The sequence below is a fragment of the Natrix helvetica genome (assembly GCF_964273705.1).
Source record: "Natrix helvetica genome assembly, chromosome: 1".
Taxonomy (NCBI): domain Eukaryota; kingdom Metazoa; phylum Chordata; class Lepidosauria; order Squamata; family Natricidae; genus Natrix; species Natrix helvetica.
The window spans coordinates 113,344,794-113,487,893 of NC_138548.1; the positions used below are offsets into that span (position 1 = coordinate 113,344,794).

At 42.5% G+C, this 143,100-nt stretch overlaps 2 protein-coding genes across 4 annotated transcripts in view; both read right to left on the minus strand.

Annotated features, from left to right (window-relative positions):
• TSPAN4 (tetraspanin 4) overlaps window positions 1-20,191 on the minus strand; it is a 752,078-nt gene extending 731,887 nt beyond the window's left edge. Inside the window, exon 1 of the mRNA XM_081970276.1 lies at window positions 20,074-20,191. The gene's annotated coding sequence lies outside the window, so the exon portion shown is untranslated. The remainder of the gene's footprint in view (window positions 1-20,073) is intronic.
• A 39,153-nt stretch (window positions 20,192-59,344) lies between these two features.
• Window positions 59,345-113,193, minus strand: CD151 (CD151 molecule (Raph blood group)). Of its 3 annotated transcripts, none has more exons than XM_081937051.1 (8): window positions 112,734-113,193; window positions 88,047-88,148; window positions 86,442-86,633; window positions 75,238-75,312; window positions 71,267-71,371; window positions 67,422-67,574; window positions 64,696-64,782; window positions 59,345-61,599 (listed from the first exon to the last, which is right to left on the minus strand). In XM_081937051.1, exons 2-8 carry the CDS (start codon window positions 88,128-88,130, stop codon window positions 61,540-61,542), a joined length of 756 nt encoding a protein of 251 aa, XP_081793177.1. In that variant the 5' UTR covers window positions 88,131-88,148; window positions 112,734-113,193; the 3' UTR covers window positions 59,345-61,539. The 3 variants fall into 3 exon arrangements, with proteins under 3 accessions (XP_081793177.1, XP_081793178.1, XP_081793179.1); XM_081937052.1 differs by lacking the exon at window positions 112,734-113,193 and adding an exon at window positions 112,218-112,349; XM_081937053.1 differs by lacking the exon at window positions 112,734-113,193 and adding an exon at window positions 111,847-112,005.
• Between the last annotated feature and the right edge of the window lie 29,907 nt (window positions 113,194-143,100).

The following is a 143,100-nucleotide window of genomic DNA, read 5'->3' on the forward strand; positions in this document are numbered from 1 at the left end:
GTCATAGCCACCTTAGAGGCAGCTAGGAGGCCGTCCACAGTTAGAATCTATAACGCCACCTGGTCGGCCTTCGCGAAGTGGTGTAGCCCCAGGGGGGTCGATCCAGCTAGGGCCACGGTTCCTGACGTTCTGGAGTTTCTCCAAAAAGGTCTAGAGGACGAGTTGTCCCATAATACACTCAGGCGGCAGGTAGCGGCCCTATCCACTATTTTGGGAGGAGAGGGCTCCTCTACCCTCTCTCGCTCTCCATTGGTGAAGAGGTTCCTTAAAGGGGCGGCCAACATCCGCCCGCCTCCTGTCCATAGGTTCCCTACATGGGACCTTACCATCGTCCTGAAGGCGCTGACAGGATCTCCCTTTGAGCCTCTCAGGTCGGTCCACATGCGTCTCCTCTCACTGAAAGTAGTATTTTTGGTGGCCATTACATCGGCCAGGCGTATCTCTGAGCTGGGGGCCCTTTCTGTTAGAAGCGACCTTTGCATGATTCACCAGGACAGGGTGGTCTTGCGTTTGGATCCTTCGTTCATCCCGAAGGTTAACACTCCTTTTCATAGGGCACAGGAAATTGTACTACCTAATTTTTGCCCCAATCCTACAAGGGAGAGAGAACAGGCGTGGCATCGGTTGGATGTACGCAGGGCCCTCCGTATTTATCTGAAACGGACGGAGGGCATTCGTAGGACCGAGGCGCTGTTTGTCTCGTTTCATCCGAGTTCCCTAGGTAAAAAGGTCTCGTCTTCAACTATTGGGAGGTGGATTAGGTTGGCCATCGTGGAGGCCTACGGAGCCTCTGGAAAATCCCCCCCCTCGGGGATTACGGCTCACTCCACTCGTAGTGCGGCCTCCTCAGCGGCCTGGGCCACTAGGGCGCCCTTTGAGGACATCTGTCGCGCGGCCACCTGGGCCTCCCCTACTCCTTTTATAAGACACTACCGCCTGGACACTTATGCCTCGGCCGAGGCATCCTTTGGGCGGAGGGTTCTCCAGCGGGTGGTGGCCGATCCTCCCCCTGGGACCCAGTCTCCCCTCCCTGGGACGTAGCGTGGGTATGTCCCTTCAGTGACCCCTCCCTCCACTCTACTGGAAAAAGAACGTTGGTCTTACCTGAACGTTTTTTTCGGGAGAGTGGAGGGAGGGGTCACTCTCCCTCCCTAGTTAGATAAGACAGGGTCTGGGAGGGGTAGGATCGGGTGGCCCGGGGCGGCTTTCCCTTGTCTTCTTACATCATGCAGACGCTGACCTTGACATCGCGGAAACTGGGAGCCAACGGGAGAAGCCGAAGGCTAAGAAGTTTTCTCTCAGTCAAATGGACCAATCAGGCTGTAATAACCCTTCAGTGACCCCTCCCTCCACTCTCCCGAAAAAAACGTTCAGGTAAGACCAACGTTCTTTTCATGGTAAACAATTACGTTTCATGGAAATCATTACATCCAAGAAGGAATAGATTAACCAGGTGCAAGTCATAAGAAAGCTATACAGATATGTGCTTAATATGCAAGTCAAAAGGAAGTCATAAATAGATATATGCAAGTTTTCACATTTTTCTGTTCACTGATCCAATCTGGGTCAGTCACTAGGACAAGAGGTTTAGTCTTCCTAGCCTTCATCAGGGAACTTTTCTCTCACCAGAATGTCTCCTGTTCATCCTTAATTTAGAATTCAGAAACTTTCTGTCTATCAACCAAAAGATACTGCTTCGATGTTGAATATGTTTCTACCAGTTCTGGAGTTGGTTTTTAATAATTAGAATTGAGTTGGAAATCAACTTGTATTTTCTGTTTTGGGATCCTTTGAGGGAACTTAGGAAATAAATATGTGCTTGTTGCCGAATAAATCTGGAAGAAATTGTAAATTATTCATCTTACAAATTCTTAGAAAACAAATATGTGATTAATTCAATAAGAAGTAAAAGATGTTTTCCTATTAGCCAGCAAAACACTTTTAGATGTTTTCAATCACTTTGAGTACTGCTGCAGTGCAAGTACAATCTAAAACCGTATTTAGAGAAAGACATTTTGGACTGTCGCTATCCAGGTCTGCTATAACGGCCTTTGAGTTTCAACATACCACAGTGTCATTTTAGAGATGGCAAACAACTTAGAGCAATTGATCAGGGATTAGTAAAGCTGCTCTGGAATAATAGTAATAAGGATTCGATAAAAATGCCAAATCCAGTCTAAACATCTGGCTGACCAAAACCAACCACACCATAATTCAATTCGTCTCAAGGTAGTGTACAGAGGATGACAAACATTAAAAAATCAAGTACAGTAATAACTACATAGCAGAGAAATACAGAAGAAAAAATATCAAGCCACACGAGATCACCAAATGCCCATAGCCTGTTAAAATGTCAATTGTTAACTACCCCTTCAGCTTCACACACCCTCAAAGTATCCAAATCCCTTTCATCTAATAATAAATGTAAAATATGCCAAAGGAAAACTGCTTCCATAAACCAATGGTACATTACTTTAAGGAGTGTATGGTCCATGTACCTTGCTCAACTACGAAAATCAGTCTGGGCAGTACTTGATTTGGAAATAATCTAGCAAATCCATATATCATGCTTTGGTGGCATGAACATAATAAATGAGGTAACATCATTCCCAGGCTTGTTATGATATGAAAAGATTTGGAGAACATCAGTTTCCCACGCTCAACTTCATAATTCAAGAAATTATGCTTATGTAGCTTGTCCCAAAAGGACCAGCAAAGACAGGTGCATATTTCATTACTTTAGCTATTTTCAGTTCCTGAAAAATGGAACCCCATTTTTTCCAACACAGACTAGTTTTATCAATTTGCTTTTTTAAAAAAACCTTCTAGAAACATTAAAAAACTTCCAAGCATCATTCTCATTCCCTCCTGCAAATCTTTACATGTTAACCTTCCTTTTTTTTCATTTATTACTGAGATGCAAAATATTGTTTTTTTATCCTTCAGTCTTTAGCCATTTAAAATGTTCTGTTATATTTTAAACCGCATGCTGAATCCTAAAGCAAAGGGCATTAAGTGATTAATTTTGGCATTTGTGTTTCATGGTTGGCTGGAGAGCTTATGTTTTTGTAAGATTGTAAATTATCTAGGAAAATAGCTTTTTTTAAAAAATAGCATTCTGTTTCAGGCCTCATGCTTCTGGAATCCATCAAGTTACTGTTCCTTTGCTTTTACCCCTCCAAAGTTACATTTTTAGGGAATAAAGTTGCACTAGTTCCAGATGCTACACTTGAGGGTTTTTTTCAGAATCTATGCCTTCCGGAAGAAAATCTTGGGTTATTCTGCACTTCAACCTTTCACTGAGATGGTTTCCTCCATTGTATTGCTAATACCATACAAAACTACTATGACAACACCAGAAGTAGTTTAAGATGCTTGTGCCTACCACGCTGAAAGTGTTACACTTTGATCAAGGGATTACTGTATTTTTCGGACTATAAGACGCTCCGGAGTATAAGACGCACCTTTTTTGGGGGAGGAAAATAAGAAAAAAGAGTCTGCCTCCCAACATCCCTGCGACCAATTTGCTCTCACAGAGAGGGACTCCTCCGGGTGCCGTCCACTAAGCAGTGCCAGAGGGCGGCGCCCAGGAGTAGGGCCTTCTCTGTGATGGGCCCAGCCCTCTGGAATGACTTCCCCCCCGACATTAGGACAACTACCGATCTCCGCTCCTTCCGTAAGAAACTCAAGACCCACCTGTTCCAACTAGCCGGCCTGGCTTAAATAAGAACTATATTCTCGAATCCCCCCTGGCAATTTTAAATGGTAAATTTTTGGGTATTTTAAATTGTTAATCTTATTGTACTGTTTTAACTTTATAGCTATTTATTTATGAAATTGTAAAAATGTTTTATGTATATACCTCCTCCATACCATATGTTTATATATTTAATTGTACGCTGCCCCGAGTCCCTGCGTGGAGAGGGAGCGACTTATAAATTGAATAAAATAAATAAATAATAAATAACATCCATATAAATATTTGGCTAGCGTCCTGTCAGTGTGTGAGAGAGTTGAGGACTGTTTGGAAACAAACAGTATTTGCTGTGTGAGCAACAAGGAAGGAGACAGCAAGGAGCCAGGGCGTGGTTTGTTCTGTACTAAAGCTGCATGCTTTGCTGGTATCTGAAACTAAAACTGAAAGTGAAACTTCTCTGCTGAACTACCACTTGGAAAACCTACTTTTGGTATTGTATATTTACTTAATGTGTTATATTATATATAAAGAGAAGTTATTGAATCCTGCTGAATCAGCTATGTGTGTGTGCTTTCTGAATGTGATTGCTGCTGCAAACTCTGACACGTCCTTGCAGCAAATAGCGAACAGCCAGGTCAGCTTCAGCACATTATTGCAGCCTGAGTCAGCATGAGCAGCTGATTGGGGGTGGATCAGCCTCCCGGAATACCCCCAATCAGCTGTTCCAGGCTGCACGGATTGCCACAGATCATTGTCTCCTCCATGCCTCGCGTTTTTGGCTACATTCAGTGCATAAGACGCACCCAAATTTTCACCCTCTTTTAGGGGGGAAAGTGTGTCTTATACTCCGAAAAATATGATATGTTCATCGTTAAACCTTTTATTTGTTTATATCTTATTTTCCTCAGCCCCACTTACAGTTTCAGTGTAAGTGGGGCTGAAGAAAATAAGATATAAGCAAATAAAAAGCGTAAAAATGAACATAATCCCTTGATCAAAGTGTAACATCTGATCCAGCAGAGTGGGGTAGATTAGCAGTTCTCAAACATTAAATCTCAGGACCTCCTCTTTACATTGTTTAAAAATGAGTGAGGAAAGAACATTGGTTTATGTGGGCTATATCTATAAATATTTACTGTATTGGAAATTAAAATTGAGAATTTTTAAAATATTTATTTGACTTCATGGACCCTTGAAACACTGTTGGAGACACCCAGGGTCCCCAGAGCACACACACAGAGCCACTGGGATGGACATGTCTGTACATTAGAATACCTAACCGCATCAAATAAAAAGTTTGATTAATCGCTATGTGTTTTGTTAACCATTCCTTGTTACGAAGATGAAAATTTGACCTGTAAAACTTAAATATGCAAGTGTGAATTTAAAAGTATTTCCATTGCAAACGTTAAGCAATAAAAGTAATTAGTAGTGAAAACATGCAGAGCTACAAGAATTTGTCAGTGAGCATGTTCCACAGCTATTTATTTATCATTTCAACACAATCATCAATATTTTAATTTTAAACTGGGAAAATATTATTTTCCCTATGTGTTAAATTTGCAGAGGGTATTTTTACTATTGGATTAAAAATGAAGATCCTTTCCTTTTAGAGAGCAAATGCAGTACTACCGTAATAAAGGGAAATTTTACCCTCTTGAAATGAAAAACCTATAATTAATTCTGTCACATACAACCCCTGTTGCCAAAAGGGGTGTCCTTATTTTCCTTGCTTTGTTCAAAACTAAAGTGGAACCCCATTATTTCAAGGAGAGTTCTATTGTTTTTTCTGCCACAAGATCATTTCTATTTCTTTCATTTTTCTCTTATATTTATTTATAAACATTTAAGGTAAAGTGACTAGGAAGAATGTGGGAAAGGTATAAAGCCAGCACTGTGTGTGTGTGTGTGTGTGTGTGTGTAAGCTGGCCTCCTTGCCATCCCCAACACTAAATATATACTCATAAATCTATCCCTTTGACAGATGGAGGTTTTTCTAGGGACTCTGACCTCCCGTCCAATCTGCCTTTCCACCCACACTTCCGAAATCCCTCTCTTCATAATTCCTTCAGAATATAAACTGGGAGGAGGCGCTCTGTATACCCACACTTTGATGACAATTGTAATACCCAATCATCATATATTTACACCTTCTGCTTAGCAATTATGCAACTTGTTTCTTCCCCCCCCCCCCAGTGTGATGTGTAAATGATAAACCATAGATTTTCATTGGTATAAAATGAATTGATACCCACACCAAACCAAAAACAAACACATAGTTATATGTAGCTTAGTCCTGTGTCTGTCAGTCTGTCAGTGGGATCTCTAAACAAATTCAGGAATGGAAGCTTCACTGTACAGGAATTGTTCACAGTTTGGCCTCCTGACGACTGAACTCCAGCTAGAGCACAATTAACCACTTAAAACAATTAACAATTAACAGTGAGAACACTTAACCAGTGGAACTGCTTGCCTCCAGATGTTGTGGGTAAAGGTAAAGGTTCCCCACGCACATGTGTGCTAGTCATTCCTGACTCTAGGGGCCGGTGCTCATCTCCATTTCAAAGGTGAAGAGCCAGCACTGTCCGAAGATGTCTCCATGGTCATGTGGCCGGCATGACTAAACGCCAAAGGCACACAAAACACTGTTACCTTCCCACCAAAGGCGGTTCCTATTTTTCCACTTGCATTTTTACATGCTTTCGAACTGCTAGGTTGGCAGAAGCTGGGACAAGTAACGGGAGCTCACTCCATTACGTGGTGCTAATGGATTCGAACTACCGAACTGCCGACCTTTCTGATTGACAAGCTCAGCGTCTTAGCCACTGAGCCACTGCGTCCCCTTTTTTGTTGGGGGTACTCCATCACTAAAGCCCACCCCTGCTTCCAACTCTGTTACTCTGTCAGAAATGAAAATTGAAATGATGTTCCTGCAGGTGGTAAAACTGGGACAGTGACTGAATAGGTGAACAATGCTCTCATCAAGTTGTGCATCACACCAGGCACCATAGGTGTACATAAGTGAGAAAAAATGCAACTATTTGCAAGTCGTAAGACTATATTGTTAAGAAACATGCACATGACAAATTTCTCCAGTTTATACAACCACAAAATACAATCTAAAATAGAAAAGCAATCTCAGGAACTATTTTGCATTCTGACAGTGGTCTTCAGCAGGTCTCCATCAGGGGTGGGTTGCTGCTGGCATTACTGCCGGTTTGGTGCGCACATGCACATTTGCCCATAAATGCAATTACAATTGTTCTGTGCATGCGCAAAACTAAAAAACAAGATGGTGGCGCCGCCCATGCCAACTGGGGAACCGGTTCGGGGGCTTAGCAGGTCTGGGTCGCTGCTTCCAGTGACCCAGGCCGCCAAACCACTACCGGTTCAGCCGAGCCAGGCCGAACCGGTAGGAACTCACCACTGGTCTCCATCAATTTATTGTACTTTACCTTATCATCAATAGGAGAATAATACAGAATGTGTTGTTCTAGCTCCTTCCCCAAACTATCTGCAAGGAAGGCTGGAGTTAGAACTGGGGCGCCCTACTATTACTGTCCGTTCAATGTTGAACCATTCAGTAAGGGTTCCATTTATTTTCACATATGGTCTTCTTTCATCATATACTATTCTTATAATTCAGTAACCCAATTTCCAATCTAACTGAGAGCAAAACATTCACATTTCAAGCTTGTTCATTTTAATCATACCCTTTCTTTCACTCAAGAAATGTACAATAAATTCACTCAAAAAATATACAAGGTTTCACATTCATGCATTTGTTTCCCAATCATCTGCTGAAGAGCAAACATCTGGCCTATACACCCCATATTCAGAGTAAAGCCCCTCTACATCTCCCAAGTTTTACTCTTTGTTACTCTCTCTTGTACAGAATTCACTTCCCACGATACTATGACAAACTAGCAGTTTTTGTCTTCACTAATGCAATCTTCCCCTTTCTTCCATTTATCAGGCACAGATGCGGTCTTCACACCTGCACCTTTCACATTTTTTCAGTCACACCATCAGCCCCTGTAGCTTCCACATTTTGCATCATGCGCACGTCAATGTTTGCTTCCTTTTCATCATTTTAGTCCCATTCTTTTATATGCCACTATTAGTTCCATAGAAATCTTCCTATAGCATTCTCTTACTTCAAATTTCACTATTATTTCCATAGAAATCTTATAGCACTCTCTTATTTCAAATTTCATTCCAATTTGCTTCACTTCCTTGTTTAATCCTCCTTTACAACTTTACAACTATTCCCATAAAAGTAACTGCATTTTCTCGGTTTGTTCTTCCTTTGTCTACATTCTTGCAACCATATTTCTCCATACCCTTTTGTAATATCTTTCCCCCAGCCTCAGTTTTGCAGCAATCATTGTTACCTATGCAATTTTTTCTTCTCTACAGCTTTTTCACTTCATCATCCCCCCTAAACATTATTTTTCATACTTCCTATTAGCATACCTCCAAACACTTCTTGGCAGCTTGTTACATAATTATTTTCACTCTGCTCTGAACAGCTTACAAATCTTCTTTCTTTATATATCCACTGTCCAATCATTGTTGAGATAATAACCTGGCTTTTAATACTTTTAAAAAACAGTTTTACACTTTCCTTTCTGCTTCCAATCTATTTTACTTCTTTTAATCTGATTTATTTTACTTATTTTATTTTCTATGTTCTTTCCCTCACCATCCATTCTTCACATGATCAATCCCCCCCTAAAAAAAGAAGTCTCCCTCATGTTCAAAGCCCCTCAATATTCTTGCATTATTCAATAATTCTCTTTTTCATCATAAACAATCAAATGTATTTTTATTCATTCTTTGTCCATGTGTACAAATGAGTAGATTTATGTTTAGACCACATATTCAAAGCCAATGCAGATTTTCGAAGCAGATGCTCACCAAATGACCACATTTCTCATTCATTTTAATGTCTCCAAATAACCTAATCACTCTACTGTACTCTCTTACCTTGTTCCAACCGGCCATTCAAATATTTCATTCATACAGACTGTTGCATAGCTTTCCCTAAAATGTGTCCCTGTTTTTAGTCATTGTCACCAATTATTGCAACATGCAACAATTACCAACCTATGGATTTTTACTTTCATGTGCACCCATAGCACTGAATGGCAAATTCATATTTGCTTCATTTTCTACACCTTAATTTTCTTGTAAGTGTTTATTGACTCTTCTCCACAAGATCAAACCAGCCTTCATTCAAATTTTATCAAAGACCAAGGTAATTGTAATTTAGTAGGAAAAATGAAGTGAGAACTGTATTATACATAAAAGGTAGGGAACTAGAGAAAGTCAATGAAATTGTGTCCTTTTGTAGAACATTCACTAAAACCAGGGATACGTGGAAAAATTGAAAGATATGCAAATGTTTGTAGAAAAGTGACAAGATAGTAGTTATAAGAATGAATAGCTATCCAAAGCAGTGAAAGTGGTTGTGCCTAAGAGCATGCTTCTTCCCACTTTGTTATATAAAAATGAAAATTGGGTATATTAGGAAGAAACATAAAGGAAGTTGAATGCAGAATAAGATACTTAAAGTGTGTGTGAATATAAATAATGATCAAGGTGAAAACAATATTCTGAGATAGGTTGGTCATGTAGAAAGAATGGGTGAAAATTAATTACAAAACAAGAAGATAAATGGATTTAAGAGTAAGAGAAAGGCTGAGAAAGTCATATGATTGAATGGACTTGATGAGTTCCTCAAAAGGAGGAATTTAAAGAACCAAAAGCAAAGCATGAAAGTTGGACAAGATGGACGCAAGGGCAGTTTCAAAAACAGAGAGAGTTGCAGATATTGATATAAACTAGTTTTAGCAGAAATTTGACCATTTTGTTGCTAACTCTGATTACATAGTTTTGGACCAGGAGGTGGTGATGGTAGAATTTTTAAACATAGAAAGAGGAAAGATCATTCATTCTCATTCTACCCTTAAGTCTTTCCCAAAAGGAGAAAAACAAATGAGAACTTTGTCTGAGTCCTTCACAGTGATATCACCACCCTTTTGGGGATACAACCTATGGCCCATTCTCTATACCCAAAAGATAGTGTTTATCTCCTTTTCTTATTTCAAGCTTTTCATTTCCTTCATTTACTATTCCTTACCTCAGGTATCCCTGGTCTAACCAAGCCGAGAGGAGGTGATGAGCCAATGAGGGAGGTTGTATTCTGTTGTGTCTGAAGGCAGGCAAGCCTTTCCTGCTGGTGCTGGACTGAACCATGCCTAGGATCCATGCACCATGGCTCCTCCACAAACTTTACCCTCTTAGTTAACCGCTTCTAGAGGAAGCTTAATATCCTTCTGATCACTGCCCATGGTGGCCTGGCTAGCATAAAGGTGATTTTACCTACTCTCCTTCCAAGGACAGCTCTTCGTTGGCTTTTTCCTACTGTGTGAAGCAACACTCTAGGTCCTATGCTTAGTCTTCATTCTCACTCTAGATCAGGGGTGTCACACTTGCCTCATCACGGCAGTGTCACATGACGTATCAGGACTTTTCCCCCCCTTTGCTGAAGCGGGGGGGGGGGCAGAGCCAGCATGGGACACACCCATGAGTTTGACACCCCTTCTCTAGACAATTGAAGTGTCTAGGCTGCTGCAAAAACAAAATGACAAAGCAATTCCTCACAACAGTTGGCCTATACACTTGGGCTGCCTGAGGCAGACATGCAAGTTTGGTGCTGGACCAAAGGGAGCTCACCCAAATTCATCCGTTATTGTAGGATATAGCAGTTTGAAAACCCTTGTCTTACTCTTCTTTTGGCACTTTACATGATACTGCTTATTCTGGAAAGGGATAATGGTGTGTGTGTGTGTGTGTGTGTGTGTGTGTTCAAGAATGTTAACATGTTATTTAGAGTTTTACTATACTGTTTTTATTTTATTTACTTATAACTGCTTTTAAGCAATATAGATGCCTTGTGGGAAGTTGTTTTCATAAAGGGGAGCTAGGAATTGTATAAATAAAACTGAAAGTGTGAGAACTGGCTCCTACAGTATTCCTAGCCAGCAGAAGGGGGAAAAGAGGAAAGGAGGGTAGCAAGAATAAAGCCAAATCATCCTTGTCAACAGATGGTGATTTTGGGGTTTTGATTCAGGGGTGGGTTGCTGCCGATTTTACTTCCGGTTCGCCACCCGCACACAACCCACGCTGTGCAAGCGTGCACTGTTCAATGTAAATTGTTCTTCGCGCATGCGCAAAACAATTTACAATGAACTGTGCATGCGCAGTCACTAAAAACCAAAATGGTGGTGGCCCAGCGGCGGCGAGGGAATCGGTAAAGGGGCGTGGCAGGTCTGGGTCGCTGCCGGTTCTGCGACCCAGGCCTGAATTCCACTACCAGTTCAGCCAAACCGGGAGCAACCCACCTCTCTTTTGGTTGCCATCTCTATCCTGAAGAGATGCATTGCATACCCTGATTGTAAGCATCTAGATTTAATTGGACTACCGCGTATTATTTTATCTTCTATCATTACATGCCAATCACTCTAAATACCATACTTAAATAGTATCTGCCGCTACAAGGTTGAGGAGAGAGGCAAGAAAAAAACCATGGCAAGTGTTTTATAGGTTCTGCTTTTATTCCTGGAAAATAGCAGTATTGCCTTCTGCAGAAGTGAATTAGAATTTGCTGAGCATTCCCTCTATTCCTCTTGCAACAAGAGCAAATAATTTGCTGAGTCTAAACTCACGGTGTGCCACATATATTGATTGTTTTTTTTTTCTTTTTTCCAAAATGGAAATAATTTCTCAAAGCCAGATATGCCCTTGGATTTGCCATTTTGATCTTTCAAAATGCCTAAGTCTGGGATTGATTTACTCTGGAGTAAACACAACTAGAGCTGGACATCCATTGTACCTCGACTAGTTGTTATTCCTACAGCAATCTGCTACTTGGAAGAGATTACAGAAGGTCCCAACTTAATGGCCCGAATTGGATCAGCAACTCCATTGCTAAGCAAAGCAGTCACTAAGTAAGAAATTACCTAACTGCAACTGTGTTTTCTGGATGGAAAGAGGCAAGATTAATAAGTTTCACACCTTCTGCTTTTGTTCCCTTCCTAACCACACCCCCATCCTTTGAAATGCTCAAGTGCCTATTTTCCAGGGAAGAAATGGCAAACTGAAGACAGCTCTGTGAAAGGTGGAACTGCTTCATCATTGCAGAATGAAGAGTCAGCGAACAGACCAACGCTTCAATAACTCCTCTTTAGACAAGGAGAGGACTTGAGGTTGCCCACAAGTACTCCAGACACTACAGGACAGTGATCTCTATTTAGGTTTAGAGCTCTGTGAAATGAGAGAATAGCCACTTTGCTCAAACTGTAGTCAGCACTTTTATGGGCCCTTGGTTCACATACTTCCTTCTCTAATTGTTTTGGGAAATTGTTAACTGCTTTTCAGCTATTAGGAAGCCTTGAATTTATAGCACCTTTGTGTTTTCTTCAATGTTTAGCAAAAGAGATTTTAAATACAAGATTAAGGACACTTATTAATGGTTTTTAAAAAAATAAATAGCAAAAAGGTGATTAAACAATTATTTTAGAAAATTACACATGGAATAAAGGGTCTGGTAAATTTGAAATAAGATTTTGGAATTAATTATACAGAATTCTTCCCATGATGAAATGCTTTTGAAGACTTTAAAAATTGGACACTAGAGGGAACTAGAAGGAACTAAAGACTACAAATGAAGGAGAACAACACTGAAACTCTACTTACAAATACAGAAATAGTTTCATACTGGCTATATTTTTATTTCAGATGTATTGAAGGATATTTTTGATCAATGGGCCAGCACTGTCCAAAGACATCTCCTGGTCATGTGGCTGGCATGACTAAACACTGAAGGCGCACGGAATGCTGTTACCTTCCCACCAAAGGTGGTTGCTATTTTTCTACTTGCATTTTTACATGCTTTCAAACTGCTAGGTTGGCAGAAGCTGGGAGAAGTAACGGGAGCTCACTCCATTAAGTGGCGCTAGGGATTCATACCACCGAACTGCTGACCTTTCTGATTGACAAGCTCAGCGTCCTAGGTACTGAGCCACTGTGTTCCTTCAGACAAGATTGAAAAGTGGATTTTAAAAGGACAGCTGATACCTTAATTAAAAGGGATAACATAAATAACAAACCAAAAGAGTGAGCCAGATAATTTTGTTATATTAGATTTATAAAACAGGCTTGTTAAAGCTTTGAAGTTTGTGAAGTGGAACAAAAATATCCAATTCTAGCACATTGTTTGAAGAGACTAAAGAACAAGATTGTTAAAAGTAAAATGAAGGAATACAAGGATGGTTAACTTGATCAAGGTTAAAAGACATATTGTTTATCTTTTAATGGTATTGTTAATCCTACTAATATCAGGACTGAAAGGACAACGTTTTAGGATTTATTCTTAGATAAGAGATGGGATATGAGAAGAAGAGATCATTTGTTATATTTTAAGAGAAAAGTTATTAAAATTGCTTATATTTGTTGTAATTGAGGGGAAAGTCCTATTTTGTTGTTGTTTGTATTAATTTGCATTGTTCTATCCAGCTTACAGTACTCTTATTTTTCTTTCTCTCCAGTCTCCCCACTCAGAAAGGGAAGGGAGAAAAAAGCAAGCAATTTCTGTAGGCAATCTCTCTTTTGTCTGATCCTTTCCAGTTGTCAGCATGATCACTTTGCTTTTGATATGTGGAAGAGAAACTGCTTATTCTCTTGCAATCCCATCTTTCCCAATCTATCTCTTCTAGGCGCGGGGGAGCAAAAACCATAGTTCAGACACAAGACAATGCATATTGACTGTAATAGCAATAGCACTTATACTTATATACCACTTAGTGCTTCACAGCACTCTGTAAGGGCAATTACATGATTGAAGGAGGTTGTGGAGGTTATAAATGGCCGGAAAATTATTCTAACTTTAAAAAGTCATTGAACAAGTGGTCGATAAGCAAGGGCTATATGTATAGTAAAGAAGCACTCATGTTGGGAGAGAGAAACGATCTCAGCAGCCCTACTATTTGTCTGCCAAGTAAGTCCCTGGCACTAAAATGGGATACCCTTGTGATAAATGGAGGCAGCCTTAGTTCCAAAACTCTTTCCAGTTTGCAGCTGGCACAAACATTTTCTCTACCATTGAAATGAAAACAAAACTGCTAGATAGAAAGAAAAGTAAAATTGTCCCCAAGCCAGTATGACTTGGCAGACTGGGAAGCTGCAAACAAGCTGCTACTTTATTCTTCCCACTTTTTGTAGGATTGTCCTAATAGTCCCAACAAGTTAATAATGACTAATTTAATTCCACCAGTTTCCAAGGGAAAACTTGGAAAATGCAAGACTCATTTCATCTGGCTACAAGCCTATGTTGAATTAGGAGGGCATGATTACATTTGCTTCCATCTGTTAAATGTTATTAGTTATTTAGGGCAGAGGCAATTTGGGGGTCCCTTCAGATGCTACTTTTAAACAAAGATAAGTGAAGAAACCTAAGAATAATCATGGGCATATGAGGATGACTCCTTGCCAAGCAGGTACAGGCAGCAAATTAGATATGCCAAGAAGTTCAAACCTGAAACCAAATAGCCTTTCAATTGCTTTAACTTCTCCTCAGCTTGGTGTCTCCAGATATGGACTACAAATCTAGAATTGCCAGATAGTGAAAAGGAAGCTAGGATATCTTAGCTACTTAATAACTGGGCACGAGCTGTTTCTGACCCACATCTTTGCTGCTATTAGAAAGATAGAAAAGTTATCAGTGTGACAAGGTCAAGACAAAAGGTAGAGCCAACTGTGAGAATTTTTGTGGGCATCAGGGAGAGAATGTGACTAAAACATGCATTTGTTGCCAATAACCCATGGTCCCATATTCCTGGGACTCCATTGTGATATAAAACAGATGGGGAGAAAAAGTCTCTTTCATTGTTATACCACATCACATGTGGTAGTAGTGATAGAGAGTGGAGAGATTCGTGACTGATCATTCCATCATGCTAAAAAATTCTCTGCACATAGAAAAATATCAAGCTATGAATCCAGAGGTGGTTTTCACTTACTTTCCCTATGGGTTCATGAATGTGTGAGCATGCGCATGGACCAAGCCTTCCTTGCACATGTGTGTGCCTTCCGTGCATGCACCTGGCCTTCTGTGCATGCACTTTGCTCACACACACGCTTTCCACACATGCACCCAGCCACAAAAACATGCCTAAATAGGACATCATAGAGCCAGGGCGGGTAGGCCAGCCCACCCACGATTTCTGCTACCGGTTCAGGCAAACCGATCCGAACCAACTGAATACCACCTCTGCATGGACCATAGAAAGCTAATTTAGACCTTGTTCCCAATGAAGGGGGTGTTTTTTTTTCAATCAGCCTCCTTTTGCAGTCTGAAGAAATGAGCTTCGAAAATACATGGGCTGGACTTACATCTTGACTTGTTGGTTTATTTTTAAAAGGAATAAACAACCTACTTCGTGGAACTGTTGCTGGAAAAATAAGGATGGATGGACACAGGAAGTTGTTTTACAAGTTTTAATACTAATTAATAGTGCCATCCTACACCAGAATACTGTAGAGAACAAATGCCTTGGGAGTATTTGGGAGATAAAAACATTCCTTAAAATGGTTATGATTTACAAGCCTTCCACTCTAAAAGTGCTGTTGGGTATCTTGTTGGCAGCCCACCATAAAACATCTCAAGCCACATGGTTTCCTGAGTGCATTAGCAAAATATTTCAAGCAGCGTTCCGCCCCCGTCCCCCGTCCCCACTGATGTGCACCAGGAGAGAGTAGTGCAATAATAATCAGAACGGATTGAACATCTCCTACCTCCAAATCACCAATAAGTGTCAACAGAAGGTCAGAAGATGCTTAGCTTATATAGGAAAGATGCTTAAAGAAGAGCACTGTTAATAGGATAGGTAAGAAAAAGCAGCTGTAACTGAAAGATGAGCATTGCAAGCTCCTGTGGTTTCTCAGGCTGGGAGCTGTAGAGCCCAATACTAATCAAAGGGCTTTTTGTTTTTGTTTTTTTGCAATCAAGCCTTATGCCGAAGACCAAGAACTAGTGAATTGGTAGCTTTGCAAAGATATGGGGATCCTCCTTTTCAGTTCTGATGGCTTCTTGCAGCTGGTCTTCAGCTGAACACATCTCACAGCTGCAGTTCCCCAGAAGCAATTTGGCATGTCTCTAAAACAAGACACAATGAAGCATCTACTACCACAAGCCTTTCCCTTTGAAGGAGAGGAAATAATATAATCTAAAGCTTTGGGAAAAAGAAATCACAATCTGGGTCAAGAGATTAGGCATCTACTTGGAGCTGGAGCTGCTCCCAGCCATCAATTTGGCTCCTCTGCAAAATGCGAAAGGGAGGTGTGGGCTGATGCAATTGTTCTTAGCCAGAGTTTGACTATGGTGTCTACAGCTTTTACAAATAAAATAATTACAAATAAAAGCAGTTTTAAAATTGTGTGTGTGTATGTATGTGCTATATCAAACAGTACCCAGAGGTTTTACTCTGTATCTGTGATGGCTAGCCATTTTGTCCTCGCGTGCCCACACCCACAATGTAATGCGCCCCGCCCTCTCTGCATGCACGCATGAGCCCCCTGTGCTCCCCTTACGCATACATGTGACCCCCCTTGCATACCCACGACACCCCTCGCGAACCCTATTTACAATACAATACAATACAATAGCAGAGTTGGAAGGGACCTTGGAGGTCTTCTAGTCCAACCCCCTGCCTAGGCAGGAAACCCTATACCATTTCAGACAGATGGCTATCCAACATCTTCGATCCAACATCAACTTCCAGTGTTGGGGCATTCACAACTTCTGGAGGCAAGCTGTTCCACTGATTAATTGTTCTAACTGTCAGGAAGTTTCTCCTCAGTTCTAAGTTGCTTCTCTCCTTGATTAGTTTCCACCCATTGCTTCTTGTTCTACCCTCAGGTGCCTTGGAGAATAGTTTGACTCCCTCTTCTTTGTGGCAACCCCTGAGATATTGGAACACTGCTATCATGTCTCTCCTAGTCCTTCTTTCTCTTAAGCTAAACATACCCAGTTCCTGCAACCATTCTTCATATGTTTTAGTCTCCAGTCCTCTAATCATCTTTGTTGCTCTTCTCTGCACTCTTTCTAGAGTCTCCACATCTTTTTTACATCATGGCGACCAGAACTGAATGCAGTATTCTGGGTCTAGCAGGCCCCCCTGAAGCCCCATGGGACCAAAAATGAGGCACAAAGAGAGCATTGCACCCCCCTGTGCTTCCCTCACCACCCCCATGCATGCGCACACACCCCTGCCCCCAGTGCATGGATGTGCAGCCCCACTCACACACACACACATGTGCGCATGTCTCCCGCATGCACAGCAGAGACCAGAAAATCAGCTGGCTAGCGGGAGGCGCACGAGCATGTACAGTGGAGCTGAACTGGGCAACGGTTCATGTACCCGCAGAGAGGGCTCCATGTGCCACCTGTGGCACATGTGCCATAGTTTGCCATCACGGTTCTATACAGTGCAAATAATTCTGGAAGTCATTTGGTGAAAGTCCATGTGGTGTAGCAGTTAAGGTGTTAGACTAGACTAGAGTGGGGGCACCCAGATCTCTGCTCAGCTCCAGAAGATGATTGGGGCAGCTCTGGATTAGTCACTCCATCTAAGCCAGGCAAGGGGAACTTTGGCCCTTTTATGATTTGTGGACTTCAACTCCCACAAGTCCTGAACTAGCATGGCTGGCTCAGGAGTTCTGAGAGTTGAAGTCCGCAAATCATAAAGAGCCCATAGTTCCTCACCGCTGGTCTAAGCCTATCAACCTCCCAAATAATTGTTGTAGAGAAATTATGAGAGGAAGTACTTCCTTTTGCTCCTGTACATATAAATCAAATAGGTAAGTTTATTTCCGTGAAGAATATTGAGGAAAGGTAGCCTCTAACATCACTGCCTTCATGTAAAAAAAACCTGTAACCTGTCCCATTGTTGCTGTTAACATATTTTGTTCTTATTTGTAATATATACGGGACAACATATGACAGGCATCTCCAACCAGAAGTATTTTAAAATACACTAGGAATCCTTCCCATAGAACTTCAGCATCATTTTTTATTTGAATCTGAGGGGAGCTATGCTATAAGAGCGAGCCAAACTTTAGCCCTTGTTGTGGATGTGGCTTCCATGGCAAACTGGCTCAGACTGAATACACTTTCCCCTGAGGAAGAGTTGATTCTCTGTCATGTATAAAAAAGCACCTTCCCTTCTGGGACATAGAGAAAAACTGTAGATATTTGAAACTCAGAAGCAGAATGCCAGGGGCTATGAACTAGGATTCACTAACGGAGATTAAAGTTGCCCTCCCTAGCAACCTTAATTTTAACCCCAGGAAAATGGAAAGTCTAGAAAAAGTAAAGTTCAATAGAGGTTTTGGATAATATCCAAATGAAGAAACTGATAATGCATCAAACCACATGTTTGCATTAGACTTCTCTGTGTGTGCGCCTGTACGTGTGTGGTGCTGAGTTAAGTCTAATCGGTTTTATTTCTCTGAACAAGTGAGAAAAAATTGGGTCTATCAGTTTTCAATCAAAGCTCAAGCTTTATACAAGATCTATTTAAGCCGCCAAAAAATATATTGTGTATTTAAAAAAAAACAACCCAGCAACAACTCTCCAGTATTTTGTAGAAAGTTTCTAGCTTTCTTCAAAAAAAAAGCCTTTTATCACAGATCTGCAGAAATGGGATTGGGGAGCATGCCAGTTGAGAAGATAGGTAGTAGCAGCAGGAACGACCTCTAAAATAGGAGCCAGGTCCAGCATATGATGACCCAGAGAGCTTTAGGAAGAGGGGATCACAATAGTGACGTCCACCCAATAGGACAAGCTATTCTGATACAGGCTTCCAAGGTACTAATGTAATGTTGAGACAAGGGAAAGGTTCAAGCTCTTCAGATGACTTGAGTCAGAAATCTCATTCAATCTTGGGTTTACATATATTTGCTTCTTTTCCTTGGGAACTTATATAAACCTAGTATTGTGGTTTGTTAATGCCTTAATATTGCATCTGCACAGCCAATTCAGTCGTATTCATTAAGCCATGGTTAACACTGTGGACACAGTGGAATGTTTTCCTGACTCTGAAATGCACATATTTCAATTGTCTGACATATTTTCCTTGTGTACACCTGTTTCTCTTTGCTGAATGTAATCATAATGCATTCAAAAGCATGCAGTAGAGACATACCCCTGATAGGAGGAAATTTTGGATTTATCCCCACTCCAGATTGGAACAGGAAACAAGAGCCTTAGTAAACTAGCATGCTCCACTTTGTGGATACGAATGAATAATACAATTTAGAAATAGTAGCTTCCAGATTAGAAAGTTTTGATACTGTACGCCTGTGTCTGGGTTTTACAATAAGTTGTGGTCTAGTTAAATATTTATGGAATAAATCACAATTAACAAAGTGTATGCAATGCTTTAAGTCTTCAGCTTTATAAACTATAAGGGCTGAGTTTGTGCAATGTGTGAACCATATTGCACTAACATATGGTTTGTGCAATATGATAGAAACAGTTGCTTTGTCTATCACTTTACTGCCTTTGGCTAAACATTGGTGTTGTTTTAAAGAAAAGAAAAATAAGTAAGTTTCGTCCAGCCAGAGCTATAAAGCAAGCCTAATTGGTAGGGTTGGGCTTTCTCGGTATAAACACTTCAGTGAATAAAGTAGCTGAGCACATACAATATACTACACCAGTGTTTTTCAATCTCAGCAACTTCAAGACGAGTGGGCTTCTTCTTGCTGGCTGTGGAATTCTGGGAGATGAAGTCCAAACATCCTAAAGCCGCTGAGGATGAGAAACACAGCAACAATCCAAAAATCAATCAACCAACATTAGGGCTTAGTGTTGTATTTGAAGCTATGCGATCAGTCAAAACTGAAGGGGCTGTTTGTGCATTTACTTTCTTCTTTGTTCTTCTTCTCTAGAAGGGAGTTCATGAGCATTTTTATTAACTCTCCAGCTTCAATAACCCCACAGCACAATCCCCTTCTGCACTCCATCATTGTAACCATTCCAGACCCCACCCCACTCCTTCACTTCTATTCTTGAGGGCCATGGCAGAGAAGGGCCCTTACCTTGGATGCCCATTTCCTAACCTGACATTAGGAGAATGTAAGAGAGTCCTCTTACAGCTAGCAGCAATTCCATCCCTCACCAAGCCCTGCTTGTTTTCGCAGCCCTGTTACGCTCGATAAGTGATGGCTGCTATGTTCTCCCAGCCCCCAAGAGCTTCAAATGCTACTGTTCCAGCCATTCTTCTGGGGCTTTTTATTGCACTATCAGTCACCTTGACACCGCAACCAACACCTTCCTCACAGCAGGTTTTAGATGCTGTTTTCTTGCCTGCAATCTATCCTCCCAGATAGTTAATCGTTTTCTCAGAGAAGGCAATGGGAGATGGCAGCTGGAATCTTCACAACCTGGAACTTCTCTATTAAGGAGCCGGATCCATATATAGATAATGAAGCTTCTCAATCCAGACTCTGTTTTTTTACAGAACCCCATACTATGCAACATGACCTCACACAATATGACTTAACATTCCGTGTGAGTCAGACTACAATGCTTTATTCAGCAAACTATGATTAAAAGTATTCCTAGCTCAATGTCTTAATGAAGCTGATGGAATTATGCATTATTGTTGTGAATAAATTCATGTATTCATAATGACATTGTTAAAGACAGGGAAATGTAACAGAAGAAACCCTTGGAGGCCATGTGATATGTCAATCTGATCATTTTTTTTCTCTTAAAATGTTTTATGCTCTGTTGCGCAAATTAATGTTGCACTTTTCAGTTTTGGCTAATTGTGGCAATGGGCAGAGTCAGTGCTTTTGGAGGAGTAAATTAGTAACTAAAAATTTCACTATGCCCATGGCATCACCTGGCTGCACTCTGTGGAGGACAGCTGTGCTCCTTGCCCCACAAATCTTTGTAAAGTCTCAAATATCCCTCATTTGCAAACCCCAACCAATTTGCCTATTGTCTCAAATATCCCTAGGACTGCAGTCCCAAGATAATGACTATCCTGGTTAGCAACTGTTTGAAGTTATGACAGCATTGAAAAAATTATTCCCATTTGGGTGCTTTTCAACCAGTGCTCATTTGTGACCAACGCAGAGTCCTACAGTTACCTGGTCGCCATTTATGAGCTTCATAGCCAGCTCCTGACAAGCAAGGTCAATAGGAAAGCTGGCAGCAAAATAACAAATTGCTGTCACAGTCTCAACTACAATCATTAGGTGAAGACTACCTGTAATTAAATGTGCTGGCAAACCAAGAAAACCCATATAACCATAGACAACCATAGGTAATCATAGTGTGAACACAGCCATTGTGTCTTCCATTCATAGCATGAGTATGTTCTAAGCAAGCTTTAATAGCTTTGACAGTTGTTTTGTTTCTTCAGATCTGTTATTATCACATTATGCTGCACAAATATAATTGGGGGGCAGGTGAATTCTAACTTGGGCTGCTTGGAACTCCAGCTCTTTCTGATGCGTTTTCAGAAACTGCGGCTTATGTAAATGAAATGCCAAACTTTCACACGAGGGTTGTGAAATAAGCAAGAAGTGTTCCTTAAAATTCCAAGTGTAATTAACGCTGAAGACCAGTCCCTCTAACAAGTTCTGCAGTCCAGACTATTATTAACTTTACTTTTTCTAACTCCACTGTTTGCACAATAAATTCTACCTCCAGGAAAGATCTATTAAATTAAACCATTAAACTAATAACGGCTTGAGTGCTCCACATTATTAGCAGGGAAGGCCCACGGCTTAGGCCGGCACTAACTTTCTTTCTTTTTTTTCTTATTGTCCGCTGAGTCAGAAAAATATCCTTTGCTTTCTAGTCTTTGGTAACTGCAACCTTAACAAATGAATCTGCATCTCCATGGTGCATAATTTCCAGGACTATCATAATTAACATCTAGCGCTGAATTGTTGTTGTTTTTTGAGCAAAACCAAACCAATAACAAAATAATTATGGGGTTTTGTTTACTGCCCGCAGAAAATGGAGTTCAAGCATTCAAAAAGAATGGAAAGGGGAAGACAGGATTGGCAGAGAGACATTTCATTGTTTTGCTTCTATTTTGCTTTTAAGCCACAATATCCATTGGAAACAATAATTCGGGAACTTTGGAAAAAGACACCAAAAAGAAAAAACAAACAAGCCCAACAACAATGCAATCATAGCTAGATAAAACAATAAAGAAGGTAAAGAAATTGTTTCTCTAGCTTAGGATCATATACAAATTCAGAGAGAGGGACTATTTGAGAGTTAAAAGACCTGGGTGCAATTGACATTCCATTAAGAGTAGCAGATGAGATAGCTCAATGAAGCTCAGGTCAACTTGTCAGCTTCAGTACAAGCGTCTCTTTCATTGACCAGCTAGAATACAGGTAGTCCACAAATCAGAGGATTTGTGGGAGTGAATCTCGTACCTTGAATGCAATCACTCCCTTCTTTCACCCACGCATTCGCTAATCGAATGTGCGGTTGGGCCTGGTTGGGCCACGAGGGTGGTTTACCCCTCGTGGAAATGTGCCCACCGGGTTTCCGTGCATTCCATCAGCCTCGGGCCCTGGGTAAGGGTGGTGGGGTGGCGGTAGTTATACGGGAATGTCTAGAGCCGAGGGAGTTCACTGTACCTCAGATACCCGGATGTGAGTCCCTTGGTGTGAAATGGGGCCCAGGGAGGCAGTGGGGCTTGCTGATTGTACACTTGGCTCCTCGCTATGCGTCAGCAGCCCTGCCCGAGCTCCTCGAGCTGATCTCAGAGACGGCAGTTGAGACCCCCAAGCTTGTGGTTATGGGGGATTTCAACTTGCCGTCGACAGGGGAAGCATCCGAGGTAGCTCGGGAGTTCATGGCTTCCATGACAGCCATGGACCTCACCCAATTAATTCAGGACCACACACACGAAGGTGGCCACATTCTGGACCTTGTTTTTGTATCTGAACAGTGGACGAGTGATCTGGGAAGAGGGGATGTAACCATTACCCCCCTGTCATGGTCAGAACACTCATGTCTCCGGCTGGACTTCCCTGGCGCTACCCCCCACCGCAAGGAGGCGGAACCAAACTGTCCAAGTTGGTACCGCCCCAGGCGCCTGATGGAACCGGATAGGTTCCAGACGGAGCTTGGGCCATTCCCTGTAGCCCTGACCTGCTCTCGCTCCGAGAACCTAGTGGCCGCCTGGAATAGGGCGGCCACTGGGGCCCTGGACCGAGTTGCGCCTTTGCGGCCTCTCCTGCGGCGACGACCCACCCGGGCTCCTTGGTTTACTGAGGACCTGAGGGTGATGAAGCGCCATAGGAGACGCCTAGAGGGCAGGTGGAGGTCCTCATGCTCCGAATCTGACCGAACACAGGTAAGAGCCTATTCACGGACTTACCTTGTGGCATTAAGAGTGGCCAAACGCAGACATTGCGCCACTCTTATTGCGTCCGCCGATAACCGCCCTGCCGCCCTGTTTCGGGTGACCCGCTCTCTCTTATCACAGAGGACGCGGGAAGCCCCTTTACAGGGCAGAGCAGAGGAGTTTGGGGAATATCTGCAGGACAAAATCGCTCAGATCCGGAGCGGATGGGCCCCCTTCAGTGGACCAGAGGAGCCGCCAACAGTGAGTCTTGTGAGACCATTCTGGGAGGAGTTTGATTCTGTTGCCCCCGAGGATTTGGATAGGTTGCGTGGACGGCTGCGACCGACCACATGTTTAATGGACCCGTGTCCCTCCTGGTTGGTACTGGCATCCTGGGAAGTGACACGAGGCTGGCTACTGGGCTTGGTGAACGCCTCGTTGAGCGAGGGGTCCTTGCCTGCCGCCTTGAAAGAGGCGGTGGTGAGGCCCTTACTCAAGAGGCCTTCCCTTGACCCGATGGAGCTAGCTAATTATCGTCCAGTCTCCAACCTTCCCTTTTTGGCGAAGGTTGTAGAGAATGTGGTGGCACAGCAGTTTCCATGACACCTTGAGGAATCCGAATATCTAGACCCACACCAGTCCGGCTTCCGGCCCGGACACAGCACGGAGACGGCCTTGGTCGCATTGGTCGATGATCTCTGGAGGGCCAGAGATCGGGGTTGTTCCTCTATCCTGGTCCTATTAGATCTCTCGGCGGCTTTTGATACCATCGACCATGGTATCCTATTGCGCCGGCTGGGGGGGATGGGAGTTGGAGGCACCGTTCTGCGGTGGTTCGGCTCCTACCTCTCTGACCGGACGCAATGTGTGTTGGCAGGGGGGCAGAGGTCGACCCTGAGGTCACTCACTTGTGGGGTGCCTCAGGGGTCGGTCCTCTCGCCCCTCCTGTTCAATGCATATGTGAAGCCGCTGGGGGAGATCATCCGTGGTTTTGGGGTGGAGTATCATCTGTACGCTGATGATACGCAGCTGTACATTTCCACCCCAGACCACCCCAACGAGGCTGTCGAGGTGATGACCCGGTGTTTGGAAGCCGTTGGGGTCTGGATGGGGGACAACAGACTCAAGCTCAACCCCTCCAAGACCGAGTGGCTGTGGCTACCGGCACCCCGGTTCAGTCAGTTGATTCCATCACTGACCATAGGGGGCGAGCAATTGCCCCCTGTGGAGCGGGCGCGCAATTTGGGCGTCCTCCTAGATGCCCGGCTGTCAATGGATGACCATGTGGCAGCCATGGCAAGGGGGGCGTTCCACCAGGTTCGCCTGGTGCGCCAATTGCGCCCCCTACTGGACCGGGATGCCCTACGCACGGTCACTCATGCACTGGTGACGTTTCGGCTGGACTACTGCAATGCCCTCTACATGGGGCTTCCCTTGGGACGCGCTCGAAGACTGCAGCTAGTCCAGAACGCAGCCGCGCGGGCTATTATGGGGAGTACTAGGTACTCCCATGTAACACTGCTCCTGCTTCACATCATGAACAGATGCCCTGTTATTTTACTGTAGAATTTGCTGGGGCAATTCAGAATTCTTAGCCCTGTCATTGATGGCCGTCCTAGTATGGAGGCAACAAAGCAGGCACAAACTGTGATATTGCCATCACCATGTTGCATAGATGAGATAAAGTTCTTGTGCAGGAATACAGTTCATTTCAATTTCAGTTTATTGTGGTCATAGATCTATACAAGTACCAAACATAACACTTTTCACTCAAGCCATATTGGTCTTATTCAGTTAACAGAGCATTCTTCCAATGATCTTCTGGCATATCCACATGCTTGTTCACAAACTGTGCACAGGTAACAATGTCCCTTTTAGGGAACAGTGCCTTTTTCCTTGCAAGCCTACCACACACACCATTGTTATTCAGTGTTTTTCTGATGATAATCTCATGAACACTAACATTTGCCAATGCAAGAGACACATTTAGTTCCTTAGACTTAACCTAGTTATCTAAGGTGTTCTTTGACATCTCAGAATATTACATGTATTACTCTTGGTGCAATCTTGGTTGATTGACCACTTCTGGGGAGAATAACAATGGTGTTGAGTTGCCTCCATTTGTATACCGTCTGCCTGACACTGGACTGGTGAAGTTCAAATTCTTCAGGAAATGATCTTGTACATTTTTCCCAGTCTGATAAGCATCAATAATTACTTTTGGATGTCATCAGAAATCTTGTTTGAGCCATGACACATTTCTAGACATCTGTATTGTGAAGATCAAACTTCAATAGTGAATATTAGAATTCTGTTCTTTAAATAAGGCACAACCTCCCATACTCATTCTTGAGTATCATTCCATTGATCGAAATGCCTGACTAATTTTCTTTTAGAATTGATGATCCATGGTGGCTCAGTAGTTAGAGTGCAGTACTGCAGGCTACTTCTGCTTGGCAGATCGAATCTCACCAGGCTCAAAGTTGACTCAGCCTTCCATCCTTCCCATGTGGGTAAAGTGAGGTCCCAGATTGTTGGGGGCAATATGCTAACCCTGTAAACCGCTTAGAGGGGGCTGTAAAGTGGTATATAAGACTAAGTGTTAGTGCTAGTGCTAGTGCTATTCCTATCATAAGCACCAAATACAATTGTAATCCATGGACAGAAGCTGACAAGAACTGGATGTCAATTCTCATTTTAAAATTGGTTCCAAGATCAATCACTACCTCATCCAATGGCAGCTTCTATGATAGCAACATGGATCTGTTCTCAAAAGAAGAGAACAGTTAATAGCTTTATGGCTATTCCTCTCCACTGACTTTGCTGGGGTCTTCACAGGGATTGGTTTCACAATTCAGTTAAGAAAGGGTAACATATTTTTTCCCCTCCATACTCAAACACATCCTCAAGTACACAAGAAGATGTGAGTGATAAGAGAGTTTGACCACTTGATGTGAGACTTCCTCCAAAAGCTATGTGAGATCCTACCTGAGCTAACAATGTAAACATTTCAAGAAAATAATAGACCAAATAGCTAAGATCACCTTTTGGCAGACTGGAAAATAGCCTCTATGATCCCAGAGGATCAGAACAATATCAGCTGGTCAAAGCTAATATTCTTTCTCTTTCTGTTTTCTCTCATTCTCTTTCAGATGAAATGCTAGAATGGTATGATGGCCAAAGAACTCCAGGCTTTCTTTAATGACGTTAATGCATTTTAATTTAGTTACTAGCTTGGTTACTAGCTTGGTTGCAGCACAGAAACCACCCTAGTCACCATGATGGATGGATGGGAAAAGGGCTAAGGGAAAACAAATTCTCCTACAACTCCCAGCAACTTTCAACACCATCCATCATCGTATGCTCTGGGTACTATGCTCTCTGCATCGAGAATGGGAGATGCAATGTTTGTGGGTTCCATTCATGCTTTAGGGAGAAGATCCCAAAAGGCAATTCCATATAGTTTGAATGTTTTATGGTAATGTGTTGTTGTGTGAATCTAACTTCAATACCATTCAACAGATTTTGATGAAATAAACCATGGCTCAGGAAGATAAGTGATCGTAGCTAGGATGCTCCAATTTGTTCTGGGTCTGATGGCATCCAAATTGTGTTAGTTGCCATTTGTGGCTGCAGGCTCCCATCATCTCAGGCTTTTGTGTCAACTATGACCTGTCCTGGGCAGACTAACCAGACCAAGCTAATTCATATTCTGCACATTTCTAAAATAGACTCTTCTAGCAAGCTTTTACACAGGACAACTAAGTTGGACCAGCCAGTGGGAAGGTAGCGTGCAGGTATTTCCAATATTCCCCTCTTGGTGGACAATTGTCAAATGAGGATGAAAATGCTGATAAATTTTGGAGAGAAAAAAAGAGTCAGGAGAAAAAAATGAGCAGACAGTGGAAATGAAGCAAAATGAGAAGTTATGTTTCCTATCCGGACTACAGAGCTCTGTGTTCACGTGTTTTGTATAGTTGGCAACCATTTTATATTATTTGCTACATTTCTACATAATATGCTTCATTTGTTTTTATTTTGTCACACTGCATTTAATTTGGGCTGTGCTCATAGATTTTTTTATGTTTTTAGTTCTGCTCTTAATTTGATTTTACATTTTCTTTTTTGTTACATTCTTTTCCTGGTTAGTTCATTTATGAACATTATTTCATATTGCTTGATGTGTGTTTCCATTTGTAGTTATTATTTGATATATGCATTGTAAAGATATCATTTCTATTATTCACAGCCCCCCGAAGGAAAGTTTTTCCTCAAAATGCATTAGATTGAGACTTGGAATGAAATATGTGTGCACTATATTCCTTTTTTTCTCCCCTGTCTAAAATGAGCTAAAATAAAGTGACGTCCAAAGCAGTATGGAATCAAAGGAAGCATATTTTGAAATGACCAATATTTTACAATTCTACTCAGTTTTATCCCTAAAACAAGTAGGCAAGTCAAATATCTTGGAGTGAATACAAAGGAGTGTGATCCAGCCAATTCCATCTAGTTTGTGCTAACTGGCTGTTCAATGCCAAATGCTTTGCTTGCTTTTTTCCCCTTCTTTTCCCCCCCTCACTTTTCCCTCCTGCCTCCTTTTGTCCATGTTCCCCAGCCTTTCCTTATTCTAGGCAAGAATGCACAGCAATAAAGCAACCCCTGTGGGAGAAAAACTATGGGGGGGGGCTTCTCCCTCAGATTTGCACTTTCAATGTGAGGGGGGCACAGGGGGGGGATCAGGCTGCCCATCCCAAGTAAGGGTGAAGGGAGGGAAAGAAAAGTCAGGTCCATCAACAGGAGAACAAGGAGGGGATTTGGGGAAGAGGAGGAGGGGTTGCCATACAGGAACTCCTGATGACTGTTGATGGGAAGAAGATCGATCTATAGGTCCTGAGCGAAAGAGGAAGCTGTCAATAGTTTCAGCCCAAACTAGCAGATTGATAGACTGCCTGGGGAGAGCATATTTGTGTGCAACAGAGGATTCAGTGAAGTTGCCAGGGGCATCGGAGTCTACTACAGCCTGCTGTTTTATTTCTGGATCTGTCTGGGTCTGTAATGTAAGAGGAATAACTAAATGAAAGCAAGTTGTGCAATTGTCTGGCTCCACTTAATTTCTGGGTGTCCCGGCCTTTTAGGTTTGAGACCTGGACGGGCCTCTTTTCCTGAAAATCTAGACCTGGACTATTCACAGCATCTGCTTACAAAATGTCCCCCTTCTCCCCAGATCTGAACACGTATTTGATGCAAATCCAGGCTGTTGTATATCAGAAAGGCAGGTGTCCATCCTGCAGCTCTCTCTGACATTAAACTGATTAGAAATCCTACTCAAGACTGGTCAGTGGGAAAATGTTGAGCTCATAGGGGGGTGAACAATCTTCTCTGAGCAAGAAGGTAGCAAATACGCCAACAAAAACATTATATTGTCAAGCGTGAAAGCAAATACTTGATATGGGAAGGCTGCTGAAGCAACTGTAGCTGCTACATGGGCAGGATACAGGAGATGCTGTTGACATAGGATGTTATTTTTTTCTCACACTATACCAACATTGGCAACTGATGTACTATTTAAACCATGGCATAAATATATTTCCAGTTTTGTCTGGCAAGGTGTGAAGCCAAGAATTAAATATAAACTGGTGCAAGATTTGTCACTTTAAACTTCTCTTTTCCCTCGACCTCCTCCCACCTTCCCAATATTTTGTTGAAGTCGTTATTTTATATTTGAAATTCAATCAAATTGGTTTCTTCAAAAAGAAAAAAGATACAGGTGATATTGGTGCTGAGAAATTCTGCCCCACCTTCTTGGTTAGCTTGTTCATTACTAGGGGATGGATGATGATGGGACCATATGACTCACAATTTTGTGCTGATATTGGAACAAGGTGTTGATGATTTCAATGACAGTCAGTGGGATTGAAGAAAGGTCTAGATTCTAGAATCCTGTCTTAATCCTGAGGTGAGAACATGCCTCCCATGGCATTGGAGGTAGTGACACAGAAAATGTGGCATCATGCCAGGCATGGCTATATAGAAACATGCTTTGTATATTGTTTGGAGCCAAGGAATATTTTTTCCTATTTGAACTTAAATTCGATGGTTTTGATTTCTGAACAATATTCTTTAAAGCAGCCTTCCCAACTGGCACATTCCAATTGTGTTAGATTTCACTTTTCATAATCCTGCTTTGGGATTATGGGAGTCCAAGTCCAGCACAAATGGAGAAATCAGGATAAGGGAAACTGTTCTGACCAGTTTTTTTCCTCCCTTCTGTTTCCATAAGACAGTGGGAAGTTTTAGAAGGGTTTCCTGCCTCTTTTTCAAGGCACCTGAGTGTGAAGCAAGCTGCTTGCTGATTCTTCGTAAAACGTTCAGCTTCTGAACAGAATATCATACAGATCACTGCACGATTTGGATATAACCCCACAGGGTTGTTTTTGCAGCTCCTCAGAAATATACTAAGACAAGATTGCTGGAACCAACTTCACATTGATTGTGCTTTCAGCAGTTCAGCTTTGGCTCAGCATGTCGTTCAGTCCAAACTTGACTGTATGAGTTTTCCCTTTAAATCCTGGCCTTATCTAATACCAGGCTAAATCTATGTTTTGGGATTAAAGCGCTTTAGGAAAAGATCCAAAGCGCCAGGTTTTCAGTTCTTGAAACTTTCTGAATCTCCTGGCTCAGAATTTGTTTTCTCTCACAGAAGACAATCCTGAACTGTAGCTTGTAATTGAATTGTACTTTGACAAATAATGTAACCCCTTGTAAGCAGTCTGTCTTCCTGTTCCCATTATACATCATTCGCTATCATGCTTTGCTGCTTTTGTGCTTTATAGGAGGATGTCAACTGCTAATCCTCGGGCTTTGTCTCTTTTGCTTATCCTTTTCAGCCTTTTGATGCTGATTCTGGCATCAGTGCTCCAGTGTGGCTGTCTCATTTTTCTTGGGTCTGTTTGTCCTGCTTTTTGGAAGAGCATTTCCCTGAAAACCAAGAGGAGGTACTGTTAAATCCAAAGGAATAATACTTAGGTTGCCCCATAGCCCAAGAAATATATGAGAAATAAATTGCTGGGGTTAAACCATGTCATATGCAAAATATTGGCAGTAATGCTATTTAGCTACATAAATATGTTTGGGCTTCACCAAATGACAAGGCATTTTTGCAAACAGTACAGAAGAAATGCACTAGTACTTAGTTTTTCTTCTTAATTTATTTGTAAAGACTTCAAGGCAACATCAATATGTCAAAACAGCATATAGGAAATTGACAACTTCTACTGATAATAACAAAAAAACAGGGGTAGTTTTTAGTGTCATGATCATTGTGCAAAAATGCCCTGAGAGGTGTTGAGATAAAATCCCAGTTCCAAAAGACATAGGCACTGACTGGCTGTGGGACAAAGTTGATTTTGTTTTCTAGATAGAAAATATTGTTTTCCGATCTGAGCAATTGTAGTTCTCTGGCAACAGATGGACAAATTCTGGCAAAGATGCCTGGATCTTCTTCAACAAATAACAAGACAACAACATTGTGCAATAATGACATGGTTTGGAAAAGCTGTTGCTCTGTTTCATTCAGATGGTAAGGAATGCACTACTCTTTTGAGAGAGTTTAAGTAGTCAGATTTTAATGACATTCTGAAGGCAGACTCTTCACAAGTCTCACTATAGGTTTATTTCTACTGCAGATTCTAGAATGAAAGACAAGTTGAAAAAGCTCGGCTGCAATTGCGGAAGTCTTGCCCAAAATGTTTCAGCTACCATTAAACTATTCAAGCTCCTTCCTTCCTTCCTTCCTTCCTTCCTTCCTTCCTTCCTTCCTTCCTTCCTTCTCACACTTTTCCTTCCTTCTTTCCTTCTGAGAAATGAGATATACAATTCCAGATCTTGCAGTTACCTCATATTGGCCCCATAGCAAGCCTTAACATTTTCTCAGGGTCTTAGAAATATTAGCACTTTGACTATCTGCCTTGTTTCCCTGAAAATAAGACCTCCCCAAATAATAAGATCAATCAGGCTTTTGAGCGCATGTGCTAAAATAAGCTCTCCCCGAAAATATTGCAATACAGCAGCAGCCATGAGGTGACCATGCCCGCTGCCTCCTACACCTCAAAAATAATAAGATCTCCCCGAAAATAAGGCCAAGTGCTTATTTCAGGGCTCAAAAGAAAATAAGACCCTGTCTTATTTTCAGGGAAACACGGTATGCAGTATTGGAATTAGTCACTTCCTCAACCGCAAGACAACAGGTTTCTTGTAAACAGAGCATTTTTTAAACCCATCTGAATAAATCTGCAAGTTTCCAGGAACAGGAAAATCAGTGAACCTCTGTCCATTTCCAGTTAAATGATCCTATTGCTAGGAAGGACCCATTTAAATTGAAACAGCTGCTTCTTATATTATACACCAACTCAGGCCCATTACCATGTTGGGTTTGCTTGTTTATTTCTCTGAAACCTATTCCGATCTCCTATTGGCCCACTCAGGAAGCATCAGAGTCAGAAGAAGCTGCATTTTTCTGCATCAATTGTGACGGCACACTAGGCACGGCAGCTGTCGCCGATCAAAAACTCAATTAGCAGAGCCTTCATACCTGCCTCTAGAGGCACCCATTAACTTTCAACGTGCCTGCAATGATCCTGGGCAAAGCTTCTGGGTAGCCTGGCATTTGAGGGGGCTTCAGGTTTGGGGCCGCCATTCCTAACAAGTGGGTGTATTCTTCTAGTACTGGCACGTCCTCCCAAGACCATGTTTTATGTTTATTTACACCACAAGTAAATAAACATCCATTTTAATCCAATCCATGCTAAGGATTAAAAACAGAACTACGGAGAAAATTTGCCACAATGCCAGAGACAAGCCCCTGAAGCAATCCAGCCAATTTTGATCGTTTTGCTATATTTTCAGAAAGCATCAGTCTTCCAAGCAGCTTGTTGTAAAATAACAACTCTTTATATACCAGTGGTAAAATGTGTGAGCCCAGCCAATGTGTGCCAAGGAAGATCTTGCCAAGAAATATCAGATTTTGCTGAAGCCTAAATCTCTCATTATTCTAGAGCAGTGTTTCTCAAACTTGGTGACTTTAAGTCCTGTGGACTTCAACTCCCAGAATTCCCCAGCCAGCTATGCTGGCTGGGGGATTCTGGGAGTTGAAGTCCACAGGACTTAAAGTCGCCAAGTTTGAGAAACACTGTTCTAGAGCTACCTCAACTATCCTGTGAGAGCTCTGAGCAGAGCAGTGGCATGTGGAGAAGTGGCCCTCCAGCACAATTCAGGTCACAGGGCTGTGTGTATTTTAGGTGGGAAAAGATTTCCTTTGAGCAGCCAATATTTAACTGGGAACAGCTTGCCAAAACAGAATTTGAATTCAACATGCCTTGGGCAATCTGTCCCAGTCTACCATCAAGCTGATGGCCACTCTTTCAAACACTTGCCATTTCTGAAATCCATACAAAGGCAAATCCACATGTATGTTACTTTTTCAAGCCTAACTCAAGAAGTTACTACAACATGTACATCATTGGCTGTCCTACTTTTTCCATCTCTTTCTACAATCTTCCATGCAAACACTAGTCAACTGGAGCACACGAGGATGTAACTGTGGAAAAGAGCAGTATAAACTAAATTCAACTGTGTTGATACGTAAATATGTTATTCAGGTGCAATTTCAATGCTGGGAAGTAAACTCAGATAAGTGGCCAATCTTCAGCATTAGCTCCAATTTATTGTCCACCATGCTATCAATTATCGTTATGCAAAATTAGCACTCAGTTTTGCCAGTTAGTGTGATTTTTTTTTATTTACCATGTAGAATGGAATGGAATGGAATGGAATGAGAAGAGGAGCAAAGAGACAAGAAGAGAAGAGGACGAGACAAGAGAAGAGAAGAGAGGAGAGGAGAGGAGAGGAGGGAAGAGAAGAGAATGACAGAGTTGGAAGGGACCTTGGAGGTCTTCTAGTCCAACCCCATTATTAACCTTTGTATCTGTAACCTTTAACTCGGTGAAACAGTGCCTCATAGAATAACAATTTTTGAACTAAAGTACCACAAATGGACTAACTTACAGAATGCATCCAAAATTTGGAACCCAAGAATCCCATCAGATAGAAATTTGAGAATGTTATGGTCACTTCAGTGCTGCCATGCTGCCATATCATCTCTCGGAAGTTCAGTAGATGGGTCTCATTCTATCCCTCTAAAGATCGGGTAGACAGGTCCCATCATCATCTGCTGGAGAGCATCAACCATGGTCAAGCCAGCAGAAAGTTGGAAGTTGTTCCAATTCCCACTGCTTTTTTGCTCTTGGTCATCATGTTTCTCTGTTTAAGAAAGGAAATATCTTTGAAATGATGATCCAATGGATCATGTTTTGTCTAGTTATTTTTTAATCTTTTAAGAACAGAATAATCTTTTCCTACAGATCCCAAAGTCCCATTAAAAATTAATATGGACTTCTCCACTAGTATTGTGTCCATAGATTGTGCCTTAACAACACTTTTTGGGGTAACCTGCTCTCTGTTTAGGGTTGGGACACAGGAAGGTCATGTTGAGATTTTAGGGCAACATTTTGCAGATAATATTCCATGACTCTGTCCTGGCCTATTCTTGCAGGAGCAAGGTTATTATCAAAGATGACTGAGATAGGGGATTCCCTGGCTTGTGGATTTTGAGGAAGTGGATAATCTGTGGAATAAGCTTTGCATGCTGAACCCAAGAAACTTGGAGCTGGATCCAAGAGATGGTCAAACCTTTTTTAAGAGAGGTGATTATGTCACCTACTTTGAAAGAAATTGTTATGCATTCCTTTCTGAAAAGTTCTTTAGATCTTCCAAATCTGGCCAATTACTGGCCACATTCCAACTTTCACTTTTGGGGAAAAGATTGTTGAGACAGTGGAGAGGCTCCAACTATAAACTGCCCTAGAGAAAAAAAGATTAACTCCATAGTTTCAGTCAGGGTTCAATCCTGGGCTTAGGATGCGAACCACCTTAGTAACCTTAGTGAGTGACCTACATCATATGGATATTGCTCACTTTCTCTTGATGGTGTTTGATGATATCATCAACTGTGGTATACTTCTTCATTGCCTACAAAATTGGATGTACTGTGTGACAGTGGTTCTACTCTTACCTAATTGGGTAGTGCCAATCAAGACAAAGTTACTTTTGACTTCCGGTTCCGGCAGCTACGGCAACGGGCAAGCCATTGCCCGCTCCCGCTCTCCCGGTGGGCTTCCCCCGCTTCTGGGGGGGCACAGGACGCCCCAGAGAGGCGTCCTGCCGAGGGAGCGGCTCGCGGAGGGCCCTGGCATCGGCGGCGGCTGGTGGGGGCTTCTCCGCTTCGCTCTAGGCACTGGGGAGCAGTTTCGGAGGGCGCGCATGCGTCTCGCTCCATGCCGATCGGACAACATACTTTTGAAGGAAGCAGCGGCGGTATGGTGAGAGGCTTCCTTTCTTCACTCCCTTTCTTTTTGAATTGATGGACTTTCCAGCGTTTTTAAAAGTTAAACTTTCGGATTCTTGCTGGAGGTGCGGCTAGAGGGAGGGGGATTTCCCCCCCCCCCTTGGACAAGCGGCTTGAGAAGATTTTGCTTTCACCGCCAGGGGAAGGAGGAGGGGGGAGAGCCAACTAATGATGCCTCACCCCTGTAAAAGTGACTTTCATTGGATTTAGTTCCAGAACTTATGGGTGAACTGAGAATTTTCTGAACTTTTAACACTTTGTTATGCCTCTGAGCCCAAAGCTGGCAGGGCAAGATGGCACACTTCCGTTGTCTTCATGAACTGTGAAACCTGACTCCACCTTTAAAATTCAGGCTTCCGGTCTTTGTCTCCGTGTCACCCAGAAGAATCTCTTGTGGATTGCTATTTTCTGAACCCTCTGGAGAGAAAATTTTTCTCTATTGCTAGACTGACTAAAGAAACTCCCAGCTGCTTGGATCCTCTGCCTCCTGAACTCGTCTGCCTGCTCTACCTCTTCAGCTGTCCAGTTTCTACATTGACTGATCTCTCTGCTTTATAAACTATGTCTCCAAAAAGACCACCACCTGGAAAACCTGGCTTTGCTACCTCTGCACCGACATCTGCAACATCCAGTCCTGCCATACAGTCAAAGATTACAGAACTGATGCAACCTAAGAGTACAGAGATGGATTTGCAACAAATGCTTCAGCAACTCATACAGGGCCAGGAAGAAATTAAGAAACAATTAAAGGAAATGAAGGAAGAAATTAAAGAGAATCAAGTCCAAATTTATAAGAACTCACAGAGACTGGACCTTGTGGAGGGTGGGGTGGCGGAGGCGAGGGGGGGGTAGAAGCTTTGCAGAAGGGTAACAAAGAACTTGATATCCAACAAATGAAAACAGAATTTGAAAGAATGTCCTTTTATCTTAGATTTCAAAATGTTATAGAAGCAGATGGGGAAAACATAAGGGACATCATGACTAATATTTTAGCTGAATATATACACAAAGATAAACAACAGATGGAATGGGAGATAGACTTGGTTTATAGAGTGAACTCAGCATATGCCAGAACACATAATGTACCCAGGGAGGTCCATATCAAATTTCTTAGGAAAAGCACAAGAGACATGATTCTGGGTGTACAAAGGGGGCAAGCATTGACATATCACGACAGGGAGATAACCATCTTGAAGCAGATCCCAAAAAAAATTAGGGAGAAAAGAAAAAATTATTCGCAATTGGCGAATAAATTATACCAGAAAGGGGTGTGGTTTAGATGGTTGATGCCTGAAGGGATGTTGATATTCTGGGAGGAGACAAGAATCAGAATCAATACACCCATAGAGGCGCAGGCCTTTATGGAAAAAAACAAAGCGAACCTAGAAAAAACAGAAGACTCTTCAACGGTCACACAGGACACGGGAGGCGCCGGAGCTCTGCCAGCAGGGGGAGAAGGGGCAACAATAAGAAAGCTCAGATCACAAAAATGAATAAGAAAATCACATTGTTATAAACAGACCGAAAGTAATAATGAAATTATATCTAGACTATACATTATAATATATAAGCTGATTGAAAAAATTTTATAGAATTAATATGCTGATTTTATACGACTTTGTATTAATGTTTTATACATAGATGTATCTTATGAGTTTGGAGGGAGGGGGCGTCTGCCATACTTGCAACTGCCAAAATTTGTATACCATTCCACCTACCTTTTTCCTTATAAATGTTTTAAAAAACCAATAAAATTTTCAAAAAAAAAAAAAAAAGACAAAGTTACTTTTCACTTGCTCCATTGTGGGATACTGCAGAATACTTATTTCTTCCCTGACTAGTTAAAATTTAAATCTAACAAATAAGAAAGTTCTTCCATCACTTTGGAATATGGTATCATCAGATGCCTATTTTTACACCACAGTGTGTGATTGAGGAACAGTCAAGGCCTGGAATCTGGATGGTGTAAGGATGTGGTTGACAATAAATAAGCTAAATTTTATCCCTGCAGATGGAGGCGCTATTTATCAAAGGAATATAAGGACATTCATTCAGCCTGTTCCAATATTAAATATTGGAGGCGCTTCACCTGAAGAAGCAGATACATGACTTGAGGTTCCCCTAACTCATAGTTGCTATTAGACAGACCAGTGGAGGCCATGGCTAGTGGAGGTTTACTGATTTCTGCTAGTACAGCCTTTTCTGGAATATAATGCCTTGGAAAACAGTTACACATACCTTCATCTGATAAGAGATCTGCAATGCACTTTACATACAACTGTATTTGAAGGGTACTTGCAAGCTGCAAATGATATAGAATGAAGCCATCTGTTTGCTGGCATATAAGCATCATGTAACCACTGATATTGCAGACAATGCATCATTTGCCACTAAGCTTCTGTGTAAAGTTTGATGTTCTCTATGACTTGGCCTCTGGGCATATTTTTGGAACTATTTACTCCAGAGGCAAACAAACAGTTTGACATGGATGGCCCAAAGAGAATCCTGTCTCAACTAAAATCATGTATGCCCCCACTGTTATGGACATTTTGTCTCCAGTGATCTGAGCAGTGACGTGCAGTCAGGTGAGGCACTCTCATCATGAAAAAAAAAAAGTAAAAGGAAAAAGCTGAGCTAGTTGCTGCCTCACCGTGGATGACTCTGCTTAACCTCACTGGTGCTCTCCCTCCCCAAGTGTAGTGACTTCCTCCCCAGGCCCCCATTCATTTCTCTCTCTCACACACACAGCTGGATAAAACTATATAAAAATCTAGCCCAGCTTCACTGATTACAAGTTTGAAAAGGCAACGTGGCTCCATCTGCAATCAACTCTGCTTAACCTCACTGGTGCTCTCCCTCCCCAAGTGTAGTGACTTCCTCCCCAGGCCCCCATTCATTTCTCTCTCACACACACACAGCTGGATAAAACTATATAAAAATCTAGCCCAGATTCACTGATTACAAGTTTGAAAAGGCAACGTGGCTCCATCTGCAATCAAACTACACTTGGGGAGGGAGAGCACAAGCGAGCACTGAGGAGACCACAGGAGGAGGCAGGAAGCCAAGCAGAGCCATGCTGTAGTACACACACTTCCCCCCAGCCTCTTTCTTTTGGAAGGCTCGGCTCGGCTCCCCTCCGGCTTCTCTGCCTCTCCTCTCACCCCAGCCTGCCAGCAGGAGCTGGTGGGTGGGCTTTATTGTGTTCCAGGCATTTCCCACCCAGACAGCAGGCTGCATTTGCAATGGTGGAGGTGTTTGGGAAAGGCAGCAGAGGAATGGGGGGGGGGATGGCAGAGGAGCTGCTTTCAAGCCACTGGAAAAGATATCCAATCCAACTTTTGTGTGTGGGGGGGTTTGTTTGAGAGTGAGTGAGAGAGGGAAGGGGTAGGAGAGATAGTCCAATCCAACTTGTGTGTGTGTGTGTGTGTGTGTGTGTGTGTGTGTGTGTGTGTGTGTTGAGGGAGGGGGAGGAAGGGAGAGAGGGAGGAAGAAGGGAAGGAGAAGAAAAAGAAAAAGAAAGAAGGAGCAAAGGAGAAAAACAAATGCTGTCGCTTTAAATTGGAACTGAGCATGCCTGGCTGTGGAATTCTGGGAGTTGAAGTCAACAAGTCTAAAAACCTCACCGCACGTCACTGGATCTGAGCAGTTTCCTTCTTTACCATATTTTGAAATGTGCTATATTTTTCTGTAGCACTTCTGATGGGTGGTGTTTGGTTACAGTATGGTGCTTTGACATTGGGGAAGGCATGTGCTTAACTATTGCTTTTATGCATTTGCAAACCTCCATGAGTCCTTTGGTCAATGGTATAGAAAAGTGCCACATAAATTTTAAAAATTCAAATAATTATCACTCTCTTTTTTTGCTATATCAGTAAGCCACTTGGAGTCGATTTACAATATATAAATGAGTTGAACAACAGTACAATCAAGAGAGATCCAACAGTCACTACCAAAATATTGAACTCATTAGGAGAATGGGGGAGTGTTGACTAAGAGCAGACCTCAGAGACCATCAGATACCCAAGAGTTCATAAAAGCAAGAAATGTAGTCAGGTAGAAGTCAGTGAAGACATTGCTTCATCACAGACAGTCAACTTCATTTTTTTTCTATTGCTAATGGCTAATCAAGACCAAATGCTAAAACGAAATCTATTTAATATAGGGTTAACAGATATGGAATGCAAACATCCAGACCATCATCAGATATTAGTCCAGGTTTGGTAAGCCTAATAAATATGATATATTCTAACAGATTTTCGGGTGCGTTTCAAGGTGTTGATCCCCATCTTTAAAGCGCTCCATGGCACAGGACCTAGCTACCTGCGGGATCGCATCCTACCGCACACATCCCTGCGACCAATTCGCTCTCACAGGGAGGGACTCCTCCGGGTGCCGTCCACCAAGCAATGCCAACGGGTGGCGCCTAGGAGTAGAGCCTTCTCTGTGATGGGCCCAACCCTCTGGAATGACCTCCCCCCCGACATCAGAACTACCACCGACTTCTGCTCCTTCCGACAAAAACTAAAGACTCACCTGTTTCGATTAGCCGGCCTGGCCCACTCATAGTTTTATCTTACCTCCTGGCAGATATTTTAATTGGGGAATTTCATGGGTAATTATTTTAAATTCAATTTTTTGGGGGGGTATTTTTAGGGGTTGTTTTTAAATACTGCTTTTAATGCTTTACTTGAAGGTACAGTTTTATATAGCCTCCTCCATTTATGTATTTATGTATTTATTTATATGCATCCTATTTGTGTTTTAGCCTGACTGTACACCGCCCCGAGTCCCTTTTGGGAGAGGGGGCGGTCTAGAAATATGAAATAAAGTAAAGTAAAGTAAAGATAACACTAGCCCTGTGATGGCGAACCTATGGCACACGTGCCACAGGTGGCACATGCAGCCATTTGTTAGGGCATGCGAGGTATTGCCCTGTCAGTTCTGGCATGCATGAGTGCGCTGGCCAGCTAACTTCAGCCTTCTTTTTCAGCCATTTTTCACCCTCCAGAGGCTTCCCTGAAGCCTCCGGAGGGCGAAAAACCACCCAACACGCAAACCAGAAATTTGGGAATGGATTGTCCATAGGGTCATTTTTTGAAGGTTTTGGAGGACCTCCGCAGGAGCAGGGAGGCTGTATTCACCCTCCCCAGGTCCTAGAAAGCCTCTGGAGCCCAGGGAGGGCAAAAAATGGGTCCATCGTGGACCAAAAGCAGAGGGGAGGGTGGGGGTCACGTGCGCATGCATGCGGGGGGTCAGGCACATAGTATTGTGGGTGTGGGCACGCCCATGCATGATCCCCCTTTGTTCCCCCAACTTTTGGCACGCAATCCTAAAAGGTTAGCCATCACTGCACTAGCCAGCCAAAAACTAACAATTTTAGAAATCCAAGTCTCTTGTGTGTCAACTGATAGGTTTACAGACCTCTCTAAGCAGTTTACAGATGTCAGTATATTGCCCTCCAACAATCTCGGTTTTACCGACCTTGGAAGGATGGAAGGCAGAGTCAACCTTAAACCGGTCAAGATCGAACTGCGGGCAGTGGGCAGAGTTAGCCTGCAATTCTGCATTCTAAGCACTGCACCACTATGGCTCCCAGGAAAACCCCTGCTTTTCTTGGATGTCAGCTATTTTATCAATCTCTCTGCCTGAATGGGTCTAGTATTCCCCGATGCTGTGTATGAGGAAGCCATCCTGGAGCCAATAGGTTTGATCTTCTGGCCGAGGGACATGGCTAAGGGACTTGACCTTCCTCCTGTCATTTAATGAGGAATCAGCAAAGTTTGCTCCAACGCACACACTGGCAATACTTTAAGATATATTGCAGTGGGTAAAGAAAAATTTCCAGAGCAGCAGCTATAAAACATCAATAAAAGAATGGCAGTGTAACAAATATGTATTTATTTATTTATTTAAAATATAACTTTCTTCCTTTTGGAATGAAAGCTCTCCCCGGGCGGCTTTAAACAATCAACTGACAATATAAATAACAATAAACTTATATAGTGCTAAATTTAAAAATAAATAAGAAAGAGCAATAACACCAAAAGACAGCTCAATAAAAAGGAAAATGCTAACCCCCAATAAATCACTCTGACTAAATCCATTTTATAAATCCAGAGACTGAATATAAACTTATCTAAGAACATTCACCGGAAAAGAAATACAGTAAGTCTTGAGGCGCTTTGTAAAAGCTTGGTGTGATGGAGTCCCGTCCCGTCCCCCCCCCACCAGCAATCATGTCACGGGGTTACTGCAAAAACTGCTCTTTCCCTTTGGGTGGCCTTCAGCCAAAAAAAGCAAAGGAATACAACTTTGAAAGCCCTTCTGGCCCAATGTGGAAAACAAAAAAGTTTGCCATATTACACACCACTCCGTTCTGTACACACCTCTGTGGCCCCCTGGCTGTGTTCACACAACCCGTTAAACCAAGTTACTGGATTTCCTGGATGTATACAATAAAGTGAACCATCAACTAACCAGATAGGCAGACTTCACACAACTTGCAAAACCCCAGGAAAAACTGAAACAAGATGAATCTAGCCAAACCTTGGACGTGTTTTATGAATGCTTCCACGAAACATTCATCTGAACAGTGAAATTATGTCCAAATGGAGCTGTTTTGGAACTTCACCCATCCCAGTGCCAGGATTAACTCTTAAGATGTGGATAAGGGAGATACTGAAAATATCTTAGTCCTGAACCCTTTTAGTTATTTGAGCTACCTATCTTCACATGAAAAATCCAACTGAGTCCAGTTGGACTTCTCCTGCCTAAATAAGTCCAGAGTTGCATATGAGAGCTATGCAGAAATACAGGGGGTTCTCAACTTACAACCACAATTGATCCCAAAATTTCTGTTGCTAAGCAAGACGGTTGTTAAGTGAATTTTGCCCAACTTTATGACTTTTCTTAGCACAGTTGTTAAGTGAATCACTGCAGTCGTTAAATTAGTAACACTTCAATGAATCTGGCTTTCTCATTGACTTTGCTTGTCAGAAGGTCACTAAAGGTAATCAAATGACCCCAGGACACTGCAACAGTCATATATACAAGCCAGTTGCCAAGTGTGACCAATATTTGGTCATGTGACCCCAGGGATGCTGCAACGGTCACAAGTGTGGGGAAATGGTCATAAGCCACTTTTTTTTAGTTGTAACTTCAAACAGTCACTAAATGAAAACTGTTGTAAGTCAAGGACTACCTGTATCAGGAGAGACCTCAACTGAAGCAGATGCAACATTGAAATCTCAGAATCTCACTGATTTGTCTCATCAGAGCATTTGAAGGTTTCAAAGAGTCTTTCAAAGCCGCTTCCTATTAAGCTGGACTAGGGATGTCAAACTCAATTTCATTGAGGACCGCATCAGGATTGTGTTTGACCTCGGAGGGCCGGTGGGGCATGGGGGGCATGACAGGGGACTTGTGTCGAGGGCACCTGTGCTGGCCAAGTGCTAAGGCAGGACTTCTCTGAGACCGTCCTTCCCTCTCATTACTTACTTACTTCCTTACTTCTTTCCTTCTTCATTCTCCTTACTTCTTCCTTCACCTCTTTCCTTATTTTTCCTTCCTTCCTCTCTTCCCATCTTTTCTTCTTTTTCCTTGTATTTTCTCTTTCTCCTTTCCTGTTCCTTCTTGCATGCTCAAATGCAAAAGGGGAAACATTTCTCCTTTGGTTTTGTTTTTTAGTTTGTTTTGATAGCCCTCTGCCAGTGAAAATGGAGCCCGAGGGGCTACACATGACCCCCTCCCCCGTGCCCCATTTTCCAGTGGAATGACCTCCTACAGCCCTCTGCCAGCAAAAATGGAGCTCGGGGGGGATGTGCAGCCCCCCCCCCCGAGCTTGGTCCTTTGCTGTTTCCAGGCTGGCCCCGCGGGTCAGATCTAAACACCCCATGGGCTGGATCCGGCCTCCAGGCCCTGAGTTTCACACTCCAAAACCACATTTTGACTTAGTATGCTGTTTGTCCCTAAGCCACTGAAGTTTGCAAACCAAAGTGTATAGTCAAGAGATTGACTGAAGGTATCAAACTGTGCTTCTTGAATAAAGCTTGTCACAGTGTTATGGATAAACATCCTCTTGATCTCTTCTTCCCTGTTTTGTTTAGTGTGTGCTACAGCAGGGATGTTCCTTCTTGTTGGTTTTTCACACAAATACTCGCTCATACCTCAAGACATTCTAATAATATGCCGCGCATCACTACTTGCCAAGAAGCATCTTCTCCCTTCTAGACAGAGGGAGCAACCCAAGTCTTGTTGCCCCGTTTCCACTTGAAATACTGTGAGATGTACCCTGGGCCTGTTGTTTTCACTCACTTATGGAAATCAACATCTCTACACCAGGCAAGTGATATGGAGGAATCAATATGCCCGCCTTTATGAAAGAACAATGCAACGAGTGATAAGCAGCTCGAGTTCATAAAGAACAGATCGCAGCAGGCAGACCCAATAGCCTCCTTTGGCAAAATTGCTGATTTGGCTGACAACAAGAATTCAATCTAGCTAGATACAGAAAAGCTTTAGGCAGAGTTTCTCGCAAAACAACTTTTCTAATTAATGTGCAGTGGAGTTTTCCTTACAAAATGTTGTGGAGATAAATATGAATAGATTACAAAAGGTGACACAATGTTAGAAACTCCTGTAAGAAACACTGGTAAGAAAAATCCTGGCCTTGAGAATATTGCTATTATAAGTTTTCTATAATGTACAGCAGAAAAACAGAATTGGAAAGGACCTTTGGGGTCTTCTAGTCCAACAGCCTGCCAAAGCAGGAGACCCTTATACCCGTGATGGCAAACCTATGCCACAGGTGGCATGCGGAGCCATTTCTTAGGGCATGCAGGAATTGCCCTGTCAGCTTCAGTGAGCATGTGTGCACTGGCCAACCGATTTTGGCCTTCGTTTTCTACCATTGTAGACAACCCAACATGCAAACTGGAAGTTCGGGAACAGAGTTCCAGTTTGAGCGCTGGACCATTTTTCTCCCTTCCTGAAGCCTCCGGAGGGCGAAAAACAGCCCTACGGGCAACCCAGAAGTTGGAAAATGGCCGTTTCTGGCCTCCAGAGGGCCTGCAGGGGGCGGGAGAGGCTGTTTTTGCCCTCCCTAGGGTCCTAGTAAGCCTCTGGAGCCTGGGGAAGGCAAAAACACCATGCCATTGCGTGCCAAAAGCGGGGGGGAAGGGCAGGGGGTGGCATGTGCATGCATGCGAGTGGAGTTACACATGCATGCATGGGGAGAGGACATGCGCATGCACGACCCCTGCGTTTTCCCCGTTTTTGGCACGCAATGGCAAAAAGGTTAGCCATCACTGCCCTATACCACTTTAGACAAATTGTTGTGCAGTCCCTATGGAGCCATAAACCCAATTAACCACTGATTTCACTGATGGGAGAGGGTAGTCACACAAATTCATTTACCATTTTAGGAGGTCTCAGTTACACAGAGTTTGAGAATCTCTGCACTAGCCTAAATATGGTTATTAATTTTGACTCAGCGTGTTGTAGGAACTTAGCATGTCAGTTTAGGGGGAAAAATTGGTTAATTCAATAAACTATGATTTAGCCGTATATTTAACTGAGTTGGTATGTGTATATGCATCAAACTGAAATAGCTAGAGATCTACACAACTCAAAAATTGAGTTTTGCTGTAATCCAGTGTGCCCTTAGTGTGAACTATGAACCCGGCTGATGAATATTCAGTTGCTAAACCATGTCCGTTTGTTACCCTTGGCTCTTCCACCATTTTAGTTCATTTGCTGTATTTATATTCCACCCTTTCTCTAAGACTTCAAGGTAGCACATATCAAGGTCTTTCACTTTTGCCTCCACAATACCAACCCTGTTAGGTAGGTTGAATGAAACGCAATCACTGGCTCCAGTTACCTAAAATTCCCATTTAAATCGTCAGTTGGGGCTAAATGGGATTTTCTTGGCCTACGTCCAATGCCATCATCACTATATCCTCATATATGTCCTCTACTAGGGGCCAGCAACCCACGGCTCTTGAGCCGCATGTGGCTCTTTCATCCCTCTGCTGTGGCTCCGTTGCCAGTCGGATCCACAGTTGATAGGGCTTTTGGTTAGGACAGGTAGAGGAAAAAGGACTCCGTGCTAGGAGGAGACTCTATGGTGGGGGAACCAGACTTCCGGTCAGCTCTAGAATTGAACTTTTGGATAGGACCTTTGTGGCTCTTTGAGTGTTTAAGGTTGCCGACCCCTGCCCTATACTCAAATACCCTCACCCATAAAGGCAAAGTACTCAAGGAATAAGAGAAGCTTCCGACACTTTTTTTTTTTAATTGTGACAAATCATTGAAATGTTCTGTTTGAGAATATTGCCATGCAACCAGAGAGCTGCTGACAGCCCATCAACAAATCAATTGCACTGAATGCCTCCTCCACAACTGGCTGTGATATATGAGGCATAGGAAGCACCAGGTAAGTCTGAGGCTGGCTACCCTCTAAAATCTTCATTAGTGGTTTTCAGAGACAAAAATACATTGCAGTATCGATCACCTTTGCTAATCAAAAAAGGAGGGCTTGCAAAAACAGCAAGTAAATAGAATCACTTAGAGATGGAGGGACCTCAGCCAAATGGAGGCGTTTAAATGGGATGAGATTTAATTTAGAGGCCATAAATGTAAAGCACTCTATAATAGCACCCAGCATGGGGGACACATAATGGAAGAAAATTCCCTTCACTTTAGCTAGCACAGAAGCACGATTGGCTGAGAAAGTAAGAGCAGCCTGATATCTGCAAAGGATGGGCCCTGGCACTTGTATATCAGTCGTCAATGAGCGGGACAGAAAAGGATGTTTAAAAAAAGAATGGAGCACTTGTATTATGTACTCGTCGACTTTCTTGATGGGGCAGAGCAATTACGTATGCTTTTTGACTCTAAAATGTATGGATTTACTAAGAAATAGATCTCATCTATCTTTACACCCTTCCTTCACTTCAGGGTTTCGATTTAACCTTTCTTCAACTTCTTCTGCTCTGAGCATGTAGGGGGAGTTGCCACCGTTTATGTTGCAGCTGTTAATAGCCCCCTGCAAATGCACAGTATGGTTTAAAGAACAGGAGATCAGCAATTCTAGGTTTTGTTAATGGTCTTGTTTGTTTGTTTGTTTTCAAGGTATCACAGAGCTTTTCTTGAGGCAATAAACTCTGAACCAGTTCATTGCTTCTTCTTTCTAAGGTTGCATTCACACAGCACGCTTAACATATCCATATTTTTCTCAACGATCCCAGTTTTACGGGATTGTACCTACGGTGGAATGTCTGAGTCCATGGAGTTGAAGGATGGAAACATCAAACCTCCTCTACCATGAGTTCTCTGGGTCTTCACCCCTGAGTTCCACCTTCTGGCAGATAGTTCCTGTTGCTGTTACCCAAGCAGCATTTTATTTGACATTCTCTGCTGGCACTTTTGACTGACAGCCCACAAGATAACAAGCTGGATGCCTGCTACAGTCTAGTGATAGGCAAAATTGGATGGACCTTTAGAAGTGAAGAATTCTTTTCACCTCTAGTTAAAGATGGCAACTCCATCATAGTCCAAGGCTTGGCACAGACTGAGACCTGGAACCTAATAAACAAGCAACAAACCCAAGAGATAAGACAAGAGGTATGGCGAGGTGGAATCCAGAGTTTACAGCAAGGCGAACACCACAAAACTAAGGCTTGAAAGCTCATTCTCAGAGTTTTCTCTCAAGGAATAAGGCCAATAAATAAGCTAAGCTGAACCAATACCCAAATACACAGCCGAGACACCTTACTCCAGTGATGGCAAACCTATGGCACACGTGCCACAGGTGGCACGCGTGCCACAGGTGGCACGCAGAGCCATTTGTCAGGGCACGCGAGGCGCTGCCCTGTCAGCTGGCCAGAGTGTATGCGCGCGCTGGCCAGATGAGTTCATCTTTTTAAAAGCCATTTTTCGCCCTCCCCAGGCTCCAGAGGCTTTATAGGAGCCTGGGGAGGGCGAAAAGAGCCTCCCCCGCCCTCCCAGAGGGCCTCTGGAGGCTTCAGGGACCGTCCGGAGGCTTCCCTGAAGCCTTCGGAACGCTCAAAAGGATCCGAGCAAACTGGAAGTCACTTCCAGTTTGCTCAGAGGATCCTTTTCCTTCAGAGAAGCCTCTGGAGGGCCTCCAGGGGGGCGGGGAAGCCTCTTTTCGCCCTCCCCAGGCTCCTATAAAGCCTCTGGAGCCTGGGGAGGGCGAAAAAAGCATGCAAAAATGGGGGGTTGCGCGTTGTGCATGCATGCACACTGGGGGGGTCGCACATTGCATTATGGGTGTGGCACGCCCGCACATGACCCCCCTGCGCTCCCCCCACTTGTGGCACGCAAGCCAAAAAAGGTTCGCCATCGCTGCCTTACTCATTACAGTCTACTCTCCTCCTAGCCTGATTTTATACCAGTCTGTGTGGCCCATGGGCCACAGTCCTCTGCTGTTTAAAGCCTGCTTCTGCTTAGAACTAGATGGCCGGTCTCCAGAATCTGAAGTAGAGACAAGGTGCCCTGAGGTCTTGCTGGATCTACCTCAGCCCAAGTGGAGTCATAGGCTTCTATGGTGCTGGAATCATCCCTTGCATGACTATTATTGGGCCACAATATTTCCCCACGTGTTGGCAAGTGTGAGAGAGGAAATTCTCATGCACTGGGCTGTCTTCCTAGCGATTAAAGATAAACATGGGACAAAAAAAGCTTATTCCATTTTTTTAAGAATATGAAGTCATTTCAAGAAGTAATAAACACACACACACCTTTTTTTGAATTTTTTTTATTGTTTTAATTAAACAAAAACACAAAAAAAGAATCATCCTTCATTACATCTTGTAGAAAGCGTTGGCTCCTTATCAGTCTCCACAAGTAAGCTGCAAACCCTCCAGTTACAGAGTCAGAGTTACAAAATCAAAGGAAAGAGAACAAAGGATACATTGTTTAAAAAAGGGGGAGGAAACCAAGTTCTGGCTTCCGAGTGGCAGATTTGATTTTCTCCTATTTGTTTCAAGCTTATGGAAAACAAAAGTCTTTAAATTTCTTTAATGAAGTTTAATAAGCAGTAGTAGGGAGGATTGTTAGAATAAAAAAAGGTTTTAGTTCAGGCAAAAAATAAGGTAGTAAAGAATAGGAGAAAAAAATCAATTCATTCACTTAAGAGGAGAAACGGGAAGCATTACAATCACTTCAATCCACAAAACATTGTTACAGAGAAAAAGGAAAAAAAGACTTTCTAAGGCAGTCCAATAAAGATAAATTTTGCCGCTTTATTCTTTTGCTTAAAGGACTAATTTATCTTTTTAAAAAAAGTTTCTTTGGGCAATCATTCTCAAAGAAAAAAACTCACCAGATGGACTCACTTTCACTGCCTTCTTTCTGGAGCCGTCTTCGACTTCGTCAGCCTGGGGCTGTCTGTTTACCGCCAGCTTGGAGAGCTTCCCTTGGATCAATCAGGGACTTTGCGATGTCCCTGAGACCAGCAAGGATTTGTCTCCCTGTTCACCGTCTCTTCGGGACGGTTTAGGTCCATATGGACCATGCAGTGATAAAAGTATCAATGGCGGTCTGGGACTGTTGAGACCACACATTATGTCATCGCGACATTGGCTCGAATCTCCCCAACAGACACACATCTTGAATCATTAGTTCACAATAGACCACGTAATTTAGTACTGTGCAGTTACAGGATTTCAGTCTTTCCTTGGGAGCAAGATCAATCTCACAAGAGGTAAGCAAAATCAAATTTAATTATAAAAAAGAGATAAAATATAAATCTTGTATAATTATAAGCTTGAAAAAGTTCATATTCAACATCATAGAAAGAAAGTTACAGACTTTCTCTGATCATGATCAGCAGCTAAATGTAAAATGGCCAGTAGCATCTACTATACATATATCTAATCTCAGCTTTATACTCTAGAAGGGGGGGATCAAACTCACAATGACACGTTGTCGTTAAGTGATGTATCACAATTTTCCCCCCTTTGCTAAAATGGGGGTGGGCATGGCGAGTGTGTGACGCATCTGGGCTGCAGGCCATGAGTTTTACACCCCTGCTCCAGAACAAAACTCTAGTGACAAAGAACAACTTTTCATTGATAAAGCAATATTTGCAAATGCTGAAAGGCATAAAACATTTGCATGACAATCGCACACACAAAATGCCCTCTTAGCGGACCAGTAGTAAGCTAGTTAGGAACCCACCACTGTTTGGAATGTTTTGAATTCAATGAGAAAAAATACAATTTTCTAAATAATGCAATGAAAAATAACTTTGATGATAACAGAAAAGAGCTTAGTCAAAATCAGAAGACAATTTGTTTAGAGATTCTTTGTCTCTACTGAATAAAATGTTCTCAGAGTATGGATCGTCTAAGCAAGGAACAAATGTTTTACATTTATTCTTCCTATATGATTTGAAACTATATGCAAAATTGTCTGAAGAAATACATTTACTTTTAGACACAGTTAACATCTTTAGTGATGACATGAAAATGGCATTTGGATAGAAAACAAATGTGCAATAGTGGCAATAAAAAAAGGAAAAATTGAATACTTAGATGGAATTGAACTGCGGAATGCCAGCAAAATGAAAATGCTGAAAATGGAGGAAAGTTGTACATATTTGGGTGTTTTCATATTTGTATATTTAAATGAAAAAGAAGACCAGCCCTGAATATGGAAAATGACTTTTTAAAGTTTTTTCAATCAAAACTGAATGATGGTAAAGTCAGATAAAGTCAGATAATACAACGTTGTCCTTGCAATATGCTGTACAATAGATATTGCTAGCTGGATTCAGGTGGAATTAGATGCTTTAAAGACCACAAGACCCGAAATATATGATAATACATCATGCACTAAACCGCAAGCTAGGGGTGAAATTCAGCAGGTTGTGACAGGTTCTAGAGAACCGGTAGCGGAAATTTTGAGTAGTTCGGAAAACCAGCAAATACCACCTCTGGCTGGCCCCAGAGTGGGGTGGGAATGGGGATTTTACAGTATCCTTCCCCTGTCACACCCACCAAGCCATGCCCAGAACCGGTAATAAAAAAATTGAATTTCACCACTGCCGCAAACCCAACATTACGTTGCTGAACTCAACATCATGCACTGCGATCCTTAACAGTCCAATCACTCCAGCAAGCAACACTGATTTTTTTTTGTATTTACCAAGTAAAATTGGTGCTTATTTGCTTCAAGTAAAGCAGACAGTGGAGGATGAAATCTGAGGTCTCAGTGATTATATAAAAGCAAGCAAAAAGAGGCTATTAAGTCTGCAAGGAAAATATTTTGAAAGTGACGGAATCAAAGGTGACATGAAACACTGAACAGGTGCAACAGAAAATGAAAAAATAGAGAGATAAATCTTTACACGGTCAATATCTAAATGAGATTGAAGGCAATGTGAATAGTAACAAAACTTGCAAATTGTTTCAGACTGGCTTGGTCAAGAAGGAAAGAGAAGACTTAGTATTTGCTAGCAACGAACCCGATAAAAAGAAAAAAATAGAAAAAGTGGAAACTATAACAAATTAGATTAGGCAAATACGAGGATGAGGCTACTACTGACTATCTGATCGGTACTGGTAGCAAAATCGCCTACACCCAAATGGTTGTCATTGGACACCTCCTTTATATATCACAGAATTTCCTCTGAGAAAAATAAGTGTGAGGGGGTTTTGAGGGAGGAAATGCACTTAAACATTTACTTTAAAACAAAACAAGGAAAGGTTTCCCAAGTCCCTGAAAAAAAGAAAAGCAAAATTCCAGCCCCTAACTATCACCTGGCCACTAAGGACCTCAGGGCAGCTCTTGCCTTAGCCACCAAATGTTGCTCTCTCCGTAGCAAATCAAAGTTTACAACCCAGGCTGAGTGGGTTACACAACAGCGCGTGCTAAACCATAAACAAAACACCCATTTTGGCTTAGTGAACTGGTACAGGTAATCCTCTACTTAAAACTGGTTACTTAGCAACAGTGACGTGCGGTGAGGTTTATGATTGGTGAGGCACTGACACAGTGCTGAGTTTCAAATATTTTTAGACTTGTGGACTTCAACTCCCAGAATTCCACAGCCAGGCATGCTCAGTTCCGATTTAAAGCGACAGCATTTGTTTTTCTCCTTTGCTCCTTCTTTCTTTTTCTTTTTCTTCTCCCTTCCCCTCCTTCCTCCCTCTCTCCCTTCCTCCCCCTCTCTCAAACACGCGCACAGACACACCCAGAAGTTGGATTGGACTATCTCTCCTATCCCCTTCCCTCTCTCACTCACTCTCAAACAAACCCCCCACACACACAAAAGTTGGATTGGATATCTTTTCCAGTGGCTTGAAAGCAGCTCCTCTGCCATCCCCCCTCCCATTCCCCTGCTGCCTTTCCCAAACACCTCCACCATTGCAAATGCAGCCTGCTGTCTGGGTGGGAAATGCCTGGAACACAATAAAGCCCACCTACCACCTCCTGCTGGCAGGCTGGGGTGAGAGGAGAGGCAGAGGGGAGCTGAGCCTTCCAAAAGAAAGAGGCTGGGGGGGAGTGTGTGTACTACAGCATGGCTCTTTGCCTGGCTTCCTGCCTCCTCCTGTGGTCTCCTCAGTGCTCGCTTGTGCTCTCCCTCCCCAAGTGTAGTTTGATTGCAGGTGGAGCCACGTTGCCTTTTCAAACCTGTAATCAGTGAAGCTGGGCTAGATTTTTATATAGTTTTATCCAGCTGTGTGTGTGTGAGAGAGAAATGAATGGGGGCCTGGGGAGGAAGTCACTACACTTGGGGAGGGAGAGCACCAGTGAGATTAAGCAGAGTCATCCACGGTGAGGCAGCAACTAGCTCAGCTTTTTCCTTTTACTTTTTTTTCCTCATGATGAGAGTGGTGAGGCTGTGCCTCACTTGCCTCACCTGACTGCACGTCACTGCTTAGCAACCATTCAAAGTTACAGTGGACTTACCATGGAGCTACTGATGACCTGGATTCAAAGTTCTCATAATTGCACCCCCGGTGGTCAAATGACTGGATTTCAAGCATTTGGCACCCAGGCTGCATTTATTGTCATTTGCAGTGTCCCACAATTGCATTTTATGATGCAAAAATGCCAAAATGTGACATTTATGGTTTTTGGCAAAACTGCACCCATAGCAAGCCATTGGTTCACTTAATGACCCACACATAAAAGTTGTAAAATTGGGTTAGTCACATGATCAATCCTCTTTTACAACCATCACAACTTATGATCATGATAGACAGGCTTCATTACATTCAGATTTTAAGTACTGCATGACTCAAGGAAAGGGTTTTTTTCACATAAATACAGTAAAAAATGGGGCAGAACCTAGAAATGTAGTGTAATAGCAAGATTCAAGTTGCTTTTGACAAGAGTGTACATGCAACTCTCCAAATACTGACACAGAAAAGGGAAACTATGCTCATTCCACCTTCATAACCACCCTGTCAAAAAGACAACACTGATTGGCCCAAAGCAGCGTAGTAAACTTGATAATGCTGCCTGAGAATTAATTTCTAGGAACCACTTTATACAATCATAGTATATTAGCCTCAAGTAGTAAAATTTAATGGGACTGTGATATTTCCTGTTGAGGGGAAGACGATTGTACACTTGAATGCTTCATCATTTTTAAAAAAAGATTAATGTAAAGGGAAAAATGGCAGAGATTGCATTTGTAGGACATTTAAATATATCTAACCAGTGGTGGGATTCAATTTTTTTTACTACCAGTTCTGTAGGTGTGGCCTGGCTTGGTAGACATGGTAGGGGAAGGCATACTGCAAAATCCTCATTCCCTCCCCACCCCACTCACCTGCTTTCCAGCCCCATTCTTCTCTGCAAAGCAACAGAAGAAGTCCCAGCCGATCAGCTGGGATGCTGATCAGCTGGGACTCGGGAGGCAGAGAATAGATCAGGGCGGGGCCAGAGATGGTATTTGCTGGTTCTCTAAACTACTCAAAATTTCCGCTACCAGTTCGCTAGAACTGGTCACAACCTGCTGAATGCCACCTCTGCTTCTTACAGCATAAAGGTTCAGTGCTTCGGGGGGGGGGGATGTGTTCAAGAGGAACACCTTAATCACCCTTCATTCCCAAGACCAGGTGTTGGTATATATTTAACTGCTTCTTGAGTCAACCACTGGCCTAAGGAGGTTAACCTAAAGCTAGCGTTCTTTTGCAGCCTTTGGCAAGAGTCTAGAAGAGCTGGCATTTTTTTCTCCCCAGAAATATAATTTCATGTAAAAGTGGCAAGCCCTCGCTTAACACCTTACATTAGACTCATAGTCAGGAGTACGGGATTTCCCTCCCCCCCCCCTTGCAACTAGTTTTACAGAGGTGAGAACACTGATGGCTGCTAAAATTGCTTCTCTCAACAAGAATCTTTGTTACTTTTGATATCCGATTTTCTTCTAACTTTTGTATCTACTGATAATTCCCCTCTTATAAGACGAAACAAAATAAAGGGTAAGGATACTAGGATTATACCCAATCCACTACTTGAATAGCAATATCCTGACAGAGGTGGTATTCAGTAGGTTCTGACCAGTTCTGGAGAACTGGAAGCAGAAATTTTGAGTAGTTTGGAGAACCAGTAAATACCACCTCTGACTGGCCCTGCCCCCATCTATTCTCTGCCTCAGTCCCAGCTGATTGTGAGGAAATGGGATTTTACAGTATCCTTCCCCTGCCACACCCACCAAGCCATGCCACGCCCACCAAACCACGCCCACAGAACCAATAGTAAAAAAAAATTGAATCCCACCACTGATCCTGGACCATTCTGGCGTGCGCGAGAATTTTAACCATCTTAAACCCAGGGCTATGAATTCTCACAGGTCTTTTGCCTGTGGAAATGCAGTCTTGGTGGGAGCCAAAATCCAAAACATCTCAAAGGTGCTATGTAACAAATCCCGAGAGAAAACTCCCCCTTGAGAAAAGTGCTTTCCTCAATCTGAACACTCCTCTTTAGCCTATTGCCCCAGGAGGAGGAGATGGTGCATGTTTGCGTCCGGTCCCCTGAAAAAGAGAGACAGCTGGACTTGAGGCCTTTAAAGACAGCAAGACAAAGTCCTCTCCCACAGGAAGGTGGTTGAATCGCAAGAAGGAAAGGGGGAGGGGGGAGTGTCCTTTCCAAATTGGAGAGATCTTTATCTCCCAGGTCTAAATCAGTTCCTTGCTACTCCAAAGGTAAGGAGTTGGCTGGAATGCTAGCAAGGAGGCAGCAGGAGACAGAGAGCAGCTGCCTCTATTGACCTGTGTGTGTGTGTGTGTGTGTGTGTGTGTGTGTGTGTGTGTGTGTGATATGCGTTAGACTGCAACAACAGCCCAAGGAAAGATGCTTTCCCTGCAGCAAATCGGAAGGATCTTGATATTCCTGCCAAGCTGAAAAACTCAAAGGGTCTGGGTGCTTAGTTGCATATGTACCTTGGGAATTAATCATCACTGTGTGGTTTTAATTCACTCAAGACAAAACCTCTCCATGTCTTTACCTCTGAAGAAAAGATTGCTCCGTGGACTTCATAAATTCCTGCCTGCCTGCCTGCTTGCCTCTCCATCCTTGTCCTACTTCAGAGCATGGCGCTTTACAATTAGTTCCACTTCACTTCCCCTTCTCATTTGCCCCTTCCTCTCCCTTCTCCTTCCCCATGGCCCTGGGAATTCCTGATAAGATGGGATAGGCTGTCCCCCTCCCTTTTTCTATTGATAGAAAAGTTGTATCCTGGCTGTGGAAATTGAGGTGGCAAATTGTAACCTTTTGCTGCCATCTAGTGGTTGTTGGGATTTTTGTAATCTATACATGAAACTCCACTCTGCCGATCACGCCAACGGCAGGTGCCCTCAAGTTTAAGAAGTAATTTGGTCGGTCTTAACGCTGCCTCAGCAATTGGATTAAATGTGAATTCATTTATTTTTATAGATAAGTGAAAAATAAATGTGCATTTATTCTTATGGATACGACGTAGCCCTAAAAAATCAGAACTAAGATCATCTTAGTAGGGAAATGTCTATGGAGATTCTCAGTCGTCCAGATCATAGTTGTCACAAAAATGCTTTTTCCAAGAAGCAACTGAACTTTAGTTTTTTTTTTCTTGAAGATACACTGTCTGAGATTCTCAGTGGGTAATAGCTCTCATCTAAATGGCAAAAAAGGAAGGCCCTCTCCTTTGACCACAAATAGCCGAAGAAAATAGAAGAAAACAATGTTATCTTTAGTTTGAGCTACCAGGCAAAAATCTGACATAGATTTTTTTTAAAGTGTGTGACAAATCATTTTTAAAAGGACTATTTTCAGCCAATATGTTCAAATTATTTTGACGACAGATCATTTTTATTCTATTCTTGTTGAAATAAGAATCAGTATGACTGCCAGTATGGTGTAGGTAAATGTCATCTTAAGACCCCTACAGATTTTCCCCAAGATCCTTTTGGAGGTCCTCAAAATCAAAGTTATTTGCCTGCCTACATTGAAAAATAATGCAATTATTCAAATCCCATCAAAGAGTTGTGAGAATTGGCAATGACAGTAGATGCATCTCTTTTAATTTGAAACGTAGCACAGTAGATATTGACAAATACAACCCACAAAAACGAAACTTCATTTGGGAATTTTTTAAAGGTGGGAAGAGGTCCTGAGAAATAAAAAAATGTTTTATTTTTAGGTTGTAGGTCAGAGGTGTAGAACTATGATCCCTTTATGATTTGTGGACGTCAACTCCCAGAATTCCTGAGTCAGCATGACTGAATCAGGAATTCTGGGAATTGAAGTCCACAAATCATAAAGGAGCCATGGGTCCCCACCTCTGTTGTAGATGGTCAGTATTATGTAATGCAGCCTTCTGTTCCTGATGGTCTGTAATATGCAAATGTGCAAAGCTCAACTCCCAGAATTCTCAGCAATGGGCACAATGGAATTCTGGGAGTTGGCCTCCATGCATTTGAAAGGTGCTCAGGTAGGGGACAATTAGTGTAGTAGTTAAAGCCTGGCTTCCTAACATTCAGTAGTACTGCAAGAGACAATTTGCCTGCTAACACCTGTTGGCATATTCACCAACCCGCCTGCCCAATTTTGTTAAGATTTTTTAATTTTAAAAAATGAACAGGGAACAAAACAAAGCATCAGGCACACCCCAATATGTGTTTGCAGCAATTAGCTGGCCCGGCTGCATCCTGAACTCTCCTGAGAAACACCAACGGGGAACTGAGCTCAGAACTTCATTTGCTTTCTGGTATGTGGCTCAGCTTGGCAACTTTTCAGCCCATGAAAACCTCCAACGCTCCGAGTTGGCCCTCAGAGATTGGGGAAATCTTCATTGGATTAGAATGAAAAGCTTTAATTTGGACCCACTGTACATCCATGTCACTCATCTACTACCTCTGAGTCAGTCACTCGCTCTCCAACAAACCACTTCAACATACTGTGAGAATAACCCGTTTTTTAACGCACGCAATTTAAACCGCTCAAGGAAAATCAGTAAATAAATATAATAAAGGTCCATGGGGTTTTCTTTCTCCCCTCAGGAGCAACAAATGGTGTACATGGTAGTCTTTGGAGTTGTTCATTTTACTCTTTTAATTGAAACCTGATAACGAATGTCTTTTATATGGTATTGAACAAGTGCTCTGGTTGTCACTACAGTGCAATGTACAACATCAGGAGTTTGGACATGAATCTCCCTTGGAGGCTTTTAGTTCTTCTTTATGCTTCCAGATCTTTATATACTACATGTGAATGATGTGATCTTTAACATCAATGGCTTAATGAAATCCTGGCTCAGGAGGTTATGGAGTTACGTCCACATGAAAAACAGAAAGACATTCTTATTGATGTATCCACGGAGGACCCCTTTGCTACCACCGAGTTGCTGAAAAGCAGAACAAAAACATTTTGAAATGTTATTGATCTTAGGTTTTCATGAGGATTCCAATCGTTATTTCTATTTCCCATTGCCTGGGCTTTTAAATTTCACGGAGAACAGAAGGCCTATGATAGAAACAACCAACTTGAAATGCTGAATAAATTCACTCATTTTCCTCCATTATCCAACTACAGTATTTTGTCGCTGGAAAATTGATTCACCCTGTATAAAGCAGAGATTGATATCATAACTGCAGAGTGGAAACCTCAGGCATCCTATTGAATACCTTTGGGGGCCTTTAATAAGGGCATATCTTGGGTTAGCCTCGCATTCCATGGATCATTTTGCACTCATGCAATAGGACTTTCTAGGGTTTTTAGAAATGTTTATCTTCTCATCCAAGAAGCTTCTTCAGCTCTCACTGGATGGGGGAGAGCACCTTTAGGACAACCATGACCTGAATGACTAAGAATCTCCATAGACACTCGTGCAATAAGAAGTTTCAAAATCTAGAAAGAATGCAAGGGTCCTCCAATTACTTTTTTCATGCTTTGATACGAGCTTGTTCTTTCCTACTTCCTGTCAGGCCTACAGTTATATTCCTTTTAGGATCTTTGGCCTGCCACACACTCTATTATTTTACTATGCTGTTTCATTAGTGTAGTAATTGGGAGGGGGAATAGTAAAGAGTAGAATTGTAGAATGTGTTGTCGTCATTCCTTTCTAGAAGCCCAAGGTCATTTTTTGTCTCCGCACCTCTGCACCTGACCGGAACTAGATGGGTGGAAATGCCAGCGTGGCAGAGGAAGATTGGGCCATGTGATGGATTTGTGGGTGTGTGGGGACAAGATCATGAACTTTCAACTGGGTGGAAATCCCACGAAACTTTTAGATTCGGGTTGCCACAGATGTACCAACATGTCTCTCTTATTAAATTGGAAGTTTAAGGATAGTTCTGCCTTGGACTCTGATTTATTTCTGGATGATATTTGGAACACTTGACACTTCCATTAAGGATTTTTCATAAACAAAAACACTGCAACAATAAAACTATGTTTACTAAGAAGTAAGTCCCATGTTTCTATTTGATTCCAAAGCAGGGGTTCTCAATCAGATGTGCCATGGGCTTGTTGTCTCCAGTGTGCTACAGGATTTTCATCTTATTTTTTCAATATTTTTTGGCATTATGTACCATATTCTGTATAAACCGTATATTCAATTCAGTGCAGATATTTTTTAAAAATTGTATTACTCTCCCTCAAACCATGTCTTACATGTTTAAAACTACATATATAGAATTAATAATTTTCTGGTGTGTCACAGAACTACTGCTGCACTTGAGATTGTGTGGTCGATTCAAAGAAGTTGAGAACCACTGGTTTAAACAAGAACTTCTGTGCTTCTGTTTGAATTACCAAATTAGCTTTATTTGAAATCTCAAATTGCTCCAGAAAAACACAATTTGATGTAATAGAATTCTAGTCGGGGCAATAAAGAAAAAAAATGCAATCGGTCAGCTTTTGACTGGAGAAATTACAGGAAGACCTTGTTTACTGACTGCCTCATTCGACTGCTTTTAAGTTATGGTGATGAAATCAAGGTGTGCATTTATGACCTTCACAGCATCTCTCTATCATGTTTGCCATTAGAGTCAGTTCATTTGCATTGTCCTATGCCTGACTCATTTTTGCTTTCCCCCTCCCCCACAGAGTTTGTTTCAATAAGCAATCTCTCCCTGAGCTGTTTTCCTCTACATTGCAGTGCTTCCCCAAAAGATGATAGCCACAGATTAGCAAACCCAGCTCTGTAATCTTAATTCACTGGCTCCCAACTGCTGCCTGTAACTGACAAGATTTCACTCACATTTCTGCCTAGAGCTAACAGCCAATGCTAACACATTTCTTTTTATGTGCATTCTCCACTGTGTGCCTCCTTAAATTCTTTTGCAATCCCTTCCTTTCCAATGAAAGTAAATATGAACATAAATTCTCTTCTTGCTAATTATCCCAGTGCTTGGGTGAGGATTCCAATGGACAGGAAAGTGAAAGGGCAGGAAAAAGGAAAGTTAATGTATAGTCATGGTCGCTTAGCAACCGAGATGTTAGTCCCAATCGTAATCCCTGAATAATTCCCTGCAGAGTCTATAAAACAGAGGTGCGCATCCCAAGTTGCAGGACCATAGTGCATCCTTTTAAAAAATTGGACTGGGTAGTCATCAAATTGGAATGATATTAATCATTTTAAAATTACTAAAATATGCATTTTTAATCTTGATCCCACTTCTTTTTAATCACAGCTCCCCAAGCCTCCTGTTCAAAGGCAGGCACAACTTTCAGGCTGGAAAGAACATTACGTACCTCAGATAAAGTCAACTCATGTTGATTCAAGGACAAATTCATGCGACTTTCTTGGGAACAACAGAGAAGTAATTTGCCATTACCTTCTTCTAGCATTGATTACTTCCCAGTTCCGGCTACATTTTTTTTTTCTGGCGCTCTCCCATCCAAGGCCAACCTTTATGAGATTATCCAAGGTCACCGGGTATTTAGACACACCCACTGGCAACATTACAAATTCACTGCAACAACCGATGGTTAGACTCTGCTCCATCACATAAAAGTGGGACCTGACTTGCTCTAATGATTGCGAAAAACATTTTAATACAGATATTATTTCAGAAGAGGAAATTAGCTGAATTTCTGAAATACTTGAGCAGGGGGTAGCAGTAGAATCTGTTTTTATTAGCCCAGAAGACAATTCTATTTGAGCTAAGGAAGGTCCTGGACAGCAGGAAAGTTAAGAACTTCCCTTCTGCCCAGACTTCATCCTAGGAAGATGTGTTGCTCTGTATAAGAGGTCAGTTCAGCATTACACAAGACAAATAAAGACACATTTAACTTTATTGGCCAGCAACATAACTGCATTTAAGCATGGTTAATATATACATATATATATATATATTAAAAAAGAGCAGACACAGCTTACCAATCAGCATATCTGGTCTGTTTATACCACGGCACTATATGACTCCCAGAAAGAAGGGAAAAAGAAAGCTAGCCAATGTGCGTGTACATTTCAGTAGTCAAACGTCATTTCAAGCTATCATAGCAGTAGTTTAGTTAATAACCCATTTCTCAAGGAACACACCATGTCATATTCAAGAAATAATTCACCCCTAATTCTAGAAATGAATTTCTGTCAATAATTTAAGACCTGTCAACCTTTACAGTGAAAATAGTTTCCCCACCCCCCAACTCCTGTGTGAACATTTACACAGAAGACGATCTGTCTTCTCATCTTCCCATTTGCCTTCTGAGCATTCATCTCTTGGACTCAAAACAACATCATGGATGTTTCAGAACAGTGTGAGTTAATGTTAGGTGTTTGCAGTAAGGTTCTACAAAAGGGGAGAGAAAGAAGAGAGAGAGAGTTTAAAAAATACTTTCCTCCACCTTTCATTTCTCTGAGAGAATGAATGAATGTGGTGGGGTAGGGAATATGGTCACTCAAAGTGGATTGGTCCTGGCTGGGGGAAAATGATTCAGATCATGTGACTTCCCTTGCTGCCAATTCTGTCAAAAGAACCAATAAGGGAAGAGAGGGGGGGGGAAGGAAAATGGTACTAACAGCCTCCAAGTAAATCACGCACCAGTTTCCCTAGAAGGCTCCAAAGCATCAGAACTTACAGGCAAGTAGTCTGTTAACCAGGCATAGGTAATCTGGTGGCCCACTAGGACTACGGACTGCATTTCCCATAAAACCCAAATGGCAAGGGCTAATGGCCGGGGATGGGAGGAACAACAATCCATAGTGAACAATTTAAAAAAGCACTGTCGAATTCCCACTGCTGTGGCTGAGGGATAAACGAGCATTAACTAAAGATCTTTATACCTGAAACCCAAAATGGGATGTAGGAAGGGGCAAGAAATGTTCTAGCAATGGATATACCAAGTGGACCCTGGAGAACTATAAAGGATAGGCATCTTCTCTAGGAATTGGATGAATGTGGATGAATTCTTGGGAATTCTAATAAATCCAGTGATGGGAGCCAGTGCCTGGTCAGCCTCCTCAACAGCACCAGATGGAGTATTGCGATGACTGCAAAGAGGTAGTGATCACTTTTCTGTTTTGCTGATCAATTTTTAATGATCACTTTTTAGAAAGGTACCACAGCCTCAACATTTTTTTCTTAATGAATTTCACTCACAACGTAAGGTGATCAAAAGTTTGAATCTCTTCCTATCAGATCATACCTGGCTGGTAAATGAGACTTTCATATCAATCTTCAAACTTGATAGTATATATTTTTCCCCAATGAAAAGAGATATCATTCTGGAAATGGATCTAATTTTATGAAGAGTTACTAATGCATACCACAAAGTAGGATTATCTCAATAGTCTTCCTCAAGCAGGAAATCAGCTTTTGATTCTTATTTTTTAAGTCCAAAATTTCTAATTGCATGAACAAAATAAGTTCACTTGGTTTGAGAAACACATATTCTTCTCCAGGTCAAAAATATTCCTTGAAGGGAAAAATATGCAGGGTACCTTATTCATCCATCCTCTAAGGCGATTAGGAGGAAAAAATTTCCAGTAGGAGTATCTTTTGACAGATAGAGCTATCCTCTTGGGTAAGATGTCATGAAAACTTCCATATAGGCACTGTATTTAGGAAAAGGAAGAAGCATCTACTGCACGCACACAATGTTTAGTTATCATATCTCAGAGCTCAAAGACCTTGATTGATGGTTTGAGAAAAGACAAAGGCACCATGTCCTTGGGAGCTCTGAGGATCTCTTTCAGATTGTGTGCTCGTAAAGAATTCAACCAGAATGCATTCTATACCTCCATTACATTGGAGTGAGAGAGAGAGAAATGACTTAGTTAAGCACTGAATTCCCTCCTTACTGACTCAAGGAGGACTATTATTTCTGGCAGAGGCACTGGATGATCCCAGAATAAATTCCTTGAAGCAGCAAAGTCCTGGAAAGGCTGATAGTTCTGTGCTGTTGTAGAGATGGTCAGGGTGATGGGCTGGAAAGTGGAGGAATTGAATAGGTGGGTGATCCATGAGCTCTTAGTAAGGCTCTAACTTCAAGCTATTATACAGACAGCAAGTAAAGCACATCCCAAATATCTAGGAGACAAAGAGAATAGAGGTAAGTAAGAGGAGGGCTATAATATTAAGCCAGAACATATGTGGATCCATGTAGTTTATTTGTTTTGTTTATTACCTGCCTTTATTATTTTTGTAGATAACTAGAGGTGAACATAGCCAACAAACCACCTTCCTCCTATTTTCCCCAAAACAGCCACCCTGTAAGTTATGTTGGACTGAGAGAGAGTGATTGGTCCAAAATCACCCCAGCTGACTTTCATGGCTAAGGCAGGATTTGAAATGACAGCCTCCTGCTTTCGAGCCTGGTACCTTAACCACTAGGCCAAACTGGCTCCTGATTTAAATCACTGTTTCTCAAATTTAGCAATGTTAAGATCTGTAGATTTTGATTCCCAGAATGGCATGGATTGCTGCAATTTTATATTAATTTTGCTGAAATCTACTGTGTTTCCCCAAAAATAAGACAGGGTCTTATTTTTTTTACCCCCAAAATAAGCACTTGGCCTTGTTTTCGGGGAGGTCTTATTATTTTTGAGATGCAGGAGCGGCGAGCTGCTGCTATGTTTTCAGGGAAAGCTTATTTTCGGGGGAGGGCTTATTTTAGCGCATGCGCTCAAAAGGCCGATTGGGCTTATTATCCATGGAGGTTTTATTTTCGGGGAAACAGGGTATGATTGCAAATAAAGATTTCAATGTTAACTCCCAGAATTCCCAGGCCAACAGTTTAATGGGGGTGCTGATTGCTGGAGATGGTTAACAGGGTAAGAATATTTCACCTGTGTACCATTGGTCTCTTGGTCTTTTCTCTTATAAGTCTGGTCTTAGTTCTTATAAACTTTCAAATTTTTGTTTTTCTATTTATCTTTTTTATCATTCATAAGCCACCCAGAGTCGCTTTATCAGTGAAATGGAGGGCATAAAAATTTAATAAATAAAATAAATTTAAATCGAACAGTATCCTATAATCAGAAATGCTGAGGATGCATTTAGGTGGACCAAGAAAAAGGAACTGGAGATTTTCTCTTGGTAGGTCATGGGGTAACTGAATAGGATAGCAATGAGCTTTTAAGACGATCAATATATTATGCATAGGGACATTTCTTTCTATGGCACTGTAAGAAAGCAAAACCTGGATTACATCATAGCATGCAGGTCCAATTTAACAAACATTCTCAAGTGAACTGTACTGTTCTTAGAAGAATGGGGCTCTCTCCAGCATTTTCACAGCAGGCTTCCTTTTTTTTTACTACAAACAAAAAACGAACACTCTCCAAAGTTATTTGAAATGTGCAGGGAGGAGATACCCAATGATGGAAAACTACTAATTTCCCAGACACTGGATGTAATTATCACAGTGGGTTACACCTCTGATGAGGGGAATTTGTAAGAAGCTGTTCAAAACCTTTTCCTTCCTCGGGGGTTTGCAAATTGATTTGTTGTTGTGCTATATTAACACCAGAGGGCGGTGTTTGACTGCTCTATAAATTTTCACATTTGCAGAAAAATACACCCCCCCCCCAAAAAAAAAAACACCACACACAACCTGAAAAAGGAAAAAAAATACATTACTGGAACCTTCATTTGCACATTTAACAAAATGCAATTTAAAACAATTCAAAAATTCAAGTGTGTCTCTGTTTTTCATTGAGGTCTAGATTGAAAAACAGATTCCAATCCATAAATAGGGCTGCCTGTATCATTTTTAACCCAGCATCGAAACAACATGAAATCACATAGCTATTCATACACAGTAGAAATCCTCTTTAGGCAGGGAAATATCTAGATGGTAAGAGAGAGTGTAGGTCTTCAGAGCCAATTATCCTCCTTTAAATACTGGCTGGCTTTTTCTTTTTTTCTTTTTAAAGCGGGGATAAGATCTTTGCAGGGTTTTTTCATGAGTTCTTTGCCCTGGAGGAACACACAGCCTCCAAAAGTAAATGACAGCCACAAATCTTCAGGATCCAGAAATACTCGATTTCAAAAAAAGACACAAGGGTGAGAACATTCCAGCACATATATAGTGTAAAGTAAGATGAGGTTTCAGCTTAAACGATCTGCTGTTGTAAAAATATAAAGTTAAGTTCAGGTCAACACCTTTATGTATGACTGGCGGGGGAGGGAGGAGGTGGCCTGGGCGAAGATATAGAAAATAACAATTGTTTCAACATTTTAAAGTTATTTCTGACAGGAATTTGTTTGTTTGTATTTACCTACAAAATCATGATCTATCATTTATTTTGGTGCTGGGTTTTTAAAAATATTTTTAATGCAGTTTTTAATTTTACAGCTTTATTATGGTTTTTATGTTGTTTTCACTTTTGATTGGAACCACCCAACGTTGGACATAAGATGGGAGGGCTATATAAATATTTTAAATAAATAAATACCCATAATTCATTACATTTTGGCCCCACAAACTCTAAAAACAAAGGTGATAGCCATGATGGATGAAAACAACTTATTAACAACATATACTGCTTTAGTTGAGGTACACATAAAAGCCACAATGAATCCTGAGGTTCATTTATTTAAAATATTTAAAAATATTTATTTATTCAAAACATTTATATAGCCTCTCATCTTATGTCCAGTTCTGGGTAGCTCCAATAAAAAAAATGAAAAACAACACCAAAACCATAATAAAACTGTAAAATTAACACAACATAATAGGTCTATAAGCTTTCCATCACTTAAATCTTGGTTTTATGACACACATAATGACAGAACTCTACATTGACTGTCATTCTGAATTTTTTTTACTTAGGCTTAAAAAAAATAGCTTTGAGAGAAATATAAGATTCCATGTTAGCTTCTCCTTGGAATTTTATCAAATTAATTAGGAAAGATGGTACTTGAGAAGTAGTTTTTATTCAGGTTTATTTCTAAGGCAGGTGAATAAGTAAGATTTCTTTTTATTACCATGCAATCTTCAGCAAGGTTCTAGTTTAGTAAAAACCTCTTACTCCTAACTTCAATTAACTGGAACACTGAGCCTCTTATAGTATCAATTTTGGTTACAGCCTTCCAATTACCAACCACCACTGCAAAGTTGGCTTTCCAACTGGCCTGTCAAAACTCTGAGCAGGCATAATTCAGTCTTCGCTGGTTACATACCTGTACAAATGCAATGCTGAGTCCCACCGCTCCAATAATGATCAGGTGTTCCTGGATGAAGTTCCCCAGTTTAGTGATACAGCCACCCTGGGAACGAAACATTGAGATGATGTTACTTTTCATACCTATCTTCTTAAGCTGGTTTTATCTTCTCATGCTGTACGACGTCACATCCTTCAAGGCACAAACTATAGGAATGGATGAGGTAAAACACAGGTTGATACTTGTGGCAAAACTGTCATCAGCTTGAGAATCATCCCCATCTTCTGATAAGCTACGCAGCCTTGTATCGAGTAAGTTTTTAAGGAGGTTCAGCGAGGAGTATTGGGAGAAAGCCAAGGGAAATCATCAAAACCATGAAAGTTAGAATATTTTGGACATGTGATGTGACACCCAGAAAAATACGGCATACTTCACTTAATCCTCCAAGGAAAGATGGAAGGCAAATGAAATCCAGGCAGAAGGAAAACACCATGGCTTCAAAATCTAAGGGACTGGGTTTGGAAAAACTCAACAGCACTTTTTCATGTAACCCTAACAAAGCTTGATACATAATTTGGGATCAGCAAAGCCTAGCATTTCTGGAAAATATTACATTTGATGTCTTGCCTGCTTCTCCCTCAGATCTTCCAAGATCTTGCAGACATAGAAATATTATCAGGATAAGTGGTTGCGTATTGTACTCCCAGCATATATTATTTTTTTACAGACAACTGGGGAATGTTCGAACATTCTCTATTCATTTCACACCCATACACCCCACTAGTGATATAAGATACGTCCCATGATTTTAAAACTGAGCCAGCAGGAAATATGCTGAGACGATCTAAGGTCAGATCCTTCTTCGGCCATGTAGCTGCTAGATGCCCTCAAACCCACTGGCTATTTAACCTCATGTTTTTTTTACAATCTAATTCTTGCAGAGATAAAAACAAGTGATTATGTTTATGACAGGAGTCATGAATTGCCCCTTTCCACCTTAACCTCCCTATCAATTGCCTCCCGGGGCTATACAACTGCAGAGGAATAAATTAAGTAGTATAACCGCCAAAGTAGCGTTTCTCAAACTATTTATGGCAGGTCAGATTCAAATACTGGCTGGAAGGAAATCTCATCAAGAGGAAATGGTTCGTTATTGTTTCTAAGTCTTTGGGAACATCACGTATTTACTTATTTGTGTGGAGTTGCTCTGTTGAGCATTTGGAGCAAAAATAAGCCAGTGCCTTGTGACAACTTAAAAATAACCCATTTTATTATTACTACCATCTAAACTTTCGTGAATTGGGAGAAGTAACTTGCAATCCATGAAAGCTTATACAATAATAAACTGGCTAGTCTTTAAAAGTAGCCCAGCCCTCTTAGTAATTTTTTTTAATTATAGAGCAGCAATGATAGAAGGGAAATTTAAAAACAAAGATAAAAAGAGAGGGGAAATACGCAGGGAAAAATATAGGGAAACTTCAGATAAATGTGATGGAATTTTCTTTCAGAAGAGCCTCTCTTCCACAACATTTTAGATAAGGGGCTAAAAAAAAGGTCCCCCAGATACAGCAGTCAGCAGTTGTGCCCTGAGGCAGAGTTTGGTCTGCCTCTGCATGACCAAAACAAGCTTAGTTGCAGAAGTTATTCATGTGCCTTCATATCCCTTAATCCTCCCCTGAGCCCCACTGAAAGGGACTGCTTCATCATCATCCAGCAAAGTATCCTAGAGGCTGAAAGCATCAACCAGCTCGGTGAAAAAATGGAATTTTGCACTTAAATCAATTCTAAAGAATTGGAGTAGAAATGGGCACTTTAAAATATATATATACTTCTCTACTCTTCATGCTGAAAAGCTTATATGCACAATAAAACAGAAGAAAAATACTATTTAGGGCAAATTCAGTTTTGGATATTCCCATTTGTTTTCTTAATAACAAAAGTAGGTTACTGTTTTCTTCCAGAATGTTTCTCCATTTCTAGCATATAGTCCTGGCCTTCCCTGTTGGTGTTCCCTTCAAATACTAATAATACTGGCTTAGTGAAGATCAGAGAGGTGCAGCTGCCAGCTAGGTTAAACTTCTTGGCCTTGTGTGCCAAGTAGAGTAGGGCAGTCCTGCTAAGGAATGTAAGTATCTATTTGCTTACGTTTACTTCTCTAGAACAATATAATCAAGATAAATACAGATAGTCTTCACGTTACGACCACAATGGAGCCCAAAATTTGTGGTTAAGTGAGACATTTAACTGAGTTTTGTCCCATTTTACGACCTTTCTTGTCACAGTTGCTAAGTGAATCACTGCAGTTGATAAGTTAGTAACCCGGATGTTAAGTGAATCTGGCTTCCCCATTGACTTTGCTTGTCAGAAAGTCGCAAAAGGGGATTGTGTGATCTGGGGACAAAGCAATGGTCATGAATATGAACCAGTTGCCCAGCATCTGAATTTTGATCACATGATCATGGGGATGCGGCAAAGGTCGTAACTGTGAAAAACATTCATAAGTCACTTTTTTCAGTGCCGTTGTAACTTTGAACGGTCACTAAATAAGCCATCCTAAATCGAGGACTACCTGTACTGTGATATAATTCTACCTGGAGGTTGTTATGATGTTCAAATGCATAATCACCAAGGTATGATTGATCTAAGAGCATAATCAATCAACGTTCTCATCAGTGTTTTCGTAACACAATAATAACTGGAGAGGGCTCGGTTTTGTTTGATTTCTTTTTACTTTATTTTTTTACCTCTTTGTAGATATTTGAAGGATGATCTCTTTTACCACACGCATGGGTCATCGTCTTGCAGCAGCTATCCGGGACCTTCCTTCCTTCCGTTTCAACTCCGAACCAATAGCTTTCTCTCCAGTCTGTATAATTATGACTGCCGCAGCACTTAAACTGAAAAACACAGGCAACAAGACGTTATGAGAAAACCAAAATTGCATGACGTGTTGGCCAAAATTGCAAAATTACTTTTCCTGTCTTTGACGTCCTTCAAGTATGCACAACTTGTGGCCCCTTTTCATAAGAAGGTCAGTACACAACGCAACCCACCAGCCAGACAATAAAACAAAAATGGTTTGTTTTTGTTGCCATTATGTAGTTACAAGGCTATGCATCTCTTCCCACAAGTTCACTTTGTTTCTGGAAGCTTACAATGTCTCATTTCAGTTTGGGAACGAGAAAAATGTGTATCAGTAGTTTTTAGGAATCCAATGTTTTTCCAAAAAAAAAAGTACTTTGTAAAAAACAAAACTGCCCTGAAGTCAGCCCTCTTCACCTCCTTTTGCAAATGCTGTTCTATTAAAAATACAATTATTATTATAAAGCCCTAGATGCCTTGGGATCCATAAGGGATCCCCTTTTTCCAAGCGTCTCTATCAACGGCCATATTTTTCGGAGTATAAGATGCACCAGAGTATAAGACGCACCAAGGTTTTGAAGAGGCAAATTTTAAAAAAAGTTTTTGCACTCTGCAAACCTCCCAAAAATGGCCCATTTTTTTCAAAAAAGGGCTGAATAACCCTTAGGAACCTTATAGAGTGCTTGGGGGGGGGAGCAAAAAAGGGCCCATTTTTTGCCAAAAAAATGGCATGCATAACCTTTAGGAAGCTTATAGAGTGCTCCTGGGGGCTGAGGGGGCAAAAATGAGCAAAAAATGGGCCATTTTCATTTCTGCCCTCCCCAGTCCCCAGGAGCACTCTGAAAGCCTCCTCTACAAGCTATGCCCAGCCATTTTGGTGAAGGGGGCAGGGTTTCGGGAGGCAAAAAATGCTGTATTCAGTGTATAAGACGCACCCAGATTTTCAGCCTCTTTTTTGAGGGAAAAAGGTGTGTCTTATATTCCAAAAAATACGGTAAGTAAAGCAGAACGTGCATGCTGCAGTTAGCCAAAGAATGGGGAGTAGAAGATGGGCTTTTTCCTCAGTGGCCCCTACTCTATGGAGCATCCTCCCTTCGGAGATCAGAATGGCCCCAGCCCTGTTAGTCTTATGTAAGGCCTTAAAAACCTGCCTATGTTCCAAAGCCTGGGATGCTGAATATGTCAAGGGCTCCGTTTCCTGGCTATACTGCTCACCGGCCAAATAGCTTGCTCTTGTGTATCTTGAATTGGAGGTTGTAAATGTTTTAACTGATTTCACTGTTTGTATTGCTTTAAAAAGTTTTTAAATGTAATATATTTTCAGTCACTGCCCAGTGATGGAGAAGGGCGGCCATAGAAATTGAAGAAACAAACTAACACTCTCTGAGGGAGATGTAAGGAAAAGACTGAACCTCCCTCTGGCACTGAGTACTTCATCTCAGTAGAGCAGGGGTGTCAAACTCGCGGCCCCTGGGCCGGATGCGTCATGTGCTGGCCACGCCCACCCCATTTTAGCGAAGAGGGGGAAAGAATCGATACATCACGTGACAACAATGTGACGACGCGAGTTTGACACACCTGCTGTAGAGGAATATCTGGAACTAATGAAGTCTTGAGCTTGATACAAATACTGAATATTAGGAGTCTTTTTCAGTAATTAGCTCCTACTGTTAAATATGAAGCCATGCTGGGTTCTGTCGCTTTTACTTCGTATCCATGGACATATGCTGGCTTCCACTGTTCAATCAATGAATAAATCACTTTAGTTGTTCTCACTATATCAAGCTACACTCCCCTGCAAGTGGATGATATATCAGCTGGATGTGGAAGAATCATTGCTGAAAAATGTAATTCCCTGTAGAGACATGGCATGCTCAAGCATTTCTATTCAATTGCGGTCAAAAGGAGTCTCCTCACTTCCTTGTACTGTCTTTTTCCATCTGATATCATGATTACACAGAAGTATCCCAAGTTTCCTGTTTGTGGCATGAATCCAGAACACATATATGTATTATCTCTGAGCACGTTCAGAGCAGCTTATTCCCTTTTCTATTATACTTAGGCAGCAATCTCATACATAGAATAGGAATAGAATAACTGAGTTGGAAGAGACCTTGGAGGTCTTCCAGTCCAACCCCCTCCTTAGGCAGGAAACCCTACACCATTTCAGACAAATGGCTATCCAACATCTTCTTAAAAATTTCCAGTGTTGGGGCATTCACAACTTCTGGAGGCAAGCTGTTCCACTGATTAATTGTTCTAACTGTCAGGAAATTTCTCCTCAGTTCTAAGTTGCTTCTCTCCTTGGTTAGTTTCCACCCATTGCTTCTTGTCCTACCCTGCATGTTGGGAAGTTAATTTAAATGCAGCTGGGTTTATTTCTGAACACTTTGGAACATGTGCTGAATGATCACTCTGCTATCACACACTCTCTGCCCTACTGCCCAACGGCAGAACCTTTCAATCACTGCAAATCTTCTAAGGATAGATGTTAGGATGATGTTCCTGGTATACCGGTGGCTTATAGCAACACACTCTCACAAGTGTTTAAATAAAATAGAGTGATTTTATAAACTGAAGAGCAGAAACAGCCATTTTCCTATCAGCAGTTTCTAAAAATAAAAAAGACGAATAGACCTTCCCACCAGTTGGGCAAATGCCCTCAATCTTGTTATTTTGAGTGAATTACTCAGTATGTTCCCAAATCATACTCACCATACCTTAAAGTGTCTCGCCACATCCAATATGATCATCTAAATTCTAAAATAACCAGACATATTGATCTGAAGCCCTGCTGCACTGGTCAAAAGAAGATGAAGCACATCCCCTTCACTATCTGAGAGAACTGTGCTCCTCTGTTAATTACATTTTATGCCATGCTTCTCTGTAACTGGAGATTAATAGCTTCAAGAAAAATACTTGACAATCAGGAAGTGATTTACCACTTTTACTCAACAAAGACCCATCTGTTTTTCTAATTTTTTCATGCTGCGGAACTATTAAATGGTTGAGGGTGGAAATAAGAACTGGAGAGGTACTCCAGTGACCTGATCATTAAATAGGACCACCAAATTATTTTACCCAGCTACTTTTGTGCCTCTCCTTTGGGATCTGCTGTTTCATGCATGATGCAAGAGTGCTAAAAATATACAGGCCTTATTGGATCAGGGAAAGTCAACACAGAATGGTAGGCATGGGAAAGTTATTTATGTGTGGTACATTTACAAGTGCTTTGCCCTTACAAAAGATAATTTAAACAGAGTTATTTGGTGGAAATGCAGACCCCTTCAGATGTTACTTGCGGTTAAGTGGGCCTAAACCTACCATATGTGCATCTACATTCTGGGTAAGCAAAGGCCCCGTCAATTGGCAGTTGTCAAGTCCATCAGCACTTTTTTGAGTAATGCTGTTGGGCCTTCATTTGATTAATTCTTTCATCCACAGCTCTGTTGAAAGGAAGGCCCACATTATGACTTCTGTTCAAGGAAAAACTTCAGGGATCCAGGATGAGTGGGAACTATATTCTGGCCAAAAACCAACTGCAGCCTAATTTTGAAAGTATCTGCATGAATAAAAATGGACCCAGAAAACATGCCTCAAAGATACCAGTCTGAAGACAGGGGAAAAGCACTATTTTATTTTCTGCCATGATTGATAAGTCAAATAAATAAATGTAAATTCGGCTTTTTCCATTTCTTCCCCCAAGATCTTAATCTCTTAAACATACCTCCTGCTGAAGTTTGTCCACCGCATTAGTCACACTCTCTTCTCCTGCCTTCCTATACTTCTTGATTATCGTTTTTCTCAGATTTTCCTTCAGCTCGTTGTTCAGCTATACAGAACAGGAAATCAACAATGGGTCAGAAATAAACTATAGCAATATGGTTCTTCAACCCAGTTGCCTGTGTTAACAATTGTTAGCAACCATTCTGAAAGAATTTTCATGTAATATAAAATGGCTCCCGGAACGTGGAGTCCAATTTGGCAAGTATAAATTTGGCAAACTGAGCAAGGTGGATAGCTTGAAATGCTGCACAAACTGAATGTCCTAGAACAGGCTTCTTGAACAAGTGTCAGTCCAAAATTGGACAATAGTTCCCACCATTCCCTACCCAACATGATCATTGGAGAAGGCCATTCAAGGTCTCCTCCAGCTTCTGAAGAAATGCTCATTGAATGTTTCAATCTGTCCTGCTCCTGTTTCTTTTTTAATATATTGCAGGACTGCTCTGATCTTTCCTGCACATCCTGCCTCATGCTTTGCAAACCAAATAAGACAAAGCACTTAACTTGGTTAGAACTCTAGAATTGAAACAGTTTTAAGACCCAGTAGTCTTGGTTGCCTGGATTTACTTTTAGAAGTATATTGTTGGCACTGAGAGCTACAAGTGCTTATTCAAATGATCCCCCCACAGCTGGAAAAAAAACAGCACTACCTTATATGTTAGAAGCAAAGAATGACTTCATCTAACCGAACATCAAAGTTGAACAAGACCCATTATTTTTAATTAACCTTGTTAGCCAAGATGATTTAACTATAGACGTCCAATGCCCAATCTACAACTTTGCTGTCTAAACTAGTACGGTTATGCAAGCATGTGATGAGAGAAGTGTATCTGGGGAAAAAACCAAGGTCAAGTCAAGGTCAATATCTTGCATCATCAACTCAGCAATAAGCTTTAAACCCCACTTGTCCAATCAGGTAGCATATCATCTTGGTTATGTCCAAATCACCTTTTTATTTGGAAACCAAAGGTTGTGAGGTTTTAGAGCAGAACAAATCAGGAAAAAATGCAAAGCAGAATAGCTTAACAATACTAGAAGAAAACATTTTAAAGGCCCCTCTGTTAACCCATGCCATGCAGAAAAACAAAAGCAGATTACCTGTGGGTTGATAGGGGAAAACTGCAGCATCACAAAGAGGCAGCAAAAATAAACACACACACACAGTTTATAGGCATTTTGGAAGAAAGTGCCAGCGAGGGTAGAAATACAAAAGGCAACAGAAAAACCCCAATTCCTTGAGACTTTGAAGAGAGGACATAAAGTTTGCCAAAGAAAAACTAGCAGAGGGAGAAAATGAAGCTTGTGATTCCCACAATCACTAAAAGTCCACAAAGAGTAAAAATGTCAACATGCCATGCCTTCTCTCCCTTTTCTCCATCCCCATCATCAATGCTTGCCATGCATTCCTTTAGCTTCCAGTCCATTTTCACATACAGGTAATACCTCAGATTTTGCAACCTGCAAACTTGACAAGGCACGGGAATCAGGATTTTCTAGTGATTCCAGCACTACTGTATTTTATTTCATTAGCATCCAGCCTACTTATCATTATACTTTTCAACACCTGGCATTTTAATGCTACTAATCCCTGTACAAATCATAGATTTTTTTTTTATAATCCATAATTGAATATTAGAATTTAAAGTGACAGTTCACAGTCCCAAATCAAGCCATGACTACATTATCAAGCAACTACAGGTGGCAAACCTCCATGCTTTTCCACCTGATCTGATCCATTGCACTGCATTTGCTGGAAAAAGCTAATGTGGAATTGTATAGTTCAAGCCGCAGTAGCGCAGTGGTCAGAGTGCAGTACTGCAGGCTACTTCTGCTAAGTGCCAGCTGCCTGTAATTTGGCAGTTCGAATCTCACCAGGCTCAAGGTTGACTCAGCCTTCCATCCTTCCGAGGTAGGTAAAATGAGGACTCAGAATGTTGGGGGCAAGAGGCTGACACTATAAACCACTTAGAGGGGGCTGTAAAGAATTGTAAAGCGGTATATAAGTCTAAGTGCTAGTGCTAGTGTAGTTTGTGATTTAACATGCTGCGGAAACCTGAACATTTGTGTTAGCTTGCCCAAATTAGTTTATTAGTTTGGGCACAGCTTCTTATAGCAAAGACACCAAGCAAACAGGATTTAGCTTTGTTGTGTGAACCAAAATAATTGTATCAGGTCTTCTGTTCAGGTCACATTCAGGTTAAGGCTGGTTTATTTCTTAAGTAGTAAAACTGTTGCAAACTCACTCTCTGTGATCCAAAAAACCCAATATTGATTAGATCAGCAGTATCTACATTTATTATGAAAACATGCACCAATTAGAACAATATTAAAATAACAGACAACTACCAAGCATTTTTTTTCTTTTATTATTTGTAGATGGCCCTTTAAGGATGGCTGTCCTTCCATGATTGCATTATTTCATCATAAAACCAATAAAAGGCATTACAGTCCCTTAAGAGAGCAGCAATAATAAGCTTAGCGGTAATTAATATGTCAGGAATAAGCAGACCAAAATAAAGGTTTTTAAAAATGTTTTAGTTAATATTTCCAATGAAGTGAGTTTCATAAACAAGAATCCCATCTCTGGAATTCTATGCACTTGCAGTGTAATGTGGATATTGCAAAATATACAAAGAGACACTTAGGACTTTAAAAACAGATTTAGGTGTCACCCATTTGCAGTTTCATTCCTCCCCATTTCTTAGCTCTCTGGGCTTAGTATAGACTATGTGAACAGTCAAGAGATATTGCAGTGACAATCACCTTTTGTTAGTAATAAGATAAAGTTTTAAGAACTATAGTATCAAATGGATGGTTAGTCGTTCCACTTTATACTACAGCATCAAAAGGGAAGAGAACAAGGCAATGTACATTCCAATATTTGCATTCCAAGCATAGATCCAGTAAGCAGAATATTCTCTTAGATGGCATTTTCACAATTCATGAAAATGGCTTCAGACCGGCTCATTGCCATGTTATATTAAATTGGCCAATGGTGCATTGGTTGAATGAAGTATTTGCAGGCTGACTCTGCCCACTGCCAGGAGTTCAATCCTGACCAGCTCAAGGCTGACTCAGTTTGCCATCCTTCTGAGGACCCAGATTGTTGGGGACAATATGCTGACTCTGCAAACCACTTAAGAGTGCTATAAAGCACTATGAAGTGATATATACATCTAAGTGTTATTGCTATTGTGGAATAGGATGAGGTGACTGCATGTCAGAAGCTTAACTTGGTGCTGGGTTTTTGTTTTTAATGTTTATGGTTTTAATATGGTCTTAATGTTGTTTTATTAGTGATACTGTTTTAATTCTCGATTGGAAGCCTACCAGAATTCGATATAAGATGGGCAGCTATGTAAATGGTTTAAATAATAAATGGATCGGGTGGTAAAGATCTTCCTAGGTGTGTACATGGATGAACTAGTGAACTGCTCTAAATCATTTAGAGCAACATTCTATGCTCCTGGTTTACTAAAATTTACAACATCATAAACGTTGCCTTACTTGGCCCAATGGTTTAACATCAGTGCCCTGATATGAGTTTTATAATCAAATGCATTTTTTATTGTAGCACTGGAACAAAGTTAATGAAAGAAGTGTTTGCACTGCAGCTTCAAATCATAGCACGGCCCTTGAGACACACAGAGTGCCCAGATGCCAATCCCTTGTTCATTGTAGGTTTGCACAAATCTGTAGCCTAGGAAGTTCTATGCATAACAGATGTGCTTACAGGGTTTTGTGGAAAGAAGCCAAAAAACCCCATGACTACCACTGTCACAGTAGTGTTGGCTCACAGTATACAAGAATGAGTAGGTCTCTGTAGACAAATATTCATTGTGTTGAGAAGACCTGTGGGGAATGAAATGTAGCCTGCTTATCAATCACCCACTTTTTTCATGTTTTACCTACCTGCTGGTAATAGACACAGGCCAGGATTCCAGCAATTATCTCAAGCAGGAAGATGCAGAGCAGTAGTATGAAATACTAAAGGAACAAAATGAACAAAGAAGTTAAAGCAGGGCATTGTACACTATGGGGTTTACTTTGCCTATAAAAATATAGTATTGACAAAACAAGCCGACTTAGCTACCCAACAATGAAGATAATGGCATGACAAAGCAGAGAAACAGTAGCAGATATGATGCACTCCTGGCCAAGAGGAGCTAGATTTGGAGGTTGCCCCTGATTTGGGGAGCTATCAGCCAACTGCTCTATCTAGGAGTGAAAGAATGGCTTTCGACTTTCAGAGCTTGCTATTTTATGAAATGCTCAGAACAAGCTGCACAAAGTACACCTTATTCGGCAGTGGAACAAGCATCTACCTAGTCTAGAAGGTAGCTTCCTTGGTAAGTTATTTGATAGCTTTCTGGATACATTAAGGGGGGAAGACAAAAACAGATCTTCACCACCATATAAATTCACCAAAATGAGATTCGCTTGGTTTAGCACATTGCAAAATTACAGTCTTTGTCCATAAATCATTATTAACTAAAGCATGGCTTTTAACATTAAACCTTTGCCTACTGTGTGGCAATGGGTTTCCAAAATAATAGGCAAGGGATCATTTGCAGCTCTGCTAGCCAAGATCCTTTCAATGAGTCTGGGGACCGATCTGTAGACCTTCGGTGTGTAAAGCATGTGCTCTACCACTGAATTATATTCCCTTACCCACTGCTTTCGCAGCTGTGACTCCTACGCCTCTTGCCAATACTACTTGTTTTGAAATGCAACCCCTCCAGCTGACATCAGTAAAAACTCATCACAAGCTTGTTAGATGATGGTGGAATGCTTAATTGCTCAAGGCAGAAAGCATTTTGAAATAGCTGAGCTTCTTCTTGTGGCTCCTAACAGTACCGAAAGTCAACAAAATGTAGGCAAGCACTTTGGGCTGAATTATCAGATGTGAATTTCACAAAGGAATAAAGGAGATAAACTTTTTTTTTTAAAAAAAGATCCAACTACTCTCTAAAAACATTCAGATCAGATTAACACTAGCTCTGATGTGAGGCTTAAAATTGGTCATGTAGACATCTCCAATAGGCACACCAGAAAGCGGGACAAATGGAGACGTCAGAGAACAACCAACTACATGACCTTGACTCAAAAGGGCAAGAGGAACAGGCCCAGCATATAAGGAAAAGGGAAAGGTTCCCCTCGCACGTAAGTGCTAGTCGTTCCCAACTCTAGGGGGCACTGTCCGAAGACGTCTCTGTGGTCATGTGGCTGGCATGACTAAACACCGAAGGTGCATGGAATGTTGTTACCCTCCCACCAAAGGTGGTCCCTATTTTTCTACTTGTATTTTTATGTGCTTTCAAACTGCTAGGTTGGTAGAAGCTGGGACAAGTAACAGGAGCTCACTCTGTTACGTGGCACTAGGGATTCAAACCGCCAAACTGCCGACCTTTCTGACAAGCTCAGCGTCTTAGCCACTGAGCAACCGTGTCCCCAGCATATAAATCTAGAGACTAAAATACGAAGAAAGATCGAAGTTGAAAGTGCTGCTATACAGATAACTTCTTCATATTTATGATTTCCTAATTTTATGAAATTAATCTGCTTACCCAACTTCTCTCTGCTTAGGAATGTGGAGTTAGGAGGGAGTTTAACCCTAACCCCCCATCATTCATAGGATAAAGCTATGGCTACCAATCTTCTGGGGATCAGATCACTAATCACCTGCTCTAATATCTGTATCAAGGTGCAATCAGTTCATCAAGACAATGAACCAGTTCTAACCCAACAGGTGCCAAGGAATTTGCCACAATAGTAGCTCTAGTCACACTTCCTGCTGAAATACTCATAAGCTGTTGCTGCTGAAGTAACCCTCTGAAGTCCAACTTTTGCTTCTCTGCCTGAAAGGAAGAACAACTGAGCAGGTTCATTACCTTTCTGTAGCAATTACCCATTGGTTTGAGGATTTTCTCATCAACCTTTTGCAGGATTTAGAATTGACATGATGGCTAAGAGAGCAACAAAGCCAGCTATCTCATCCTACACCAGGCTTCAACATCTCCAATTTATGACATTCTTGGTAGCTATGCTTAACAATCCTGTCAAACATATGTACAGTATACTTACTCAATTCAGGCCTCTACAGATTTGTCATTTCAGACCACTTACACGTATCACTCATGACTGCTCCCTGTTGCTTTTTGGCCGTCTTCTACCAGAGCTCTCACATTTACTCCAGGATGTGTAAACTGCTCAGGGCCTCCTCAAGGATTCCCCAGGCCATTCAAGCCTTATTACAAGCACTCCGTCACCATCAGGGACTCTCCACACTGCTAAGAATATTTCTTCCCTGCACATGAACATCTAAAAAGCTGGATCCTGGTTGATGGACCATTTCCCATTCCTGTATATCCTTTTGCCTTTGGTCTATAACTTCCCCACATTCAGAAGATATATCTTGCTTTCCATCCTATGTTCTGGAATGCCTCCCTTGCTCTGTTCTATCACTACCATCTCAATGGCAGGGAGGAAGAATTTACAACAGAACAGGCTTCCAATTTAGGAATATCTATTCACTGAAATTGTCTGCACTGTTCCTGCGAACTATCAACGGAGGAAGAGTTGCATTTGCAGCATACCAAGAAACCCAAACTTTCTGATTGGCTGCACACTCTGACTGGCTCGGGTTGGCTCTGAAGTTGCCTGGGGAGGGGAGATTGATATTACAGTAAGAACCTCATATAGGTGGGAGTGGGAGAGTTTGGGAATTGAGGAATGTGGGAGAAAAATGGGAAACTTTGGGAATGGGGGAATGTCTGACAGAATGGTAGATCAGATCCATTCAAAGAATGAACATTTCCCTTATCCCTGAGATTTCTAACTAACCGGAGGGGGAGAGGTTAACTGAAAGTGAAGGGATGAAGGTTTTTTTTATGTCTAACTGTAAAAGAAATGCAAATCCCCTGGCCTGAAATGCCCAACTTAAAAGAAACAAAGGAGAAGGTAGAAGGGAGGAGACTTTGTCAGTTCCTACTGAAATCAGCAACAACAATAATAATAATAATAATAATAATAATAATAATAATAATAATAATAATAATAATAATAATAATAATAATAATAATAAATTTGGATTTATTAGCCGCTCCCTTTCCGAGTAGGACTCGGGGCGGCGTACAATGGAGCATAAAACATAAAAGATAAATAACAGCACAAAAACGTACATACATACACAACACACATACATACATACACGGAGGAGGAAACAAATTACATCATTAGACAGTTAAAAATCAGCTTTAAAATACCCCAATTGTAAAAACCCAATATGCAGTTAAGAATTAATATTTAAGAACAATTTAAAAAACAGTTAGGAGGAATGAGAAAATTACGATTGCGATTGAGCCAGGCCAGATAATTGAAAGAGGTGGGTCTTCAGCTGTACACGGAAGGAGCGGAGATCGGAAGTAATCCTGATGTCACGGGGGAGGTCATTCCACAGGGCTGGGCCCATCACAGAGAAGGCTCTGCTCCTGGGTGTCGCCCCCCGGCACTGTTTGGCGGACGGCACCCGGAGAAGTCCCTCTCTGTGTGAGCGAATTGGTCGTAGGGATGTGTGGGGCAGGATGCGATCCTGCATATAACTAGGCCCTGTGCCATGAAGCGCTTTAAAGATCATAATCAAAACCTTGAAACGCACTCGGTAGACCACAGGAAGCCAGTGCAGCTCGCGCAGGAGAGGTGTTACAGGGGAGAATCTAGTCCTCCCCATAATCACCCGCGCGGCCGCGTTCTGGACCAACTGTAGTCTCCGAGTGCATCTCAAGGGAAGCCCCATGTAGAGAGCATTGCAGTAATCCAGGCGAGACGTCACTAGCGCATGGGTGACTGTGCGTAGGGCATCCCGGTCCAATAAGGGGCGCAATTGGCGCATCAGGCGGACCTGATGGAACGCCCCCCTTGCCACGGCTGTTACATGGTTATCCATGGACAGCCGGGCATCCAGGAGGACGCCCAAATTGCGCACCTGTTCCATGGGGGCTAGTTGGACGCCCCCGATGGCCAGAGATGGAAGTACCTGGTTGAACCGGGAGGCCGGAAGCCACAGCCACTCCGTCTTGGAAGGGTTGAGTTTTAGTCGGTTGCCATCCATCCAGACCCGTATGGCCTCCAGACACCAGGACATCATTTCGACGGCCTCATTGGGGTGGTTCGGAGTGGAAATGTATAGCTGAGTATCATCAGCATACAGATGATATCCCACCCCAAAACCACGGATGATCTCGCCCAGCGGTTTCATATATGTGTTGAACAGGAGAGGCGAGAGCACCGATCCCTGTGGCACTCCACATGTGAGTGGCCTCCGGGTCGAACTCTGCTCCCCTGTCAACACACGTTGCGTCCGATCAGAGAGGTAGGAGCCAAACCACCGTAAAACGGTGCCCCTGACTCCCAGCCCCTCTAGCCGGTGCAACAGGATACCATGGTCGATGGTATCGAACGCCGCCGAGAGATCTAATAGGACCAGGATAGAGGAACAACCCCTATCTCTGGCCCTCCAGAGATCATCAACCAATGCGACCAAGGCCGTCTCCGTGCTGTGCCCGGGTCGGAAGCCGGACTGGCGCGGGTCTAGATAATCATTTTCCTCCAGGTGACGTGGGAACTGCTGTGCTACCACACTCTCTACAACCTTCGCTAAAAAAGGAAGGTTGGAGACTGGACGATAATTGACTAGGTCCGTTGGGTCCAGGGAAGGCTTCTTGAGCAGGGGCCTCACCACCGCCTCTTTCAAGGCGGCCGGTAGAGACCCCTCACCCAACGAGGCGTTCACCAGGCCCAGGAGCCAGTCGCGCGTAACCTCCCAGGATGCCAGTACAAGCCAGGAGGGACACGGGTCCAATAAACATGTGGTGGGTCGCAGACGTCCACGCAACCTGTCCAAATCCTCGATGGCAACCGAGTCAAACTCCTCCCAAAGCGGTCCCTCAAGACTCGCAACGGGCGTCTCTACTGAACCACTGAAAGGGGTCCATCCCATCCGAATTTGAGCGACTTTGTCCTGTAGATAATTCCCAAACTCCTCTGCTCTGCCCTGTAGTGGGGCTTCCCGTGATCTCTCAAACAAGAGGGAACGGGTCACCCGAAACAGGGCGGCAGGGCGGTTATCTGCAGACGCAATAAGAGCGGCGCAATGTTGACGTTTGGCCGCTCTTAATGCCACGAGGTACGTCTTCAAATAGGCTCGTGCCTGTGCTCGGTCAAGTTCGGAACGGGAGGATCTCCAACGACTCTCTAGGCGTCTCTTGTGGCGTTTCATCACCCTTAGCTCCTCGGTAAACCAAGGTGCCAGGGTGGTTCGTCGCCGCAGGAGAGGCCGCAAAGGCGCCACCCGGTCTAGGGCCCCGGTAGTCGCACTATTCCATGCGTCTACCAGGTCCTCCACTCGGGGGCGGGTCAGGTCCACAGGGGGTGGCCCAAGTTCCGTCTGGAACCTATCCGGTTCCATCAGGCGCTTGGGGCGGAACCATCTAATACTTTCCAGTTCCGCCTCCTCGCGGCGGGGGGTAGCACCAGGGAAGTCCAGCCGGAGAAGTGAGTGATCCGACCATGACAGGGGAATAGTGTCTAGATCCCCTATTCCCAGATCACTCGTCCACTGGCCAGAGACAAAAACAAGGTCCAGGGTGTGGCCTCCCTCGTGAGTAGGGCCCTGAATTAACTGGGTCAGGTCCATGGCTGTCATGGAAGCCATGAACTCCCAAACCCCCTCAGACGCTTCTCCCATCGACGGCAGATTAAAATCCCCCATCACTAAAAGTTTGGGGGTCTCAACCGCCACCGATGAGATCAGCTCAAGGAGTTCGGGCAGGGCCGCTGAAGTATAGCGAGGAGCCAGGTATACTATCAGTAGGCCCAACTGCCTCCCTGGGCCCCATCTCACGACGAGGGACTCACACCCGGATGTCTGCGGCACGGTGAACTCTCTCGGCTCTAAGTCTTCCCGGAGGTAGAAGGAAGAGTTAGAGTTAAGGAAGGACATCCTTCAGTTCCCCCAAATCTGAAGAAACATCCACAGGATCAGGTGAAAGTAAAGGTAGAAACAGAGGTAATATAAAGATGAAGCTAATAAGATGAAAATCTTTTATTCTTACAGTGTCAGCGCTTCCTCCAAGGCTCAACCATAAATCTCTCTCAAGGAACGCAGATCCACCTTCAAGAATTAGCAGGACAAGGCAACATACATTGATGTTATTGCAGAAACAAGTAGCCCTAATAACAAGGAAGTTCAGCTATTGACAATCAGCTCTCTATTTAATAATAGCATGTAAATGGAATTGTTAAACCTCCCCCATCTTACACAGCAATGGATCTGCTATTCCTTTATTAGCTGTGTAACTGGAGGGATTTGACCTCTGTGTCTTTGCTTCTGGTCCTCAGCCTGCATATTTGCTACAGTAAGTCCTTTAGCTAAACAGAGGTAACTAGTCAAAAATTCAAAGTCAGGAATTAAGCAAACACGGCCTTTGACTCAGAAACTCAAGAAGAAAAGCCCAGGACTTAAATTCAAGGACAAACAAATAAAGAAGGCAGGACTTAAGAGCACTGTTAGACCAAGAACTTCTTCGCATTTATGGCTTTTTTTTTGCTATTTATCCAACCTTCTTGCATTTGTTTGAAATGCACGGTAGGGAGTAAGATTTAATGACGGTGCCTACTATGATGCTTTGACAATTGGGATGGTGCATCTTCCAGATACCATTCCACATTGCATCACTGTATCTATCATAACTTGCTTTTAATTACCCTAAGCACATAGTTAGCTCTGATTAATTTAAATAAAACTTGGATTCACATGTTCAAAAGACTGCTACCAGCTTTATTCATTCTTCTATATATAAGCAGTGCTTTGGATTTAGGATACTGAATAGTCTTTCAAACAGAATTTAGAGAAGATAAAACTCAGTTCTTTTAATAAAACAGATTTAATGCCACAAAACATGAACAATGTCCCAGAGGGAAGCAATTCGGAGATGTAGTAGAGCAGATTACTTCTTATTCTGCAATGATTGTCCTTTTTTTTTGTAGCTCGGTTTCTAACATTGTTGATCTAAGCAATTTGCTGCCTAAAGAGAAGGACAAGGCAACAACAATGTACAGTCATTTCTTTACATGCAGAGAGCACTAGAAATGGGTGAGCCCCCTCTACTGCACTATAAGGCAAGTAGAGTAATTTAGAAATAAAGAGTAGACTTTATGGGATACACATCTTTGTCTTTTAACACACTCTAGTTCCTAGTTTCTCATTTTGCCAAGTAGTACAGCCAGCCCTCATCTCAACAATTCGGCCACTAAACAGACAACTCAGTTCTGGCGCATTGATGGCACTCTTACTGTATGTCTCACACTTCCTGGAGCCTCCTGCTTCATCAATGGGAACACACAGCGTGCCCAGTATGTTTAATTTGGTGCCGGACCACTTATATCAACCAAAGATGATCTATCTGCAGCACCTCCAGGATAAAAACAGCCTGGGAAGAATTGCCCATGTGCTGACATCTTCAAGTTAGATTACCGCAATAGATTATACGTGAAGTCATTCTTGTTAAATACTCAAGAATTGAAGTTAGTTGTGTGAGGTAGAACTGGGAAACCAGAATGTCTATCTTCTGGTAGTAGAGACCAAGCTTCGGCGGTTTTTAGTTTGACCCTGGAAAAAAATTCAAATTTCTGATACTTATCCTTTAACCCCCTCATTATAGCCTTTATTGTCATTGTACATCATGTATACAATGAAATCGGAATAGCTTCCAACTGCCCTCTGCTATTTTAACCTGCCTTGGCTCCTAAATTAGGTCCAGATCCCCTTGCCTTAAAAAGAAAATCAGATTCTGATGGAAGCAAGCAAGTAGCCATGCCCAGTTCCTGCAATCATTCATTGTATGTTTAAGCCTCCACTCCCCTAATACTATTTGAGCATTTCTTCATCCAGTACTAAACGACAAAATTAATTTAAGTTAAATATGTTTATTTCATATGTGTTTCTGACTAAGCACAACAGATTTATTTTTTCTCCATTACAGTCACTCTAGGTGAGTTATGAACAAAATAACCCCAAAGTCACCCAGTGAGCTATTGTGGCTAGAACCTGAGTCTCCCCACACCTAGTCCAATATCTTAGCCATCACACTATAATGGCTCTTAAGTGTTATATGCTATGTTGTTTTAAGATAATGGACTTTTATTAAAAATTATTATGAAACTGTTGTGTTGGTGATTGTAGTTGTTGCAGTGTTTCCTAATTTCCTCTTAGTTTCTAATTTTATTCTAATTTTATTGGGGGGGGTTTCCCCCCTTTAATTTATATGTTGGTCCATGCTAGTAGTAAACACAATTGAAGTCTAAAACCTAAGCACATTTATTCAGTTAAATAATAAACCTCAAACTTTTTTTTTGCTCTTGGCTGATCTCAGCCCACAAAGTTTGTTAAAGCCTCTGACCATCTGTGTGCTGGACAAGATGTCCTTTCATACCACAGGCACGAGTAAACAAAGAGAGAGCTAGCTAACTCAAGACTGGACTTCATACTACATAAAAGGAGTTGCAAATAGAACAGAAACCCGCCTTAACCCCGTCACTTTTGTTAGAAACAGAATTAAGTAATGTTACTGACGTCATCCCTCTACCAGCTGAGATCTTTTTTAAAAAAAAAAACTTGCCAATGAGCTAGAAAACTGATTCTTATGCTTATATTCCTCAAGTTCTCCTCCTCTGGTGTACAAATATGGCCCAATTAGATTATATTTTTCTTCCCGTTCCCAGATGATCAGAGCCCGTGGTTCCCAAATTAAACAGGACACAGCTGTTTCTTCTGTAGAACATCAAAGGTCAGTAATGCTCTTCTCAAATGTGAGGACTTCTAAACGTGTTGACCTAGAATTGTGATCATCCTCTGCCAGCAGGAGAAAGACTGATCTACAGAATCGCAACACATCCTTGTCAGTTGTCATCTAGCAATTGACATAGTAGGAATTGTGATTTGCATCTGGCACTTGCAGATACCTCTCTACTGTTTGCTAGCCTTCTTCCTGTACGCTAGGATTTACTTTTGATATTCTTAAAAATAATACTTAAATAGGATTTTAAAAAGGGAGCCCGCAAGTTGTAAAGTACAATTCTCTTTTTTTGCAAGAACAGATTTGGCTTCTACAAAGGTCCCAAGTATTTTTTTAAAACAAACAAACAAACATAGGAACTGATTCTAGAGTTAGTTTGGTATAGTAGTTAAGGCACCAGGCTAGAAAGCAGAAAACAGAGTTCTAGTCCTTTAGACACCAGACCAGTTGGTGACCTTGAACCAGTCATTCTCCCTCAGCCCTAGAAAGGAGGTAATGGCAAACCACTTCCGAAAAACTTTGCCAACAAAATTGCAGGGATTAGTCCAGGCAATCTCCCAGAGTCAATACTGACCAGAAGGCACACACACACACACCCCTGACTGAAGCCCAACTTTGTCAACTCCCTCCCAAAAGAGACCAACATCACACCCTATTATGAATGCTTAAATGTGGATGACAATTTATCAAAGTTACAACTGACAGAGGGAATAATATGCAAAAAAAAATTCCACCAGGTCATTATTAAGGTGAGCTAGAAAGGAGGAAGAATGCCTATCAATACAGTGGAACCTCTGATCACAATCCGTTCCAGGACTTCAGTCGCAACCCAATTTGATTGTGACTGGAAGCAAGAGTGACTGTGCATGTGCATACAAAAAACAATATGGTGCAGCAGGGGAAATCGCCACAGCTGTGGTTTGATCGCCACCCAAGTATTTGTTCGTAACCAGATGCAAAAAAAATTGTGAAATTTTTGGTGGGCACCCCATTTGGTTATGGTCAAAGTGTTTGTGACCCGAGGTTCTACTGTAGGTTTAAGTTTTGCAGCGGGAGAGTTTTGAGTTTATTTTGAATTTAAGGATATGAGGAACCTGCCTAATATCACTAAGATGCAAGTTGAAACTTTGTCATTGTGGCTGTTAAGAGTTGCCAACCCATTTTATAGGGATCATAAAAACAGCCTACTCTTGGAATGGCCACAAGTGACTTACACAGCAACTGGGATGGGGGGGTAGGAGAAGAAATGGAGGGAATTCATCATCAGAGGTAAAGGAAGAAACATATTTTGAAGTCTGTGCCTTCTTTCCAAAGCATTTTTACCAGATTTCAATCATTAAGCCCACAAGGGACCCACTTGTCCTTTGATGTTCACTCACCACGGTGGACCATCATATCCATTCATCTTAATGTTCAGTAAGAAAGAAATGGGGATATACAAGTGCACAGCTCTTTATTCTAATCACAGAGACGCTTGAAATGTGGGCTGAGCTCAGACTTGGCAGAAACAGCTGAAGCCAAAGCCAGCCAGGCCAAATGAACTGCTGGCCCCAAATCAGGAGACAATCGACCTGTCACAGCCAGCCACTTAGAGAAGAAAATGCAGAAACAAACAGCTCTTTTCTTCCCCAAAAGAGAAGTATTAGTTTTCTATGGCAAAACAACCTAAAGGACTGCACCAACTTTCAATCTGTAATTTTTGGCTTTGGGGAAGAGAAACAAACAGGGAGAATTTCCCAACACAGTGAGCTCTCTTGTGTGCAGCCAGAGTGGAAAGGCCTGGCTTGCAAACCACATCCAACACCAACATCTTCTGAAGCTGCTAGAAGAACTTCAAAAATATCCTCAAGGGCGACTTGATCTTTAAACCATAACAACCTTTCCCCCAACGTGGCACCCTCCAAATGCTTTGGGCCACAGCTCTCAGAATACTTCTCTTTTGCCCTGCTCTTTGTCACATCATATGTAAAGGAAAAGGACAGCAATGCAACCAACTTGGTACATTTGTTTTTTTCTGTATCAGAAAAAGATGCTAGTTTTTCCTACCAAATAATTTTGCTGGAGCAAATCTGATCTGTATTTCACCATTCCATATTTAGAATTTTTTATAATACGTGAACTAAAGTAAACTAAGACAGAAACAGTAGTGGGTGCCCCAAATCTAGGTTTCTTTTCTAATTTAGCTTGCCTTCGTCTGACTAACCACGTTCCCCTTCGCATTCTGGGTTCCAGTTGTAGTCCATTTAAAAAAGAGAAGCTCACCACTTTCAGCAGGCTCCGTTGTTCCCTGAAGGTTGCACAACAACCCAAGATGCCAGTAATCATGACAACAGCACCTGCCACCACCAGGATGTAAGCTGTTGCCAGGTATATATTGGACTGCAAGAGACTAATGTAGTCACTCTTCTCAGCCAGGGTCCAGATGCCCACTGCCATCACAGCTCCGCCTGCCAGCTAAAGAGGGAGAGAGAAATGCATACAGGATGAGCGAGAGGTATTCAAATGTCCCATAACCACCTTGTCCAATGTTCTTCAAACTGGTGTCTTCCACGTGCACCGGGCCGTGTCTAGAAATCATGGGTATTATAGCAGAGCTTTTTTCAACCTTGGCAACTTTAAGAGTTGTAGATTTCAGTTCCCGGAATATGTCTAAGCATTTCTTCACTTTCACTTTTCCCTGGGTTATATGATTAGGAAATTATACAATCAGGAAATCAAAACCTGAGCATTTTGTAAAGAGCTTAGAATGCCTGGCAAAGGCAATAAATGTTTCTTGGTGAATATGAAAGGACCAAAACCTCAATTTAGGAAAAAGCATCTGAACCATACAAGCACAGAAACAATTCATTATATAGCCTAAACACACAAACACCCCATATATTTGTGTTTCATGGACCTTCCAATATGTTATCTCCTAAATGTTATCTTGGACCCCATTATGAAGCTTTTGAAACTCTTTTGGTGGGCTTCCAGGCTATGCAGCATGGAGTTCAAACAAGGAAAAAAGAAGGTAACTCCTAATCCAGTGAAGGACTTAAACCAATGAAACTTAAGGTCAGGGGAAAAACTACCTTCTGTACAAATGAAAGTTTCAGATGCCACCTTCTTCAATCACCAATTACTTGTCATTTTAAAAAAAACTGCAAGCCTCTGGGGAGAAAAGGTACGTACGCGCTTGGGCAAATGATTGCCTGAATACCTTATCTCAGTCATTCTTAAAAACTGAGTAAAGGCAGAGAGATATGTATTTATTAGATTTATGTCTTGCCCTTCCTCTAACGCAGGCCCGGGGGCCAGATCCGGTCTGCGGGATACTTAGATCTGGCCCACGGGTACACCCTTTGGTGCTTCTACCAGTGAAAACAGGCTCCCGAGCTCCATTTTCCACTACCATGGCCTCCTGAAACCAGCGTGCAGCCCTCCCGAGGTCCATTTTCACTGGCAGGGCACTCAGGCCTCCCCGACACCCCCCGAGTGACGTTGAGCTGGCCACCCAACCCACCACCAGCCCCCCCCCCCAAGGTCAAACACACAACCCTGATGGGGCGCTCAAAATCAAGTTTGACACCCCAGCTCTAAAGGCTCACGGCAACATAAATAACTCCCTCCTTCCATTTCCCCCCCCCCCAATAGCAGCAGTCTTATGATGCAAGCGGAGTTAATACAATAGTAGAGTTGGAAGGGACCTTGGACCTCAGTTGGCTGAAAGCGGACTTGGATCTGGGTACTTGCAATCCAAATCTAACACTCCAGCCACAGTACTACATTAAATTAACTTTAATTATTCTTCCCTTTTCCCCCCTGCCAAAAAAACCCCTAGATTTACAGCATGATGCAGGAAAGTACCCCAAATAAGCAGTTCCTTACCCAGAAGAAGAAGTTGAAGATAAACAGCAGGTATTTGAGACATATGGTCATACATGTCTCCTTGCTTTCACTGTATTCACGCATGGTCACAAATCAAGAGAGCTATAAAGGAAGAAGAAAGTAAAATATCAAACCCACGAAGAAGGCTTTTTTTGGTTTTATTTTGTGCAAGCATGATCATTCTGCATTTCTCTATACGATGACGACCCAGCTGGCATGGCTGCAATACACCACATGGGAAATATGATAGGGAAAGCATGCAGAGCATGCTTGTGAGAATCCTTTTACCAATAGTGACCATAGGGAGGGTATTGCGTTTTCTTCTATAACAAAATAACACAGTGCATTGTGTCTGTACGTTTCTGCTCTCCTCTTCTGTTGCTTCTGCGTATGTTTGTGTTATGTGCATGCTGGAAATTGCAGAGACTCAAACACATTAACAAGAGAGAGTCAGACTCAGGATCATTTACATGGCAACCTTTCACTGATGGTCTCCTGTGGGTAGAGTTTTCTCTAAAGGAAGCCAAGTTAAAACTCCCTTTCCAGGTTTGATGCCTTTCTCCACTTTGGCCGTGATGAGGGCTGAGAGTTCTGTCACAGGTTTTAGTAAATTATGACCAGCATCTTGGATTCTTACCAGGCGGCTACAGGCACAGCGAGAGAAAGAGAGCAAACGTATAAGAATGTGCTCTCTGAGGTTTCAATAAAAGAGAATATTTGTAGCTCAGGGTTGAAATGAGGTTGAAACAAGCCCTCTGAGCTTGTTTTCCTGCAGATGTTTCATTACCCTAACCAGGTAATATCATCAGCGGTAGCACTGATGATATAGTTAGGGTAATGAAACATCTGCAAGAAAACAAGCAGGTTCAGAGAGCATCAAGGACCCCTCTCTTAGGTTTTTACAAGAATGGGTCAAGTTAAAGAGGCACCCTGGATTGAATACAAATGGAAGTTCAAATGCTTTTCCCCCCTGTTTTGGCCTCCCACATTTAGAAAGCTCTTCCGTCTCCCCAGGACATAGGATATATTTCTGGAGGAAAAAAAACGGGAATGCTTTCATCTCTGCTCCAATCAGATCCTTTTGCCCAACTGCACAAGCAGAGAGCAAATGATTTTTCTCTTAGGACAGGTGACGGCATAGTTGGCAGAGGATCTTACTCACAAACAAAAGGAAAGACTGAGAGAGATGACTACATGCACCCAAGATAGTATCAGGGACAGAATGCTCCAGTCTTGGCTTGCTGACAACACAATCATCATGAAACATGTCTGTGCTCCCCTTATGCATCCCTTCACATTCCAGTATCCCACTTCTATTAGGCTTCCCAGAAATTCATTGCTTGTAAATGGTGAGAGATTTACTGTTCCCAGGACATACAGGATAGAACTGTTGTCAAGCCCCATATATTTAACAAATGCAAGAAGCAAGAACCGCATGGCTTTCAGGAAGGCATCATTAAGGCTAATCTGAGATGAAAACAGCCAAATCTTTCAAACTGCAAATTCTCAGCCAGACTTACAGCAAGTTAATTAAGGTAGAACGTCTTCAAAACATCCCCATAAGCTGTCATATTTGGTTTGTTATTTTCTCTTCTCCCCTAAACCTCCTTCCTCTTCAATACAATACAATAGCAGAGTTGGAAGAGACCTTGGAGGCCTTCTAGTCCAACCCCCTGCCTAGGCAGGAAACCCTATACCGTTTCAGACAAATGGCTATCCAACATCTTAAAGACTTCCAGTGTTGGGGCATTCACAACTTCTGGAGGCAAGCTTTTCCATTGATTAATTGTTCTAACTGTCAGGAAATTTCTCCTAAGTTCTAAGTTGCTTCTCTCCTTGATTAGTTTCCACTCATTGCTTCTTGTTCTACCCTCAGGTGCCTTGGAAAATAGTTTGATTCCCTCTTCTTTGTGGCAAACCCTGAGATATTGGAACACTGCTATCATGTCTCCCCTAGTCCTTCTTTTCATTAAACTACACATACCCAGTTCCTGCAACCGTTCTTCATATGTTTTAGTCTCCAGTCCCCTAATCATCTTTGTTGCCCTTCTCTGCACTCTTTCTAGAGTCTCCACATCTTTTCTACATCATGGTGACCAAAACTGAATGCAGTATTCCAAGTGTGGCCTTACCAAGGCATTATAAAGTGGTATTAACACTTCACGTGATCTTGATTCTATCCCTCTGTTGAAGCAGCCCAGAACTGTGTTGGCTTTTTTGGCAGCTGCTGCACACTGCTGTCTCATATTTAAATGGTTGTCCACTAGGACTCCAAGATCCCTTTCACAGTTACTACTATTGAGTAAGGTACCACCTATACTGTACTATACTGCATTTCATTTTTGTTGCCTAAATGTAGAACCTTACTCTTCACTTCCTTCCTACAGTAACTAACTATGGAAACTATCACTAACTGTTTAGTGGTATCAATCACAGCAAGTATAAAACTTCAAAATGACATGGGTAGCACATAAATTTAATTAATAAATTACATTAAAAAATAAACTGGCTTTACCTTTATGGAAAGCCGCTTGTCAGAAATGGTATAGGGTCTCTGCTTAATCAGGGGGTTGGATTCTCTTTGTCCATTAATAAGAACTATCAACTAAAAACATTGGAACTACAACTCCATAATCTCCAAACAGGCCAGGAATTAAAGACAGTTCTTTCCAGAGGAAAATCTTTAAACCTAGCCAACCTTACATTTCAGTCTGTTTGTTATTTCCTGAGCATCATAAGAAATGAGATTTCAGATATGATCCAACGTTATTGCAATCTGCTCCATTTCTATTACCGCTTCCCCATTTTATCACAGAAAACAATTCAGCACTTCAAGAGATAGTTATGTTCCTTCTAAATTTCCAGAAGCTTGTAAAATCAGTGGGATTTCACAGACAGTTTTAAAAGGCACTTTACTAGTTTTAATGTTGTAGCCAAAAAGCAGCTGGAAATTCAAAAAGCAGCATGATTAATGCCCCGTTAATGGGCAGTGAATCATGGAACTATCACTGCTCTCTCCAGTTGCCCTGGCCAGAAATCAGTATTTTTAGAGTATAGCAAGACTGTTCTTGCAATGAAACTGGCAAGCCACTGGGAATACTACTAGAACCAATCATGCTCTGAAGGCAATTCTATCCCTGCAGGTTCATGCTTTTCTTTGACATCGGCTGGAACAAGCTAGGCTTTTTCATGGTGCAATGGAGATGAAAAGTCAATTAATCTCTAGGTAGAAAATGTGATATTTGTGGGCACCTTCCTTGGTGCCCGTTGGATTCCTTGCTCTCCTCGTGTAAATATTCTGCTATCCCCTTTTGTTAATCTGATACAGTTCACAGTGAAAAGGAAGTAAACCCAACATAGGATCAACTTGAAGATCATTTCAACATGACTATTTGATGAACTCATTTTCTCCATCAGCAGCATAAAGCCACTGTGAAGAGATACAGTACCTTCCTGTGCCCACTGGGATTAAATGTAATGAGTAGTTTCCTGCATCCATTTAGGAGTTCAGTACTCTGGGGAGGTAAACAGGAAGAAAATTACCTTTTTGCCATCCCCTCCAAGCTTATGGGAAAGGAAATTGGAAATGACAAATCTGGAGGGAAACTCCTCTGCAGAGGTGGAGTGGTTTATCCACATTATGCCCTGCAATTGTCTCACCCAGATTGTGGTTGATTTTTAGTTCAAGTCCCAGCAAAACATTGGAGTCAATCCAATCTTCTGCTGCAGATTTCATGTTGGGGACTGTCACGATGTTAAAAAGTTTGCTAGGCCTGAACTGACATTCAAGAGTTAAACTAAGAAAGAGTTATTGCGCAGGTCATAAAAGTTCTTATCTGAAAGTGATTTATTGCGCATGCGTTACACATTCCAGAATTCCTTTCTTCTTTGTTCGGCTGCCAACTTGGCAACCGGAGCTTTTTATTATCAAAATGTAACCATTAGTTATTTCTGTTTCATTTACTTTTATTTTATTATTAAAGTTTGTTTATTAATCAGAATACTTTTTAAAGACTTTTATTTTTTTTCTTAATATCTCAAAAGATATGCGGAAGGGAATCAGCCCGATCCATTGATCTCAAATTTCTCCAGGGCGTTTTTCCCGACAGGGACCAAGGAATTGAAAGAGGTCACAGACAACAACTGTTCCAACCTCAATTTCTGAGAAGGACAACTGAGCCATCAGCCATCAGATGAGCCACAAAAGGGGGCCCTGCAATATCTTGATGGCTCATTCAGCCCACAAAGATTGAGTTATCAGCTCAATGGCACAAGCTCATGCAAAGAGTAACGTGCAGAAGTATCTGGAGCCATTCATACATATTTCAAGGTATGCATCACCAATAAAGTCTGCAAACATCCTGCAGGCAACACTTTCTTGTTACTTAGACACACGTTCAAAGAGACTCCAATAAAATACCAGCTGGTTTCTTGCAATTATGCACAAGTGCATGGTAGAATCATTCAGACAAAGGAAGCCAGAAAGAGGAGTTAGGAAGAAAATACATCCATAGCTCATTGCATAGTTACTGCTATTCTTCTTTGAGGGGTTCTGCCCATACATAAAGATTTTTCATACAGCATTTCTGTTACATACTGACAATCAGTATAGGAGTTTCCACCAAGGTCCTCTGTTTCGGCGGGAACAGTATTCAAATCTGACTGGTTGAAGGGTCTGACAGCTCCCTATAAAAAGGCTGCTGCCAGACAGAGTCTTTGCTGGATTGTACATAATTGTCACTGAATAAAGAGCTGTTTGTTACTGAAGCCTGAGTCTGCCTTATCCGTTCACCGGATCTAACAATTTCTATCTAAAATTCCAACACCTATTAGACTGATACATTTCAAAACAGTTTGTTCAACTTCATAGGCACACCAAAGATTTTTTTTAAATCATTAGAAGGTTTTAAGAAGCAAACATCAAATACTACCATAATACTATAATAATCCTCTTCTGCACTGAAATCAAGATAAAAGGCCATTTTCAGTATTATGTCTGCTGAGACTTTATTTCTATGAATTGGGAACCTGAGTCTCTTTCTTCAAAAGGATTCCATTTTTCCAAGTTGAAATCCATTTATTTTAACTATTTCCAAGTCTAATAGCACCACTTGTCCAATAATAGCAAAATGCTGAGGCTATAGTACCGTGATGGTGAACCTATGGCACATGTGCCAGAGGTGGCACACAGAGCCCTCTCTGTGGGCACATATGCCATCGGCAGCTGCACTTCTGGCTTCGCAGTTGCCAGAGCACTGGAAAATGAAAATTGAAAACTGCCAAAACCAGCTGAAAAATGTTCTGAAAACAGCCCGAAAACAGCCAAAAAACAGGCCATTTGGGGGTCGTTTTCCAGACTGTTTTCAGGCATTTGTCGGGTTGTTTGGGGGCATTTTCGGGGCATTTTGGGGGCAATACCGGCACAAAAACCGGCCTGAAACCAGCCAAAAAAAGGCTGGAAAACAGCCAAAAAACAGACATGTGTGGCCAGTTAGCTGGTCTTTGGGTTTCCGGCACTCCAGCACACACATGCCACATTCACAAGCGTTTTCGGTTTGGGCACTGGGTGCCAAAAAGGTTTGCCATCACTGCTATAGTATATAGTGGGTTTTTGACTAGTCACACCTGGTTGGCACAAGAGACCAGCAATTGCATACAGGTGAGTGAAGTTGCTGGCAAAGAAACAAGGGCTTAGAATTAGATGATTCCTCTACGTCCTCCCCTCCCTCTCCCTTCCCTCATTTCACTCTTAGCTCCACAAAAAGGGTGCATTTATCCCACTCTTCGGCCTTCCCTTATTAAAAAGGTATTCTTTACCAACAGCTTTTAAACTAACCAATTCAGTAGAATACAAGTTTTGTAATAGCATTCTGAGAAAATAGCATTCTGAATCCCCCCCCCTTTTTTTTTTCTGTGCCGGGATAAAATGCTAATAATTAAAAACATACAAATATACACAGACAACAAACCCCTGCTGCCTATTAACTTGAGCTTATTGACATCAATCTACCAATGTTAAATATAGTTTAGGTGCACTCAAAGAAGGAAGAGGATGAGAGAAAATATACCTCAGGGGTAAGGAAACAAAAATAAAAGCTTAAAGGCTATTCAGTAGCAGATTTGTTGAGGCGCCTGCATTCATTTGGTAAAACAATTATCTCATCAATGACAAGTTCCAGCAGTTTCTTTTTGCCTTATACCACTTAACTATATGGGCTTTTGTTCTGGAGAATACTGTAAGCCATCTTGTGCTTTAGAAAGCTGGGAGGAAAAGGGAGTAGATGGGTTCATGCTTGCTAATCAAAACACGCTACCCTCTGGTGCCGTGTGAACCCAGAGACTGTCCCAAGGCATAGATGCTAAATTGCATAGAATACCTGTCAAACTAGAGTTTTCTCTTACCTGGCATATGTTAAGCACTGAATTATTAATTATAAACAAGAATCTCAATAAAGTCATCTGCTCACATCATCACTTTTATAATTATAACCATCTTTTTTACCTACACTCCTTGGCCCTTCACACTTGTCTCAACTTGTATAGTAATTAAGAAAGCAGCTCCTGAAGCTACTTCTTTGTAGCCTATCTTGAGGCTAGATCTAAACCCAAAGCGGGAGTTTAGGAAATAGAGGTAAAATGAATTACATGGATTTAGAAGCTACAGCTCAAGCAAAACAAGATCATAATAAACACCGCTCTTCAGAAATATTACAGCCTTGTTCCTCCAGTTTTAGGAATAATAAAAAGCTTAATTGTTGCCCAGAGCCTTAGAAATGGGCAATTACTATTCTTTTTGTGGCAATGGGAGGAGGCGCTTGATAATATAGAAGTTTCTTGCTAAACTTTCTTAGCAGAAAAGAGCTTACATCAGCCTTCCACAACCGGATGCTCTTCAAATTTATTGGATATCAGTTTGAAAATTGAGGGGATCCTTGGTGCTTTCTGAGCTTGTTTTCTTGCAGATATTTCATTACCTAAACTAGATAACATCATCAGTGCTAGTCAATGATGTTACCTAATTTGGGTAATGGAACCTCTGCTAGAAAACAACTTCAGAGAGCACCAAGGACCCCTCTTGACAACCCTAAGCTGCAAATATTCTCCTTTATTAGTTTGAAAATTCTTAAAACCAGTATGATTTGTGTACAAATCTGCTTTCTTGATGTACTAGACTACAGTTCTCATTATCCTATGGCTATTCCAGCCACGAACACAGCTGGGTGTCATTGGACTGAGGGAGTGTGATATGAGGTTTTATTCTTTAAGTCTCCTTCAGCTTTTCCAAGACAGGCAAATTAGACATTTACTAAGGAAATGTCAATTTTCCAACTACCGTATTTTTCAAAGTATAAAATGCACCTGAGTATAAAACGCACCAAGGTTTTGAAGAGGCAATTTTTTAAAAAAAAGTCTGTACTCTGCAGACCTCCCCAAAACGGCCCATTTTTCCCCAAAACAGGCCCTTTTTTCAAAAAAAAGGGCATGAATAGCCTTTAGGAGGCTTGTAGAGTGCTCCTGGGGGTGGGGGTGACCAAAAACAAGAAAAAAACAGCCAATTTTTCACAAAACGGCCACATTTTTTGTCAAAAAAAGAGAGCAAGCATAGCCTTTAAGAGGCTTATAAAGTGCTCTTAGGGGCTGGGGGGGCAAAATTGAGCAAAAAATGGCCCGTTTTTCACTCATTTCTGCCCTCCCCAGCCCCCTGGAGCACTCTGCAAGCCTCCTAAAGGCTATGCAAGGCAATTTTGGTGAAGGGGGCGGGGTTTCAGGTGGCAAAAAATGCTGTATTCAGTGTATAAGACACACCCAGATTTTCAGCCTCTTTTTTGAGGGACAAAGGTCCGTCTTATACTCCGAAAAATACAGTAGGTGGAAAATGTAAATAAACATAATTATTTTCAAGTTACTTCTGTTTTCAGAGGAGGTGCTTTAAAAAGGAATCAAATTACAGGACACTGCTTTAAAGAACAGGAAAATCCATCTTTATTATTCAAGGATAATATAAACCTGCACTGAAAATGTATCACTGTATTTCCCAGCCAGGGCAAAAGATAATGGCTACAAAGCATTTTATGGAAGATGATCCCAATGGATGGAACTAGTCGTCAGCCAACCAGCTAAGTGAATATATTACAGTGCATTAAAACACTTATCCAAACCTTGTTCAATGCAGGTATCAATCACTTTGTTTTAGAAATCTAATAATTCATACTATGCTCATGACAGAGTACATGATATCTGATGTGCCCTCTCTATTTCTTGGCCAAATAAATATTTTGCATGATGTCTCCACAACTTCCACAATAGCGATTTTCCATATAGGTAGTTGGAATGGGGGTGAAGAAAAGTTAGAAAGGGTTATTTGAATCAATCTTCCTTGATAGATAAATAATTAACAATAGCAGTTCAACTTACGTGCCACTTCACAGTGCTTTACAGCCCTCTCTAAGCAGTTTACAGTCAGCATATTACCCCTAACAATCTAGGTCCTCATTTTATTGACCTCGGAAGGATAGAAGGCTGAGTCAATCTTGAGCCGGTCAAGATCAAACTCCTGGCAATGGGCAGAGTCAGCCTGCAATACTGTATTCTAACTACTGTGCCACCATGGCTCAGTATATAGTTGAAATGAATAAACAAAAAACTGGGATACCATCATTCTTCATTTTATTCTTGGGGAGAAAAGTCTGATGCTTTGACTTATGGCATGGCAATTTTGCTTTTTTTGGGGGGGGGGGGAACTCAATGCTTTATATTGCAAATGGTCAAGCAGGGCAGGCAGTTTGGTGGTCCTGAAGAGATTTGCCTGGAGGCCCAAGGTTTTCAAATTGGGGGTCTCCAACCCTACTCCTTCCCTGTAACAGCTGTCCTTCCTACAAAAAACAAGCATCTTTTATTTTGCAAACTCTTGGGTTTGGCAGAGTTAGACCAGATTAAAAAGAGCTTTCTTCTAGGGCCCTGGCTCTTGTCACTTTACTGAAAGATGCAAGCCCTTCATTTCTTATTGTTCCCTCATTCATCTCCGTGGTTGCTGAAGTGGCTCCTGTGAATCAATCACACAAAAAGCTTTTAGAATGAAACCATTATATTCTGTACACTGGCACTCCCATCGGCTGGTTGGCTGCTTTCCTAATATAAGCCTAACAGAGCTGCCTGTCCCTTTGGAGGCTTCATGCTAACGTTTTTTTCCTGCTGTGTTTTCGTTTGAGTGTGTCTGACGTGCACAAGATTCTCCCCATCTGATATGCAGAAATAATGCAACTTGCCCTATCTTAATTTAAACATGTAAAAACTTTCACTGAATAACTGGTTCTCTATGAGTGCATAACTGAGATTTAAAAAAACTTTTAACGATTCTGAATAAAAATCCTTTCAACTATTTGTCTCATATTGTCAGTTATCTATTGGCTTTTTTTCTTGTCAATTTTTTCCTGGGGCTCAATAGAAAGCATATAATGAGTATTTTGAGGAAAATAACTATGATGGTAGTGTTATAAATGAAGAACTCTTGTGACTATCTTAATATTTCTTGGTGAAAGATGATCTATCAAGGCAGATGGAAGAACCTGAAAAAGGAAAACATTTTTCTGGATATGCTCATCTACCTTCTCAGTAGTTATTAGAAATATAGGCCACTGTTTTTTTACTATCAAATAAAAAGAAATGGGGGGGGGGAGAGAATCACAAAAGGCTGGAGTCCAAAATAGGAACCTTATAATGCTTTTAAAGCAAGTAACATAAAGAAACATCACAACTGTTTCAAGAAGGAAGTGGAATTCTGATCACTTTATTATTTGTTTAATCAAATCAAAACAAATTTTGCCCCATTAGGTTGGGGGGCAAGGCCATCTCCAGAGCTGATAATTGTGAAACCAAAGAAGTTGAGAATGGCATATTACAATGGAGACTAGATTATTAGAGTTTCTCTTCTGTCTGGACCGAGCCAAAAATCTGAGGGTATGTTAATGACCACCAGTGCAGAGAGTAAAGTCCATAAGTTAGATTGAGGAAATCTTACTTACTAAGTTACTATCTTTAAAAGAATAGAATAGAATAGAATAACAGAGTTGGAAGGGACCTTAGAGGTCTTCTAGTCCAACTCCCTGCTTAGGCAGGAAACCCTACACCACTTCAGACAAATGGTGATCTCTTCTTTAAAAATTCCAGTGTTGCATCCATTGATTAATAGTTCTGTCAGGAAATTTCTCCTTAGTTCGAAATTGCTTCTAAATGTACCCAGAAGCTTATTGCTAACCAATGCAGCTCTTGAAAGAGAAATGTCACATGGTCACACAGAGGAATGCCTATAACTGTCCAGGATGCTGCATTCTGGACAGGCTGTAGCTACTGAGTAATCTTCAAGAGAAATTCCAGATAGAGCACATTGCAGTAATCCAGACAAGAAGAGACAAAGCATCAGTAAATGTGAGTAAGGCCTCCTGATCCAGAAATGGGTACAATTGGAGCCCAAGATGCATTTGTGCAAATGCCTTCTGAGCTGCAGCTAACACCTGTTCTTCTAAATAGATTTTTCTCAGTGCCACATAGAAATACAATTTCAAGAGTGTTACCAGTACCCACACAGAATTGTGTATTGTGATATGACTTGGAACAACCAACTTACTCCTGTATAATACCTTCACAATATCTGGAAGGCCATCATTTGCCACTCTTCTTTAAAACTGGGTTTAAAATTCTGTTCCTGGGGCTCAATTCAGCCTCTCATTTGTTCATATAATGGTCAAAGAGTGACCTTTGATTAAAAGATGTTCTGCTCCACAACAGGGTCAATTTCTCCATGCAGGAGAAAAACAAACATTTACCTGAAACATTCTAGCAAACAGCAAAAAGTGTCAATGGAACTGAACAGTTTGCTATTGGTTCTTCCTCCCTTGCTCTCAGACATTCAGTCCAATATGCAATATGTATCAATAATGACATTTATTTCTAAGAGCACCTTTTATTTTAATTCTATATGAAATGTATTTCCTGCCCTTCTAGTGCACATACACTACTGAATATTCAGTGAGCTTTGCAAGTTTTACAAAAACACATCATTTCAATAATAAAATCACAATTGGCAACTGAAGCTGCTTAAAATCAAGGGGTTTTTTTCAAGTCAATTTTAACTCCTGGTGTCTATGTGTAAATAATCATGTAGTTTCCTCAATTGCAATACCGAAATGGTTGGCCACTGCAAGATATTTTTATCTATTTCACTGTACAGAGTAGCCCTAGTATCTTTTGGTGGTCTTCGATCAAAGTATTAATAAGGATCCATCCTCTTTAAATGTACAGATCACCAAAGGTTCAGCTAAGTTTAATTTCTAGTATCTAGCACTTTTCCCCTCCAAAATCATGTACTGGAGGGCATTTCCAGGTATGGTTGGCATCCATGACCAAAAAAAAAATCCTCTCAATTCCATCAATTCTTTTGTTGGGTTTCTAATTTTAATCATCTCCATTTCAATGTTGTTGTTTTTTTCCATTTTTAATGTCTGTTTTTACGCATATGCATTTTTTTACTGACTATTGTACACTGCTCTCATGTCAGTTCTCGTGAGATGGGCAGTTATATAAATGTAATAAATGAATAACAATAAGGGGTAAATGAAGGACATATCTTACATTGAGGAAAAAGGAAATCTAGATTTCCCTGTAACTTTCCTGGCTAAATCTCTTTTCCATCTTTTCCAGGAAGCCTCTATCTAAATTCTATTTGTACGTTCTATTATCTTTGACAATTATCCCGTGTTAGGAAGGATTGCCTCCGTAATTTTCCTCAAAGTTCTATCTTATAAAGATAAACTCATCTGCAATTGTGTGTCCAACCCCCTCCTTCCACAATTTGTTTCCCATTATAAATCTTAATTCTATCCAAGTCTGCATTTTTCCATGTTGTGTAGCTTCCTACTTTGGATAAAATTTGAGGCATGGATTTCTGCTTGCATGATGGGACTTGTTTCTATTCTTGCAAATTCCCATATATGACATGAGAAGAACTGCACAGGAGAAATTGACACAAACACACATACACACACACATACACACAATCCCTCATTTTTCCAATGGCAGGAAAAGTTAACTGAATGCTATACAACATTTCATCATACAGACTAAGCACAGAATAACCAATGCAACTGGTCTGGGGTTTTCTCCCTTACAAGGATATGAGTTTCCCTTGCTTTTGTTTTGTGTTCAACAGTACTCTGAAAGAATATTGCTCAAACTAAAGTAATTTAAATGCTAAACTTCTTTCTCATAATGAAAGTCAGGTACTTATCAACTAAATTGAGCATCTTCGCAGTATATCTTCCAAGCTACCCATTGCTGCAATTTGAAGAAAAGCTGCACTTCAATGCACCATTAAAAATAAATCCACCCCTTTTAGCTGTGATTGCTTCCAAATATTCCAATAAAATCAGAGTTTCTAATGTTTATGCACCTTTTAAATAACCCCATGGTTTAACAAGTAGATGGAAGGTACTTTTTTCTCCTCAGGCCATTAACATATTTTCCAGGAGATAAAATGGTAAATGTAAAAATGTTTTGTGAATCATGTCTTAATGCAATCACAGAGAAATCTCAGGGACTTAACTGATTGGAGTCCTTTCATTAAAAAAGAAAAACTATCTGCAACACTTAGATTGAAGTGAGGAAATAGAAAATTTTTGATTTTTTGCCTGAGAATATTTCTTCATAGAAATTCAATAAAACATGTTGGGAAGAATTCTTCATCAGCAATGCCCAGGGAACCAGGGCAGAATTTTAAAAAAAAACCATTGTAGAGACTCCCATAGACTCCAAGTTCATCCTACCCAAAAAATGGTATACAAGATATACAATAAGTCCCATATTATAACTGATGATGATATTATCCATTCCCTCGTGATTGACTTTTGGTGATTCCATGGGCCAGGTCTCTCTTCACATCTTCCAATTTTGCACTACTTCTTTGAGTTGTTCTATGCTCTGGCTGGTATCAGCTTTGATGGCAATATTATAATTATAAATCCATGGAATGTACATTTTGAAGATAAAATGATCTTATAGTCTCAGGGCACTGTGCCCAGTAGATAATTTGTTGTTGTTAGTTGCAAAGTCATGTCCAACCAATCGCGACTCCATGGACAATGTTCCTCCAGGCCTTCCTGTCTTCTGTCATCCTCTGGAGTCCATTTAAGCTCACGCTGACTGCTTCAGTGACTCCATCTAGCCACCTCATTCTATGAACTGACCTACAATGAGTGTTGGTGTAACATAAACAGAAACAAGGAGTAAAGAGATGCTTCCCCTTTTGAAACAGCAGCATGGCACTCAAAGGCCATGGGAAGTCCTTAGCTCCTGTTCCCCTACCAAAGCTGGTCATCTCTGATGCAGACTGTAGGTTAGTTTTTGTTTGTTTTTACACCAGCCAATCTTGAACAAAACCTGCTATTCTGGGCTTTTTTCATGAGACTTCAGATACAAATGGGCGGAATAAATTCTTTTGTGCCCACACAAGCAGCAAATCTCAGATGCCTTTATTTTTGTTAGAATCTCCCACTTTCTTTGTGGGAGCACTACTAAAGCCTCAAACAGCAGCATATTTTCTATAGAAGTAAATAATGTTAGTTTGCCACATCTGGGAGCCAAGAATGGAAAAAACCCTTTTCTGCCCAGGCATAGTTCACTGAGCAAAACTGACCTTAACTAGACAATGATCCAGAACAAACTGCAAGAAGGCAGATGCCAACGGAAATACCATCCAACCATACCTTCTTTCCTCCAATACATCTCAGCACATCTGTTGTTTCTTTTAAGATCATGAATGGAGGGGGGGTGTTGGGACATTTGTTTTTCAAAACTAACAATCCAAAAATAAAGGCTGTGATTGTTATCCAGATTACAGATGAAATCAAGATACAAGCCTTTATGTCCGGTTACTCCCGCTCTGGCATCTCAAACAATGCAGCTTAGGAAATGGTATGAGAGAAATGCCTCCAAGAGGGTCAGCTTACTTCATGAGGAAAGCTTGACTCTCCTCCAAATCTGCAGATAGGAGGGTTGGCTTTGGCTGTATTTCTTTTACACACCTAATCTTGTTAACCCACACATTTCAATATATTGAATTTCATTTTTTATAGCCATTAGCCAGCCAGCAAACAGATAGGTGGGTTGGGGAGACAAGAAAAGGCTGTGTATCTATATCATCTAGGCTTGTATTTCACGGGGAGTGTCTTTCAACCATCTTGACGCTAAGTAACAAAATTCAACATTATAGGTTTCTTAAAGACCTCATTGAGCTGGAAGGAAATCAACACAGAAGTCACCTTAATGGCTGGGGTGGCCCCTGGAAGAGGAAAATAAGGTCTACACTAAAAAAGATCAGTTCAGCCTCTATTATGCTACACAAACAATGTACTTAGGAACATTTATGGCACTTGCCCTCTAGTAGCAGAGAGAGAAGTTCATCTATGTAGGAAGATAAGAAGCCAGACCCCGCTCATTAAATATGTTTGGCAGGTTGCAGAAGTAACAATTTTGTTCTGTAATTTGAGGGATTGCTTGTCTCCAATATTATATTCCTAGCTAGTCTGGTCTGGCAGAATTGGTGTGCTCCAGCTTCCTTCAATTAAAATAATGCCATCTATCATGACCCAGGAATACCGTGCCTTCTCTGCAGCAGCACCTTCTTTCTGGAGTGAGGTTCCTCTGGAGATTTGAACAGCTCCCGTCCTGTAAATATTTTGAAGGGCCCTAAAGATGACTCTTCAACCAAGGATGATAGACACTCCCTTTTCTTCCTTTTCTTTGTTCCCATCCAGGTTTGTTTGCTTTAACATCTTTCTTCTTTTCTTTGGGGGGGATGGGGGGATTATTGTGCTGCTTATTTTTTAAATGTTTAAATTGTTTAAATGTTTAAAATGTAAATGTATAAAATTAAATTATTATTTTTAGAAGCAAAATTAGTGATGCCAAATATAGAACAGTTAAGTCTGGTTTGTACAGATTCAAATGGTCTAAAGTTACAGTATGGGATACCTTTGGATTTAGGGATAATGCAAGAATTCTTCCAATTTCAAACTATTCTACTTGAACCATATGATAGTTTAATGTGGGTTGTAAGCATCATGCATGAAGAGAAGCTCATTTAAAAAAAAAAAAATCAGAATGCATGGCCACAGGATTTGCTTTAAACTTCAGTGATCTCAATGATTAAAAAAAAAACCAAGATCTTATATCAGCAAAAGATATCCGTACATATTTTCCAACTAAGGCAATAAATATGTGTGAGACAAAGTTAAATGGTTCGCCTCCTTGAAGTTAGTGGTCCTAATCCAGATTGAGTCAGTGTGCATCTATACAGAATACACTCAAACTGAAAACATTCTGGAACAATTTATATGTTAAATACTACATAGTTTGACCCTCAGAATTAGCTGCTAGTACCTAGATATTGATATCTTTGTTCAGTATACAAAAACTCAACTAATATCCCTATTAATGTTACTGCACTTACCGTAGTTGTCTATCTGATATCTATACCAATTAGTTCTTCTTACTCCCAGTCTTCACCCATTTACCTTCTACTGCTCAACAACAGGCTGAATCTCCAGAAATATGCAGACTTGAAAAGGGTCTTAACTCTTTTAAATTGTATTCCAATTTGCCATTTGAGGTCAGCTGTGATTCAGTTAAAGGCATTTCTCTTTATTAATTTCAGTCTTGATAAGCCACTTTTGATGATGGAGAAAGTAGAAGTCAACCCTAGAGTAATACAGTCCTATTGATATTTATTTGGAAGTAAAAATATCCAAAAAAGGAGATGTAATTTTCAAGACTGAAATCCTATTCCAGATCTGGCTGCAACAATGCAGATGACCTTAAGACAGCAAAACCAACAATTCACCTGGAATTCTGGTATTTATTTATTTATTTATTTACTGAGCGCTTATAGACCACCCCCTCTCCCGAAAGGGACTCGGGGCGGTGTACAGTCCATATAAGAAATACATCATATAAAATTAAACAATTAAAATTATTAGATAGGTAAATAGATAAATAGATATGAAGGAGGATAAAAAAGGTTTAAAAGAACTGTACAGCTGAGTAAATAGTTTAAAACCCCTACACATATCCCATAAAATTAAATTAAAAAACAATTCCCCTAAAATACCACTTAAGAAGTATGTTTGCCAGGAGGTAGCAGTTATAATTATGCCAGGCCAGCCAATCGGAACAGGTGTGTTTTCAATTTTTGTCGGAAGGAGCGGAAGTCGGTGGTGGTTCTAATGTCGGGGGGGAGGTCATTCCAGAGGGTTGGGCCCATCACAGAGAAGGCCCTACTCCTTGGCGTCGCCCGTTGGCATTGCCTAGTGGACGGCACCAGGAGAAGTCCCTCCCTGTGAGAGCGAATTGGCCGCAGGGATGTGTGTGGCAGGATGCGATCCCGCAGGTAGCTAGGTCCTGTGCCATGGAGCGCTTTAAAGATGGTGATCAAAACCTTGAAACGCACCCGAAAACCCACAGGCAGCCAGTGCAGCTCGCGCAGGAGTGGTGTTACGTGGGAGTACCTAGTACTCCCCATGACAGCCCGCGCGGCTGCATTCTGGACTAGCTGCAGTCTTCGGGCGCGTCCCAAGGGAAGCCCCATGTAGAGAGCATTGCAGTAGTCCAGGCGAGACGTCACCAGTGCATGAGTGACCATGCGTAGGGCATCCCGGTCCAGAAGGGGGCGCAATTGGCGCACCAGGCGAACCTGGTGGAACACCCCCCTTGCCACGGCTACCACATGGTCGTCCATTGACAGCCGGGCATCTAGGAGGACGCCCAAATTGCGCGCCCGTTCCACAGGGGGCAATTGTTCGCCCCCTATGGCCAGCGATGGAGTCAGCTGGCTGAACCGAGGTGCCGGTAGCCACAGCCACTCAGTCTTGGAGGGGTTGAGTTTGAGTCTGTTGTCCCCCATCCAGACCCCGACGGCTTCCAAACATCGGGACATCACTTCAACAGCCTCGTTGGGGTGGTTTGGGGTTGAGATGTACAGCTGAGTATCATCAGCGTACAGATGATATTCAACCCCAAAACCACGGATGATCTCCCCCAGTGGCTTCACATATGTGTTGAACAGGAGGGGTGAGAGGACCGACCCCTGCGGCACCCCACAAGTGAGTGGCCTCAGGGTCGACCTCTGCCCCCCTGTCAACACACATTGCGTCCGGTCGGAGAGGTAGGAGCCGAACCACCGTAAAACGGTGCCTCCGACTCCCATCCCCTCCAGCCGGCGCAATAGGATACCATGGTCGATGGTATCAAAAGCCTCTGAGAGGTCTAATAGGACCAGGATAGAGGAACAACCTCTATCTCTGGCCCTCCAGAGATCATCTACCAACGCGACCAAGGCTGTCTCTGTGCTGTGCCCGGGTCGGAAGCCGGACTGGCGTGGGTCTAGATATTCGGATTCGTCAAGGTGTCGCGGAAATTGCTGTGCCACCACATTCTCAACAACCTTTGCTAGAAAGGGAAGGTTGGAGACTGGACGATAATTAGCTAGCTCCGTTGGGTCAAGTGAAGGCCTCTTGAGTAAGGGCCTCACCACCGCCTCCTTCAAGGCAGTTGGTAAGGATCCCTCACCCAATGAGGTGTTCACCAGGCCCAGAAGCCAGCCTCGTGTCACCTCCCAGGATACCAGTACCAGCCAGGAGGGACACGGGTCCATTGAACATGTGGTGGGTTGCAGCCGTCCACGCAACCTGCCCAAATCCTCGGGGGCAACAGAGTCAAACTCCTCCCAGAATGGTCTCACAAGACTCACTGTTGACGGCTCGTCCGGTCCACTGGAGGGGGCCCATCCGCTCCGGATCTGAGCGACTTTGTCCTGCAGATATTCCCCAAACTCCTCTGCTCTTCCCTGCAAGGGTGCCCCCCGCGTCCTCTGCGACAAGAGGGAGCGGGTCACCCTAAACAGGGCGGCAGGGCGGTTATCCGCGGACGCAATAAGAGCGGCACAATGTCTACGTTTGGCCGCTCTCAATGCCACAAGGTAGGTCCGTAAATAGGCTCTTACCTGTGTTCGATCAGACTCGGAGCGTGAGGACCTCCACCTGCTCTCTAGACGTCTCCTATGGCGCTTCATCACCCTCAACTCCTCGGTATACCAAGGAGCTCGGGTGGGTCGCTGCCGTAGGAGAGGTCGCAAAGGCGCAACCCGGTCCAAGGCCCCAGCCGTCGCCCTATTCCAGGCGGCCACTAGGTCCTCCGACCGAGCGCGGGTCAGGGCTACAGGTAGTGGCCCAAGCTCCATCTGGAACCTATCCGGTTCCATCAGGTGCTTGGGGCGGTATCAGCTTGGACAGTCTGGCCCCGCCTCCTCGCGGTGGAGGGTAGCGCCAGGGAAGTCTAGCCGGAGACATGAGTGATCTGACCATGACAGGGGAGTAACAACTAAGTCCCCTATTACCAGATCACTCGTCCACTGCTCAGATACAAAAACAAGGTCCAGTGTGTGGCCACCTTCGTGTGTGGGGCCCTGAATTAATTGGGTCAGGCCCATGGCTGTCATGGAAGCCATGAACTCCCGAGCCACCTCAGATGCTGCTCCCATCGACGGCAGGTTGAAATCCCCCATAACCAAAAGCTTGGGGATCTCAACTGCCGTCTCTGAGATCAGCTCGAGGAGCTTGGGCAGGGCCGCTGATGTATAGCGAGGAGCCAAGTATAAGATCAGCAGACCCCACTGCCTCCCTGGGCCCCATTTCACACCTAGGGACTCATACCCGGGTATCTGAGGGACAGTGAACTCCCTCGGCTCAAGACAATCCCGTATAACTACCACCACCCCACCACCCTTACCCAGGGCCCGAGGCTGATGGAATGCACGGAAACCCGGTGGGCACATTTCCACGAGGGGTAAACCACCCTCGTGGCCCAACCAGGTCTCCGTTATCCCTGCAAGGTCCAGCTCCCCCTCGGAGATCAACTCACTAATGAGGGGTGCCTTGTTGGTCACGGACCTTGCATTGCAAAGCATCAGCCGCAGGCCCTGGCTCTGTAGTTCCTGACCACCTAGACTGCGGGGGTTGGTACAAACGACCGGGCGTAGCCAGCAGCCACGGTCTCCCAACCGACCTTGTGATCTTCTCTTGTCCTCGCATCCCCCCCTCCCCGCGACCGTTGTAATAAAACAACCCTCTGCTAGAATAACTTGTTCCCTCTCCCCCCCCACCCCGCTCACTTCCCTCCTGGACTCACCTGTTCGTCTGGCACTGGCTTCCCTCCCGGCCTGGTTAACCCACCCACCCTCCCTGGAACCCCCTAAAAACAATACAAAACATTTAGATAAAAATCCCCTCAGCTTCCGTTTCTTCCACCTCTCGGGGTTCACAAACCCGTCATCAAGGCAGGCCATTGTGAGAGCCAAGGGCCATGCCTGCGAGAGAGGGGCCTCCCGCAGGCGGAGCAGGTCTGACCTCAAGTAGATTGTTAAGATTGTTAAAAACCCCAGTAGGGTAAGGGTGCTGGTAATAAAAAGTTAATAGCCAGCGGGTTAGAGTCTTAATGGGAAGCTGGGGGCTTCAATGTCCAGATAGTACTTGGAAAAAAGGGGAGGGGGAAATGATCGAATATCCCCAAATGGTGAAGGAAGGCAGAGATGACAGAAAAGTGGGAGACAGTCCAAGGTGGTTCCAGATGGATGTGGGTTCCTTAATGGGTGGGGGGGGCATTCTTGGCCCAGTTGTTCTTGGCCTACGCAACCGCTCAGGCCTATCCATAGCCCTGAAATAGGGCCTCCAGTGGCCTCCGAAGTTCCAGGCCACCCCCAACCGTTGTTTTAGATCTTCGCCCTCACTCCTGGTTCCCAGCCAAAGCGCCCAGTGGGCACACTCACCTTGGCCCCCCATCCGGCGCCCCAACGTTCTCCACGGTTTGGTAAAGTTCTCAAAAAATTCTCCGAGTTCTCCAAGTTCGAAATAACCATTCGGCGTCCTCTGCTAGCACCGGCAGGGCCCGGGAGCATGGGAGCAGCCAGGATACGGCAAAATACCATAGAGGAGTCCCTGGCTGCGGCTCCTTCCACTCGTCCATCGCCGCAGCCGTCTCCCTTTGCCCCTCCCGACTGCCTCCCAGCCTTGTTCACCTCTCCGGTGCCTCGTTGTTCTCTCCGGTGCCTTTCATCTTTTTTTGCCTTTTTTCTTCGCCTCCAGCGCAGTCTCACGCCGCACCGCTGCGCGCGCCGGCGCCACCATTCACAGCTTTCTCCCCAGCCGCTTACAGCCCTCCGCTCCTTCTTTCCCTCCGATCTCCTCCGACCACCTTGGCGGGCCAAAACAAGCCCAAAACAAGCCAGGGTGGTTGGGCTGTCCAATTCTCGGCCCTCCGATGACATGAGGGCCGGCAGCAATCCCCTACCCGGTCGGGAGCTCCATGGTGTTCTTAGGAGCTCAGGAAGGCGACCGCCATCGCCGGAAGCTCCTCCTCCTCTGGTAGTCTTAGATTACACTCTACCAACTCAACTAGGCCCATGAAATGTTGAATCAAGTATATTACAAGAAATTTAGGCTATTTATTATTCCAAACTTACAGAGAAAAGCCAAGCATTCAAAGCAACATTAGAATTTATCTACTCCTTTAAAAACAGACAAATGAAACAGGTTTTATTGACAATGTTGATTAAACCCTTTCATTAAGTTTATTGTTAATTATTTCCAAAGAAAATGATTAACATGCTTTTGAGTTCCTATGTATTCTCAATACTTTTTTTGTTTTAAACGAATTCCAGAATGGGACACATAATTTTTATTTATTTTCTGGTCATTTTTCTACAGTTTGCAGCCAGCTTCCACCAAAGTAGTCCCTTTCATTGGTGATGGATGAAAACTTGTCAAAATAACCAGAGAGAGAGGACTACACAAGGTTGCTTTGCAAAATAAAAATGAACCTTGTTCCTTTAAGAGTTAGTTCCAGCTCTTTATAGCCAATGCCAGCAAATTCCACTTCAGCCTTTGTTTGTTCCAAGATCTTAGATACCATTGCCCAGAACTGCCTACAGGTCTGGCTGCCCTTTTCAGATCAACAGTTGCTTTCTCATTTTCTTAAAACCTTACTGGCACCTTTGCCTGTTGCCAGACCACCCACTCTCTCTTTGTTCTTTTACCACATGCCATCGCACACAGCAACTCTCCTCCACAACTAGACAACTCTAGCTGATTTCAAAATACTCAGCAGGGTTAAGCTACAGAGAGCTTGGATGGGGAGACCACCAAGTGACCCCAAAGCTATAGGCTAAACTGAGTTGAAAATACATCCCAAAAGAAGGGAATGGCAGAACAATCTCATTCTATTACCAAGACATCTACATTTTGGTCCACATAGTCACTAGGGGTTAAGGTCATTTGAGGACGTCATTAACTTGGTTTTCTCTCCTTCAGCTACTAAGGAAACAAATTATACAATGATGCCAAAGGCACATACTTTTTTACAAGGCAGTATTTACAACTCATTAGAAAATTGAGAAATTTTGTTGGCTGTATTCTTTTCATAAGTCAGCACAGTATAATGCAAGATCAAAGTCTTCCTATCTAATCATTATACAAACAAAATGTAACAGTAGATCCATAGTAAAAAGCTATCCCTGGGGATAGGCAGCTTTGCATTCTCTAAATTTCTGAACAACTCCCACCAGACAAGCTCTTTTCTTGTGCGAACTGGCTTGAGCTGATGGGGTGAAGGCTGAAACATTTATAGAGTAGCAGATCAGAACACATTCCCACAAAAAGTAATGCAAGTTTTATCCCATGTTACTATTTTTATATTATACCCAAAGAGGGGAGGGGGGAGGGGGGAAACCTTGGCATTTACCCCAAGGATGACATAAATGAAAAAAAATATATTTTTTCATTTCAGAAAAGATGCCCAAGCTCCTTTTTCCTGTTACAATGGAAGTGCAACTCCCTCATGGTTCCCCTTGCACATGTGTGCTAGTTGTTCCCGACTCTAGGGGGAGGTGCTCATCTCCGTTTCAAAGCCAAAGAGCCAGCACTGTCCGAAGACGTTTCCATGGTCATGTGGCCAGCATGACTAAACGCCAAAGGTGCATAGAATGCTGTTGCCTTCCCCTCAAAGATGGTTCCTATTTTTCTACTTGCATTTTTTACGTGCTTTCAAACTGCTAGGTTGGCAGAAGATGGGACAAATAAGGGGAGTTCTTTCTGATACATGGCACTAGGGATTTGACCCGCCGAACTGCTGACCTTTCTGATTGACAAGCTCAGCGTCTTAGACACTGAGCCACCGTGTCCCTCAAACTTCTTCATTAGCAGTAGCCCTCACTTATCAACCACTCATTCAGAACCCCGTTTACTTATGACAGTGGTGAAAGAAAAAAGACTTATAACTGATCCATGAAGTTATGGTCTTAGCAGTGTACCCAAGGTCATGTGATTGCAATTCAGGCACTTTGCAGCTCACACATATTTTATGATGTTTAGAGCATCCCGCAGTTATGTGATCATCATTGCAAGTTTCCAACAAGCAAAATCAATGGGGAAACCAGGGGGAAGTTGTGATCGCATGATATCGCACTTAACAACCGTGCCACTTAGTGACAGAATTGTCAGTCCCAATTGCAATTGGTGAGGTCTTCCTATACATGCTCATGTAAGCAGTCAGAAGGCTCTAAATACAAATTGAGAGCAAACTTCTCTGGAGTTTTGACATTGATTCTGCCTTGCAAGTACATCAGTGCAAATGAATTTATGAAAGTGTAATTCGAGTCCTTTGTGAAAGTGAGTCCTTTGGGAGAAGGGTGGCCTATAAATCCAATAAACAAACAAAATAATGCAGAAATACCTAATGCACTCTGTTATCCTGATGTTGGGATTTACTACATATTTCAGTGCTTTTAATTTTATACTGTATTTCAAAGGCTGAGGTTGCTTAGGGAAATGTAAAGGTTCCCCTCGCACATGTGTGCTAGTTGTTCCCGACTCTAGGGGGGCGGTGCTCATCTCCGTTTCAAAGCCAAAGAACCAGTGCTGTCCGAAGACGCCTCCATGGTCATGTGGCCAGCATGACTAAACGCCAAAGGTGCACGGAATGCTGTTGCCTTCCCACCAAAGGTGGTTCCTATTTTTCTACTTGCATTTTTTACGTGCTTTCAAACTGCTAGGTTGGCAGAAGCTGGGACAAGTAACGGGAGCTCACTTCGTTACACGGCGCTAGGGATTCGAACCATCTAACTGCCGACTTTTCTGATCAACAAGCTCAGATTGCATAGCATGCTACAATTAATATATATTTGGCAAATGTTTGACTTGGATACAAACACAGCTAATTTTTGGTTTAGTTAATCCAGATTACCAGACTATGCAAACAGAACCAAAATACCATGTTAGAATTCAGAAAGTAAACTTACACATTAAAAATGAACATAACAAGTCAGAAAAGCCCCCTATCTTTTAAATAACAAATTTGGGACATTAATCATTGCCTAATATATTTTAAAGTCCGCTATAGAATGTGTGTGTATGTGTGTGTGGTGTGTGTGTGTGTGTATGTGATTGTCTTATATGCCGGTCTAAAACAAACGTTGAAACTTTCTGAACAATTATTTTTTAAAAACACAAGTCTCAGAATCAGGAACTGCAGACTAGAAATTTTGGAAATTGCAGTTCCAACTGGGGAGTGGGGACAGGGTGTACCAGACTGGAGAAAATGGATCTATAGTTACTACACACACACACACACACACACACACACACACACACATTGGGTAAACCCATCAAAGACAGGATGTTAAAACACAAATAGGTGCACTCACATTATCAACTCTAAAAAACATGACAAGAAAACATTGGTCTCACCACCCGCCCGCAGCACTTTTTACTTTCTGCCCCTACGCAGGTCGCAAGAAATAGGATGGACTAAACAGCTAATGAATTATAACTAAGATTGTTTGTAGACATAATCCACATAACAGACTTATGGTTGTCTTTCCTGGGGGGGGGGGGGGTCCAAAACAATCAAGTGTTCCTGGGCGAGCACGCGGCTATCTCCTAGTTCCACTTTCCACAGAATAAAGCACGAGAAGAACTTTGATCCTTTACCCCGCCCCGTCCCCCCTCCCACGCGGATTTCCGAAACAAAAAGTTGGATGTCCAACAAAAGTTTCCTAGCTTAAATAAAACGAACCTTCATTTCTCCTTCTCCCCCCCCCCCCCACTTTCTTTTCCACAGCGGGATCCAAAACCAAAGAAATGGAAGAGGGGGGGGGGAATTTCCAAAGCCCGGAGCTTCCCTTCTCCGCCTCGGCGCAACAGCCGGCGCTATCCCGAGTTCTTCAAAACGCAGAGTACAAAGAGAAAGAAACGCCCGCAGCGTCCTTTCACTCACTTACACCCCCGGACTCCACTCCCGCTCGCCAAAGAGTCACTTTCAGGAACTTTGTGGGCCTCCAACAAATTCAGCACCTCTTCTTCTTCCCCCCCTCCTCCCCCAACACACACGCGAGACAAAGAGACCCTCCGGCAAAAAGATGGGAAGGACACAAGGAGTCATGCTTCCCCCCCATGGAGATCTCAAATGCGCCCTTCCTTCCTCTGGGGCTGCTCGCCCAGGTAGCCTCCCGCGTCCGCCCACCCGCTGCCCTTCCCTCGCGAGGCGCAGCCAGGCGGGCGCCCCGAAGCACCCTGGAATTCGCCCCAGTACCTTTGCTTGGCGAGCCGGGTGGTCCTGGCGCTGCTGACGGCGGGGGAGACTCGGGTCGCTTTTCCCAAAACGCTACGCCGAGGCAGCGAACAGTGGCGGCGGCGGCGGCTCCTCCCAGTTCTCTCGCGGCTCCGGCAGCTGCTTCGGTGCTTTTAACCGCCTGGATAAACTCTGGTCTTTCCGAGACGCCTAGCGGAAGGACGGGACCACTGCCGCCTTGGGGGAGACGTAGGGAGGACGCCGAAGCGCCGCCGCGGCTGGAAGTGGAATTGGGATCCCGGGAAGGGAAGTCGGCACCTGTGAAGCGGAGGGCACGCCAGACACGCTGCCTGGGGAGGGAAGGGGACAACTTGTCACGCAGCCAACTTGCTGCAGTGAACTTACCACGGCCGACACGCTGCAGGACAACTCGCCCCGGGGCACTTTTAACGATTCTATTTAATTATTGAAAATGAATAAAAATTTAATTTTTGCCATTCACGTTTCAGTCTGTCCCTCCTTTTGCATCCTTTCTTTAATGATTCTATCATGTACCTTTCTTTGATATTAGGGTAGCTCTTGTTCCTGCAGGAAATTGGCTGTGGCAAATTGTCAGATCCACCTGGGGATGTTTTGCGGGACGTGTGGTGGATGGGAAATATCGCCGGCTGAGCCTTTCCTGGCATTGGCCACAAGTAAGTGGCGTTAGAAGGCTCGAAAGGAAGCTGAGCTTGACTCCCGATGACTTTTAACCATGTGACCTTCCCAAACCCAACAAAGATGGTGCCAAAGATGCTCTTTCAAAAGGAGACTGGACTTCGTTTTTCAAGGAAAAGCAAAGTCCATTTATGTTAGATATTAGCATATATCGGGATAAGTCTTCCCTCAGGTCCGCTCCTACAGCGGGAAACAGGTATTCCTCTGATTGGTCAATGGGCGTGCCTCATCCCTATAAAAGGGGAACCCTCCGACCACAGAGTAAGCTGGATCACTACTATTACTAATAAAGAGCTGTTAAGTCACGTCGTGTCCGCAGTCTGTCTCTCGTTGCCCAGATCTAACATTGGCGACGAGGGTGGGATTGAGAGACAGATAGGACGAAGAACGCTACTTCAAGAATCTCCGGATTTGATCCAGCCCAGGAATTCGGCAGAAATTCCGGCAGCCATCTCAGATCACCGCAGCGCGGCAAATTCAAACTGAGAAGATGGCGATGCATGCTCCCCCCGCTCCTTTCGACCCAGCAACCGACGAATGGGAAGCCTTCATGATTCGCTTCGAGTGTTTCCTCGAAGCAAATGAGTACACGGGGATCACCGATGCAAGAAAGAAAAATATCTTCCTCGGCTACTGCGGAAAGGAAGTCTTCAATACGGCCAGAGACCTCACCGCGCCTACTCCAATACAAGCAGTACCATGGGCGACGCTGAAACAAGCCTTGGAAACACATTACGCGCCAAAACCGTCCCGCCATGTCAGCCGCAAAGAGTTCAACATGAGGACTCAAAAGGCGGGAGAATCCATTAACCAATTTGTTGCAGCTCTACGAAGAATAGCAGCCCACTGTGAATACAGGGATTTGGAAGAGCATATCTTAGAGCAATTCATCTGTGGGGTAAGAGACATTTCGTTGCAAAAGAAACTGTTAGCCAACCCGAATCTAACCCTACAGTCAGCATTGAACAAAGCAAGAGCGTCGGAATCAGCGGAGAAATCAGCAGTGACCATACAACGAAGGGTCAACGAAACCCAGCCAGCACCGAGACAAACCAGAGTCCACTACGAAGACGCAAGCCCCGACTACGTGGATCCCGAGTTCGAGGACAGTCACCTAATGCAGAGCAGTCACTGGAGGCCTGGGGGGAAACCCGGATCCCGTTTGCCGCCCTGCGCAAGCTGCGGAGGGAATCACCCCAGGTCTACTTGCAGGTTCAGGAACGTTGTTTGTTCGCACTGCAACAAACTTGGGCACATCGCACGAGTGTGCCGGAGCGGAGTCCCTGCCTCACGGCAGCCACCCATGTACCGCCAACAGAAGCCCAACCCAGGGGCTTGGCGAAATCAAAAAGGGCGCCCAGAGAAAAATCCACAAGTGTTTACCCAGAGAGAAACTCCCCAAAGAGCTGAACGAGCGTATTCCCAGAGAGATTACTCACAAGAAAGTGAGCGAGCGTATCCCCAGAGAGAATTCACACAGAGAGCCGAAAGAGCGTTCTACCAAGACGCTCAACGAGAGTATTTTCAGGATATAGACGATGAGATAGAGTTGACCCAGAGAGAGGAGTTGCGAACGTATCTCACCACGATACATCAGGTCCGCCCTAAGCGGCCCAAAAGGCTGAAAGTCACAGTCCTCTTGGAGGGCTCACCCTGCGAGCTGGAGGTTGACACAGGATCAACCCTGACGATCATTTCATGGGCATCCATGAAACAGGCCATTCCCAGCCTCAGAAAGAGCCAACTGCGCGCTCCTGACGTCCTGCTACGAGACTACCAGGGGAACCAAGTCCCCATCGTGGGCCAAGGCACATTCCACATCCAGTTTAAGGACATCGAAGCCCAGCTGCCCGTGACCATCTCCAGCGCGCCATTGCAGAACCTCCTGGGGCTTGATTGGTTTGAAGCCCTGGGATTAGAAGTCACCGGAATCAACGCCGTGAGAAACAGCAGCGCTGAAAAGATCTTTAAGGAGTTCGAGGATGTGTTCAGCTCCGGTCTTGGTAAGTATGTGGGCAAACCAATATCGTTCAATTTAGATCCAAATGTGGCGCCAATCCGGCTTAAACCGAGACGAGTGCCTTTTGCACTCCGCCCAAAAATAGATAAAGAGATAGATAAGTTAGTGGAACAAGGAATCCTGGAGCCGGTAGATCACGCGCGTTGGGAGACACCTATCGTGACCCCAGTTAAGTCAGACGGATCAGTCCGCTTGTGCGCAGACTATAAATGCACAATTAATGTCGCGCTACAACAGAGCGCATATCCGGTGCCCGTAGTACAGCACCTATTGCACTCATTGGGGCCAGGAAAAGTTTTCGCTAAATTAGATATGGCACAAGCTTACCAGCAACTGCCAGTAGATAGCGCCACAGCGGAGGCCCAGACTATAGTGACGCACAGAGGAGCGTTTAAATGCAACCGGCTACAATTCGGCGTAAGTATTGCTCCAGGATTGTTCCAGAGCGTCATGGAACGACTGTTGCAAGGGATACCGGGAGTCGTCCCATATTTTGACGATATCTTGGTGTCCGCTGCAAACGAGGAGCAACTAAACAAAAGAGTCAGATCGGTTTTGGCCAGAATCAGAGAGAAGGGTCTCCGCCTGAAAAAAGAAAAATGCCAAATTAACGTGCCTAGCGTAGAATTCCTGGGTTATAGAATTGATGGTCAGGGAATTCACCCCACTGAAAAGAAAATTAAGGCGATCCAGGACGCCCCCACACCACGAAATCAAACCGAGTTGCAGGCCTTCCTCGGACTACTTAATTTCTACAGCGTTTTTCTGAGACAGAAGGCGACCGTTGCTGAGCCACTACACCGTCTACTCCAGAGGAACGCACCATGGAGATGGGGACGAGCAGAAGCTGCAGCATTCGCCGGGGTAAAGCGCCTGCTCACCACTGACTCACTACTTGTACAATACAGTCAGACCCTCCCGCTGGTATTGACCTGCGACGCATCGCCGTTCGGGGTTGGAGCAGTCCTCAGCCACAGGATGCCCGACGGGAAAGAAGCACCCATTGCTTTCTACTCCAGAACTCTTTCATCGGCCGAAAGGAACTACAGCCAAATGGACAGAGAAGCATTGGCTGCCGTTGCAGGTGTGAAACGTTTCCATGAATACCTCTACGGCCGCGATTTTGAACTCATTACTGATCACAAACCGCTGTTAGGACTTTTGGCGGGAAATCGCCCCACTCCGGTCTCCCTTTCTCCACGTATGACCAGGTGGACTGTTTTCCTGGCTGCGTACTCTTACAAGTTAATTCATCGACCGGGCTCCACTCTAGGGCACGCAGATGCGCTCAGCCGTTGCCCATTACCAGACATTTTGCCAGACCCCACTCCAGAAGTACCGGTATTGCTCATTGACTGTTTGGATTCGGGACCGGTTTCTTCTTACGACGTTGCAAGGTTCTCCTCGAAGGACAATTTAATAAAACAAGTGCAAACTTGGGTATGGAGGGGGTGGCCAAAGGGAAATGTGGGCCCGGAATTCAAAATGTTTTGGTCTAAACGGGACGAACTCTCCGTGTTACAGGGATGTTTGTTGTGGGGGGATCGAGTTGTTATTCCTTTTGCGCTACGAAAAAAGGTATTGAATGCTTTACATATGGGGCATCCGGGGATCGTGAGAATGAAAGCGTTAGCGAGAAGTTATGTGTGGTGGCCCAATATGGACAAAGAAATAGAGGAGTGGGTGGCCACTTGCGATCCATGCCAGGAGTCGAGACCAGCACCCCCGGAAGCGCCCGCCACAGAATGGGAGAAACCCAAGGCACCCTGGTCACGCATTCATATTGATTTTGCAGGGCCATTCCAGGGTCAAACCTTCCTCATAGTTGTAGATGCTTATTCTAAATGGTTGGATGTAGTCCTAATGACATCAACCACGGCAGAGGCAGTTATAAAGGTTCTTAGGCGGCTTTTCGCCACCCATGGTCTACCAGATCTGTTAGTATCGGACAACGGGCCCCAATTCACGGCCATGCAGTTCGAAACATTTTTAGCAGGGTTGGGAATCAGACACGCCCTCATCGCGCCATTCCATCCAGCGTCCAATGGTCAGGCAGAAAGAATGGTGCGGTTCGCGAAAGAGGCCCTCGCCAGGATGGGCCCGGGGGATTGGCAAACACGCATTGACCATTACCTCCTCATTCAACACATTACCCCGAGCGCAACGACGGGTAGAAGCCCCGCTGAACTACTAATGGGTCGCCGCCTACGATCTCACCTGGACAGGCTCCACCCGAATTATTCTACCTCGGCTCCCCCAGACTCTACAAGTAAGGTCAGATCTTTTAGAGAAGGAGACACTGTTTATGCTCAAAATTACACAGGGGGGACATTGTGGATACCGGCAAGGGTCATTGGCATCATGGGCCCTCGATCGTATTTGTTAGAGCTTGAAGATGGGCGGAATTGGAGAAGGCACATCGATCAGCTTCGAGGTCGCCTAGCACACTCCAACTTAAGGGATGAGGGCGAAAGTTTCCTGTCCACAGAAAGACAACCGCAGGGAAACTTCATCCCAGGAAACGACGACACCGGCGAGCTAAGCGGGGGACAGGACATCACGCACGCAGCTGAGCAACCCCCCGTCATCACAGCCGCTGAGCAAACCCCCGTCATCGCAGCCGAACAAGATACCAGGGAAAAGAGCATCGAAAACGCAAGACCTCCAGAAACAGAAAAAGCACCCGATCCTGCAACTACTTCAACCCAACAGGAAACCAATCCTGCAAGTACTTCAACACAACCTGAACTCCGACGTTCCTCCCGAGCAAGACAAACACCCACCTACCTAAAGGACTATGTCACCTACCGCAACGTCCCATCTAGGAGGGGAGGGGTGTTAGATATTAGCATATATCGGGATAAGTCTTCCCTCAGGTCCGCTCCTACAGCGGGAAACAGGTATTCCTCTGATTGGTCAATGGGCGTGCCTCATCCCTATAAAAGGGGAACCCTCCGACCACAGAGTAAGCTGGATCACTACTATTACTAATAAAGAGCTGTTAAGTCACGTCGTGTCCGCAGTCTGTCTCTCGTTGCCCAGATCTAACAATTTACCTTTTAAAAGAGCAGCGGTGGGATTCACTTACCTTCCCTACCGGTTCAAATATGAGCACAGCGCAAGCATCGCATCTGCTCATGCTCACCACCTTCTGTGCATGCGCAGTGCTCGCACATTATGTTGGGGTGGGTGGGCAGAGCCTCCGGCAGCCACTGCTACCGGTTCACCCAAACTGGAGAGAACCGGCTGAATACCGCCTCTGCCTTTGAGACAACCCAGAGCCATCTTAACAGCATTATGGGCCCCGGGCAAAGCAGTGTACTGGGGCCCCTATGACAATTACTCACAGGGATAAAAATGTAAATGGTTGATACAAGGTGCATTGAAGGGTTAATATACGCAGATTAGTATGGAGCCCCTATGCTCGTGGGGCCCATGGGCAAGTGCCCATCAGGCCCATGCGTTAAGACAGCCCTGAGAGTCATCATCTAGATGACTAAGTCATCATCTAGATGACTAAGAATCTCCAGAGACACCAGGAAAAGTACGGGTAGTTTTCTTCTAAGATTTTGTTTTGGTTACAGTTTAGTATTCTGGGTTTTCCATCCAAGAACAAGCCTGGCCTCTTCTCATTTAACATTTCAAGAATAGTCAGGATCAGGTAGATGCAGCTGTCTAGTGAGAGTAACAAAACTGACTTGTCTTAATTGCAGTTATGAATAGTTCGGTTTTTATAACATGGCTATTCTTGGTCAACTGAAAGTTTATTGAGGTTGGTACATTTGTGCTACCACAAACCTACTTCTAGGCTAAACAATGGTTGACTCAATGGTGGCTTAATATGTTATACAGATGTAACCACAATCTATCATAAAGGAATAGGAAGGAATACAATTGAGCTGGAAGGGACCTTGGAGATCTTCTAGTCCAACCCCCTGCTCAAGCAGGAGACCCTATACCATTTCAGACAATTGGATGTCCAATTAGAGAAAGGAACTGCTTTTCTAAAAAATATAATTCATAGTTCGTGCCTGCAGTCTTAAAAGTAAAACATCTTTGCAGACTCACCAAATTTTAAATAAAAAAAACACAGAATTCTAAATATGTCAATACACTGCACTGCTGGAAAGAACTATTAGTAGAAGCAAAAAAAACACCACAAAAATGCAGTTTTGGGAATAGGGGAAAGTTAGGGACTCCCAGAGAGTAAGGACTGCAGAGATAGTGTGGTGGTTTGCCTTCCCAAAAACTATTACAACCTCTTTAATGTTTGAAACATGTAATTATCCACTATGACACAATCTTAGTTCATGTTCCTAACTAAATTCCTATAACCATGTGAATAGTGAGGAACTGGCATTTTCTAAGAATCCTACTTCACAACAGTTGGACTTAAAAAGAGTGTTTTTTTAAATTTATTACATCTATATCTTGCCTCCCCCCCTCAGAACTTAAAGCTAGGATTAGAGAGACCAAAACATCCTGGGGAATTGGCAGGTTTTTCCACTGCTATTAGAAAGTTGCTATAATTTTCAACACTGAATTTATGGCTTTCTATTCTACAGACAGACAGTGTGTGCAGAGTAGAGAGGTATTTCTGGCAAAAGTTCCTATAATGCCTCATTTGAGTGTTGTCCATCCTCCATGTGTGGATTTCTTTCATCAGTACACTCCCAAACCACCAAATTTGATTAAATGGATGGAAAATTCCTGCAAGTGAGTAAATCATACATGGAAAAAATGGCCAGACTACATGACTTCTTGTTATTCATGCAACTCATGGTGAAGAAAAAATCACCTCTAAGTCTAAACTATTAGATTTTATTTTCTATATATTAAAAAAAAGCAACACACACACACACCTGCTTTTGATCTACTTTATTCTTTTGGTTTCTGCTGAGAGGTTAAACTGCTAATGGTATATTCAAAGCTGTCATGTTGACTTGCCCACCTCATTGCAATGTCTCCTCTTCATTAATAGCGTCCTGCAGAAACAGAGATGATAGGCTTTGGTTGGTGACCCTTCTTTCCTTGCTTAGAAGCCTGTCTTTTTAGAAAGGGAAGTGAGTCATCATTTTCCTAATGAAGACACTTCAAAGGGAATTTATTTTCTGTGCATTCTTAAGTAAACAAAGCCTAAGGGCACAGGTAGATGTGAAATATGATCTTGCTTGAAGGTATGGTACCGAGAAAATACAATATAGCATCAAGTGATCATTTGCACCAAAGCTGGAATTCAACTCTTCTTCCTTCAGTTTTGCTGCTCCTTCATTGCTTTATCAATTAACACACCTGATTCTCAAACTGATAGTATTTGGATGTTTAAAAGGGTGCACATTAAAGGCAAAAACACTTTAGCTTCACTTGTATTATAACGAGTACAAATATGAAAGATGCTGTGATATTTTATCAAAACTAACAAGTGTTTTAAATACACTTTCTAAGCATACAGGGAGGTAGAATCATGTACAACCAAACACACCGAGAAAAGTATGTATGAGTGTACTCTTATCTGTGGGCACCTTATTGAGAATATTGGAAGATGCAATGACTTCCTGATAAAGGTGAACTTTAAAATAACGGTAAAAGAAATTAGGATGGTGGATACATGGAAATGCCCCAAGAAGCAATTCCAGATGTAAAGAATACAAAGGTGAAATCAGCAGAGTTATTTTGGAGAGAAAGAAAGGATTTGGGTAGAACTAAAACAAAACTAACCGAAGGGAGACATATAAACACAAAGAAATAGGAATAGGCAAAGCCACCAGAGCTTTGAACGAGAGAAAAAGTCACTGAGCAGAATCCAAGAATGTGAAGAAACCTAATAAAGAAATGCAAGGAGGGGGATGACATTCAAACAAGGGAGGTAGGTCAAGAAAGACGTTTCCTTAGCAGGAAATAGTCTGCATTATAGAAAGGTTATTTTAAATGTAACGTTCTTGCATTTGTCATATGAGGGATTTTGTGCCTCCATAATGCTGCTCTGCTTTGGATATATTAATATATGTGCAGACAGCAGAGAGGATTTGCTGCTTAGTTAGCAAAACATCATCACACCTAGTTAGAAAAGTAAATCATTCTGGAAGGTTGAAGGAACGTTGGATGGAAAAACATCGATGTAGATAGGACAGTGGAAGAACTATAGTAGCTGAGACACATTGTTCACGGACTAATGGGAAAAAGTTTCTTAGAAGAGCCAGAGAAGAAAAGCCATATTTGGTAGAAGATAAACGATATAGTGCAGTAGTTCTCAACCTTCTCTGTGGGAGCGCCTTCCCTCTGGAATGAGCTGCCCCCGGAGCTTCGCATAATCCCTGACCTCCGGTCTTTCCGACGCGCCCTAAAAAGTTGGCTTTTCCAGCAAGCCGGCCTGGCCTGTTAATTTTATTTAATTTTTAAAATGTGAGTGTTATATAAATTGGATTTGTTTTTTGGACTGTTTCTAATTTCCTTTTAACTTTTGTACTATGTGTTTTTTAATGCTGTACGTCGCCCTGAGTCCTTGGGAGAAAGGCGGCATATAAATCTAATAAATCCAATCCAATCCAACCTTTTCTTCACCACTTTAATTACCTTTGTGGCCACGGACCTTGGCCACAGATCACCAGGGCTTAACTCAAGATTTAAATCATAAACTTTCTTCAAACTTTCGCAGACCCCCTGTGACAACATCATGCCTCCCTCCAGAAATCAGTGGATCACAGGTAGAGAAGCATTGATATAGAGTGGCTTGAATGTAACAAGGAAGGATAAAGAAATGGTCAAAAGGGAAAGCAGGACTGTGTACCCAATCAAGAGTGTAAATGGCAACAGAATGGAGACAGAGATAATGAAATGAGACTTAAAAGACAAGATAAGATATTTTGTGGCAGAGCTAAACAAAGATGGGGAGTGGGGAATACCAGGCTTGCCACAGGAGACATGGACTAAACTAAAGGATCCCTAAAAAAGCAGGGGTGTCCAAACTTGGGAACTTTAAGACTTGTGGACTTCAACTCCCAGAATTCCCCAGCCAGCATGGCTGGCTGGGGAATTCTGGGAGTTGAAGTCCACAAGTCTTAAAGTTCCCAAGTTTGGACACCCCTGCTATAAAGAATAGCTAGATGCCCTCAATGTGGTATGAAAAGTCACCAGAAAGAAAAAGATACCTGCAGGAAGATATCTGTACAAAGCCAACAAAATGGAGGGAAAACAGTGTTAATGGCAATTTTGTGTTGTTGGTGAATTCTAATGTATGATATTTAAATATGTAAGAGATTAGACCCAGGTGAGGCAATGGGCCTGCATTTCACATTTCCTTTTATGGCAAGGGATAAAGAAGAAGATTGGGAAGGCTGAAATTCATCATTCTATTTCCACTTACTGCTCTGCTCCTACATTTCTGGCAGAGCATTTTGAGGAGAGTATGTCCAAACTCATTCAGCTGACAAGGAAAGCTTTTGCTCACCACTAGAGATGAAATGAAAGACGAAATCGGAAACTCCAAAAAGCTGAGTCATTGTTGACCAACAGAGAAATTCTCTTCTCATGACAAATCGAAAGAGTAAACTTCCTCCCGTCATCTCTCTCAAATGTCTAAAATAGGAATGTTTTCTTTTCACCAAAGTAACAACAGCATTTGAAGAGATTGGTGCTGGGATTCATTGTCAGTGGATACCGGTAAAAATCAAAAGTGTTGATTTTGCCCCTAGTAAAAAGAAACAGGTAGCACAGCTAAAAATAATAGACTAACCATTCGGAAGGAAACTTATCTGTACTGCTATTTGAAGTTCTCTTATCTAGAAATACTTCTTTTTATATCACATGGTCAATATAAGCCAGATTTCAACTATGAAAGTTATGCCTGGCTAGCTCTTTGGTTGCCAAAGAGTCATCTGGAGAATTTATTTGTGTATATTTATCCTCTAGCTTAAGGCTCTCAGGACAATATACACAATAAAGCAAGAATAAAAAAAAATCAATGCATCGATGCAAGAAGTATGGTAATTCCCCAAAAATACAATCACAAAGAAAATGCAGCAGCCGAATACTGTATAATGGAAAACAAAGACTAGTGCTGTACACAAAGGAACCACAAACATATAAAAATAATTAAGATATTGAACAGCTCAAAAGATGACTTTAGAGTTTAAGAGAGAGAAATGAGTTGCACTGTGTTTGATGAAATAAAAAAGGGCTTGCCTGGTAAAAATATAAAGTAAGCAAGGAAAGACCATATGAACAGCCCTAATTTATGGTTTTGCCTATTTTCCAAGAACATTGACACAAATGCACACACAAACATGCATAAACGCATGTGCGTGCGCACACACACACACACACTCCAGTGGTGGGTTCCTACCAGTGTTACTACCGGTTCGCTGAGGCCACGCTGAACAAAAATTACTCAGAAAAAAAAAGAAAACAGCTGAAGAGCGACAATTCAATCTGCCGCCCCCGATCAGCTGGGCTTCAGAAGCTGAAATAAAGGTAAGCATAACCCAGGGGCAGGCGGGAGGGAGGGAGGGCCCACTTTCAAAGGAACAGAGAACCGTTTCGCTCTCTGTTTGAAGGCAGCACTACCAGTTTGGAGAACTGGTCCAAACTGGTAGGAACCCACCACTGAAACACTCCCTGCCTTTCATTTTAGCCTCATAAAAAAACCTGATAGGTGCAGAATTAGAGAGGTATGCATTAGAGCCATCACGTCTAACATCTTTATTAGTTCAAGATTCCTGATTAAAAGCAACCCCATGAGATTGTGGTCAAGCCCCAATTTCATTACAGTATACATAGCAGGAAAGAAAGCATCACTTCCCTAGGCAAATGCTGCTGCTTCAAGCTGCCTTTACAATTAGAAATATTTCTCCCAATGAAGTGAAGCTACTTATAAGAGCTAAAGCTGGAGAGGTGGGAATCAGCCTTGATCAGGTCAGGCAAAACCATTATATAAGCATGAAGAAGAGGGAATTCCAGTCTTTAAAAAGAGTGGCCCAAAAGCCAACTGACTTGAAATGATGGGGAAAAAATGGTTAAGATTTAAAACCTAGTATTGATAGGTAGAGAGCCAGCTTGATTTCTGTGTTCAGAATCTTCTGCATACAACCAGTTTGGTCTAGTGGTTTACCCACCAGCAGTGGTGGGTTTCAAAAATTTGTACAACCTCTTCTGTAGGTGTGGCCTGCTTTGTAGGAGTGGTGTGCCGGCCATGTGACCAGGTGGGAGTGGCTTGCCGGCCATGTGACTGGGTAGGTGTGGCCAAGTTGTAAAATGTGGTGAAACTCACTTAACAACGCTCTTACTTAGCAACCAAAATGTTGGCTCAGAAATTCTGGCATTTGAAGCACGCAAGTCTTAAAGCTGTCAAGTTATAAGACTCTTGCACCCCTAACCCTTTAGAAAAAAACCCTAGGGGTGTTCACACTTGACAGTTTTAAGACTTGTGGACTTCAACTCCCAGAATTCCTCCTCTCGCACTTCATCTCGATGATGAGCAGATGTGCAGGGGGAGGGAGCTGGAACCGGTTCTAAACGGCACTGTAGATTTGTGGAACCTCTTCTATAGAAGAGATTAGAACTGGCAGGAACCCACCCCTGCCCCCCAGGGTTAGAAAGCTGGAGACTGTGAGTTCTAGTCCCGTTTTAGCCATAAAGACCAGTTGTAGGGAAAATAGGCGGAAGAAATACATTGGATATGTTTGCTGCTTTATTTTTTAATAATTTCTTTATTTTATTTTTAATTTTCAAAACAAACACAACACATCCTTCTTTATATACTGTAGAAAGTGTATCAGTTGGTTACAAAAAGGCTTACGTGAATCTCTTCCACAGTCAACAAACATAATTCATATTAACTAAAGTATTTTAACTCAGATATTTATACATGTTACCATCATCATACCTTCATTTTCATTTGACTATAATTGTTTAAACATCCTTCATCTTAAAATATACCAAGATTTAATACATAACCACATACTGGCATTTTATTTATTATTTCTAAAATCCTCCAATAACACTGAATCTTTATGTCCTATTCTAGCTAAACATCCATAATATTTAATAACAAAGTTTTCTAATCCTCCTTTCCAAATCACTGTTTACAATTTACCGTACATCCAATTTCCTTATGTTGTACCCATACCTGTATATATGTTGTTATCATTATCCATCCTTTATTTAACTATATCATGTATCATAACATTCCCCCCCCTAATAATCAAGACTTAACTGTATCTAACTTAGTTCTTTTTAATTAACCTTTATATATAATCCAAAAGAATTTCTAATTTTCCTTTCATGGGTACCATTCAATATTCATATCCCATTATTACTTATCATAACACTACACATTGTATACATTATTATCATTATCAATTATTTATTTAACTATATCTATTGTCACTAAATTTCACTAAGTTTAACTGGTTTTAAATTATACTCTTCCATCTATCAACCTGTATCTTTCCAGTAGCAAAAAAGTCTCATATCTTCTGCCATTTGTGGTATCAGTCCTCTAATCATCTCCTTAATCAACTTTGTATGGACTCCTCTTAGCAACTCCTTGCTTATAAAATCTCTCATGTAATTTCGATGCCCTTCTTCTGTTTCCTGAATCAGCTTATCTTTGATTGTCGGTAGTGTTATCAATGATATTGGTAATAAAATTTCTCTCTTTAAATCCATAAATTATTTTGTTTTTTCTTCTTCTGTGTCTTGCCATCTGGGGTAGATTTCCCCTCCATTTAATTCCTCTTTCAGTATACCACTCATTCCATTTTCAGAGACAAACCAATCACCATAAATATCAGCAATTTTAATTTCTTTATATTCATTTTCCTCTTCGATTTTTAGGATTTTAACCGCCACTTTTTCCACTTGATAAACATCTTCAACCTCTTCATCATATTTTGCGGTTAGACACACTAAGTCTTCTAACTTCTTTTCTATCCTCTCATGTGTGTTTGATAATTTCTGTATTTCTGAGGATATCTTTTGCAGACTTAAAACTTCTTTCTGCTGTTGAGATTGTGCCATTATCTCCAGCTAACAAACACTGCTGCTCTAGCTTAGAAGGTTTTAACAAGATTAAGCATAGATTCACAATAACGTTTTATTTTCACCTTTCTGTTTGAAGGTATACTTCAAAGGGACATCTGTATGCTTTTCTTCTTATCACTCTCTATAAACAAGCAGTGAGACCTTGAAGTGCCAAGCCAGGATAATCAGTGAGAAAAGTAAAAGTGTTTCATTTCCAATACACAAACCTCCAGCCTCCGAGTAGCAGTGTTATTGTTGCAATGCTGCAATTTTCTTTGTTTCTTTTTGTATCTTTTTTGTATTTCAAGTTAAAAAGAAGTCCGATTCTTGAATGAGTTAGAAGATCACCCACAGTAATGAAAGAGGAGAATTTTAGTCCATAGGTTACAAAGAATAGTAAAAGAAAAAAAAATAGAAGAAGAAAACTTAATCCATTCATTTTAAAGAGATTGCATAAATTCCATCAGTGAAGATAGCATTTTAAAAGTAAGATAACCCACTGTCCAAAACCATTCCAAATTTAATTCCGCTGCTTATTTCTTCTGTTCTCCAATTTACATTAATTTTAAGTTTTTTATAGGCAGTCTCTTTTAAAACGGTAAAAATTCCTCACCAACTGGAAACACTTTCTCTTTCCGTATCCTTCCGTTTTGGAGCCACCCCGACTTCATCAGCCTAATGGCTGGATTTTTTGTTGCCAGCTTGAAAAACTTCTTTTGGATCAATCAGGAACTTTGCGATGTCTCTGAGATCAGCAAGACGTATTCTTCCTGTTCACCATCTCTGCGGGATGGTTTAGGTCCATTTTGACCACCCAGCAGCAAAAGTATTGACTGTGATCTCAGAGCATTGAGATCGCACGTCGTCTCGTTGCAACATTGGCTCCTCCTCTCCGGATATGTTTGCTGCTTTGAGTTATTAAAGGCAGGATGTAGTGTAGTGTACTGTAATATAGTATAGTGGCAGTCTTCAACTTACAATAGCTCATTTAGTGACTGTTCAAAGTTACAATGGCACTGGAAAAAATGACTTATGACCATTTTTCACACTTGCAGCATCCCCATGGTCATGTGATCAAAATTCAGACACTTGGCAATATTTTTGATGACTGCAGTGTCCCAGGTCATCACCTTTTGCAACCTTCTGACAAGCAAAATCAATGAGGAAGCCAAATTCATTTTACAACCGTGTTACTAACTTAACAATTACAGTGATTCACTTAACAACTGTGGAAAGAAAGGTCATAAAATGGGATAAAACGTATTTAGCTGTCTCACTTAACAACAGTTTTGGGCTCAATTCTGTTCGTATGTCGAGGACAACCTGTAGTGGAGTATAATGTCTCATTCTAGGCATTGTATATCCCAGCGATGGCGAACCTTTTTTGGCTTGCATGCCACAAGTGGGGGGAGCGCAAGGGGGTTGTGTGCGGGCGTGCCGCACCCATAATGCAACGTGCGACACCCCCCCAGTGCCCATGCGCGCACAATGCGCCCCCCCCATTTTTACATGCTTTTTTCGCCCTCCCCAGGCTCCAGAGGCTTTATAGGAGCCTGGGGAGGGCGAAAAGAGCCTCCCCCGCCCCCCCGGAGGCTTCAGGGACCGTCCCTGAAGCCTTCGGAACACTTAAAATGACCCTCCGAGCAAACCGGAAGTGACTTAAAGATGCCTATTTTCTTCTTGAGGAATTTTTAATCTAAGACCATATTTGTTTAAACTGTCTGAATACTTCTTAGATCTGGATACAATATTTGAAATAGAAACAGAATACAGTAGAACTATTACATTTGGACACTTTGCTTTCATAGTATGGCTTAAAATGGTGTAGGAAGTTAAAACCCCTCTGCTAGAAAACTGAGATATCCTGAGAAATATTAAGAAGGCAGAATATTATATTTCCCTGGATGTGAAAAGGGAGAAACATGTTTTTAAAGACAAAGTAGCTCCCTTAAGCTTCCTGTCCCCCCCCCCCCACTTTGTCAATGATGCATTAAAGCATGATCTAGTCTGCTCTACATAACAAAGGTAGGATTAGCCTACAGAAACTCACCACAAGGCACCTGGGAAAATTACATCAGCCAGCAAGACAACCAAACTTGGACTCAAAGCACAGTCTACACAGTTGCCCCTGCATGGCCCTATGGGAGTCTGACAACCAATCAGAATACAAGATCAAGATCAAAGGCCAGAGAAGGCATAAAACCAGGAACTTTCAGCATCTCGCTCTCTTTTCTTCTTCACCCAACATTGAAGTATGTTACCCCACTTTTCTGTTCAGGAGCTCAAACCATGTGGTCCTGTACACTATTAAACCATCTTTCCAAGCAGTCTCCATGTTTCCAGTGTCTTTTTCCCTACTTGGAACTGAACCCAGATGAACATTTCTTCCAACAATGGTGTTAGATTTATTTATTTATTTGCAACCATATTCTATGTTCACACATATTTAATCTGTGATACAACTTTCAGATGGGCTATGAAAGAGCCCAGAGGACTCTGGAATTACTCAGTAAGTTTCATGACTGGGTTGGCCTTCAGGCAATGAGATGATGACCTGGGAATAGCATATCCTGGGGAACTGAAAGTGTCAAAAAGTTTTTGGAGGGTGAGTGCATTATGTGTATGGTACATGGGCAACTCTTCAATGTAGGCCTGCTTTTCTCGGTGTAAAAAGATGTGCTTATCTAGCACCACCTCCTGACTGAATGACGGCCAAATCATTCTAAGAAATGTAGCCAAGCACACACAACAAGTAGTACACATAAAACCACAGGAAGCAGCCCACAGAAAGGCATACAGTCAATCAGGGACGTGCGGTTAAGGGAGGCAGGGGAGGCAGAGCCTCACCTCTCTTCATGAAATAATAGTATATAATATTATATACTATATATATATATATATATAATATTATAATATTATATACATCCATCTGGCCGCGCCCGGGAGCTGCGGAGGCAGAAATGTTGTCGGCGCTCCCGGATGACGAAGGCACGAAAGCGACAGTCGCGCGAAAGCAACAGGAGCGTGTGAAATCCAGCAGAGGCAGGAAGGTTCTCGTCGTTTCCCAGTCGCTTTCGTGCCTTCGTCATCCGGGAGCGCCGACAACATTTCTGCCTCCGCAGCTCCCGGGCGCGGCCGGACGGATGTAGCCACAGCGACGCCGAGGTGGTCCGGGCGGACGAAAGAGCAAGCGAGGCAGCCTGATCCTCGGTCGCTCGCCTGCCGGACTGCCTCGGCGCCATTCTGGCTACCTCCGTCCGGTCGCGCCCGGGAGCTGCGGAGGCAGAAATGTTGTCAGTGCTCCCGGATGACGAAGGCACGAAAGCGACTGGGGAACGACGAGAACCTTCTTGCCTCTGCTGGATTTCGCACGCTCCTCATGACCGCAATATGCCTCCAGCACACGTGGTCCCATTCCCCGCCTTCCTGATGATGTCACCAGCCTCACCAGCCATAAATCTCACCGCACGTCACTGCAGTCAATATATGGAACATTAACTGGATGTATCAGGACAGCTATCTCCACTGTATATAATGAGTCTTCTTAAAAGCATAATAATACCCATATGCTACACTAGGCTTTGGGTTGTTGAAAGACAGGCTGGTTTCAAATTCAGCTGGCTTTTGTAAACTGAATAGGAAGCCACACCGACTTGTTATTCATTTATTTATGCTTGCTTTGTGCTATTCCAGTGGTGGGTTTCAAATTTTTTTAGAACCTATTCTCTAGGTGTGGCCTGCTTTGTGGGAGTGGCTCAGCGGTCATGTGACTGGGTGGGAGTGGCTTGGTGGTCATGTGACCGAGTGGGCAAGGCCAAGTTGGAAAATGTGGTGAAACTCACTTAACAATGAACTTGCTTAACAACCAAAATTTTGGGCTCAATTGTGATCGTAAGTTACCTTCCTTCCTTCCTTCCTTCCTTTCTTCCTTTCTTTTCTTGTGTCTCCTCCACTTATTTTCTTTCTTTCTCTTCCTTCTTTCTTTCTTGTCTCTCTCTCCCTCTTTCTTTCTCTTTCCTTCTTTTTCTTTCTCATTCTTTCTTTCTCTCTCTCATACACACACAATCTATTTCCCTCATGACTGCCACTGACAGCTCTCAAAGAGAAGGAAGGACTCCTGCCTTGGGAAGGGGTTGGACTAGATTACCTCCATGTTCCCTTGCATCCCTCTATGTTCTCTGTCCCATTTAGTCACAAACAGCCCCATTCACTTTAAAGTTGGTTGTAAACTCCACTCACCCCGCGCGCACCCTGGTCCCACCCAAGGAGGCGAGCTGCGGGGCGGGGGAAAGGGTGGAGTCTGTGGCTCCACGTCTCTCAATCTTCTTCCATACCTCGGTTCTGCAGGCAGGAGGTGTTGCTGCTGAGGGGGCGGAGCGGTGGTGGTGGTGGGCAAGTCGGGGTGCTGCCCACCGAGCAGCGCAACACACAGCGAGCCCAGGTGCAGTAGCCATTGCCAGCCGCCCTGTACCACCATTGCTCGCTCCCCCTCGGGCTGGCAGCCAGGCATGCAGAGGGGGCACGGTGGCACCGAGGGCAGCCAGACCCCAAAGAAATCCATGCAGGGCGCTGGTGGCTGCAAAGCGCAGCACGAGGGCAGAAGTCCCCAAACCCAGCAGGACAACGTAGCTCCAGCAATAGCAGCGGGGCTTCTTACAGCAGCACGCCACCCTGATCAGCCTGCCTTATGGCAGCCTTTGCAGTCAGCTCTGCGTGGGGTCGAATTGGAGGCAGGCAGCCCTGCCACTGGACCAACTAGTACTGAAAGGCATGGTAAATTTCACCATCCGGTATGCGCGTACCGGACTGGACCGGCAGAAACCCGCCCCTGTGCTATTCCAATCAGAAGGCTCTGAGAAGTTTATAATTTTCCTTCAGTACAATAATAGACAAATAGAACTTTAAAAGTGACTACCACCACCTTGAATTCATTCTGGTAGCAAAATGATTGTGATGTGATTGCAAGGGAAAAAATGGTTTCTCAAAATGAGAACCCCTAAGGTCTCAGTAAGACAGGGGTGTCAAACTCAAAGCCGGCGGGCTGAATCTGGCCCACAGGGTGCTTAGATTTTGGCCCGTGGAGCCTCTGCCAGCGAAAACAGAGCTTGTGCGCCTCCCCCCCCCAACCCCAGCTCAGTTTCTGCTGGCAGAGGCTGCAGGAGGCCATCACAGCCGAAAACGGAGCTTGGAAGCCTACCTTAGCACTTGGCCACCATAGGTGCTCCTGACATGAGTGACATCAAGCTGGCCATGCCCCCTGCCCATGCCCCCTCTCCCCAAGGTCAAACACCACCCTGATGTGACCCTCAGTGAAATTGAATTTCACATCCCTGCAGTAATAGAACCCTGAATCAGAAGCGGAAGCTGTATGCTCCGTCCCATATTTGGATAGACCAGGTTGCCCCGATAGACTGGTCTCTCCAGAAACAACACCTGAATCAGAAGCAGAATTCTAGGGAAATTATCAGCTATTTAGGAGCCTTCTCTGTCATCAGTTCCAATGATCATGCATACATCACTCCTCTGTTCTTTTGGGCATTCTACAGGTCTGACTGTATTTGTAGAGATGTTGCATGCAAAGTTTCATATTGCATTTTAAGTTATTTCTTACACCATGGTTGAAATTAAGTGTGGCTAAGCATTATGCAATTGAACATATTTGTAGGGCACCAGTCTGACCAACTTTGCATCCTATTCAAATTCTGCTCACAAAATTAAACAAATTGGAGGGAGGGAGGGAGGGAGGGAGGGAGACAGACAGAGATCTGAACTATGTTTGTGCTTCAGACGAGAGCCATCATATGAAAATAGAAAAAAGGAGGCACTTTTGTTGATCTAATTAACTTCCATTTTGCACCAGATGGAACTTGGTTTTATAGTATAAAACCAGCAACAAATGCCAATGGATTTTGTTGAACAGATGCAGTCCTTCAGTCTTGCCCATACATAGCTCCTTTCCATTAATTGCTTTCGCTGATATCATGTTGGGTGCTGTAAAAATGGCACCATCTAGTGGTGTTTTTGCTGATAGTAAAAAATATCAGGAAGAAAAGTCAAACAAACAGGATGTATCCACTTCTTGCATGTTTTCTATCCTAGAAGAAACTCCGCAGCATTGTGTATCTAAGGCCCCCTTGTGTTAATAAGTTCATATTACTGCCCACTTTATGAATCAGCATGATTGAAAGCTAGATAATTAGCATTCATCCCATATCATTACTGTATTTGAAATGTGATTTTTATCTGCTTGAGCATTGCCATCAGTACAAAGTGAATGCTAAAAGTTTGAGAATTGTTGAACAACGGCAGCTTTAACGTGCTGCAAACAAACACATTGCCAAGCCGAAAAGAGGCAAATCCCATTTCAATCCATGACTCTTCCTTGTTGCTCCTGATTGGGCACGCACATTTCCCAGTAACTATATTTTAAATATACGGATATGAAATGTCCTCATGATACTGGTAGTCCTTGACTTACAACAGTTCATTTAGTGACTGCTCAAAGTTACCACAGCAAAAAGTGACTTCTTATCGTTTTCCACACGTATATCCATTGGTCACATGATCAAAATTCAGACACTTGGCAATCGACTTGTATTTATGAGTTGCACCGTACTACTGATGTGATCCCCTTTTGTGATGTTCTGACAAGCAAAGTCAATGGTAACAACCATATGACCAATTTAACAACTGCAGTGATTCACTTAAACAACTACGGCAAGAAAGGTCGTAAAGTGGGGCAAAACTCACTTAACAACTGTTTTGCTTAGCAAAACAAATTTAGGGTTCAATTCGCAGGTCTGCGACTAAAAAGCTGTTTGATTATTTTCATCTAATTTCCATGTATTTTGGTGTGCTGAGAACAAATAAAATATTGAAAAAACTCCCAGACGTCATGATTTGCCACAACATGCAAAATTGTCTTCAAGTTTATCAATTTTTTTAAATTTTTGGGTTTTTTTTATATTATGGGTTTTTAACCAAATTTAAAGTCCAAATTACTATTAATTAATTCACATAAGTGCATTTAAGATATAAAATGCCAAAAAAAACCTTAAAGGGTTTGTCCGAGTTATGTAAAAAAATATAGCACTGTAAATCTGATGGTCAGCAATATATGCATAAGCTAAGCAACTTTTAAGTCTGTGCTTCTAATGGTAGAAGGGGTTAATTTAAGCAAGTTTTAAGTCTGTGCTTCTAATGGTAGAAGAGGTTAATCTTTCCTGAAGAATCCAGTGGGAGGGAGACACAGGGCAAATAGCAGCATCTCCGGTCAGTGCACGGGGCGTGGCCAGTACTGTGACGTCTCGTCTCATGTACAGACACAGAGCTGCTCTCTCCTGCATGCTCTCTCCTGCACGAATCATCATCAGTTCTTGGTTCTAGGCTGTTCACACTTTTTCATCGCAATTCATGTTAGCTCGTCATTCTTCAACCGTTATGTTATGGCTCCACGAAAGTGTATTAATTCGCCAGACAGTTTCTGTTTCATCTGTGGTGAATATACAGTGTTGAAGCAACAGCAGAATATTACAGACTTTGTGAAAAAAGTATTCTTTGCATACTAAAAATTGGAGATCAAGATAAAATTTGGGTGCCTCATAAAGTGTGCAAACGGTGTGTTGAGGACCTCCGAAACTGGTTCAAGGGTAAGAAAAAATCTTTCCGTTATGGGATTCCTATGGTATTGCGAGAGCAAAAGAACCATAGTGATGACTGTTACTTTTGTTCATGCAATGTGAAAGGATTTAATTCCAAATGGAAGCATTCCATTTCATACCCCAATTTTCACTCAGCAATTCGTACCATCCCCCATGGCACAGATATACCAGTACCCAAGCCCCCTGCTATCTTGGAAGCGATACCTAGCTCCAATGAAGGTGAAGTCATACCTGAACCAGATGACGAATCAAGTTCTGACTTTGAAGATGATACAAGACCAAAATTGTTTTCTCAGGAGGAGATGAATGATTTGGTATGAGACTTGAATCTTCCCAAAGTTACTCGGATCAAGGCTGAAAAGCAGGAATTTATTGTTGCCAGGAGTGTCATCTTCATGGTTCAGACATCGTGAAAAGGCGTTTGTTCCTTACTTCGCCCAGGAAGACAAGTTGGTTTATTGCATTGATGTCGAAGGTCTGATGGGTCAATTTAAAATCCAATATGACTCAGAGCAATGGTGTCTTTTTATCGATTCTTTAAAAAGAAGTCTCAAAGCAATTTTACTCCACAACGGTTTTTACGCTTCCATACCTGTAGGTCATTCTGTACACTTGAAGGAAACCTATGAGAACTTGGAATTGGTTCTTCGTAAACTTAAATATGAAGACCATGGTTGGCAAGTGTGTGGGGACTTGAAGGTCTTGTGCATGCTGCTCAGGCAACAAGCTGGGTATACCAAATACCCTTGTTTTCTGTGTCTATGGGACAGTCGAGACTGACAAAATCACTGGACCAAGAAGAGTTGGCAGCCAAGGGTGCTAACAGTCGGTGAAAAAAATGTTCGCCGAGAAACTTTGGTACCTTTCCATAAAGTTCTTCTACCACCTCTCCACATAAAATTGGGATTGATGAAGCAATTCGTAAAATCACTTCCAAAAGATGGAGAATGTTTCAAATACTTGGTCACCAAGTTTCCATGGCTGTCGGAGGCAAAACTGAAGGAAGATGTGTTTGTCGGACCAGACATTCGAAGGCTTATAGTTGATCAAGAGTTTGTCAATACCATGACGGATCCTCAAAAAGAAGGGTGGATTGCATTTAAAGAAGTCATACAGAAATTTTTAGGCAATAACAAAGATCCTCACTACAAAAAGATCATCAGAAGAATGCTGAAAGCATTTCAAGCTTTAGGTTGCCTGATGAGTTTGAAAGTGCATTTCCTCCAGTCCCATCTTGACTACTTTCCTGAAAATTTGGGATCTGTGAGGAACAAGGTGAACAATTCCACCAAGACATTAAAGAGATGGAAAGGAGATACCAGGGAAAATGGAGCATTACAATGATGGCAGACTACTGTTGGATGCGTCAGAGAGACATTCCAGATGCTATTCACAAGCGTAAATGCACCAAGAGGAACCTAACAAGGAAGAAGTATCGAGTTTAGTGTATGTAGGTGAGCTCATTTCAGTTCAAAAAAGGATTTTCATGAAAATATTGTAATAAAACTTTAATTTTATAAGTCTATTTCCATTTATTTTGAGGTATTGCCTTCTTTAATATAATTACCTAAATTGTCAGGAAATGTGATGTCCTATGACAAAATGGAGGTCATTTTCAGATTCAGCGCACCAAAAAACATAAAGATTACGTGGAATAACCAAAACAGCTCTCGAAAAAAATTATTTTGCAGACCTGTGAATTATGGTCATAAGTTAAGGACTGCCTGTATTGCCTTTCTCTCAATCCCAGGCCAAAGCTGAAGCACATATACCCCTTCAGTTGTTCCAAGTCTTTTCCCCACTAATTTAGGTAGAGTTTTTGTCATGGATGTGATACTTCACTGGTGGTGTGGTTTCCAGTGAGATAGAGTCAAGTGTTCCCAGCTCTTATTGGCCACTTTAGGCTGCTGTAGGCATGTCTTTTTGTAGCCATTTTAGATAGAATTGCAGGAAGAACCGGTCATTTGTCTTCCTTAGATGTTTGCTTCCGGAAAATGCCTAATTGGTGCATTTCAAAGCTCTTCTCAATCTCGGAAATGCAACTTCCCTTCAGTCATCCTTTATGGGAGTTATGAAATAGGCATACAAAAAATAACCGGTTGGGGAAAGCTAATCTCCTGAGATTTAAATGTGCTCTTCCAACAATGCAGAGAAATTTTCTGTTAGAGCAATTGTTCTTTGGGGAGGTTTGGAACAATTACTTGTTATTATTGCTTGCTCTAATAAATAATTATTTATTCATTGAATCATTTATTTCTATCCCAACATAATCTCAATATTGGGGAGGAAATGTAACATTCCAAGATATATTCCAACCTTGGTTTTTTTTTAAAGATAAGATGCAACATTTGTCAATAAAAAGTTCCCCATTACTATACTTTTGCAGGCTAAAAGTTCAGCAAATGTATTTCTTGTCACGCTTCTTGCTTGGTATTCTTGGAAGCAGCTCACCAAAAGTACCTTGCTTTACTTGAGAAAAACATGCCTCAGATCCTGCCCTCTTGGGTGCAGTACAGGCTCAACTCTTGCAAATTATTGGTGTCACGAGCAGGTGCAATACAATGATTGTGGCTAACAGAATGCAGCACATTTTCTCCATAAGTCAGAAAAAAATTACAGTGTGATGTGTTTCCCTTCAGTTTCTATAGCTGATGCCTCCTGATATAAGGCTAGGCTTTAAAAAGTGCAAACAAGTAAAGATTATTTCAGTACTGTATAGATTCAGTTATACTACCCCTCAGTGGTGGGTTTCAAAATTTTCCCCTACGGATTTGGTGGGCGTGGGTTTGTGGGGGGTGGTCATGTGACTGAGTGGGCATGGCCAACTCAACATCACTCCAGGCAAGGTGGGGCAGCGCCACCCCACCAAGCCACGCCCACCCAAATCACACCCACCAAACCCACAGAAATGTTCGGCCAAGTCTTCTAGTGTTCAACCTGGCTGTTTCTCGCCTCCTTCTCATGACATGAGCCCGACAAGGAGGAGAGAAGTAGCCACGTTGAATGTTGCGGCAGAGAGAAGCTAAAGATTTCTGCCTCCCTTTGCAGCGGAGCTGCTCGGAAGGCAGCTCCTGCAGCTGTCTGTCCCTTTATGGTTCCCCCCCCCTCGCATCGAAATACCTTAAAGACTGAGGCTGGTGGCTGCCTTCCGAGCAGCTCTGCTGCGACGCCGTCCCTCTGACGCAGCAAGTTGCTCTCCTGGCCAGGTCCAGGGGCCAGCCGCAAGCAGCACCGGCAGGCAATGGGGTATGCATGGGTGGCGACAGCAGCAATGATCACGGGACTTGTCCTGTGACGGTTGCCACCGCCCTGTTCTTCGCACCAGCTGCGCACCCCCCCCACACACACACACTGCCTGCCACTGCCGCTCACAGCTGGCTGCCAGACCTGGCCAGGCATGTGGGCAGGGCAAGCAGGCAGCAAGTGGCTCAGGGGCATGGCCAGCCAGCGGTTGCTACCGGTTCAGCAACCCAAGCCAAATTTTTGCTACTGGTTCATGCGAACCGGTATGAACCAGCTGAATACCACCTCTGCCAAACCTCCTTTTTTAATGACCAAGTTCCATTCCAACAATCAGATTGTTATGGCTACTGAGTGAACATGTGACTGAGAGAGAGAAGGCAGAAAGAGATGCTGTGAATATCACTGATTGCCACTGTCTCATTTGAGAAAGTATTCTGTGGTACAGCTACGCCATCCTTACTCTTGTGCACTGCTGTCAAGAGCATGACATTTGGTCATAAATGCACACATTGGTTGGAAAATGAATTTTTATTACCGTTCATTACAGGTTATCCTCAACTTGCAACCATTCTGCTGGAATATTTTATTCCTTATCAAATTCATTCTGAGTCAGATTGATAAAAAAACACCAGGCAGCTGCATGAAATGAAGTTCTTTATGTTTCACCTAAGGACAATGATAGCAAGCCTTTAGGTGGGCTGCTGCAAAGGCTCCCTCCATCCAGCACAGGTTACTATATACTGTATTTTTCAGAGTATAAGACGCACCTTTTCCCCCCCAAAAAGAGGGTGAAAATCTGCATGGTCTTACACACTGAATATAGCATTTTTGGCTTACCAAAACCCTGCCCCCTTTGCCAAAATGGATGTGCAGAGAGTTTGGGAGGCTTGCAAAGTACTCCTGTGGGCTGGGGAGGGCAAAAGCGAGCAAAAAAAGGGCGATTTTTCCTCGTTTTTGTCCCCACCCAGGCCCCAGGAGCACTCTACAAGCCTCCCAAACCTTCTGCATGCCCTTTTTTTTCCAAAAAAGGGCCATTTTTTGCTCATTTTTGCCCTCCCCCCGCAGCCCCCAGGAGCACTACAAGCCTTCCAAAGCTCTGCATGTTTTTGTTTTTGTTTTGCAAAAAAGGGCCTTTTTTTGCTCTCTTTTGCCCCCCTCCCCAGCCTCCAGGAGCACTCTACAAGCCCCCCCCCAAAGGTCTGAATGCCTTTTTCTTTGCAAAAAAAGAGGTGTGCAGAGGGTTTGGGGGGCCTGCAGAGTGCAAAAACGTTTTTTAAAAATGTACCTCTTCAAAATCATGGCGCGTCTTATACTCCAGTGCGTCTTATAGTCCAAAAAATATGGTACATTAAAACCAGTCTGTCCTATAGAATACAAACCCCTTACCCAGTCATTCATTTCCCTCCGCACGTCGTTCCATATAAGGAATTTCTTTCCTTGCCAGGGCTTCTAAGTTTTTTTCTTATCCAAGGAGAAACTATCCTTGAAATGTGCACCTTAACTTTCCTTAGAATGTATACCTTATCTCAATCTGCTGGGTAAACTACTTTAAAGGTTTGTGATCAATGAAGTGTGAGAATCCTTATAAATCTGAAACTAAAATAAAAGGAGACACGGTGTCTGAGCCTTAATAAAAGTGTAACTACTCAAATCAAATATTCTAATACTATATAGTAAGAGTCGCAGTGGCGCAGTGGTAAGAATGCAGTACTGCAAGCTACTTCTGCTGACTGCTGGCTGCCTGCAATTTGACAGTTCGAAGCTAACCAGTCTCAAGGTTGATTCAGCCTTCCATCCTTCCAAGGTGGGTAAAATGAGGACCCAGATTGTTGGGGGAAATATGCTGACATTGTAAAGCTGCTTAGAGGGGGCTGTAAGAGCACTGTGAAGTGATATATAAGTCTAAGTGCTATTGCTAAGTGCTAGAATTAAAACAATGTTCTAATAGTTCAAAGGTACAACTGAGCTAATTATCACCTGATTTCAAAGTTATGGTCAGCACACCTGAGGTCATTCCCCCTTATGATTGATGGCAGGTACGCATGTTGCAGTGTCCTAACCCTTCCTATCTCCCCCCATCCCACTCCTCGGGATCCTCAGAGGCTTTGGGCCTACTTCCCTCCCATCTGGCCCCTGAAGGCCTTGGGTCTGTTTCTGACCCTAGTGGTTCCCACATACTCCTCCCCACCCCTAGTAACGGATTGCATCTTTACCTTTAGAAGTTCTCCAGAACTCTGGAGAGTGTGTTAGGGAAGCAGAGCACACTGTCCTGTCTCTAGGCCATGTGACTTTGTCCCAAAAGTGGATGCCATTTTCAGAGTGGCCATAATTAATTGTGTCTGCTCCAAAAATGGCATCTGCTCCCAGGAGGGAGTCATGCAGTCCAGAGAGGCCAAGAGACATAGCAGCCTGGGAACAAAGTCAGGAGAATATCAAAGAGGCAATGATGTCTAATGTATAGAATCTAATTCATGTCCTGTTGGGCTTTTCCTTTCTTGCTGTTTTTGGGATAAATAAGATAAAGGTTCCAAATAGCAAAGTTCATGATATAATTCTCTGAATTACTGCAAACCAGTGAGAAAGTGCCCCTATTCTCCACTGGGATGCAATTTCTTTAAATATCTGCTACAAAATAACTAGAAATGTCTGAGCTACTGCACACATAAATCTCTATTGGCCAAACAAACAGCTTATCTAGATGCCATGCAAAACAAAAAGAAGGGTGTAACACCATGTAGACACACTTTGAAATGAGATACTGTATGCAAAAGACTGCTTTCACTGCATTCTTTGTGGTTGCTACCCTGTGTATTTTTATCTGAAAGTAGGCCTCACTTAACATAATGGGGTTATTTCTAAGTAAAAGTAAATAGATCCCACTGTATCTGGTCTAAGGCAGACCTTTAGAATGCTTAAGCTAGCCTAGTCATCTCGATTTCAGACCTGTTGAATTAGCATCATAGTCTGGTATAATTTATCTTAAGGCAATCTTCCCCAGTACCACATAATTTTAAAGAAGTTGCACTCCAGCATTTCTGGAGGCAACCAGGTTAAACGAAGCTAAAATAGCATACAGCATTTTACTGCCAAATATCAGCATGTTCAAATTTATACAACACTATAAAAAGCATAGCTCTTCTAACTCATTACATAATATGTATTTGTATCTGTATTGTACACACACACGCACACACATACTAAATCAAAAATCAAAATCAAGTCCCAAAGTAGTAAAGAACAGGTTTGACTAATTTGGCTAAATAATATTTTTAGAGAAATGTTATTGTACTGTACTTAGGAAAGTTCAAAGGTCATGAACCAAATAAGTGTTTAAAAGAAAATGGCAACCAATTCAAACATTTAATGTAATTCATGTAATAAATTGTTTATGGGGTCTGACTATTGGTATGTGTGGGGGGGTGTATGTATGTATATGAAATTGCATCTCTTAATAACATATTCAGTTCAGGTAAGATATTTATTACAAAAGTGTTGTCTCTCCACCTGTCTAGGAGTAAATGTAACTTGTGGTTAGAAAGCACACAATTCTATAACCATGTGGCAACACAATAAAATAGGTACCATTTAAGATGTTCATTTCAACAAAATTACACTCTGTGCTCTTTTATGTACCTCAGATCAATAGCAGCAGCTCTACAAGTCTTTTAACTGTTTTATATTAAGTAGCCATCCCATAAAACACTTGAATTATAAAGGACTATTTAGACCATTCTCAGAAATCAGAGGATCAAACATTTCATAGATAATAGAAAAAAAAACATGCTCAGTCAAATTGACTAGACTTCCCCAGCAAGTTTAAGCAACTTTATTTGTCAAATGCTTAGAACTGGGGGAAGATAAATTAATTCAGCGACCCTTTAAAGTTATGGTCATGTTGAGAAAATGGACTTATGAAAATGGACCTTAAAGCTCCAGACTCTGTAGCATCTTTTCAGTCATATGATTATGAGCTGGGTGCTTAAGTGTCCGTTTGTGATTACAATATCACAGCAACCCATGTCCTATTATCATCATCTATGACCTTCCCTGCCAGCTTCCCACAAGCAAAGCCAATGGGAAAACCAACAGATAAGGTTGCAAGTTGCCACAGTCAGTTGCTCCCACTGTTTTTTCTTCCAAAGAGCCCACTAGAGGACAGCATCCCAGGGACCTGCCTGCAGCACTCTTGGCCTCCTGTGGCTTCAGATAACCCTCCTTCCACAACTTCCCCCAACGCAACCAAGGCCTCCACCAGACCCCTATGGCCCCAGCTTTGCTCCCTAGTGCCCACCCCACTGGGACTCTCGCTTACCACTTAACAACTTTGCACCCTGAGGCTACAGCAGCAACTGGGACTTCTGGGATTGCTACCGATAAGCAACATGGTCGTGTGACATTGTACTTTAAGACCACATTGCTTAGTAATAGTAATCCCAGTCACATTGTAACCTAGGCCTATCTGTACCATTGCTCTAAAGATTTGGATGGAACATTCTACTTCTCAACAAATAGACCTTTATTTTATGTGACTTGGGGACACAGAGCAGGAATAAACAACAACGAAGTGAAAAATACAGCTTCTGGATTCACATTGGAGGATTTGGGAGGAAGAGATGAGGAACACTATGGCTGCCAAGTACAATACCTCCAAGACTTAACATTGATGGTCATCCTCTCTGGATCTTTCCAGCAGAACCTTTTACAACGATCAATATGTAAAAGACGCAGAGTGTGCAAAACAAGACTTCACACTGTTCGTTTTATATTCATATTTAGCTTCATTTACTGAAACTTCTATTTACATGATTTTATTAATCTGTACATGCTCCAGTTTAACACATCACAGGATTTGGGGATCAATGTGCAATAGTTGTTTCCCTGGAAAATTATAATTACATGAAAATATTACCGAAGCAAAAAAAGACACCTTTCACTACTTACAATGGAATGGTAATATGTATCCTCATCAATTATTCACCTGGAGATACTTCCACACACCAATTAATCACAGAGATAAATAGTGAAATATTCAGTCAAATAACACATATGAATCTAGATTTGTAAAACAAGCCATTACACTGTGTTCCCTTTCTTGCTCTGTACAAAAGTTTACTTAGCAGCTTCAATAAATCTCCATTCAAGGTTTTTTTTAAAGAAAACACATCAAAGTACTGTTTATCATTGCCCAACAAAACTGACCACAGATGTTAATCACCTTTTTTCTCTTCTTCATTATTCATTCATGTTTTCATTTATGAAACAGCAAGAATATCCTTCATTGGAAGCCGCTGAGTCTTCTTTGGCTCATGCTCCCTTTATACCTCATATTTGGGCTATATCTGTACTGGGGAATCTACTGGGGAATATACTTCATGAGATGAATATATACGTCTCAGTCCTCTGAGACAAAGGTATACAAGTACATGTGCATGAAGGTGTGCCTATGTACATACATCCATTAGAGGGGGGGGAAAGGGGGTGGGTAGTCCATTAGGGGAGCAGACCTAGGTAAGGAACAGAAAGGGTCAAGCACAAATCCTTCAGGCTTTAATAAAGCTACACAACTGTGAAAACTGTGTAAAAATCATGAATAAATATGGCAAAAAGAGTTGATGCAAAGTGCTATCTGTTGTAAAGTAAGACATGGGGCTTGCAGCTAAAATTCCCAAGTTATTAGAAACAGTGACAATAGAAGGAAAGAGAAGACTTTTTCTTTAAACTGCATGAA

Bases quoted from the DNA above. Each gene is read 5' to 3' on its own strand.
- CD151 (XM_081937051.1), bottom strand. From the start codon at position 88,130: ATGCGTGAATACAGTGAAAGCAAGGAGACATGTATGACCATATGTCTC. The intron at 75,313-86,441 runs GTGAGCTTCTCT...TTGTTCCTTTAG, and splicing joins AACGGAGCCTGCTGAAAGTG to TATTTCATACTACTGCTCTG. The intron at 71,372-75,237 runs GTAGGTAAAACA...TGTTCTGTATAG, and splicing joins CCTGTGTCTATTACCAGCAG to CTGAACAACGAGCTGAAGGA.